Genomic DNA, 122,224 nt, shown 5'->3' with positions numbered 1-122,224 from the left:
GTACATCTCTATGACTCTAAATCCAAGGTGATGAACAGGGAGCCGCTAGGGACTGTCCAGGGAAAAGGTGAGAACTTTCTCCAAAGGCTCTGATCAGCTGAACAGAGGCTGGAGCTGGCTCCTGTCAGTATAAGGGAACAGGAGGGAGAGGCAATCTGCAACATTAAAGTCTCAGAGTCAAACACAGCGACTGGAAAGGGAGACGGAAGTAAAAAGGAGGAACATAGTGAGGGCCATGAGATGAAACACGATCCAATGGGGTTTCTATTTAAAGACAAAATATTGCTTGGTGAAACACACGCTTTGATCTGCCTGAAACCTGTTGGTCTTCCAGAACAAGGAGTTATTTTTAATTTCAAAAATATACTTTATTCATAAAACTATTTTGATATCTATACAATTGTTGATGCCATTCATACGTAAACATTGTGTTTCTTTACATACAGAGATCGGAATTAATCATTTCTTTACAAGTCTGTACATTTACTATCCAAATATTTAGCTGAGGCGTCAGCAGGGCCCAGTTATGGGGGTGGGCCCCCTGTTCTTCTCAGACAGACAGATGTTACACGTGGTCTTTCCCCACCGCACATTGGCAGCAGCTGCCCCAAGCCTCAGCACATCCCCCAACATGTAGTCCTGGACCTTGGAATGTGCCGGTCTGCAACACTCAGTTGGGGTCAGCTCCTTCAGCTGGAAGATCAGCAGGTTTCGGACCACCCAGAGAGCGTCCTTCACCGAGTTGATGATCCTCCAGGCACAGTTGATGTTCGTCTCGGTGTGCGTCCCGGGGAACAGGCCGTAGAGCACGGAGTCCCGCGTCACGGAGCTGCTCGGGATGAACCTCGACAAACACCACTGCATTCCTCTCCAGACTTCTTCTGTGTAGGCACATTCCAGAAGGAGATGTATGACAGTCTCGTTCACCCCCGCCCCCCCCCTCCACAGCCGCTTCGAGGGCAGCGTGCGATGCGGCTGAGAGTCCGGGCGTGCATAAAGGATCTCACAGGCAGAGCCCTTCTCACCACCAGCCAAGCCATGTCTTGGTGCTTGTTGGAAAGTTCTGGTGATGAGGCATTCTGCCAAATGGCTTTGACAGTCTGCTCAGGGAACCGCTCGATCGGATCCGCCCTCTCCTTTTCCCGAAGGGTCTCAAGGTTACTGTGTGCTGACCACTTCCTGATGGACTTGTGGTGAAAGGTGTTTTTCTTCATAAACTTCTCCATGAAGACCAGGGGATATGGAACAGTCCAACTACTCAGACCGTTCAGCAGCAGTGAGGCCAGGCCCATCCTTCGCAACACCGGGGACAGGTAGAACCTCAGTACGTAGTGACACTTGGTGTTTGCGTACTGGGGCTGCACACACAGCTTGATGCAGCCACACACAAAGGTGGCCATCAGGGTGAGTGTGGCATTTGGTGTATTTTCCCCCCCGTTGCCCAGAACTTTGTACAGCGAGTCCCTTCGGACCTGGTCCATCTTTGACCTCCATATGAACTGGAAGATGGCCCGGGTGACTGCAGCGGCGCAGGTTCTGGGAATAGGCCAGACCTGTGCCACAGAGAACAACACTGACAGTGCTTCACACCTGATGACCAGGTTTTTATGTGATGGAGAGTGACTGTTGCTCCCATCTAGGCAAAAGTGAGGACTGCAGATGCTGGAAACCAGAGTTTAGAGTAGAGTGGTGCTGGAAAAGCACAGCATGTCAGGCAGCATTCGAGGAGCAGGAAAATTGATGTTTCAGGCAAAAACCCTTAGGGTTTCGATTTTCGAAAATTGCGATTTTCCTGCCGTCAGATGCTGTCTGACCTGCTGCTGCTGCCATCTGCCCAGTTTCTGTCTCATTTTGCTGATATGCTCCTCCCAAGATTTGGCGCACGCCCCAGCCCCTCCGAACCAAATACCCAGCACCTTCAGGTGGTCGGTCCTGACGGTGAAGGGGATTGAGGATTGGTCGGCCCAGTTCCCGAAGAGCATGGCCTCGCTCTTGCCTCGGTTTACCTTGGCCCCTGAGGCCCGTTCGAACTGGTCACATATGCACATAGTCTGCGCACGGACAGCGGATCCGAGCAGAAAACGGCAATGTCATCCATGTACAGGGAGGCCTTAACCTGCAGGCCCCCGCTGCCAGGAATAGTCACCCCTCTCAGGCTCGCATCCTTCCTGATGGACTAGGCAAATGGCTTTATGCAGCACACAATCATGGCAGGAGAGAGAGGGCAGCCCTGCCTGACTCCAGATCTGACTGGGAAGCTATCTGATTCCCACCCATTGATTGAGACTGCACTGACAATGTTGGTGTAGAGCAGTCTGATCCAATTGCAGATTCCCTCTCCAAAGCCCATTTTGGAGAGAACATCTCTCGTATACCTGTGTGATATCCTGTCAAAGGCTTTCTCCTGGTCCAGGCTGATCAGGCAGGTGTCCAACCCTCTGTCCTGCACGTAGTTCATCGTATCCCTGAGGAGTGCGAGACTCTCAGCGATCTTCCTGCCCGGCACAGCACAGGTTTGGTCAGGGTGAGTCACTGATCCCAGAGCAGACCTGACCCGGTTGGCGATTACCTTTGACAAGATTTTGTAATCTGCATTCAACAGTGAGACTGGTCTCCAATTTTTGAGTTCCTCCCTCTCCCCCTTCTGCTTGTAGATGAGGGTGATGATGTCTTTCCTCATGGATTCACTCATGGTACCTGCCCGAAGCATACTGACATACACCTTCAGCAGGTCCTGGCCAATCAAGTCCCACAGAGCGGAATAGAGCTCGACCGGTAAGCCGTCGCTTCCGGGAGTTTTATTCTTTTGATCTTTGATCTGCCTGAAACCTGTTGGTCCAGAACAAGGAGTTGACCCTGACCGAGTGTTGCAGACTGGCACATTCCAAGGTCCAGGACTACGTGCTGAGGGACGCACTACAGCTCAGGGCAGCTGCTGCCAAGGTGCAGTGGGGAAAGAAAATCGCCTGGCACAGGGTGATTCCCTGATCCAGAAGGTGGGTCTCCCAGGACGGGACTGAGCTGAGAGCCTGCATCATCAGAGGATCTTGAGATCATCCTGGATTGTGATTGTGGGAGGGTCGTCAGTTCAGCTGAGCTGCAATTGGTTGATTTATGTTTTAACTTTAAAAAATGTAGTGTATTTATAAAAATATCTTTCAATGTACACAGTCACAAAAGCAGTTGGGTTCTGCCCAGAGTCAAGCACAGAGCCCCGTGTCATGGAGCTGCTCAGGATGAACCCCGACTGCATCTTCCTCCAGACTTCCTTTACAAAGGAACATTCCAGAAGGAGATGTGTTACAGTCTGAACCCCGCCCCCCTGCAGCCACTTCCAGATGGCCCAGACTGAAGGATCTCACAGGCAGTGCCCTTCTCACCACCAGCCAAATGATGTCTTGGTGCTTGTTACTGCCTTTGGCCGAACATTTTTTTTTAATATCAAAAATATACTTTATTCATAAAATAATTTGATGGTCTGTACAGTTGGTCATGCCATACATACGTAAACATTTACATATAGAGATCAGAATTTATCATTTTTATACAGGTCTGTACATTTTTCGATCATATGCCCATATAATTAGCTGAGGCGTCAGCAGAGCCCAAATGACTGCATGGGCCCCCTGTTCTTCGTTAGGCAGGCAGACTTTACACAGTGGTCTTTCCCCACCGCGCCTTGGCGGCAGCTGCCCCAAGTTTCAGCACATCCCTCAACACGTAGTCCTGGACCTTGGAATGTGCCAATCTGCAGCACTCAGTCGGGGTCAACTCCTTCAGCTGGAAGATCAGCAGGTTTCGGACCACCCAGAGAGCGTCCTTCACCGAGTTGATGATCCTTCAGGCACAGTTGATGTTCGTCTCGGTGTGCGTCCCGGGGAACAGGCCGTAGAGCACGGAGTCCCGCGTCACGGCGCTGCTCGGGACGAACCTCGACAAACACCACTGCATTCCTCTCCAGACTTCCTCTGCGTAGGCACATTTCAGAAGGAGGTGTGTGTCAGTCTCCTTTCCCCACTCCCGCAGCCACTTCGAGGGCAGCATGCGGTGTGGCTGAGAGTCCGGGCGTGAATAAAGGATCTCACAGGCAGAGCCCTTCTCACCACCAGCCAAGCCATGTCTTGGTGCTTGTTGGAAAGTTCTGGCGATGAGGGATTCTGCCAAATGGCTTTGACAGTCTGCTCAGGGAACCGCTCGATAGGATCCGCCCACTCTTTTTCCCAAAGGGTCTCAAGGACACTACTTGCTGACCACTTCCTGAAGGACTTGTTGTCAATGGTGTTTTTCTTCATAAACTTCTCCACAAAGGACAGGTGATACGGAACAGTCCAACTACTCGGAGCGTTCCGCGGCAGCGAGGCCAGGCCCATCCTTCACAACACCGGGCACAGGTAGAACCTCAGTACGTAGTGACACTTAGTGTTTGCGTATCGGGGATCCACGGACAGCTTGATGCAGCCACACACAAAGGTGGCCATCAGGGTGAGGGTGTCACTGGCTGTATCATTATACAGCGAGTCCCTTCGGACCCGGTCCATCTTTGACCTCCATATAAACTGGAAGATGGCCCGGGTGACTGCAGCGGCAGAGTTTCTGGGAATAGGCCAGACCTGTGCCACGTATAACAGCAATGACAGTGCCTCACACCTGATGACCAGGTTTTTTCCCGCGATGGAGAGCGACCGTTGCTCCCATCTGCCCAGTTTCTGTCTCACCTTCCTGATCCGCTCCTCCCAAGACTTGGCGCACGCCCCAGCCCCTCCGAACCAAATACCCAGCACCTTCAGGTGGTCGGTCCTGACGGTGAAGGGGATCGAGGATTGGTCGGCCCAGTTCCCGAAGAGCATGGCCTCGCTCTTGCCTCAGTTTACCTTGGCCCCCGAGGTCCGTTCGAACTGGTCACAAATGCACATGAGTCTGCGCATGGACAGCGGATCCGAGCAGAAAATGGCGACGTCATCCATATACAGGGAGGCCTTAACCTGCAGGCCCCCGCTGCCAGGAATAGTCACCCCTCTCAGGCTCGCATCCTTCCTGATGGACTCGGCAAATGGCTCCATGCAGCACACAAACAAGGCAGGAGAGAGAGGGCAGCCCTGCCTGACCCCAGATCTGACTGGGAAGCTATCGGATTCCCACCCATTGATTGAGACTGCACTGACAATGTTGGTGTAGAGCAGTCTGATCCAATTGCAGATTCCCTCTCCAAAGCCCATTTTGGAGAGGACATCTCTCATATACCTGTGTGATATCCTATCAAAGGCTTTCTCCTGGTCCAAGCTGATCAGGCAGGTGTCCAACCCTCTGTCCTGCAGGTAGGCGATCGTATCCCTGAGGAGTGCGAGACTCTCAGCGGTCATCCTGCCTGGCACAGCTTCCACAAGCACCTTATGCTGTCCCAATGTCTGATATGTTCAAACAAACCATTCCCACTGAGTCCTGTCAGGGACACTCACCCTTCAAAAATCTTCCCCTTTCACTTTGTGGATGTGGTTAATTACAGAATTGGTACAGTGCAGGAAGTGGCCATTCAGCCCATCATGTTTTGCATTGCTCCCTGAGCATTTTAACTCAGTGTCAATACCTTCTCATTTCCTCATAACCCTGTACATTGTTTCTATTTGAATAATTATCCAACACCCTTTTGTAATATGTAAATTTAGTCTTTCTCCACCACACCCCCAGGCAGTGCTTTCCAGGCCTGAGCAACTCACTGAGTGAAAATCTCTCCTCTCATCTTGAATTTGCTTGTTTTGCAAATTCCTTTAAAACAGCGCCCCCGGCTCTTGGTCCATTCACACTGGGAAGAGTGTTCCTTGTCTACTCTTTCCAAACCTCTGAATGATTTGGAAAACTTCCATCAAATCTCCTATTCTACTTCTTCCCTCCAAGGAACCCATGCCCAACCTAATCTTTCTTGATAACTGAAATTTCTTGTTTTGGGAACCATTCTGTAAATCTCTTCAGTTCTCTGTCCAATGCATTCACATTCTCTTCATTATGTGGCACCCAGAATTGCACACACCACTTCAGCAGAGCTCTGACTCCTGTCGTATACAAGTTCAGGTGTAGCAGGGTAAGACGCTCCAACCAGAGCACATCTGCTTGCCAATTCCCTTTTCCTTTTTTCCTCTCTTTGAACTATTTCCTGTCTACGCTCCCCCTCCTCACAACTCTTAACCTCTCCGGAGAAAGAAGTGATGGATGGGCCGAATCCCGGAGTGAAGGACTGACATACTCGGAGCAACAGATGGACCGAGTCGTGAACGTCGGTACCTGGGAATCCCGGGGTGGAAAGAGGTGGAGGTGAATCCCAGTGCAGTGTGACTGACCTTGCTGTTAAGTGCCGGTGAGGAGCGGACTAGAGGTTGGAATGATGTTGGACCTGGTGCCATGTGCTGAGTTGCTGCTTCTGGAATTCTTTTACTGGAATATAATTGACATCCCTTTCAAAACTGGACCTACTTTATATCTCTTTCACAATGTGTAAGTAATGATACTGCTTTCCTTTCAATCCTCTTTGTATAACAATATTTATCTTCCTCGAAGATTTATATCTAGCTACTTGTGCCTCCAATGGCGCTATTAAAATGCAGCCATTGTAAAGATTTTTCACTGTATTCCTGTACTTTTGTACTGGAGAACAAGTGACAGTAAAAGAGATTTGAGTCATCACCATTTTCCTGCTCCTTGTACTCTGTATTCTTGGGTTAAAGTAAGTTGTTGCACATCATGTGGTTTGGGGTTTATTGTTCCACAGGAAGGGTGGGTTTTTTGTGCCGTGTTGCAGCTCACTGACCCCTAGTTTTGTATCAGTTCTACCCTCCCCTAAATTCTATCAAGAATTTCAGTTGCATCTTCTCCAGTGAAAACAGGCACATGCATCCTCTGCCTTGGCCAGTTCCTTGTTGCTGATTAGATTAGTTTAGATTCTTAACAAATCCACACTGACTCTCTGATGAGTAATCCACCCAGACCCTTTTCCCTCTGGACTAATGCACCTAACATTATGGCCAATTCACCTAATCTGCACATCTTTGGATTGTGGGAGGAAACTGGAGCACCTGTAGGAAACCCACGCAGACACGGGGTGAACATGCAAACTCTACACTGACAGTCGCCTGAGGCTGGAATTGAACCCGGGTCCCTGGCACTGTGAGGCAGAGTGCTAACCACTGAGCCACTGTGCCACCCATAATTTAGTCACCAGACTCACCCTCTGAGGGACTTCAGCTGCTCTCACTGAATAGAGTGAGGTTACCAGTTGGGTTTTGAATTGGAGAAAGTAGACAGTGATATGAATAAAAATCCCATTACAGGGAGAGAATTGGTTCAAATGGAGCCTCGATCATAGTGACCGCTGTTGTGAGTATTTCAAACCAACACTGGACATTGGGTCTTTTTGTTCAAACATCAAGCTGTCTGTATATTCCAGCAGCGAGAAGTCACTCTCAACTGGGAACCCAGGAGACGACTTCAACGGAAGCGTTTCAAGCATCTTCATATAATTCTGTGACAATAGAGCTGCCTCCAACAGGGACTGAGATCATGAACAAAGGGCAATTGAGGACATTACAACAATGATTCAGAATCGGCATCATCAGGTCATTTCATTCAGAAATGGAAGAAGTCATTGTCACAATCAATAGCCCATTTAACACCCACCCCATCATGGATGGAGATACATCCTTCTATATTCGGATAGATTTGGGAGCCAGGGAGACCATTTCCCCTAAATCCCTTACTGTTTCAAACCCGCCTACATTCCCCGTCCTGTGAAGGACCTGATCTGACTCCACCGCCTGTGGGAGGCCCTATTGGGAAAACTCCTCTCTCACTCCGGTCTGGGCCACCCAGACAACCCCCAACAACTCCATGTGGCAGTGAGTCCCACATTCCCACCATGCTCTGGGAAAATGCGGTGCCTATTAAAGAGAAGGAGACTCTCGTGGAGACTCCCCCTGCCCCCTCTCCGGGAGAGGGAGATACAATCTGAGGGAGAATTGCTGCAGTAGGCTCAGTTTGATTGAAAATATTGGGGTTTGAGTCCCCAGGGGGAATTCCCTGGACTGCCCGCTGTATTGAGGGGGAACCAGCAGTGAGCCTGGAGAAATGGCACCGACAGGATTCCCACTGGTCTCCCGTCCAAGCTGCAGCCAGTTCTGGGCCTGCCCTTTTGGAAGGATGTCAAGGCCGAAGGGATGGTGCAAGGGGAGATTTCCCAGAATGGGACCAGGGATGAGGCTCTTCAGTTCTGTGCAGTGACTCCCGAAGTGAGGATTGAGAGGATCCTGGTGGATTGTAAGGGAGAGGTGAGGAGGCACTGGACAATATGTTTCAGGTGGTGTTTCCCACAAAGACAAACACAACTTGGCCATCCATGCCTGGGGCTGCTTTGGGACTGAAGGATATGAAGGAGAGCAGCAGGCTGCCAGTCACTCCCAGGACAAAATCCCCACCCCCTCCCCATCCTCTCTCCACCCACCTACCCCACTCCCAACCGACCTTCCCTCTCACCTCCCGGCTTCAGGGATTCCCTGTCGCTGCTCTAACGCTGTTTATTCCTCATTCTGCTCTGGGGGCTGTCTCCGCCTCTCAGAGTGTTCACGATAGAGACAAATTTCCTTGAATATATGCAGTGAATTCCCTGAGGGAGTGACTGAACTGAATGTGTTCAGCAGCACAGTAACACTGAAACTGGGAGCGGTTTGAGTCCGGAAGTGCTGAGAGTGAACATGGCTTCCAGACAGCAGGGAGAGAGTTTAACCGAGGGGATAATCTGTCCCATTTGTCAGGATTTCTTCACCGATCCGGTTACACTGGATTGTGGGCTCAATTTCTGCCACTCCTGTATCACCCAGAGTTGGGAAAACCAGGAGATAAACTCCTGCCCGGAATGTAATCAGGAATTTCCACAAAGAAACCTCAAGGTAAATCAGGCTTTGACGAATCTGGCCAAAATAGCTCAAAAATTAAGTCTGAAACTGCAAGAGAAGGAAAGTATGTTTCACTGTGAGGAACATGAGAAAGAATTGAAGCTGTTTTGTGAAACTGACAAGAAACTGATCTGTGTGATTTGTAGAGATTCCCGGAAACACGGGGAGCACCACTTCATCCCGGTTAAAGAAGCTGTTGAAATCTATAAGGTAAAAGGGAACAGATTTCATCCTTGATTATTTCATCACATTTTAATGTCTAAAAATTTTTCTTCCCGAATTTTGTCTCCCAATATCAGGATCGGGTGAAGTCTTCCTTAGATTCTCTGACAGCTCTAGAATTGAAGCAGCAGCAGAAACAAAAGATTTCACAAATTCAGGTAAAAATCTTCCTGAGCTCAACATTGAAATTTGAGTTATTCATTTGTTATTTTTAACACAGTAACATTTTGTTTTTATATTTCTCTGACAGGAGGAATCCAGCAGCCTGCAGACCCACGTCAAATCCGAGTTCACTAAAATGCACCAGATTCTCACTGAGAAGGAGCAGAGTTTACTCCGAGATCTCAGGGAACAAGAGGAAAACATTCTCAAAACAATGGAGCAAAATCGTTGTGAATTTCAAGAGAATTTAAATTCTATTCAAAAGAAATTCTCAAGGTTGGAGAAACAGTTGGAACAAAAAGACAGAGTGCTATTTCTGAAGGTGAGGGATTATATTTCAGTGGAAGTGTGACTGAACAGTCCCAGCATGACTCAGACACCCATCCTCCTTCATCCCCCCTGTCACTATCTCCCTCTGCTCCATTCTCTCTCATGGGTTTCTCTACCTTCCTGTTCATACATTTTCCTCAGTCATACTGTGACAGTGGATTCCATATTCTCATCACTTTCTTGATGAAGATCATTTTCCTGAACACCCTGTTGGATTTATTGTAGCTGGATGATGTTCACAGGTCCATTTTCAGAATTCTTTGAAATGAAAATATTTTCACTGAATCAATTGAATTGACCACTTTCTTAATTTTAAACATTCGAATCAGATCTTTACGCCAGTAAAATATATTAATGTTTCCTTTAATCCTTTGCAATTGTTTTAAATTTTTATACATTATCTTGGTATTTAATGTTCTTTGTGTCACATCCTCTTTCTATTCAATGTCTGCAACAAACAGTATTGACAATTCCCAGCAGCTTGTAACAATGTGAGTGTAATTGCTACTTTCTGGTTATAGACAATCAGTCTCTGTCAACTCAGATTGTGTTTTTTTTATTTCAGGAGGAAGTATCTCGGAAGACGAGGTAGAACATGCAGTTTACTGCAACTCAGTTCACACTTGTGAAATTACTCAGAAAAGTCTTTACAGTGACTTCATAACCAATTAATGTCTTATCTTTACAGGATTAGTGATGAGGCTGTCAATGATGCATCATTAACAGATGGTGTCCTTCCACTGAAAAATTCAACAGTTTACCGTTTCCAGTGTGGAGAGAAATGCTGGATGCCATTAAACCTGGTAAAGCTCAAATAAGTTCCTATGTCCTGATTTATATTTTGAACTTCAGACTGTTATGTATACAATTACCAAAGGTAGTATAATTAAACACTCAGTATACAAAGAACACTGGACAAGTAATCACTTTGACTGTCAATTGACTTGGTGTAGCATAAAGGAGCCCTCACAAAACTAGAGTCAAAAGGAATCAAGGCTAAATTCTCCACCAATTTGAGCCAAATTGAGCATAAGGAAGGTGGTTGTGATTGCCTGAGATCAATCATTTCAGATCTTGGACATTTTTTGAGGAAACTATCCCACATCTTCAGCTGCCTACATTTTCAACATCTCTTGTCATCCAGGGTTCATGAATCTTGTGGCCCTTATCTTTCATCCTCATAGGAACATATTGGTTCTGAAGTCTTATATATGCCTTTTCAAATTCCCCCACTTGTGCCAGATGTGGACTTGCCCTCAAACTGCTGCCCACCCAATCTAATTCATGCAGTTCCTATCTCATGCTGTTGCAATTAGGACGCCCCCAATTTTGCATTTTCGCCCAAACTTCACTTTGGCCTGAGGGTCATAACTATCCTTATCCATAACTGACTTAAAAGTTAAGGAATTATGATCATTATTCCAAAATGATCCCCCACTGAATCTGAAAGAGATAATGAAAATTTGATCATCTGACCAGGCTCATTCTCCAATATGGCCTTATCCCCAGTTAAACGAACTATGTATTGTGTCAAGAACCCCTCCCCCTGGATATACCTAACAAATTCTGTCCCATCTAAGCCCTTGGCACGAGGGAATCCTTTGGGAAGTTAAAATCACAAATTACAACAAACCTGTTATTTTTACATCTTTCCATGATTCGCCAACATATCTGATCCTCTACCTCCTGCTGGCTGTTGGCAGGTCTATAGTATAACCCCATCAAAGTGATTGCACCTTTCATATTCCTAACGAGATGAACCCTCCAAGATGATTGTGTTTAGTGCAGCTTTGATCAGTAATGCAGCCCCTGACCCTTTTTACACCTCTCTCGATTATGCCTGAAACATTGAAACCCTGGAATGTTGAGCTGCCAGTCCTGCCCTTGTCTAAACCAAGTCTTTGTATTGCCATAACATCCATATATTAGTCTTGGCTCTATGCTTATCTGCCCTACCCATTGTACTCCTTTGTTGTACTAAAGTAAATACATCTCAGACTGCTGGTTCCACTGCATCCATTAACCTGGCACATTGTGTATGGTGCTGGAGGACATTGGTGGCGTGTTCATGAATAGTTCAGTTGGCTGGATTGTTGGTTTGCAGAGCAGTGTGATGCCAACAGCATGGGTTCAATTCGCATCACCACTTTAAGGTTACTATGAAGGACTTTCCTTCTCAACCTTTTCCCTCACCTGATGTCTGATGGCCCTCAGGTTAAATCAGCACCAGTCACTTTTCTCTAATAAGAGAGCAGGCCCTATGGTCCGCTAAGCCTATGGTGACAGAACAAAAACCTCACTCTGCCTTCACTCAGGAGGAGGAGGAGGATGTTGGAGGGGCAGGGACTGTGGGGTTCTTGAGGAGACTACCTTCAGAGGCAAGCAGATATTGGAGGTTTTGATAATGAACACGTCACCAGGTTCAGATGGGTTGTATCCCAGGTTTCGGTAGGAGGTGAGGGAGGAAATTACAAGAACTCTGACTCAAATTTAAAATTCCTTTCTGGCCACATTGGAAGTGCTAAAGAACTGGAGACAAGTTAATGTGGGTTACACGTTTCAGGAAGGGTGGTAGTGGTAAATCAGGGAATTACAGACCAGTGAGTCTCAGATCAGTGTGGGGAAACTATTGGATAAACTCTGAAGGAGAGAATTAAGCTCAACCTAGAGAGGAAACGTGTGACTGTGTGGGTCAGCATGACTTTCTCAGAGGGAATCATGCTGAACAGAATTGATTGCACCTCCCCACAACCACGCGGCCCACAACATATGCGCACGTGCACGCGCGCACACACACACACACACTCCTTCCACCACACTGTCAAATGATACTGCCCTCCCCCTCCCCCACACACATACACTGTCACACACAACCTCCCTCACAAGCCAAGAGATAGCCTCTAATTTTCTGGGGTATTTTGTTCTTAGTCTCAGTGACCCTGGATGTGGAAACTGTGAATCCACGGCTTGAGGTGTCTGAGGATCTGAGGAGTTTGAGGTGGACTGGGACCCAGAGGAGTCTCCCTGACACTGAGAAGAGGTTTACAAACTGTCCCTGTGCCCTGGGGTCAGAGGGATTCACATTAGGGAAACACTACTGGGTCGTGGAGGTGGAGGGGAATCGGTACTGGAGTCTGTGAGGAGCCTCAGAATCTGTGGAGAGGAAGAAATGGGTCAGTCTGAGCCCAGAGAATGGATTCTGGACCATTGGGCAGATTGAGGGTCAGTTTAATATAAACTTCCACCCTCTATTCCCTCTTCCTGTCAGTCAGATCCCCAGGAAGGTGGGAGTTTATCTCAGTTATGAATCTGGGACAGTTTCTTTTTACAATGTAGACACCAAGTCCCATCTCCACACTTTCACTGTGAATAAATTCAATGAGAAACTTAATCCTTTCTTTGAAACATCTTACTTAAACCAGTTTCTGAGAATCTGATCCAGTTTGAATCTGGATCTGAGAAAGGAGTAGGAACTTGAGGTCACAACATTCCTGACCTCATAGTGATCTGATGTCAGTGCGTTCTTGAATCATGGGCGGTGGGCATCTCTGGCTGACCAGCATTTATGCTTGTCCATAACTGCTATTGAATTAAATGGCTTGCTAGGCCATTTCAAAGGGCAGTTGTGATTCAACCACATTGTTATGAATCTGGAGTCACCTGTAGGCCAGACCAGGTGAGGATGGCAGACTTCCTTCCCTGAAGGACATTAGTGACCCAGATGCAAATTGTTTCATGGTTTTCAATAACTTTTTGACACCTGTTTTATTTTTAATTGAATTCAAATTCTACCATCTGGTGGGATTTGAATCTGATCCCCAGAACATTACCTGAACTTCGGATTAATAGTCTAATGATGAAATCAAGAGTAATCATTTCCCCATGTCAGGGTGTTATTAAAGTATTAGGTTCAGGGTCAGAAGTCAGGGTTTGGGGGTCAGAAAACAGCACTAACGAAAGGTTTTCACTCAATGTATCATTGAATTTCCAGTTGTATTTTATAAAATCCTAATAAAGCTGTAAATAAATTTAAGGAAAATGCATGTGTCTCAGTATTAAAATGAAAAGTAAATTAAATCTCCTGTGCCTCTCTTTCTTTCACTTATTCACTGCTTCAGTCAAACCCCTCGGTTCCACCTCCTCACCTGTTTCCCAGCCTGGAGCTGGGATTTCTCTGTGTATCCATCTCACATTCTGCACCCGGACCATGAAATCCTGAGGGGCAAGTCCAAACACTGAAGTGTGACAAAGAGGATGCATTTACATAGCATCCTCTATTAAGCTGCTTGTATCATCTGTTGGAAAAAAAGTGCAAAGTCTTATATCAGTTGATGTGAAAGTAAGAGGTGAGTCCCAAATCCTCTTAAAATCTAGGAAAAGTTCATTCCCAGTGGGATTGAGTGGATTTTATTTTTTATTACAAGATCCCAATCAAACACAAGAAGTCGAACAGGGAGCCACTGTCCAGTGAAAATTTAAAAACGTTTTTCAAATGTCTCTGACCAGCTGAATAGAGCCTGGAGCTGGTTCCTGTCAGTGTAAGGGAACAGGAGGGAGAGGCAACCTGAAACATTAAAGTCTCAGATACAAACAGAGTGACTAAAAAAGAAACCCAGAAGTAAAAAGGAGGAAAGTAGTGAGGCCTGTGAGATGAGACATGACCCAATGGGGTTTCCATTTAAAGAGAAATAATTCAGTCCTGTCCAATACAAGCTAACAGAGCTTCTATAAATAAACAGCTCCTCAATAGTTTGTGGACGAAAGACCTCAGATAGTAGCCCTTTGTCTACATGTTGGGATGTAACTAATTTCTGGTCATATTTGGCAAAGGTTCTACTTTTGAATTTGGATGGACAGTTGTTACATGTCACTGGAGCAGGACTGGAGATCAAGCCCTGCTATTCCTGCAATCTACGTTACAATAAAATATAGGAGCAGATGCAGGTCATCCATTCCATCAAGTCTGCTTTCCCATTCAATAAAATTATAGCTCATCCAATATACCTCAACTCCACATTTCTGCTTTTTCCCATAACTCTTGACTCCCTTCCTGATCTGTCAATGATAACCTTGAATATACTGAAAGATCCAACCTCGAAGCCCTCTGTGGTGAAGAGTTCAGGGTTCTCTGAGAGAAGATATTTCTTTATATCTCTTTTTAAATGTGCACCATTTTATTCTGAGATTATGCCTTGTGCTCATGAGAATATGAGGGAAAGATAGGTACAAACATAAAAAACAGAGAGGAAATGCTTCTTCAAACATTTGAGAAAGAAAATGCTGAACAGCGACAGTGCTTATTTTTTCCCCAACACCCATATTGTGAGCATGCAGGAGTAGGACATGGTGAGGAACAACAAGTGTGTAAATCTTTATTTATATCCCATCACCAGGAAGAAAGGAAACACCAGTGTTGCCAATGACAAGCAGTGCCCTTCTCAACAAAGGGCAATGCTGTGTGATCAAACAGTGAAGGGGAGGGCAGGGATTAAATCAACATAGAGTTGGAGGGGGAAATAAACACTTCACTCCTCATGGTGCCCATTTCTCCCTGAAAGTCTCGAGGGTGTTGGTGAACACTATGTGCTTCTTCCCCAGGGACACCTGGGCTCAGATATAACCACGGAAGAGGGGCAGACAATCGACCAAAATGACCCCTCCACGGCCTGCTGCCTGGACCTGTTTATGACCAGTTTGGCCAGGCCCAGGAGCAGAAGAACGTCTGTTAATTTTTTTTTTAACAGCTTGGTTCTCAGCTGTCATCTGCTGAAATCTTGACATTTGAAAAAACTCTGAGCTGAAAATGTGTTGCTGGAAAAGCACAGCAGGTCAGGCAGCATCCCAGGAGCAGGAGAATCGATGTTTCGGGTATGAGCCCTTCTTCAATCCTCCTTGTGTTTGAATCCTCCAAACACAAGGGATGAACTCAGATTTCTCCAGTTTCCTCATTTCCCCTCCCCCCACCTTGTCTCGGTCCCAACACTCGAACTCAGCACCACCTTCCTAACCTGCAATCTTCTTCCTGACCTCTCCGCCCCCACCCCCACTCTGGCCTATCACCCTTACCTTAACCTCCTTCCACCTATCTCATTTCCAACGCCCCTCCCCCAAGTCCCTCCTCCCTACCTTTTATCTTAGCCTGCTTGGCACACTTTCCTCATTCCTGAAGAAGGGCTCATGCCCGAAATGTCGATTTTCCTGCTCCTGGGATGCTGCCTGACCTGCTGCGCTTTTCCAGCAACACATTTTCAGCTCTGATCTCCAGCATCTGCAGTCCTCACTTTCTCTCCCATTTGAAATAACTCCACAAGACTTGTATCCCATTACCAAGTCACGCCTTCTTTACACATGAACAGTCCTTGGCTTTAGTGCCGCCTCTTCAGAGCCAGCTGTCAGAGCGCCAGAATCTCTGACACTCCTGTTTTTTCTTTTACCTTGATACAGCTCCAACTACCTCAGAGCCAGCTTTTTTTTCTTTAGGCAGCTCTCAGATTGAGCAAACCCCTGACACTTCTGGTTTTTTTTTTCCACTTTTTTTAATGGTACTGCTTATTTTTTCCCCAGCACCCATGGTGTGTGTGTGCAGGTGTGAAACACAGTGAAAGACACAAGGTGCACAAACCTTTGTTCAAATTTCCACCACCAGGTAGCAAGGAAACACCCAAGTGGCCAGTGACGAGCAGTGCCCTTCACATCAAAGGGCAATGCTGTATGATCAAACAGTGAAGGGGAGGGCAGGGGTTAAATCAAAATAGAATTGGACAGGGAAATAATATACTCCACTCACTGTGGTGCCCATCTCTCCCTGAACAGTGCAAGGGTGTTGGTGGACACTGCATAATCCTTCTCCAGAGACACCCGAGCTTAACGTAGTCGTGGAAGAGGAGCAGGCAGTTGGCCCTAACGACCCCCTCCACGGCCCGTTGCCTGGACCTGTTTCTGGCCAGTTTGGTCAGGCCCAGGATCAGAAAAACTTCTGTTTATATCTGTCACCCAGGGATCCCTGATTGTTCCAGGTTAACAGTAAGGTGGATTTGCCACGCTAAATTGCCCATAGCATGGGAAAAGCAGGATTACAGAGATAGGGTATAGGGATGGGTCTAGGTGGAATGCCCTTTGGAGGGTTGGTGTGGACTTGTTGGGCCGAATGGCCTGTTTCCATGCTGTAGGGATTCTATGATCCTTCAGGTGGTAAAGACATCAAGGTTGCTCTATCCACCATGGCCATCTCAGATTACAAGATTTCTTTGGCACTAGATGGAGGGATAGAACCCACAGGTTCTGACAGCCTTGTCGGATCTGTTGTGTAAGTTTGCAGCTTTCATGTGATCCAGGTGCTTGTTCAGAACTTCCCTACCTACCCAAACTTTGTACAACATGGAACCTGACCTTGCATTAACTCTTAGCCACGCAGGGCCATTTCAGTGGTTTCTGTACCAAATTTCATCCCCTGAAGTAAACTGCCTCTCTTATTTAGAGGAGTCTTGTGTCTGGCATTAGTGTTCCCGATGCCATTTCACCCTTCAACTCAGATCTGGGGAGATCAGATTTAACCTGCTGTAGAGTCTTTTTCCCATTAGCAACTCTGCTGGAGTTATCCCTGCAGTTGTATGAGGGTTGGTCCTATAACAGGAATTGGGACAGTCTGGTATCCAGTGAAACTGTTGTTTCTTCAAGTCTGCTTTCAATGTTTGGACTGCTCTTTCTGCCAGACCATTGAACAATGGATAGTATGGAGCTGACTTTACATATCAAAAGCCATTCAACTTGTGGGTGGCACAGTGGTTAGCACTGCTGCCTCACAGTGCCAGAGACCTGGGTTCAATTCCTGCCTCAGGTGACTCTCTGTGTGGAGTTTGCACATTCCTCCGGGTGCTCCGGTTTCCTCCCACAATCCAAAAATGTACAGGTTGAATTGGCCATGCTAAATTGCCTGTCGTGTTAGGTGAAGGGGTAAATGTAGGGCAATGGGTCTGGGTGGGTCGTGCTTTGGCGGGTTGGTGTGGACTTTTTGGGATGAAGAGCCTGTTTCCACACTGTAAGTAATCTAATCTAAATCTAAGTAAACTTTAGGAAATACTCAAATTCCCAGCTGATAAATGATGGCCCAATGTCTGTGACCAGCACTTCCAGGAGCCCGTGTACTGCAAAAAGTTCTCACAGCTTTTCTAACATTGTTCCCATGATCGACAATTGAACTCTATGCACATCCAAATATTTCAAATGGACATCCACAATGACTAAGAACATTAAGCCCATGAAAGGACTTGTGCACTCAATGTGTAACTGAGTCTAAGCCATTCCCACAAATATGGTGGAGCTGCTGGTGGTACTTTTTGTCCTTGTTGGCATTCTGAGAACTGCCCACTAATGTGGCTTTCTCCGCATTTAATCCTGACCACCAGACATAACTTCTCACCAACATCTTCATTTTGGACACCCCTAAGTGACCCTGATGGAGTTCAGCCTTTGCTTGGGACAATCACCCTTGCTCCCCATAATAAAATGCCATCCACTCAGGTGATCTGGTCTCACTGGGTCTAGAAAGGTTTCAATTCAGGTTGTTGTGGCACTTTTCTTGCCTCCATCAATACCAGCTGCTCTAATTTTGACAGCACCAGATCTTTTTGCGTGCAGTCAGGTATTGTCAGTGGTGACTGGAAGGCTGTCCAGAAAGTTTAAAACCAGAACAGACTCTTCCAGTGGTGGCACCATTGCTGGTATATCTGACAGTGGGAGGCAGCTCAATGCATTTGCCTTTGCTACTTGGCTTCCTGGATGGTGTTCCAACTGTAATTATATGCACTTAGAATGATAGTCCACTGCTGAATTTGACCTGAAGCCAAGGCCAATATGGTCTTGTCCTCTTTGAATAGCCCGAACAAGGAGTTGTGGTTCATTATTGTCACAAAGTTACACCCTTAAAGGTATCGGTGGAACTTTCTCACACCAAAGAAGACTGCCAAACCTTTGTTCTCTATCTGGGTCTATTTGCACTCTTATCAGCTAACGTCCAGGAAGCATGGGCTATTGGCTGTTCCTATCCATTGAACCAATCTGTGAGCCACACTACCACAATACCAGAAGAGGAGCCATCACACCAGATCTTGTTTGGGATCATAGGCTGCTAACACCCCTAAGTTGATGATAGCTGTTTATTCTCTTCCCTAAAGGCTCCTCTTGACTATGAGACCATTTCTAAGGCTGACCTCTTTCAAAGGCAGATGTAAGAGGAGAAGAATGGAGTCCAGATTACGTATGAATTTTCTGTAATCACTCATCAATCAAGGAAAGACTGAAACTCTGGTACAGGGATGTGATTTGAGGCACCTTTGATTACTCTCACTTTTCCTTCCAATGGCTGTAACACAGTCTTGTCAACTCTGTAGCCCAAGTAGGTCGTTGGGGTGCCTGAAACATACAATTTTCTTTTCTAAGGCATATGCATGCCTTGGGGAAATGTTTACAGTTTACGTCCAAGTTATGTAAGTCCTCTTTATTATTCTTCCCTGTCATTAGCACTTCATCCAGATAAATGGCAACCTAGAATAGACCTTGTAAAATGTACTCCAGGGTCTGCTAAAAAAAATGGCACAGGCTTATGACACCCCAAATGGCAGTCTCACATATTAATACAGACCCTTATGGGTATTAATTGTAGCATACTTCTGGGAATCCCCATCTTACCATAAATGTAAGCATGTCCAGCTTTGTGAAGGACAGAAGCAGCGCCCACCCCCATCCTCACCAGCTTTGTGTATAAATTCTCTATGTGAGAGACTGGGTATTTATCCAGCTGTGAGAAGCAGTTTATCATTTGCTTAAAATCCCCACAAAGCTGATCTGATCTTTCGAGCTTCACAATTGTTAAGATTGACACAGCCCATCCTGCAAACTGGACTGGTTTACGATTCCTTCAATTTCCAGCCCCCTGATTTCTGCTTCTACTCTTGCACAGAAGGCAAATGGCACTCACTCAGGCCTTGCAGAATCATGAAATTGCTTCCTACTCGACATGCAAAGTGGTCGTGGCTCCTCTGATAGTTCCTAGATGTTCCAGAGAATCTTCCAGGTGCTTAATTAGGACTCCATGCTGGCAGCCATTTTCTAAATAAAAACTCGAATGGATCAAGCTTCTTAAATAACAGCATGATACCAGAAATAGTTGTGAATATACCATACCTATTACAGAAACATGGCTCCAGGAATGGCAGGACTGGAAGCTTAATGTTCCAGGGTATAGATGCTCATACGAAGGAAGGAGAGTGGTGTGTGTGTGGGGGGGGGGGGGGGGAAGGTGTGCAGAGTGGCATATTTGGTTACTGATAACATTATATTTACTGTGGATAGTGAGAGTATCCCTGGGAATATGTTGAATGAAGTTATTTAGGTAGAATTGAGAAATAACAAAGGGTATGATCATCTTATTGGGATTGTCTTACAGGTCCCACAAAAGTCAGCAGGAAATTGAGAAGTCAATTTGAAAGGAGATCTCAGATATTTGTAAGAATAATAAGGTGTTAATGGTAGGGGATTTTAACTTTCCAAACATAGACTGGAACTGTCATTATGTTAATGGCTTGGATGGAGTTTAAGTGTATACAAGAAAATGTTCTTATTCAGCATGTGGATGTACTGACTCGAGAAGGAACAAGACTTGACCTTTTCATCGGAAATAAGGCTCGGCAAGTGACTGAGGTGCGTGTGGGGAGCACTTTGGGGTCAATGATCATAAGTCTATTAGTTTTAAAATAGTGATGAAAGATGATATTCCTGATCTAAAAGATGCATTTCTAAATTGGATAAGGCTAATTTTGACGGTATTAGGCTTTCAAATAACTTTCAAAAGCTGATTGGGAGAGGTTACTCGCAGGTGAAGGGACAGCTGGAAAACGGGAAACATTCAAAAAATGAGAAAGTCCATCACTGACACAATAGACAAACATTTATTTTGGTTTGAGTTTGCAGTGACAAAGGAAGGCTACGCATATACCCTGCCATACCTTCCCTTAGAGAACGGTGAATATTATCCTCCAGACCCGCAGATCATTGCCCCCAATAAAGATGGTGGCAGTAACCTCATCACCTGAGGCCCGCGGCCGGTTTTTTCCGTTTGCTGTAAAAGCGGGAGAAGGAAGTTCAAATCTGGAAGCACACTTGTACACAAGTTGTTTACGGAATCTCCCAGATGATATTTTCTTTTCTTACAATTACATTTTAGTTTGCTCAAAAACTGCATGAATCCCTGTAAGATTCTGTAAATCTCTTCTTTAGAAATAGAATCAGTCTGAACATTGGGACACAGACAGACAGACTTTAACCTCACACCTTCAATGCATTATCTGAGCTGTCATGGCATCTATTGTTAAAGTTCCTCCCACTTCTTCTGCACCAATCGCCCGTTCAACACAGCTACAAACACATCTCACAGCAACACTGCGTCTGCGCGCAAACTCCAGCGGGGGTATATCAATAATCGCCCTGTAGTCACGCCTCTCGTTCACTCCGATTGGTTGGAGAACCGCTCCCTCTGGGTACTCCGAACGCCACCTCTCTTTCTATTGTCCGGATCTGCCGTCAATCACCCCCTGGCCCGAGGTGATCTGGTTCGAGACAAAAACAGTTGAAATCATCCTGAGCATGCGCAGTGTTTCCACGTTCACCAGCTGGTCCTCAGCTCCAGGAGTGAGGAAGGAATGTGTCTCAGACGGCCTCCTGCATGGTTCACAGCTCCTAGACCTGGAACACAAGCTCCTTTGCAACTGGCGTTAGAGTCAGCCAGAACAACGAAGTTGTCAAATCAGAGATTAGAGTCAAACTAGGATCTAATCCTGATTGAAAGTTAAATGGCTGTTTTAAATTGCCAGTCTGAAAATCTCTGTGGTCGTCACGGTCTGAAAATTCAGAATATCTGTTCCTCTCAGCATAACGCAATATCTTGCACTTACACACAAACTTTTACAGAATATGCAAAAACAGAAAATGTGGAGAAATTCGTCATCTCGTCTTGTTCCAGATAACCAACATCTGCAGTTCTTTGTTTTACTTTCACATATTAATCCACCCAAAGTGCCTCGCAGATGCTTGAAACATTGACTTAAAGAGGTCTATTTTATCTTGCACATCTTAAAGAAGGGTGGAGAGATTTTGGGAATGAATTCCGAAGCTTGACTCCTTGGCAGCTGAAAATAAAGGCACCAATAATGGTAAAAATTACCCCAACACCAGGTTATAGTCCAATAAGTTTGTTTTGAAGCACTAGCTTTTGGAGCACTGCTCCTTCATCGGGTGATTGTCTTTGTACACTCCAGTCCAACACTGGCACCTCCAAATCATGGCTACCAATAATGGTAAGCATAGTGCCTGAGAAGGGATTTGGCAAGTGTGTATAGGAAGCGGAATTGGAGAACTGCAGGGAGCTCAGAGGGTCTTCAGAGTGGAGGAAGTTCCTGTGTCATTAGGTTAACAATGCCTAACCAGGCTCTTTTGGAGTCTGAAGAAGGGTTTATGCCCGAAACGTCGATTCTCCTGTTCCTTGGATGCTGCCTGACCTGCTGCGCTTTTCCAGCAGCACATTTTCAGCTCTTTTGGAGTCTGATCAAAATGATTATCACGTTCTTCAGTTGACCCTGTCACCCTGTTTAACCAGGTAATCTCTTCCATTCATTTAGTAATCTTGTGTGTCAGACTGTGTCATAACTTTGATTAGATTAGATTACTTACAGTGTGGAAACAGGCCCTTCGGCCCAACAAGTCCACACCGACCCACTGAAGCGCAACCCACCCAGACCCCTACATTTACCCCTTCACCTAACACTACGGGAATTTAGCATGGCCGATTCACCTGGCCTGCACATCTTTGGACTTTGGGAGGAAACCGGAGCACCCGGAGGAAACCCACGCAGACACGGGGAGAATGTGCAAACTCCACACAGTCAGTCGCCTGAGGCGGGAATTGAACTCGGGTCTCTGGCGCTGTGAGGCAGCAGTGTGAGCCGCCCATGAACCACTGAGCCGCCCATGAACTTGTTGACTGTCAGTAACATTTTATGTTACTATTTCAGATTTGAAATATTCGAAGAATTTCTTGGTTCTGCAATGCCAACACATGATAATTCAGTTCCCAACTTCATCTGTCATTTCTGCCTGGAACTGTGATTAATTATCGAGCTCTTGAGCAGTTGGGAGTGCATTTAAATATAGTTGCAATCTACACCAGTTCCCCAGATTCAATCACAGTTCCTGGCATGAATATGGAATGTTCGCTGAACATCAATAGAAGGTGCAGGGAGAGCAGAAGAAATATGGAGAATATACATTGTGTGATCACTTTCTCAAGGTTTCGAATTCAATGTTGAAAACTTGAGAATGTAAAATCTTTAAATAGCAGAAGCGCAGAGAGCTGTGATCAGACTGGCAGATTGCACAGAGTGATGGGATGTGAAATTCAAAATATTGGAACGTCAAAGGATCTCTGCTCATGAAGATAGATGATTTTCTACCTGTCGTGGAGATCTGGGTAATACAAATCGCCATTATTATCGAATTCTGATCAAACTACGAACTGGAGCAGAATGACAATTGCAAAGAGAAATTTCAGTTCTGACAAATGGTTTCTGGGCCCATTTTTAATCTCTCTTCAAGTGCTGCCAAAGCTGCTGTTTCTCCAGTGCTCTGGTTACAGAGAGAAAAAGAATTGCTCTGTTACAGATTAATTGGATGAGACGGATTGCCTAGATTGGCCAAGAACTCCAGAAATGCAGAATGGTGTTCGTTGAAGATTGACTTTTAGCTTCGTTGTTCTACATTCCCATTCTCCAACCATTTCCCCGAATCAGATACAGCTGCATGCGAAACATTCGCTAATGGTTCGTGGAATACCCACAATTCCTTGTGCCGTTGAACCCGTTCTATCTGCAGTCACGGGCTGGTCCTCCAACCAATGGGAGTGAATGAGGGACGAGACTGGAGGACCCGGCGAAGCGAGAGCGAGAGATAGTACCAAAGCCAAGAACTACCAGATTTTTCAAACAGTTTGAGCAAATTACACTGTCTATACACTCCCGTTTAATTATATTCCTCAAAAACGTTATAACACGCTTAATGCAATAAAATGTCCTGAGATAAATCAGATAGTTTCAAGAAGAAATATTTGACACCCAGTCATAAAGGGTGCCATTAGAAAGGACAGTTAATCGTCAATTGGGAAAGAATAGCGGAGAGGTTTCGGATTCACACAAAGTCATGGCCGCCACTGGTGGAATAATTAAACCCAGGGAAACCAAAGAGGCCAGAATGAGAGGAACTCAGGGGTTGATGTGATTGGAGGTGACAGAGATAGGGAATGGACAAGGCCATGGGCGGAGTTACTAACAGAGATGTTAATTTTAAATCTGAGGCAATACTTGCTCAGGGGCCAAAGTCGGTCAAGAACTTTGACAGGACTTCCAGGATTTAAAAGATCTTGCATTTGAATGAAATTGCTTATGTTCAAGCAGGTGAGTTAAGTGAGCCAAAAGGATGTCAAGTTTAAGTATTGGAGTTCTTTGAAGAAGTACTTGTGTTCCAGGGAAAAGAGAACTCGTAAATGTATTGTACCTAGATTTCCAGAATTTGAGCCGGGCTACACCAAAGGTTATTACAGAAAATAGAAGTTCACAGTGTAGGGTGTAACTTGTTGCTATTGATAAGAAATTGGTTATCTTACAGGAAACAGGGAATAGGAGTAAATGGGTTTTTTCAGACTGGCAGGATGTCACAAGAGATTTGCTACAGGAGATGGTGCTGGAGCCTCAGTACATTACAATTTGTGTGAATGGTTTAAATGAAAGGATGAAAGGCCTGTTAGCTAACTTTACTGATGACACAAAGATAGGTAGGAAAGTGAGTTGTGAAGGAGCTGATATAGGATATGGAAATGTTAAGTGAAGGGACAGAGATCTGACAAATGGAGTAGAATTTGGGAAAATGTGAAATCGTCCATTTTTGCAGGAAGCATTAAAAAAAGCATATTATCTAAATGATGAGAGTTTGCAAAGAGATGCAGCGAGTTCTGGGTGTCCTTATTCATGAAACACAGAAGGGCAAAACTCAGGTACAACCCCGAAGTAATCAGGAAAGTTAATAGCATGTTATGATTTATTGTGAGGGGAGTTGAATGCAAGAGGAGGTTCAGTTACCCAGGACATTGGTGAAGCTGCATCTTGTGCATTGTTTCCATTATTGGTCACTGTACTCAGAGAGGGATGTTAATGCATTAGAAACAGATCAGAAATGGTTTACATGAATAACAACTGGAACGAGTGATTGCTGCATGAGGACCTGATGTACAGGCCTGTATTTTCTGAAGTTCAGAGTCCTGATGCACTTAACTGAAACATAAGTTCATGAGTGGACTTGATCATGCGAATGTTGAAAGGTTGTTTCCTCTTGTGGAAGAATCTAGAATTAGGACTCAGAGTTTAAAACAAAAGAGTGCACATTTCAGACAGAGATGAGGAAACAGTTTTTTCTCTGAGGGCTGTGAGTCTTTAGAATTCCCTTTCTCAGAAGGCAGTGGATTAGAATCTTTAAATATCCTTAAGGCAAAGGTAGATTCTTGATGACCAAGGGGATGAAAGATTATTGGGGATATTAAGGAATATAGAGTATAGGTTAAAATAAGATCAGCCATGATCTTATAAAATGGTGCAGTCGGCTTGAAGGGGTGAGTGACTAATTCTTGTGCCTTGCTCATGTGTTTGTAAGATCCTGGACTCTCTAAAGAGGAAACAACTTTCTGCATCTACCCTAAGCCACCTGAGAATTCAGTATGTTTCAATAAGATTTCCTCTAATTCTTCAGAACTTCAACAAGCCCAATCTACTCATCCTTTCCTGATAAGGCAGTTGCTTCTTATCTAGTATTAGCTAAGCAAACATTCTCTGGACTGCCTCCAAAGTCAATAGATTTTCCTTGGATAAGGGGCCCAAAACTGCTCAGAGTATTCTGGTGATTATCTGACTGGTGCCTTGATTAGTTCCAACAAAACCTTCGATTTATACACATCATTTTAAAAAAAAAGGTCAATGTTCCAATTGCTATCCCTATTATCTGCTTAATTTTGACGTTAGCTTTTTGTGATTTGTGGCCAACACCTCCCAATCTCTACTTGCTGTAGCTTTCTATAGTCTTTCTCCATTGAAGTAATATTGAGTTCCTCTATTCTTCTACTGATGTTCATTAACTCATATTTTCCCACATACAGTCAAAGAACCTGGGATATCTGGTCGGCATGGATGGGTTGGACCGAAGGGTCTGTTTCCGTGCTATACACCTCTATGACTGGGAGGGAACACTCCTGCCTGGTGATTGTTGTGCGGTATCCATTCATCCGTTGTATGACCTTGCCCACTCCTTCCACTTCTCGCCTTTAAAAAAACCACCAAACCTTAAACCAATAATGATTCTTAGCAAACTTCCCAGCCTTCAGGCCAAAAATACCATACAACCCTGCCACAGTAGCCACTGCAAGACGTGTCAGAGTATCAACACGGGTAACACCATTACACGTGGAGACACCTCCCACCATGTACACGGCGAATATTCCTGTGACTTGGCCAATGTGGTCTATCTCATGGACAATGACACTGGGCTCCATTGGCTATTAATTCTGTGAGCATGATCTTAACCTCCACAACTACCTGGGGAAGAAGCTGCGCTTCTTCTGTTGGACTATAACCTGGTGTTGTGTGATTTTTAACTTTGTTCACCCCAGTCCAACACCGGTGCCTCCACATCATAGGAAAGAAATCTCTCCCAAACTAGTTCAAAGAAAATAGATTTTGTACTTGTACATCCACTTCTGTGATGTTGAAGATTTTTAACAAATTAGTCTCTGTACTCCCAGTACAGCCCCACATTGCTTACATTTAGTCCTTCTGACTCACAATTAATCTTAAACTGGAGAACTTCCCCCTCCCAACCTGGAATCTTTTGAATGTTGCATAGACCGACAGTGCGGAATTTCCCCAAGGAGCACAGAAATGGGAAGTCCAGGTCCATGTTTATTTTCCCTCCTTTTCCCTGATCGAATTCTCTTTCAGTTGTGAAGGAAGGCCCTGCCTAAGCTGTCGCAACATGTTCTGTTTGTGGTTTTGCCTCCAGAAACTGAGTGCACTGTCAAACTGGACTGACCTTTGTACAGCTCGCCACCACCATCTTCTGGTTGAAACCGGCACTACAATGAACTGCGAAGGAAAGAGCTCAATTTGCAACTTTATCACTGGTCATGCGCACATTTAGCAACCATTTCCTTCTGTCTTGCAATTACTATTTTGCTCTTTAGTCTCTCGTCCCCTGCTTTGTTTTCCTTCGACCTTCCCTCTTGTTCTTTTCCCTCCACCTCACCTTTCCCATCTTGGGCCTTTCCTAGTTTTGACAAAATTTCACAGACCCGAAACGTAAACTTTATTTGTCTCTCCGCAGGTGCTGAATATTTGCAGCTTTTTAAACAAGTTTTTTTTGGGGATTGCCACCGTAAGATACTTGGGCTGCAGCTCCTTTTGTGGCCAGAAGGTGGCGGTCCTGTACCACCAGCACCGCCACTTGGAGAATTTATTGCTCGCAGTACCGCGTACCGCCAGCAGGTGGGAATGTTGCAGCGATTATTTACCAACTGGGACAACACTCTGAATGACGTTCCATGCCATAGGAGGTGGGGAGGGGAGGAATGTCTGGAAATTAAAGGTTTTAGTTTGGACTGAACACTCATTCGTCCTTTAAAAATATGCAATTGTTGTGAAGAATAACTGGAACGTAAAATTGTGGGGAATAAGGAAATCTGGGACCTGTTAAATTGGAAATTCCCTCGGGTTTTTTTCTTTCCCTAACTTCCTCATCCATTTAGCGACCCACCCCACATCATCTGAAACGATGAGTCTGATTCCTGATGAACACTTCAGACAGTGAATTCCACTTCACCAGCACCTCTCTCACCTCCACCAAGACATCTGTAAAGCTACTTGTTTCACGCACACTATCGGGCAAACTAAAACTTCTTCCTGTTAAATGACAAACAAAACTCCAAGTCATTGCCTTTGGTCAATACTGCAAACTTCACTGCCTCACTGGTAAAACCCAGTACTGCTCCACATTCTCTCTCAGTTGATTGCTGCAGCCCCAGCGTCCTATTTAATCTCACTCAGAGTTTCAGACCAAACACCTTCACCATCACCAAAATCACTGGCTTCACCACCACCAACACCACATCTGACTCCAGCTCTGTCAATGGACTGAACCCCTTAGCCATGTCTTTAACCCACAGACTCGACTCTTATTTCAGATGCCTAGGCCCTAAGCTCTGTAACCATCCTTCCCTATCACTCAAAATCCTCACACCCTCCTCAGGGTTCCTGCTAGTCTTCTGGTCCTTCACTGAGTGATAGGTCTTGGAAAAACAGCTCATGGAGAACAAGCCAAAGAGGCATCATCAACACCTGGGATGGGGGAACATGCTCATTTCTCTATTCCACCAACACCTTTATTATCAACACTTGGGTCAGTCACAATCTAGACTACATACAGTGTGAAAACAGGCCATTTGGCCCAACAAGTCCACACCAACCCTCCAAAGAGTAACCCACCCAGACCCATTTCCCTCTGACTAATGCACCTAAAACTATGGACAATTTAGCATGGCCAATTCACCTAACCTGCACATCTTTGGATTGTGGGAGGAAACCCACACAGACACAGGGAGAATGTACAAACTCCACACAGACGGGAATCAAACAGCCTGAGGCTGAAATCAAACCCGGGTCCCTGGTGCTGTGAGGCAGCAGGGCTAACCACTGAGACATCGTGTCACCCTCAGTGGATCACTGTGAAGTTTCAGTTCCACTGTGGTTCTCCTCTGCAAAGGTCAGGAACTGTCAAAGAGGTGAAGATGGGCAGAGGGAGAGAGACAGGGAAGGGGACAGATGCAAACAAAGAAAGACTCCAAGACGCACATACATAAACAGACTTAACAAAGGCAAAGAGAGAGACACTGAAACAGAGAGACTCACGCAGATAAACAACACAAACACAGGAAGAGACAAAGAGAGTGGGACTGTCATAGAAACATGGAAAAAGATGAAGAATTATAGAGGCACGGGGAAAAGAGTGAGAGAGAGTTATGCAGACAAACACTGAAGGTAAGGCACAATGAGAAATAAAGGGACACATTATCATTAAAGGACTGAACTAGAGACACAGAGATATGTACCAATCGAGGGAGACACAGGAAACATAGGAATGGAGTAGGCCATTCAGCCCATTAAATCTGCCCCATCTTGATCATGGCTGATCACCACAATATCGCAGTCCCTACACCACTTCCATATCCCTTAATGTCATTAGTCTTCAGAAACCAATCGGTTTCTCTCTTAAACCTGCTTAATGACTGAGTTACCACAGCCCTCTGGATTAGAGAATTCAAAGATACGTCACCCTCTGAGTGAGACACACTGACAGAGGGAAAGATACAAATAGAGACTCAGACAGAGAGAGAGAGAGAGAGAGAGAGAGACAGCGAGAGAGTACGAGATGGAGAGAGAGAGAGAGGAAATGAACAATGTCATGAGAGAGAGACAAAGAGAGAGAGGGGGGAGAGAACGAGAGAGAGGGGGAGACACTGAGGGAAGAGAAATGGTAAAGCAAGACAAAGTGAAAATACTGAGAGAAGTGGATTACTGAATGGAATTGGAGCAGTGGATTACTGAATGGAATTGGGGAAGTGGATTACTGAATGGAATTGGGGAAGTGGATTACTGAATGGAATTGGAGCAGTGGATTACTGAATGGAATCGGGGAGGTGGATTACTGAATGGAATTGGAGCAGTGGATTACTGAATGGAATTGGGGAAGTGGATTACTGAATGGAATTGGGAAAGTGGATTACTGAATGGAATTGGGGAAGTGGATTACTGAATGGAATTGGAGCAGTGGATTACTGAATGGAATTGGGGAAGTGGATTACTGAATGGAATTGGGAAAGTGGATTACTGAATGGAATTGGGGAAGTGGATTACTGAATGGAATTGGGAAAGTGGATTACTGAATGGAATTGGGGAAGTGGATTACTGAATGGAATTGGGAAAGTGGATTACTGAATGGAATTGGGGAAGTGGATTACTGAATGGAATTGGGGCAGAAGAGGTCACCATGCTCAGCACACAAACAGAAACCGAGTGATAACAGGAGGCGGAGATGTATTTGTTGATAACCATCAGGAGTTGTGCCCAGTGGAAGTATTTCACCCTTTCTGAATTCCTTCAATACCCCTCCAGCTTTTTACAGGCCTGAATGAGTAACTTCAAAATGAACGTTGAACCTGAAACCTGGCGTCAAAATTCTGCTAGAAATACTAGCTGCTTTCATTCATTCTTCATTTAATAAATAAATACAAGAAACATTGCCAGGCTTTCATGTAAAACCTAGCATTCATTCCTGCAGGAGTTTTTTTCAATCCCTGTAAAGTGCAGTGTTTATCTCGCCCACTCTCTGAATTGTACTCATCAGCAACACTGCTCCATGAGCGGGGAACTGGTCATCACAAACTGGTCGACTTGGGCCAAGGTCTTTGCAAAGTACTGAGTTTCTTAAAACTTTGACAGCTTGCTGACCAGGTAGTTTTATCATGACAGTGGAGGCTGGTGAAAGACTCGCACATCACTAACTGGTGAGTTTATTTCTCGAAATGCTGTTCTGCGACTTACATTTAATTGTGACAGAAACAGTTGGCAATTTTGGAGAAATAACGTACAATGAACAGGGTTTATCTCTTTTGAAAACAAGTGGAACAGAAGGGCCTGAACTGTGTTCCCTAATCTAAGTGTCAGGTAGTGACCATCTCCAATAAGAAGAATCTAACTAGCATACCTTGACATACCATCACAGAATCTGCCATAACCAACATCTTGGGGGTTACCATTGAACAGAAACTCAACTGGACCTAGGGGGGGGGGAGGCTGAATAGGCTGGGGCTGTTTTCCCTGGAGTGTCAGAGGTTGAGGGGTGACCTTATAGAGGTTTATAAATCATTACGGTCATGGATAGGGTAAAGAGACAAGGTATTTTGTCTGGGGTGAGGGAGTCCAGAACTAGAGGGCATAGGTTCAATGTGAGAGGGAAAAGATATAAAAGAAACCTAAGGGGCAACTTTTTCACGCAGAGTGTGGTACATGCATGGAATGAACTGCCAGAGGAAGTGGTGCAGGCTGATACAATTACAGCATTTAAAAGGCATCTGATTGGGTATATGAATAGGAAGGGTTGAGAAGGATATGGGACAAGTGCTGGCAAATGGGACTAGATTAGGTTAGAATATCTGGTTAGCATGCACGGGTTGGACCGAAGGGTCTCTTTCAGTGCTGTACACCTCTATAACTTTATACAAATATAATCATGACAAGAAAGCAGTTAAAAGTCACATAACACCAGGTTATAGTCCAACAGATTTATTTGGAAGCACTAGCTTTTTAAACGCTGCTCCTTCATCAGGTGATTAGCTAGTGCTTCCAAATAAACCTGTTGGACTATAACCTGGTGTTGTGCAATTTGTAACTTTGTCCACCCCAGTCCAGCACCAGCTCCTCCAAATCATGACAGGAAAGTAACAGAGGCTAGGAATCTTGCAGTAAGTAACTCACCTCCTGACTCCCCAAAGCCTGTCCACCATCTACAGGGCACAAGTCAGCAATGCGATGGAATGCTCCCCACCTGCCTGGATGGGTGCACTCCAATAGCATGCAAGAAACTTTGCAGCATCCCAATTGATTGGTATCAAACTGATAAATAATCATTCCCTCTACCATCGATGCTCAGTAGCAGCAGTGTGTGCTCACTACAAGATGTGCTGCAGAAATTCACCAAAGATCTTCAGACAGCAACTTCAAATCCATGACCACTTCCATCTAGAAGGACAAGGGCAGCATGAAAAAGGAAACACCACCAGCTATAAATTCCCTTCCAAGCCACTTGTCACCCTGACTCAGAAACACATCGCTGTCCCTTCACAGTTGCTGGGTCAAAGTCATGGAAGTCCCTCCCTAATGATATTGTAGGTCAACCCACAGCACATGGAAAGCAGTGGTTCAAGAAGGCAGCTCACCCATTCCTTCTCAAGGGGCAACTGGGGATGGGCAATAGGTGGTGGCCCAGCCAGCGATATACATATCCCATGAATAACTTGAATAAAATCCTAATTAAAACCTGCAGGGAGCAGTGTTGTGCCTGTTTTTAAAATTCCATTTTAAAGCTGTAATATTTGCAGCTGTACTTTCCCAACCTTCAGTATGTGTTTGTGTTTCTGTTGGTATAATTTCCACTTGTTTTGTTCCTGACCCACCTGATTTTATAAACTCCACTTGTTGTGAGCTTACAATATAAGGTGCTGTGCTTGGTTATACAAACCTCATCACAACGTTATAAGTTGCAGTGTTTATTAGGTGCCTATTATTGGAACCTAATCTGTAATGAACAGCAACATTGAGCCTAATACTAAGACAGCAGTCAGGCCGGAGGCTGTGAGGGACAGAGGTGCCTGTGCGCTTTCCTCTGGGAGGTCTGTCACATTGTCAGAGACAGGCTGTCAGTTTGGGCAGTGTGTGCTGAGGACCTGGAGGCTGTATTTAAAGAGGAGGGTGGGTCTGAGATGGATAGACAAAGTGATTGACAAGGAGATGAAGGCTTTCAGGGAGTGGGGCAGACAGCGAGATGGAGCTGACATGACATCCACGTCATGTGACCTTATTCAGTGGAAGAGTAGGCTTGAGGGGCTGAATTAGCTCCCCCATCCCATTGGCAGCACCCGGGACTCCCTACAAATCAGTTGGGTACCTGCACACTCACCAGTGGAGCAAGCAAGCGATGGACAGAGCTGAGTGCTCCCAGGGGTAAGGGATCAGATCTAAGCACTGTGGGTCTGCTCCTGTCAGTCGTGAATGATGCTGGATAATTAACAAAATACCAGAACATTCCCCACTCTCAACAACAGGGAGCTCCAGCACATCAGTATAAAAGATAAGGCAGCAATGTTCAGTCGGGAAGTGCTGAGTGGATAATTCATCTCGGTCTCCTCCAGTGGTCCCCAGCATCACAGTTACCTGTCTTCAGCCAATTCAATTCACTCCACGTGAGATCAAGAAATGCATGGATGCGTCAGCTACTGCAAAGGCCATGGGCCCTGACAATGCTCAAGGTGACAGCGCTGAAGACTTGTGCTCCAGAGCTTACTGCTCCTCTTGCAAAGCTGTTCCAGTACAGTTACAACACTGGCATCAACACAACAATGTGGAAAATTGCCCAAGTCCGTCCCGCTCAGAGTAAGCAGATGAACAGGTTGGTCAATCCTAATCTCCTCCCCGGGTTTTCAATACTATGTTCACTGTTTGGGGCCTAACCCCACCTCCCTACACACAAACACATACCCCCACTTGGCAGCTAAAACTCTCCCTGTTGAATAAACTAGGTTAATTTCAATTGCACTGTGTGATTGTGTCCTTGTTAATGTCCTACAGTGCTGGTGTACTGCGCATCTTGTTTTAAAAGCTGCAGTAGAGAACTCTGTTTCACTTTGCACAAAGTCACTCTGATTTACATGTCACCCCCTTGTATGTACCTCACATCAACATTTCCTGTTTGCTTCCAATTGCACTTTCCACATCAGCGTTAAGTTGAATCTCTTCATCAGGCATCAGGGAGATGTAATTACCAGTCAGCTCTTCACAATCTTCCTCCCAGATAATTGAAGAAGGTGTTTAGACACCTCAATGTTGATTGCATCTAATCAAAAAGAACACTGAAAGGACTGCGGATGTTGGAAATCTGAAACAAAAACAGAAATTGCCGGCAACTCTCAGCAGGTGTGGCATCATCTGTGGAGCAAGATAGGAGTTAACATTTCAGGCCTGGTGACCCTTCCTCAGAACACGTTTGCTCTGATTTCTCTCCATAGATGCTGCCCGACCTGCTGTCATTTTCCAGAAATTTCTGTTTTTGATTGCACCTAATGTTTGACAGAATGAATGGTTTGCAGAAAGACACTGTAGTGAGTTCTGGAGGTGAGTAAGTTCCAGCAGGTGAGGAATCCAGGGAGAAAAGCAAAGTTAACCCTTTTAGCATGATAAACAAGCCCAACCAGAAAGTGGTGGAGATATACCAGCCTTTGAGGTTGTGTGAAGTGGGATGGCAGGGGGAGGACAAAAGGGAAGGCTTGTGGTGGAACGCAAGCGAGATCAATTCACCAGAGGAATGATGACACAAGGACTGAAGAAGTTGGGTGTGTCCTATCTGCAGAGAGAAAGGCTGAGAGGAAGTCTGCTCGAGATTTTCAAAGCATTGACTGGACTAGACAATGTAGACAGGGTGCAGCTGTTCCTACTTATAAAAGGAAAAAACAATGAGAGGACATACACCTACAGCGATATGCAAACGAAGCAAAGGTGACATGAGAAAAAAACCTCTTCACGCAGCGAGTAGCCAGGATCTTTTTAACATATTTATTGCCCATCCCTACTTGCCCTTTGAGAAGGTGGTGGTGAGCTGCTTTCATGGACTGCTGCAGAACCCCTGCTGTAGGTTCGGAGAAAGTGAGGGCTGCAGATGCTGGAGAATCAGAATCGAAAAGTGTGGCGCTGGAAAAGCACAGCAAGTCAGGCAGCATCCGACGAGCAGGAGAGTCGATGTTTCAGGCATAAGCCCTTCATCAGGAATGTTGATGGAAGGGTAGAAGGGAGCTGAGAGATAAATAGGAGGGTAGGGGTGGAGGTGCGGGGAAGGTAGCAGGGAAGGTGATAGGTAGATGCAGGTGGGGGGTGATTGTGATAATGGTGGGGAGAGGGGAGTGGATAGGTGGGAAGGAAGATGGACAGGTTAGGAGGTTGGTGCTGAGTTGGAGGGTTGAATCTGGGATGGGGTGGGGGAGGGAGGGGAGATTTGGAAACTAGTGAAATCGACATTGATGTTGTGTGGTTGGAGGATCCCAAGGCAGAAGATGAGGCATTCTTCCTCCAGGCATCAGGTGGCTTGGATTTGGCGATGACGGAGGCCCAGGACTTGCATGTCCTCGGTGGAGTGGGAGAGGGAGTTGAAGTGGTCGGTCACAGGGCGGTGGGGTTGTTTGGTGTGTGTATCCCAGGGATGTTCTCTGAAATGTTGCATGAGTTCTGTCTCCCCAGTGTAGAGGAAACCACACTGAGAGCAACTGACACAGTAGATGGTGTGGGTGGATGTGCAGGAAACTCTCTGACAAATGTGAAAAGATTCTTGGGATCTTGGACGGAGGTGAATGGGGAAGGCATGGGCGCAGGTTTTATACTTCTTGCAATAGCAAGGTAAGGTGCTGGGTGTGGGTGGGGCGGGTGTTGGTGGGGGGGTGCGGACCTAACAAGGGAGTCATGGAGTGAGTTGTCTCTGCGGATCAGGGTGGAGAGGGAGATTTATCTTTGGGGGAGGGGTGTCTGATTGTAGGCAGTCGACATGACGGAGGATTATGCGTTGTATCTGGATTACCTGCTGTAGGATGACCCAGAATTTCCTTCGGATGGAATTCTAGGATTTTGACCCAGTGACAGTGAAGGAGTGGCGATATATTTCCAGTTCAAGTTTGTGAGTGGCTTAATGGGAGCTTGAATGTGATGGTATTCCTATGTACCTGCTGCCCTTGTCCTTCGAAATGGGAGAGGTCGTGGGTGTCTGAGGATCTTTGGTGAATTTCTGTAGTGCATCTTGTGGATAGTACACACTGCTGCTACTGAGGGAATGGATGCTTGTGGACGTAGTTTCAAGTAAGTGCTTTGTCCTGGATAGTGTTAAGCCTCTTGTGTCTAGTTGGGGCTGAAAACACCAGGTAAGGAGGGAGTATTCTATCACACTCCTGACTTGCCCCTTGTAGATGGGGGACAGGCTTTGGGGAGTCAGGAGGTGAGTTACTTACTATAGTATTCCTCGTCTCTGACCTGATCTTGTAGCCACTGTGTTTATGTGGTGTGTCCAGTTGAGTTTCTGGTCAATGGTAGCCCCAAGGATGTTGTAAGTGGGGTTTTCAATTATGGTAGCACCACTGAATGTCAAGTTATGCTGGTTAGATTGTGTATTATTGGAGATAATCATTGCCTGACATTTGTGTGGCACAAATGATACTTGACACTTGTTGACCCAACCCAGGATATTGTTCAAATCTCAACGCACTTGAATAGGCACTACTTGGAATGCACTGTCTGGAAACGTGATGGAAGGAAGCTCAATTGAGTGATTCCAGAGGGAATTGGATGACTATGTGGATAGTAATGATGTGCAGAGATATACGGGTAAGGCAGGAGATTGGCACCAGGTGATGGAACTGGTGTAGGCACACTGGGCTGAATGGCCTCTTTCTGCACTGTGGTAATGCTGTGATTCTGTGATAATACTGGGTTCAGTAAAGAAACAAGAGGTGACTAGAGGAGATGTGAACGGGAAAGATAGATGCATCACCAAGAATTGCCAACAAAATAATGATTATGATCTGAAATGGGCTGAATGGCCTGTATCTCTACTTGGGCTCATTGACAGTGCTATCCAGCAGCACTTACTCAGCAATAACGTGCTGACACTCAGCTTGGTTTCTGCCACACAAGCTGACTAATTACCATTTAATCATGGTCAGTCGAGGTTAACAGGCTCACTAATGTTCTTTAAGGAAGGAAATCTGCCATCCTTACATGGTCTAGCCCACATGTGACTCCAGACTCAAAACAATGTGGCTGACTCTTAAGGGCCTTCTGAAGTGACCCAGCAAGCCAATCAGTTGTATCAAACCATTACGAAGTCTAAAGATAGGAATGAATCTGGACAAACCACCACACCATTGGCTGAAGCAGCAGAAGTGACCATAATGAACACAACCCCATTGATCCTACAAATCCCTCCTTCCCAACATCTGGAGCCACGGTCAAAATGGACACAATTATCTCATAGAAAAGTCAAACAGTTCTCATCTACTTGAATAGTCACCTTAATTGAATCCTGTCTGACAGACAATGACCCATCCTCTACAGACCCAACACGAGTAGCAGCACAGAGGGATGCAGGTGGGGCTGTGGAAGTCCTCAACAATGATTGGATCCCAACATAGTCTCACAGACTCAGATCAAATATGAGCAAGGAGACCTCCTGCTGATCACCACTTCCCACACCCACCGCACTTCAGCTGAACTCCTTCATGTTAATTAACACTTGGAGGAAATGCTGAGGGTGGCAAGAATGCAGTCTGGGTAGGAGATTTCAATGTCCACCACCAACAGTGACTCAGCAGCAGCATTACAGATCGAGATGGGCGGGTCCTAAAGGACATAGCTGCTACAGTGGGTCTGCGGCAGGTGGTGAGGGAACTAATAAGAGAGAAAAACATACTTGACCTCCTTCTTACCAATCTGCCAGCTGCAGGTGCATCTGTCCATGATAGTATTGGTAAGAACGATCACCGCACAGTCCTTGTGGAGATAAAGTCCTGCCTTCACATTGACACTAGCATCCATCGTGTTGTGTGGCATAATTACTGTACTAAATGGGTCAGATTTCAAACCGATCTAGCAACTCAAGATCTGAGCTCTGCTATCCTGCCACATCCAGTCATGAATGGTGGTGGACAATTAGACAACTCACTGGAGAAGGAGACTCCACAAATATCCCGATCTTTAATGATGAATGAGTGTAACACATCAGTGCATTCACAGCAATCTTCAGCCAGAAGTACTGAGTGGATGATCCATCTCAGCCTCCTCCAGTGGTCCCCAGCATCACAGATCCCAATCCAGCCACTTTGATTCAACATGACGTCAAGAAATGGCTGAGGGTGTAAAGCAGTTTATCATGATGAACCTTCTGCATAATGGATTCAGCAAAGGCCCTGACCCCATTCTCCATCAATGTGGCCCAGACAATGGAGATCTGTTACCTCACTGAGATTAAACATCGAGTTTAATAAATGGGAGGCAGATCTCCTCCCATCAAGTTGCTCAGAGTCTGTCACAATTAATGAGGCTCACATTGTTTCTTCCTTGTGTACTCTGATCTTTGTTTTAATTTTACCCCAACATCTCTGTTTCCATTTCTGGGGAGAGGCTGGTCACCAATATCCACCACAAACCCACCAACTCCCACAGTTACCCTGACTATATATTGTCACTGGGAGAAAGTGAGGACTGCAGATGCTGGAGATCAGAGCTGAAATATATGTTGCTGAAAAAGCGCAGCAGGTCAGGCAGCATCCAAGGAGCAGGAGAATCGACGTTTCGGGCATAAGGGCTTATGCCCGAAATGTCGATTCTCCTGCTCCTTGGATGCTGTCTGACCTGCTGCACTTTTCCAGCAACACATTTTTCAGCGCTATATATTGTCACACTCTGCTTCCTGTGAAGACTCTATTCCATTCTCCCAATTCCTCTGCCTCAGTCACATCTGTTCCGATGAAGCCAACTTTGACAAGGGAGCCTCTGAAATGCTCACCTTCTTCCTCAACCGAGGATTCCAAGCATCATTATTGACAGGGTCTTCAACCGGGTCCTCGATACTGCCTGATCTACTGTGCTTTTCCAGCATCACACTCTCAACTCTGATCTCCAGCCTCTGCAGTCCTCACTTTCTCCAACATCTCCCACAGTTCATCCCTCACTGTCTCTCCCCCCACCCACACCAGCAATAGGGTCCCCCTTGTCCTTATCTACCATCCCACCAGCAACGACATCCAGAGGATCATTAGCTTCCATTTCTGCCACCCACAGTGGCATGCCTCCACCAGACTCATATTCCCCTCCTCTCCCTTGTCTGCCTTCCACAGGGACGATTCCCTCTGGGATACCCTGGTCCACTCGTTCTTCACTCCCAATGCCGTCTCTCCCACAGCACCTTCCCCTGCAATCATAAAATATGTAACACTTGTCTGTTTACTTCCTCTGTCCTCAGTACCTGAGGGCCCAAACATAAATTCCAGGAAAAGCAGCACTTTAATGACTGGATGAGGGTGTAGAAGGATGGATTAGTACATTTGTGGATGACACTAATGTCAGTGGATTTGTGGACAGTGCTGTAGGTTACAGAGGGACATAGATAAGCTGCAGAGCTGGGCTGAGAGGTGGCAAATGGAGTTTAATGCAGAGAAGAGTGTGAGGTGATTCACTTTGGAAGGAGTAACAGGAATGCAGAGCACTCGGCTAATGGTAAGGTGAGCAGAGACATCTCAGTGTCCATGTATATAGATCCCTGAAAGATGCCACCCAGGTTGATAGGGTTGTTAAGAAGGCATATGGTGTGTTAACTTTTATTGGTAGAGGGATTGAGTTTCAGAACAATGAGGTCATGCTGTAGCTGTACAGAACTCTGGTGTGGCTGCACTTGGAGAATTGCATACAGTTCTGGTCACTGCATTATAGGGAGAATGTGAAAGCTTTGGAAAGGGTTCAGAGGAGACTTTCCATGATGTTGCCTGATATGGAAGGAAGGTCTTACAAGGAAAGGCTAAGGGACTTGAAGCTATTTTCGTAAGAGAGAAGAAGGTTGAGAGGTGACTTAATTGAGACTTATAAGATAATCAGAGGGTGAGACAGGGTGGACAGTGAGAGCCTTTTTCCTCAGATAGTGATGGCTAATACCTGGTGTCAGAGCTTTAAACTGAGGAGTGATAGATTCAGGACAGATGTCAGAGGTAGTTTCTTTCCTCAGAGAGTAGTAGGGGTGTGGAATGCAATGCTTACAACAGTAATGGACTCACCAAACTTAAGTGCATTAAAATAGTCATTGGATAGACATATGGACAAAAATGGAATAATGTAGGACAGATGGGCTTCAGATTGATTTCTCAGGTCATCGCAACATCGAGGGCCGAAGGGCCTGTCCTACACTGTAATGTTCTATGTTCTATACTGTACTTCCCACAATCTCATCTACTGCATTCGCTGCTCACAATGTGGTCTCCTCTACACTGGTGACATGAAATGTAGACTGGGTGATGGTTTCACAGAATATCTACATTCTGCCCGCAAAAAAAGACCCTGAGCTTCCAGTTGCCTACCATTTCAGCGGACCACCCTGTTCCCTGGCCAAAATCTCTATCTCAGGCTTGCTGCAGTGCTCCAGTGATGCTCAGAGCAAGCTGGAGCTGTGGGTGGCACGGTGGCACAGTGGTTAGCACTGCTGCCTCACAACGCCTGAGATCCGGGTTCCATTCCCGCTTCAGCCGACTGACTGTGTGGAGTTTGCACTTTCTCCCCGTGTCTGTGTGGGTTTTCTCCGGTTTCCTCCCACGGTCTAAAGATGTGCAGGTTAGGTGAATTGGCCATGCTAAATTGCCCGTAGTGTTAGGTAAGGGGTAAATGTAGGGGTATGGGTGGGTTGCGCTTTGGCGGGGCGGTGTGGACTTGTTGGGCTGCAGGGCCTGTTTCCACATTGTAAGTAATCTAATCACTTCATTTTCCGTTTTGGAATTCCACAACCTTCAGCACTCAATACGGAGTCCAACAATTTTAATGCTTGAGCACCTTCCCCATGCTTCCCCCTCAGCCCCTCACATCAGGCCTTGCTATCACACACAACCCACTGTTAGCCACTAACAGTCTCCATTAACAGCTATTCATTCTCCCAGGCTGATCATTATCTTCCCCTTTGTATGTCCAACTATTCTCTGTCTTCCGGCTCTACCCACACCTATCTTTTACTCCTTAACCCATACCTCGCTCACCACCCCCCCCCCCCCCCTCCCCCTTCCCCAACCTCATCCTTTGCATAAAATATACGTTTCCCTGGCTCCCATCAGTTCTGAAGAAGGGTTATTGAACCTGAAACGTTAACTCTGCTTTCTCTCCACAGATGCTGCCAGACCTCCTAAGTTTTTCCAGCAATCTCTTTTTGTTTGCGGTGTTCCAGCATCCGCAGTTCTTTCGGTTTTTTAAAAAAAATTGTTTGATTCTCTCCGTCGTGTGGTTATAATTTAAGGGTAACTCTGGGGTAAGCGATTAAATGAAAAATGTCAATTCTGAATCCTGACTAAATCTCCTCAATTATTATCTATAGACATAAAATGTATTCGGTTGTCCAAGACTGCTGCCGACTGGCCGTTCTTAACCCTTCAGTATACAGTATCTCTCTCTCTCTCTGAGACCAAGGAGATGGCAGGAGATGGCTAACTGAGTGAAGAGACGGTGTGGCTTTAAGAGCGATTGCTCCCGCCCCCTTTCATCACCATCAGTGTTATTATAATTCCCTTCTGTTCTGAGACCCGGCACAGCTGATTTTACAGAAAGCGGCAGTTTTATGTGTCGTTTTTTAATTCTCCGACGAATCAGACAACATCTGGGTCACCTCTTGTTTGAAGCGCTGTCTGGTGTTCACCCGCAATAAGATGTCGACAGAAAAACAAGGTATTGGGAAGCGGGGGGACTGGGGGGGGGGGGGGGTGCGTCTGACAATTGCACATCTTTGACAGCGGTCTTCTGAGGCACCCAGCCCTGATGATTGTTTTTATTGTTATTGTTGTTGTTTTTGTTTCCAGGGGATGGGAATGTTTTGAAAGAGCTCAGAACTGCAGCAGCCTTTTTCTGTGTCCACCCGTAGTGTTTCAAGCAGATATTGGAATTAGCTGGATTCTTGAGGCAATATTGAAACCAGATCGACACTTCTGGGGATTGGGGAGGGGACGTGAGCGAGGCAGAGGAAGGGGGTGTTAATGGGGGTAAAGTTTGCCTCATACCCCGGCTGTACCAATCCGGCTCATTTTTATAACCGATTGCAAACCCAGGAATGGCAATAAGACTGATGGCGCAATGATCTTCGGCTACTGTGCAGGAACTCTGTTTTTTTGTCCTCAGGACCACTTGCAGCTTGTCTTTTTGTTTTTGCTGAGGAGGGTGGGTGTTGCTTGTGCTGGGGGTGGGGGGGGGGGGGGGGGAGTGATGTAAATGAGGGGGTGAAGGCGGGAACATTCAAAATTATACTTCATTGTAAGGTCGCTGACTAACACTTCAGCAGTAATGTGACTAATTGTGGATCCCTAATTCCTCACAAGTGAAGAGATACCAGCAGGACCCAATTATATTCCGTGCAGAAAGAGAAAAGTTACCGCATTCTATAATTATCTCAGGCTCTGTTATCCCTTCACGTGGGTCTGAGATGGTCTGTGACATTATTAGCTACTGCCTCCTTTTTGTACACAAACAATTATAATTTCAATTTTGTTAAATAGCAAGCTCTTTTTTTTTAAGAAAAAAAGCACTTTCTTTGACTGCCGGTGGGTTGTGAATGCTGCCGTTTGATTTTTATTTTGCAGTGTGACATTATGTCCCCAGTCTATATTTTGCATGTTTGAACACTGTAATTAACAGCGGCGAGCTCTGAGATTGCTCGCCTTCCTCTGCCTTTGTGATTTGCTGGCGAGGGAGAGGCGCTGATCTTGAGGCTGAGGGGGAGAAAAATGGAGGAAAAATAAACCTTTCTTTTCCCTTCACGGAGGCTGTGACAGTTAAATTAAGGGGGTAATAAACTTTGTGATAAGGGCGACCTGAATAGTCTGTTGTTGGTGCCCAGGGAACGTCACTCAAAAGGGGCCAGCTTGCTGAAACACCACAGTGCATTGCCTGAAGCCCGCTGTCTGCTTCCTGCTCTGATTTACCTCTCCTCGCCTGCCCTGTTTTCACGGGCTCGCTGAAAAGGAGCGAGCGTTTGCAACCTGCTTTTGTTGCGGGTGTACTCCGAACCGCAGTGCCTGCAGTGCTCAGTTCCAGCAACCTCTTCTGACAAACTAGGAAAAGTTCTCAGAGCTTAAAAATGTGTTGCTGGAAAAGCGCAGCAGGTCGGGCAGCGTAAGCCCGAAACGTCGATTCTCCTGCTCCTTGGATGCTGCCTGACCTGCTGCGCTTTTCCAGCAACACATTTTTAAGCTCTGATCTCCAGCATCTGCAGCCCTCACTTTCTCCGAGGAAAGTTCTCAGTTGTTCAAAACCGACGTGCCCTGCAGCCACTGGGCACTTTCTGTTGATAGTCTCAGGACACACAACGTGCAGCTGGGGAGGCGGGATACCCGTGTTGTGCGCACCGCGGGTGGGAATGTCCAATAGCTATGTTGTAACAGGACTAGGCAGGGTAGATGGAGGAAGGATGTCCCCACTGGCAGGAGGGTCCAAGTGTAAGGATACAAGGTAAATCATTTACAAGTAAGATGAGGAGAAATTTCTTCGCCCAGACAGGGCTCAGCCTGTGGATTCGCTCCCACGGAAAGCAGTCATCGGCAAAAACTCTGTCTGAGTTCATGAAGAGCTTGGCTGAAGCTTTTGGGGCTAAAGGGAGAAGCAGGAACAGGCTGTTGACTGAACGATTGGCCATGATCATAGAATCCCGGCGGTGTGGGAGCAGGCCATTCAGCCCATCCCTCCGAACAGAGTCCCTATCCCTATGACCTTGCATTTACCACGGCCAATCCACCTAACCTGCACGTCTTTGGAGTGTGGGAAGAAACTGGAGCACTTGAAGGAAACCCGTGCAGACGCAGGGAGAATGTGCAAACTCCACACAGTCATCTGAGTGGAATTGAACCAGGGTCCCTGGTGCTGTGTGGCAGCAGTGCTAGCCACTGAACCACTGTGCTGCCCATCATAATGGATGATAGAGCAGGTTTGAAGGGCTGAATGCCCTCTGCTCCTATTTTCTATGTTTTTACGTTATCAATGGGGTGTTGGATGGTGTAATGGATTAAACAAGCCAGAGTAATTTTAACTTAACTCACCCAGCGTGTTTAGGGTGAGAGGGCTATGATTTAAAAAGGACCTAAGGGGCAACTAAGTTCAAAACAGAAAACTAAGCCACGAAGGCAATCGATTTATTGTGGATACCCCCTGTCTCACTTCTGTTCTGACCTTCATACTGTGTGGAAGTCACTGCTGTTAACTATGACCAGGGACACCATCAATGGTACATATTATCCTGTACTGGAGCCTATCAGTCTCAAGGGACCCACAGCTCCAAATAGGTAGTTTCACAAAGAGGCATCCTCTCTTAGTCTTCTCAGGTGCTTTGTGCTCGTCTGGGGGAGTGGGATTATTCTTAAAATACTTGCCATCTTTAGCGCATTATATCAGAGACAATGCAGCTGCATTTTGTAGAGAATTTCATTCCAGTTTATGGAGACTGGCAGCTTTTTAAAAAAAAATGGTGATTGACCTAAAAGAATTGTGTGTCAAAATTCCATGTTTTAAGACTTTGACTGTAACATAAGACTTAAAATAACATTGTCTAAATATTACCCTATAGCTAGCAATATTCTAAAATATAGAAAAAAATCTTTGTTAGTGCCTTAACATGGTCTGTAATCTCATACTGTATATATACAATACATTATAGAATTGCGGTCCTTACAGAAACAGTTCCCATATTCCCAGCTTCACCAAATCCCATCCTTTGCCTTCAGAGAATTGATGAATTATGAGAGGTAAGGTCCATTCTGATAAATTATTTTCCCATGCTCGGCAGGACAAATCTTCTGGAGTTTTTAGATTGCCACAGAATGTATGCTTCAACCAGAGGCTCTCCTTCCTTCTATATTCTGCCTGGTAACTCACTGAGAACTCACAGCCACCTTCTCTCCCCTGGCCACACAATGTGTTGTCTTTTGATTCTCTCTCTTACCCTTTTCCTGTCCAAAAAAAAGGAGACTGAAAGTCTGGCCATGGTTAACTCAGCTGCTCCTGCTTTATTTTCAGATGTGAACATTGTGCACGCTGCTCCCAGTGAGTCAGAAGCTGGGCCTCCCTTGTATATTGATCCTCCTCCAACTCGCTAACCTTTAGAAATTCTTCCAAATCACCCCCTTGAGCATCTTCGACTTTCTTTGACTTTATTGTAACTGTAGCTTCAGATGCTTGGACACTAAACTCTGAGAGTGTGAGGACTGCAGATACTGGAGATCAGAATCGAAGAGTGTGGTGCAGGTTATGCAGAATCTGAGGTGCAGGGGAATCGATGTTTCAGGTATAAACCCTTCATCAGGAGACATTCCTGATGAAGGGCTTATGCCTGAAACGTCGATTCTCCTGCTCCTCAGATGCTGCCGGACTGGCTGTGCTTTTCCAGTGCCACACTCTTCGACACTAAGCTCTGAACTGCCCTACCTCAAATTCTCTCTCTTTTTATCTCTATTTCCACCTTTAAGACACTACTGAAAATCAATCACTTCTCCTAAGGTTTGGCCATCTGTCCTAATCACTTATTCTGTTGCTTGATATGAATATTTATTCCCTGATACCTCCTGTGAAGTGCTTTGGGACATTTTACTGCATTAGACATCATCATTATTGCAATACAGCTCGTTTTCCATTATTGTCTAAGGTGAACCTTGACCCCACTAAAGGAGCCTTCCACATCCATCAAAGTTTTACTTGCACATCCACTAATATCATTTATTGTATCCGTTGCTCCCGATGCGGTCTCCTCTACATTGGGGAGACTGGGCGCCTCCTAGCAGAGCGCTTTAGGGAACATCTCCGGGACACCCGCACCGATCAACCACACCGCCCCGTGGCCCAACATTTCAACTCCCCCTCCCACTCTGCCGAGAACATGGAGGTCCTGGGCTACCTTCACCGCCGCTCCCTCACCACCAGACTCCTGGAGGAAGAACGCCTCATCTTCCACCTCGGAACACTTCAACCCCAGGGCATCAATGTGGACTTCAACAGTTTCCTCATTTCCCCTTCCCCCACCTCACTCTAGTTCCAAACTTCCAGCTCAGCACTGTCCCCATGACTTGTCCGGACTTGTCCTACCTGCCTATCTCCTTTTCCACCTATCCACTTCACCCTCTCCTCCCTGACCTCTCACCTTCATCCCCTCCCCCACTCACCCATTGTACTCTATGCTACTTTCTCCCCACCTCCACCCTCCTCTAGCTTATCTCTCCATGCTTCAGGCTCACTGCCTTTATTCCTGATGAAGTGCTTTTGCCCAAAATGTCGATTTCGCTGCTCCTTGGATGCTGCCTGAACTGCTGTGCTCTTCCAGCACCACTAATCCAGATCCCTGACCCCACTATATCTGTACTGTCCTTGTGGTGTATTACCTTCTCACAGTTTAACCAACCAGACCTTTTTGAGGTGTTTGAGTTCTTGCCGCATTTGAAACCGATACGTATAGATCTTGAGGCACTTTGTCAGAATTGTGGACAATGGAATGAGCTATGGAGCCTCTGTTTTACCAAGGAATATTACCATAGTCCATTAAATCAACTGTGATCTGCATGATAGCACTATGCTTTTGTTGTAGCAGAGAGATTTATTATGTGGTAAATGAATCCCAAAGCACAGAAGCTTTGGAGATCTTAAAAGCCTAACTGTTCAATATTAGAAAGAAACTAGTCCATGTTCAGCTTATCATCAATCTTTGCCCTATGTTCTTCAGAAGTCCTGAGAGAGTTCTGTTCTTTTTTAATTTGAAGAATGCTGAACCTCACATTAAGTAAACACTATTGGGACTACTGTGTGGAAACCTGTGATGATTATGCATCTCTTGTATAGAGTAATTGTGTAGAGTTTCCTAGAATCCTGATATATGAATAAGCAAAGTTTGGATTTGTGTGTTTTGTGGCGAAACTGGTTGTATTGTTTATATTTATGAGTGCTGAATGCTACAACTTGCTGTTACATGTGATCAGCAGAAGACACAGGGCTATGAGGAGACAAGAGAGAAGTCGGATTTATATCATAACAAAGAACTAGCACAGACACTATGAGCCAAATGCTTTCCTTCCACAATGTAAACTTCGGTGGTTTTGTGAAGACTTTGGGAAGCATGGAGTGGGCTCGTACGTAGAAATCTATGATTCCTGTGTCTGCTGGAGATTTTAGTTGCCATTGCACATTATAGCAAGCTGTGAAATACTATGGTTGGGTTTTCAGTTCCTCGTTGGGCCATAAACCTCACATCATGTGGGAACTGTTCATTATTAAAATCACCCTTTTTAAAAATTTCTACTGAAGTCAATGCAGATAACAATTGAGGAATTTTTACGGCAGACACTGGATACACAGCAGCAGTTTATCACCTCATTACGAATGGAAATATATCCAAATGGCTAAAGAATTGTGGAATCCTGTGGTTACTTTGTGCTTGATTCAAGAACATTGATTTCTGTACTGGATTTTATAAACATGACTCCTGAATTCAACCATCTGCGTGCATCAGACTCTAGAGCATGGAGTTGAGTACATCCAATTCTAGAACTAATTCTTGTTCTAGAACTTCCAGTTTCCCTCTCCCTGATTGTTTTGCCACTATTTAGATGGTTTTGTCTTGCTGCTTGCCTTCCCATCAGTGGACAGCATGAGGTTATTGTGCCTTTGCAAATACGAATTGGCAATCTTAGACTGAGAAATGGTAACTCTTGGTCGTAAACATTAATTAATTTCTCTGTGTAGAGGCTGACCTGAGGGAAGCAGCAGCAATTGGACAGGATCTGATCTGAGAGAAAATGTTGAAAGACCCAGTTTGGGATGAAATCAGTATCTAAAAGATCCATAAACTGGAGCAAGAACCATGTGTTCAAAAGGGAAATGTAATGATTAAACTATTTTGGGGATACAATCCAAAGATGTGGAGTAGGATATATGGGACTGAGATGAGGAGAAATTTCTTCACCCAGACAGTGGTAAAATTCCCTGTCACTAAAAGTGGTTAAAGCCAAAACATCGATGTTCTCAAGAAGGAGATAACTATAGTTAGGGTAAATAGGATCAAATGGTAGATCAGGGGAGCATGAACAGGGTACTGAGCAGAATGACCAACCATGATCATATTGAATGGTGGAGCAGGCTGGAAGGGCCGAATGGCCTCCTCCTGCTCCTATTTTCTATGTTTCACTGAGGAAAATAGCTGAATTGCCAATGCGTTTTATGTTGCAACCTCACAAATGGTGAATTTATAATGTTACTCCAAAAAATGACAGTAGGAAGCGATTGAGTGTATTTTGAACCAGTAGGCTGATTGACTACAAGTGGGAGTTCATTTTGTATAATTGCACCAACTTTAATTTGAGGACAGTGCATAGCGTTATCTAAGATTACAAAGAGGCCTTGATTAATTGGGTCAATGGGCTGAAATGTGCAGATGAAATTTAATTTGGAAGAATGTGAGGTATCGCATTTTTGGTAAAATAAAAAAGGGCAGGACTTATACAATTAAAATTAGGGCCTTGGATGATGTTGTAGAACACAGGGTATATAATTGTTTAAACTTTGTGTCACTTATAGACAAGGTAGTTAAGAAGGCATCAGTTGCCTTCATCACTCAGTCCTTTGAGTATTGGAGTTGGGATGTCATGTTGAGGTTGTACAGAACATTGGTGAGGCCTCTTCTGTAATACTGTGTCCAGTCTGGTCGCCCTGTTATGGGGATGATATTACCAAGCTGGAGAGGTTTCAGAAAGGATTTATAAGATGTTGTCAGGAATGGAAGGGTCGAGTTATAAGGAGAGGCTGGCTAGGCTGGGACCATTTCCACTGGAGCCTGGGTGGTTAGGGGAATAGAACATAGAACAATACAGCGCAGAACAGGCCATTCGACCCTCGATGTTGCGCTGACCTGTGAACTAATCTAAGCCCATCCCCCGACACTATCTCATCATCATCCATGTGCTTATCCAAGGACTGTTTAATCTCCCTAATGTGGCTGAGTTAACTACATTGGCAGGCAGGCATTCCACACCCTTACCACTCCCTGCGTAAAGAGCCTGCCTCTGACATCCGTCTTAAATCTATCACTCCTCAATTTGTAGTTATGCCCCCTTGTACAAGCTGACATCATCATTCTAGGAAGAAGACTTTCACTGTCTACCTTATCTAATCCTCTGATCACCTTGTATGTCTCTATCAAATCCCCTCTTAGTCTTCTTCTTTCCAATGAGAACAGATCCAAGTCTCTCAGCCTTTCCTCATAAGACCTTCCCTCCAGACCAGGCAACATCCTGGCAAATCTCCTCTGCACCTTTTCCAATGCTTCCACATCCTTCCTGTAATGGGGCGACCAGAACTGTACACAATAGTCCAAGTGCAGCCACACTAGTGTTTTGTATGACATGACATTATGGCTCCGGAACTCAGTCTCTCTACCAATAAAACCTAACATACAGCATGCTTTCTTAACAGCACAATCAACCTGGCTGGCAACTTTCAGGGATCTATGTACATGGACTCCAAGATCCCTCTGCACATCCACTCTACCAAGAATCTTTCCATTGACCCAGTACTCTGCCTTCCGGGGTTATTCTTCCCAAAATGATCACCTCACTTTTATCTGCATTGAACTCCATTTACCAACTCTCACCCCAATTCTGCAGTTTATTTAAGTCCCCCGCAACCTGCAACGTTCTTGCACACTGTCCACTACTCCACTGACTTTAGTGTCATTGGCAGACTTACTAATCCATCCACCTATGCCTATGTCTAAGTCATTTATAAAAATGACAAGCAGCAGTGGTCCCAAAACAGATCCTTGTGGCACACCACTAGTAACTGGACTTCAGGCTGAATATTTTCCAGCAATCACCACTCGCTGCCTCTTTTCTGTACACTTTCAAGTTTAACAACATCTTTCCTATAGCAGGGAGACCAGAATTGAACACCAAAAGTGGCCTAACCAATGTGTCTGTGCAGCCGCATCTTGATCTGTCAACTCCTATACTCAATGCACTGACCAATGAAGGCAAATGCACCAGATGCCTTTATCACTATCCTTTCTACCTGTGACTCCACCTTCAAGGAACTATGAACCTGCACTCCAAGGTCTCTCTGTTTGGCAATACTGTATTCCCTAGGACCTTCTTACCATTAAGTATATACGTCCTGCCCTGATTTGCATTACCAAAATGCCTTTATCTAAATTAAACTCTATCTGCCACTCCTTAGCCGATCTGATCAAGAGCCTTCCGTACTCTGAGATAACCTTCTTCACTGACTACTACACAACCAATTGTGGTGTCATCTGCAAACTTACTAACCATGCCTCCTATATACACATCAAAACAATTTATATAAATGACAAAGCAGTGGATTCTGCACTGATCGATGTGGCACACTGCTGGTCACAGGCCTCCAGCATGAAAAACAATGTTCCATTGCTTTGTCTCTAACCTTGAAGCCAATTTTGTATCCAAATCACTAGCTCTCCCTGGATTCCATGTGATCTAACTTTGCTGATCTTGCTGATCTTATCCCGGGATCCCATGAGTGAGCAAAATAAAGTACTTCAGAAGTGATCTCACCAATGCCCTGTGTAACTGAAGGATAATCTTCCTACTCCTGCATTCAGTTCCTCTCATAATAAACAAGAATGTGCTATTAGCCTTCCTAATCATTTGCTACTCCTGCTTCTTAACCTTCTGTGATTCATGCATTTGAAGGAGATAATGATCCTGCCAACCTGTTTCACTCATCTTGCAATGTTCCCATTTAAAATGATGTGTGTGTCATTAAACAGCTGGAGAACTGAGATATTATTTTTAAAAAAAATATGTAGCTAATAGTGCAAAGCTGAAATAAACACGGGTATTGCGGTAATAAAGCTGATGGCAGTAGAGGGGTAATGTTAACAGATGAGTAGTCAAGAGGCATGAGGTAATGGTTTGGGAGCTTCAGTTCAAATTCCACTATAGCAGGCAGAGAATCTAAATTCACTCCATTAACTAAAATATTAAATAAGATGCTAGACTCAGGAATCATGTCTATCAAAATACCAAATTATTATAAAAGCCCACCTTGTTTACTGATGTCTTTAGGAAAATCTGTCAGCTTTATCATGAGTGTGATTCCAGATCTAGAGCAATGTGGTGGTCACAATAATTAGCCTTATCAATGGTTTTTAAAGCTGCAGAAGTGTACTCAAACTGCTGTGCCGTGGGCTAAAGAGGTAGCTTGCCACCATCAAAAGGATGTTGATGGGCACTAAGTGCTGGTCATACCAACACAATGAATGAAACATATTAAAGTTACTCAACTGCCTGCAGGATACAGGGGGAGCCTGTGCTGTATGGTAACATCACTGCACTAGCGTCTTGAGGGCCAGGCCAGTGCTCTGAATACAAGAGTTCAAATCCCACCATGACAGCCGATGGAATTTCAAATCGATTGGCAAAGTATGGAACTGTCAGCTGGTGTTAGTAATGCTGTCAATTTTCCATCAATTGCCATAATCAGGTTCAATACTCTCCCTTAGGTTCAGAAAACTATTCTCCTTATCTAATCCGGCTTACATGTGTGGAGCGTCAGAGGCTGAGGGGTGACCTTTATAGAGGTTTATAAATCATGACAGACACATGGATAGGGTAAAAAGACGAGGCCTTTTCCCTGGGGTGGGGGAGTCCAGAACTAGAGGGCATAGGTTTAGAGTGAGGGGGAAAAATTTAAAAGGGATCTAAGGGGCAACTTTTTCATACAGAGGGTAGTGCGTGTATGGAATGAGCCGCCAGAAGAAGTAGTGTAGGCTGGTACAATTGCAAAATTGAAAAGGCGTATGGATGGTACATGTATAGGAAGGGTTTAGAGGGATATGGGCCAAGTGCTGGCAAATGGGACTAGATTAGGTTAGGCTATCTGGTCGGCATGGACAAGTTAGACCGAAGGGTCTTTTTCCATGCTGTATATCTCTATGACTCTACAGACCTGCTGCAATGTATTTCAGTCTCAACTATCCCTTGAAATGGTCCATCAAGTCTCTCAGTTTAGTGGTCACATCCTACAAATAAACAAACTTTGGAAGGTTTTTCTATTGCTATAATGTTAAGCTGAAATAACTTATTGAGGATCCTTTGAGCCAGAGTTTGAGAAAACCTAAAACACAGGAACAGAAAGAGCCATTCAGCCCCTCTAACCTTTTCTCCTATTCAGTTAGATTATGGCAGCTCTCATGTACCTGTCCTTGCTCCATATAGTCCCACACCACAAACATCTGCCAGTGTTAGATTTGAAAGCTTCATCCATGTCCCTCCTCCCTACCACCACCATCTCTGCTATATTTGGGAAAAGAATTTTTGGTTTTTGCTACGTTTTCAATATAAAACGTGGACAAGCCCCAGGGAAATTTAGGGCCTTAGCTCACAACAAACCTGTGTTCCTTGTTGTCTCCATTGTTTTATTATTTTAATTTCTGTGTCACATTTTCTTTCACCATCACTTCCTACAAATAATGCACTTTCCTTATTTCCCTTGACTGCATTAAATGTTCTTTTTCCAATAATATTCTGATTTAAATTATTTCTTACTTTGTTCTGACACCATACGTACATATAACACAAACCTGCATAGAATCAGACTCAACTTTAACAGGTTCATATTTCACATTGATTGGTAACCACCAGCACAGCTCTCATTGCAGTCACTGTGGGATGAATCACAGGCATGTGAACACAGGAACGGAGGTGGTATTTCATACATATTTAACGGTTACCATTCTAGTGAGCAGAAGGATCAACCGACCTTTTGTTGTTGTTCTGTGTATTGATGGGTTTGGGTTGGAGAGCAAGGCATCAGTTTTAACTCCCAAAAGAGTACGGTGGAGAAGGAGAGGAAAAGACTCTCCAGTTTAACCTCGCTCAGTAATATCTACATTAATGAAACCACAAATGAATTAGTTGAAAGCATGCTGGTTGAGGCTTGGACAGGAGATTCATGGTGAGTCCAGGAAGTGAGATTGATTTTCATTTAAAAAGATTGATGAAGATAATATTAAACAGCAGGACGGGAATAGATAAATCCCAGGGACATAGAAGGCAGAAAGATAATTCCAACTCTTAAATCAGAAACAAAGCACAATTGCACTTTCCTGTCCTCTTTATTAATGGTGGTTTAGTCCATGTACCAGAGAGTCAGGAGTGGCTGCACTGAAGAAGTTCTTGTCTTTGTGTTGGGAGACTGGGAGTGTAAGTCTCATTCTTGAAAGTCGCAAGCTACAATAGAAGCTGATGCTCCTAATGCAGTACAGTGGGAGTGCTGTTCTCTTGAAGGTGCCATGTGACTGGTTAACACACTTATCCAAGATGTACCTGCCCTCTCAGGTGAAGGTGCAGCTAAAATAAGTTCTGTCAGTAACAAAGAACAAAGGAAAAGCATATGGTTGAACAAAGACATAAGGGAATGATATATCGTTGGCAGAGCATAGACATTAATTAAATAGGCACCAGAGGTTAGGAATGGATTCTGGATCAATGATGCTGGAAGAGCACAGCAATTCAGGCAGCATCGAGGAGCTTCAGCAAAATCGACGTTTCGGGCAAAAGCCCTTCATCAGGAATAAAGGCAGAGAGCCTGAAGCATGGAGAGATAAGCTAGGGGAGGGTGGAGATGGGGAGAAAGTAGCATAGAGTACAATGGGTGAGTGGGGGAGGGGATGAAGGTGATAGGTCAGGGAGGAGAGGGTGGAGTGGATAGGTGGAAAAGGAGCTAGGCAGGTCGGGCAAGTCCGGACAAGTCAAGGGGACTGGAAGTTTGAAACTAGGATGAGGTGGGGGAAGGGGAAATGAGGAAGCTGTTGAAATCCACATTGATGCCCTGGGGTTGAAGTGTTCCGAGGCGGAAGATGAGGCGTTCTGGTGGTGAGGGAGCGGCGGTGGAGGAGGCCCAGCACCTCCATATCCTCGGCAGAGTGGGAGGGGGAGTTGAAATGTTGGGCCACGGGGCGGTTTGGTTGATTGGTGCGGGTGTCTCGGAGATGTTCCCTAAAGCGCTCTCCTAGGAGGCGCCCAGTCTCCCCAATGTAGAGGAGACCGCATCGGGAGCAACGGATACAATAAATGATATTAGTGGATGTGCAGGTAAAATTTTGATGGATATGGAAGGCTCCTTTAGGGCCTTGGATAGAGGTGAGGGAGGAGGTGTGGGCACAGGTTTTACAGTTCCTGCGGTGGCAGGGGAAAGTGCCAGGATGTGAGGGTGGGTCGTAGGGGCGCGTGGACCTGACCAGGTAGTCACGGAGGGAACGGTCTTTGTGGAAGGCGGAAAGGGGTGGGGAGGGAAATATATCCCTGGTGGTGGGGTCTTTTTGGAGGTGGCGGAAAGGAGATAACTCCAAGAAACAATTACAAAAGCAAAGAGAAACTGTGAAATTCAATTATCAAGAAGCATAAAATATAACAGTAAAATATTTTGCAGGCACATCAATAAAAAATAGGGCAGTTATGATGGCATTAGGACTGTTAATACTTTGACAGGACATTGGTACAGGTAATGATAAAGTTCATTCATTTTCAACATTGCTTAGACAGGTCATTGTCATTGCATTGCAACTTCTCTGGATTCACTCAATCCTCCCTCAGTCCACATGGCAAAGTTATCCACTCAATCAATTTTTCTTCTTCCTCTTCTGTTTTTACTTTCAATTTCTCCATCATTTGTTGTCAGAATTAGGCTCCTGGACTTTTGTTTCCAGTGGCCAGTGAAAACTCTACTAAGTGTTAAATTTAAAGCACTTTGGTTAAGTAATAGTTAAGCTCACAATGGAAAAGTAAGAATGCAAAGAAGAACTATGTAATTTGATTATGGATTGCTGTGAAAGGCATTCTAATTCCAAAGCAATCCTGTAGAAAAAAAACTGATGTGACATCCTGGAAAAGTTGTAGTGGCTGAATCCCACTTGTTTCTGACAGTCAGTTAGCTTCCAAGAAAATCCTTTTCAGGAACTTTCCCTAAGTGGTAAGGATGACTTTCAATGGGTTTTCATCTCCCATACTCAGTGAAGAAAAAAAACAATAGCCTGTTGCATTTCAAGCAGGGCAAATCCCCTCTCGCCAACATTAAATATGTAATATCTTATCTCATACAAAATGGACTACGAGGACTCTCTCTAAAAGTTCTCCAGACTGTATGATTCCATTTGAGTATCCTGTAGCTTGTAGATGCAACATTGTTGATGTTGTAGTCAGTGTCTTTTCTGACGCAAAGTGTTCTTTGTTTAAAAGTTCAAGATATATTTGCATGGATCCACACAACCTTCTAAAAAGTAACAACTGGATCACATATCTTCATAATAATGTACTTAGAAACCACTTTGAAAGAGAGGTGGCTGAAGTATTACATAACTATTTGGTACTTTCCAGAGAGGTAGAATGCTGACATAAATGTTGAAACAAGCACAATTTAAATAGAAAACGGGTTCAATAAAATAATCAAAGAGGATCAAGTCTTTTATCACCAAACTTCAAAGAAATTTAGGGAGAGACATTGCGACACATATTTAATATTAAATAAGTTGTAAATAATATTAAATAATATTAAAAAAGAGGAAGTGCCTGAGGGCTAATTGATATACTTGAATTAATCTCTTTAATAAAGAAGTGGGACAGAACATGTCCAGGGAATTATTGACCAGTCAATTTTACATCAGAAAGAAAGAAAATAATGTATACTTTAATAAAGAAGATGATAGAAAAACATTATGAGTTTTTTAAAAAGTATTTTTGGCATTGGGTGGCACTGGCAAGTCTCGTTACTGATTCCCTAGTTGCCCTTGAACTAAGTTGCTTGATGGGAGCATCCTGTCAGTGGAGAAAATCACTCATGGATTCAGTGTGCAATAGCAGCATGAGACAGATGCTTCATGTATTTTTCAAATTTGTATGTAGTTAGGGTTATGCACCAGTTTTGTTCTCTATCTGTATTAGATCTAGAATAAAAATATTTGGCAACCATGTTTCATTAGTAAACAACACCATTGTTGTTTTATTCTGAAATCAGGACTAATTTAGTAAAAATGTAAAGCTGATTAACATGCTGTTTGAAAGAGAAAAGTATAAATATTTACGCTTTTAAATAACCCCCCGAAACATGCATGCACACACATACCCATCAAAGAAAAGAAAACTTTTTCTGAAGAGATTCCTTTTGAAACAAAGAATCATTTCCAATAATTGTCATTTGTTTACAGAAATAAGGATAAGGCAAGAAATGTTCAAGATAACTTTCAGTTTGCATTCTGGCATGTGTTGACAGCTGTCAGGAAACATCAGCAGTTATTAATGGGATCTTTGAAGATATAGTTTGTTCAGGAATCATTGAGGATACAAACACTTTTCAGGAGAAAGACTGATTGGCTTTTTCCTTGTCACACTAGACCTTGCAAATAGATTTTTTTCAGAAAGCCAGCAGATGGTCTGTACTCCAACTGAACTCCAAGCAAGATCTAGACAAAGCATATCCCCTGCCAGCCATAAACCCAGGTCTGTGATTTCCAGCAAATAAGTTCAAGTATTTAGCTTAAAACATGTGACTTCCACGAAACATCTTTTTCAAAATGCCCCAATTTCTTTTTAGTGACCACAATTGATTTAAAAATGACTTTTTTACATACAAAGTTGCTCATTCTTGAATGAACTTTCAGAGGAAGTGGTGGATGCAGGTAGGTTACAGTGGTTAAAAGTTATTTGGATAAGTACATGAATAAGGGAAATGTTTGGAGAGATAAGGGCCAAGCACTGGCAGGTGGGACTAGTTTAGTTTATGATTATGGTTGGCATGGACTGGCTGGACCGAAGGGTCTGTTTCAGTGCTGTTTGACTCTATGTCTAAATGTATCACTGCCCATAAGCCTCCAAACACAAATCGTCAAAAACAAGATCTAAGAAATACCTTCATAAGTCAGGCAATAACCATCTTTAACAAGAGAGAATCTAATCAACTTCACTTAAATGGCATTGCCACCACTATTGGCTGAAATCTGAACTGTATCAGCCATGTGAACACTGGTGACAAGAGTTGGTCAGGTGCAGGGAATTCTGCATGTCACGGAGGACCTCCAGGAGGTGAAGCGCGAGCAAGCCTTGCTCTTTGCCTCAGAGGCCTCCAAGATAATCTTCTGTTCCAGGGTCCACTCCGTGGAGCAGGACGAGACGTGCTCATGTTTCTTCTTCCAGAAGGTGCACAAAGAGAGCTCCGTGCTCAGCAGCCTGAAGGAAGAAGATGGCTCGATAACGTCATCTCAGGCTGACATCATGAGGATTAGCAAATCCTTCTATGCCAGTCTGTATGACTCGAAGTCAACTGACAGCGCAGCCTCCCAGTCGTTCCTGTCCTCTATCACGGATGTCTTAGACGACAGAACACGGGAGAGGCTGGATCAGTCGCTATCTCTGGATGAGCTGACCAAGGCTCTCGAGTCCTTTGAAAATAATAAAACTCCCGGAAGCGACGGCTTACCGGTCGAGCTCTATTCCGCTCTGTGGGACTTGATTGGCCAGGACCTGCTGGAGGTGTATGTCAGTATGCTTCAGGCAGGTACCATGAGTGAATCCATGAGGAAAAGCATCATCACCCTCATAGACAAGTGGAAAGGGGAGAGGGAGGAACTCAGAAATTGGAGACCAATCTCACTATTGAGTGCGGATTACAAAATTCTGTCAAAGGTTATCGCCAACCGGGTCAGGTCTGCTCTGGGGTCGGTGATTCACCCTGACCAAACCTGTGCTGTACCGGGCAGGAAAATCGCTAAGAGTCTCGCACTCCTCAGGGATACGATCGCCTACGTGCAGGACAGAGGGTTGGACACCTGCCTGATCAGCCTGGACCAGGAGAAAGCCTTTGACAGGATATCACACAGGTATATGAGAGATGTTCTCTCCAAAATGGGCTTTGGGGAGGGAATCTGCAATTGGACCAGACTGCACTACACCAACATTGTCAGTGCAGTCTCAATCAATGGGTGGGAATCAGATAGCTTCCCAGTCAGATCTGGAGTCAAGCAGGGCTGCCCTCTCTCTCCTGCCTTGTTTGTGTGCTGCATAGAGCCATTTGCCGAGTCCATCAGGAAGGATGTGAGCCTGAGAGGGGTGACTATTCCTGGCAGCGGGGGCCTGCAGGTTAAGGCCTCCCTGTACATGGATGATGTCGCCGTTTTCTGCTCAGATCTGCTGTCCGTGCACAGACTCATGTGCATATGTAACTAGGTCGAATGGGCCTCGGGAGCCAAGGTAAACTGAGGCAAGAGCGAGGCCATGCTCTTCGGGAACTGGGCTGGCCAATCCTTGATCCCCTTCACCGTCAGGACCGACCACCTGAAGGTGCTGGGTATTTGGTACGGGGGAGCTGGGGTGTGCGCCAAGTCTTGAGAGGAGCGTATCAAGAAAGTGAGGCAGAAACTAGGCAGATGGAAGCTACAGTTGCTCTCCATCGCGGGAAAAAACCTGGTCATCAGGTGTGAGGCATTGTCAGTGTTGTTATATGTGGCACAGGTCTTGCCTATTCCCACAACCTGCGTCCCTGCAGTCACTCCGGCCATCTTCCATTTTATATGGAGATCAAAGATGGCCAGGGTCCGAAGGGACTCAATGTACAAAGATCTGGGCAACGAAGGGAAAAACACACCAAATACCACCCTCACCCTGATGGCCACCTTTGTGTATGACTGCATCAAGCTGTGCGTGGATCCCCGGTACGCAAACACCAAGTGTCACTACGTACTGAGGTTCTACCTGTCCCCGGTGTTGCGAAGGATGGGCCTGGCCTCGCTGCCGTGGAACGCTCCGAGTAGTTGGACCGTTCCGTATCGCCTGAGCTTCGTGGAGAAGTTTATGAAGAAAAACACCTTTGACTACAAGTCCATCAGGAAGTGGTCAGCACATAGTGTCCTTGAGACCCTTCAGGAAAAGGAGAGGGCGGATCCTATCGAGCGGTTCCCTGAGCAGACTGTCAAAGCCATTTGGCAGAATGCCTCATCGCCAGAACTTTCCAACAAGCACCAAGACATGGCTTGGCTGGTGGTGAGAAGGGTTCTGCCTGTGAGATCCTTTATGCACGCCCGGACTCTCAGCCGCACTGCACGCTGCCCTCGTAACGGCTGCGGGGGGGGAACGAGACTGTCACACATCTCCTTCTGGAATGTGCCTACGCAAAGGAAGTCCGGAGAGGAATGCACTGGGGTTTGTCGAGGTTCGTCCCGAGCAGTTCCGTGAGGTGGGACTCCGTGCTCTATGGTCTGTTCCCCGGGACTTACACCGAGATGAACATCAACTGTGCCTGGAGGATCATCAACTCAGTGAAAGATGCTCTTTGGTCTGTCCAAAACCTGCTGCTCTTACAGCTGAAGGAGCTGACCCTGACTGAGTGTTGCAGGCTGGCACATTCCAAGGTCCAGGACTACGTGTTGAGGGACGCGCTGAAGCTTGGGGCAGCTGCCACCAAGGCGCAGTGGGGAAAGACCACCGTGTAACATCTGCGTGGTAAAGAAGAACAGGGGGCCCACGCAGTAAGTGGGCTCTGCTGACACCTCAGCTAAACGTATGGATATATGATTGGTAAACGTGCAGACCTGTATATACGAATGATTAATTCAAATCTGTATGCAAAGAAATAGAATGTTTATGTAGTAGGGCATGACCAATTGTACATATCATTAAAATAATTTATGAATGAAGTATATTTTTGAAATAAAGAAAAGAATTCTGCAGTGAATAATTAATCTCCTGACTCCTCAAAGTCTCTGTGTCACCTACAAGGAACAAGTCAGGAATATGATGGAATACTCCCCACTTACCTAGATTTGTAGAGCTGCCACAACATTCAGGGAAAAGCAGCCCATTGGATTAGCACTCTATCCACCAAAGTGAACATTCACTCCCTCCAGCATCAAAGCATAGTTTCAGCATTGTGTACAACATACAACAGGCATTGTTGCAAATCGCTAAACCTCTAAAAAAGAATCTTACAAATCCCAAATCTCTGTAAAAACAGGAGACAATAGGTACATGGGAAAACCACTAACTGAAAAATTCTTCTAAACCACATACCATTCTGACTTTGAAATCTATCACGATTCCTTCAGTATCGCTGGGCCGAAATTCTCAAACTCTCTTCCTACCAGAAGCACTCAGCTGTTCAAGGGACTATATTACCACTATCTTCTTGGGGAAATTAAGGATGGGCAACAAATTCTGTCCTGACAAATAATGCTACCTATGATACCCAAGTCTTGTGAAAGTAAAATCAAACCATCAGTAAAGACTGATTGGGCTGTTTCTGTGCTCTGTATCCCATGATATCCTATTCAAAGATTTTATTCTGAATAGGAATGGGGTGGCATGGTGGCTCAGTGGTTATCACTGCTACCTCAATGTACCAGGGACCTGGGCTCGGTTCCAGCCTTAGGTGACTGCCTGTAAGTAGTTTATACATTCTCCTTCTGTTTAGATGGGTTTCCTCCCACAGTCCAAAGATGTGCAGGTTAGCTTGATTAGTGATGGGAAATACAGGGTTACAGGAGGACGGGTCTGGGTAGGATGCCCTTTGGTGTAGACTTGTTGGGCTGAATGGCCTGCTTTCACACTGCAGGATTCTACAAAGGAAACAGATTTATCCCAATGTCCTGATCAATGTTTATCCCTCAACCAACTACAATAAAAGTGGATTATTTGGGTATTAGCATACAGTCAATGATTGCTCTCTCTGTATTTGTGGTATCTGTGTTTCCTGCAATATAATTGTGATTACACTTTAAAACCAGCTGTAAATTGCTCTTGAGTGTTTCAAGGTCATGGAAGACACTGTGTAATGCATATCTTTCCTTTTCACCTGACGCACTGTGACATTCGGTAATGGATAAAGCGTTGCCAGTTCAAGACTGAGATGAGGAGGAATTTCTTCTTCCAGAGAGTCACAAGTCTTTGGAAGGTCTTGCATCAGAGAGCTATGGCAGCAGAAACTTTGTGTCTGTGTAAGGCTGAGATGGATTCTTGATCAGCTTGGAAATTGAGGGTTGTGGAGAAACACAAGGAAAGTGAGCATGAGGAGTCTCAGATTAGCCGTGATCCTACTGAATGGTGGTGCAGGCTTGAGGGGCCAAATGACCTACTCCTGTTCCTATTTCTTATGGTCTCATGGGTTGCTGCTGTGTGATTGGCGCTTGTTGACCTTGTCATTTCAGCTGTATCAGGGTTGTTGGTGTCCAGGCAGTCAGTGGAGAAATCTCTTTGTCACGCTTATGTTCACCAGTGGAGCCATAAGACTGAAAGTCAGTTTAAGGAATGCAGGGTTTGTGTGTTCACAGTTACCAGCTCTGCCCTTTCCCCATAAGTTCTGCTATTGGCCTGAACACAGATGAGCTTAGAGCGAAGATGTGGAGATACCAGTGAGGAGACCATTTGGATTCTGACAATGCCAAAATGTGGCACTTGAATATCAGGGTGGCGAGCTTCAGGATAAGTTGTTAAGGAGACCCCTCTTGGCAAAACAATTTAAAAGAAATTATCGCAGATCTGAGGCAAATCGGTTACATTTTCTGAACACAGTTTTGAGACTTGTAGTTAGAAGAAAGCTGAGCCTTTAAGTTGATGATCTCGGCTTTTCACTGTGAAAGTCACAGCGGGTGAATGACTGATGCCAGATGGTCTCCTGTTCCCATTTGGAAATATTCCGAGGATTACATGAAATTCTGCTGACTACAAACACTGTCACAAATGGCAAGGCTGTTGGAAGGGAGAGATATAATTTTGGCGGATGTAGGCACATTCCATTTATTCAGTTGTTGAAACATAACGAAACATGATCTGACGGAATGATGGAGCAGAGTTGAGAGTTGAATGGCGTCCTCCTGCTCTTGGAACTCAATAGCCGTAACAGGGTGTTTTAAATTCAGCTGAAGTCAAAACAAAAATCTGCCATGTTAGTTCTTCACCCACAGCATCGCTGATCGATAGGTCAGGACCTGGGGCATGGTTTTTCATGTTCACCCTAGTCGCTCTGTAGCTATGGGTCACTGCATCAATGCAACACAGCAACATACTTACTAAAGCAATACCCCATTGGTCAAGGTGAAGCACAACTATTACCACAAGTAACCTTTATTCCCCTGGAAAGGAATGGTTATTAAACATTTGAAATGCTGTTTGTCCGTCATTTTATAAATTCTCTCTAATTTAGGAGGTTACTTTATTCATCCATCCCGTAACCTCCGTCCATTGTCATATAAAACTGGGTTGCCCAATAGGAAATGGCTGGTTAACTACACCCGTTACTTTTGTAGCATAGTTTTCACCTAATTTAGTCTTTTTGATACACAGTATAAGTAAATATACCTAAAGTGTGTATTTAAACATCTAGTACAATTACTTATAGTCATAGAATCATACAGCACGGAAGCAGACTCTTCTGTCCAACCAGACCATGCCAAACATGATCCCAAACTAAACTAATCCCACCTGTCTCCTCCTGGCCCACATTTCTCCAAACCTTTCCTATTCATGTCTGACTCCAAATGTCTTTTAAACCTTGTAATTGTACCCACATCCACCACTTTCAAAGGAAGTTCATTCCACACGTGAACTACCATCTGTGTTAAAAAAAATTGCCTCTTGTTTTTACAGATTAGATTAGATTACTTACAGTGTGAAAACAGACCCTTCGGCCCAACAAGTCCACACCGACCCTCCGAAGAGCAACCCACCCAGACCCAGTCCCATACATTTACCCTTTTACCTAACACTACAGGCAATTTAGCGGGGCCAATTCACCTGACCTGCACATCGTTGGACTGTGGGAGGAAACCGGAGCACCCGGAAGAAACTCATGCAGACACGGGGAGAATGTACAAATTACACACAGACAGTTGCCTGAGGTGGGAATTGAACCTGGGTCTCTGGCGCCGTGAGGCAGCAGCGCTAACCACTGTGCCACCGTGCCGCCCACTTTAAATTATTATCAGGAATGTGACTTGAAAGAAGTTCTGGGATTTCCATATTAGATTATATTAGATTAGATTCCCTACAGTGTGAAAACAGGCCCTTCGGCCCAACCAGTCCACACCGACCCTCCGAAGAGTAACCTACCCAGATCAATACACCTAACACTATGGGCAATTTAGCCTATTCACCTGACCTGCACATCTTTGGACTGTGCGAGGAAACCGGAGCACCCGGAGGAAACCCATGCAGACACAGGGAGAATGTGCAAACTCCACACAATCACCCGAGGCTGGAATCGAACCTGGAACCCTGGTGCTGTAAGGCAGCAGTGCTAACCACTGATCAACCGTGCCGACCCATTTTTTTTCAAATTTCTCTCCTCCCACCTGTCATCTCTCTCCTTAACTAAGGTTTGGAACTTTGAAAGGAGTTTATCAGACACACCACATTTCAGTGCAGCATTTGTAATTGGTATGATTATTGATTGGCAAGATGCACAAGGCACCCACTTCACCACTCCCATCCTCCATCTAGGCGTAGAAATCAAGAAACTTAGAACGACTTGCAGCACCGAAGAAAGCCATTTGGCCCATCATGTTGGTGCTGGCTGAAAAAAGACCTATTCAGTCTAATCCCACCTTTCAGCTCTTGGTTATCCCCCTGTGATGCACAGCACCTCAAGTGTATATTAAGCTTTGTTTTAAGTGCAGTGAGGTTTTTGCTTCTGCCTTTCAGGCAGTGAGTTCCTGTTCATCATCACCGTCTGAGTGAAAACAGTCCTCAACTTCTCTCGAATCCTTCTATCAGTCACTCTAAATCTATGCCACCTGGTTATTGGCCTCATTGCTTCCTTCCTGCTCAATCTATTTAGGCCCTTTATACCTTTATATACAGGAGTCAATTAGCTCAGTTGGCTGGTTTGCGATGCAGAGTGATATCCGCAGCCTGAGATTGAGGTATTGCCTGAGCTCAACCTTACCCCACACCTGAGGCTTAATGACCCTCCGGTTTAACCACCACACATTGTCTCTTTCTGATAAGCGACTGGGATTATGGCTGCTTTCCTTTTATAGTCTCCAATTGTATCTTTCCTCAGCCTCCTCTGTCCAAATTGTGCTTCCTAGCTAAAATCTCCAACTCTGCCAATGTCATTGTGAATCTTTTCTGTGCTGTTACTTCTACAGCCATGTGTCACATATAATGTGGTAACCAGAACTCTACCTGGTATTCCTGCAGTGGTCTAAGCTGCATTTTGTATATTTCTGGCATTACTTCCCTGATTTTATACTCCAGACTTTCAGCCAATGAAGAAGAGGATCTCTCCTTGATCACCATATCCACCTATCCTTCTATCTTCACAGTTAGCCTGCAAACCAAGGTTTCTGTTTCCTTTGCAGGAACCTACCGGTTGCTGTGTATTTCCTTGCTTTCTTTGTTTTCCTCAAATGCATTACCTTGCACTTCTCTGGATTAAATTGCATGTGCCACTGTTTCTCTAACAACCCCGTATTCCCTCCAGCCCCCAAACACCCCACAACTGGCCCGTTGATGTTTACTGTGCACTTTGCAGTTTTTTTACCTCACCCTCAGCCATGTGGTCAATTTCCATGTCATTTGCAAATGTCTTCGCCATACTTCTCACATTCAAATCCAAATTATTGATTTATACATCGCAAAAAAATTGACCCACTAAGTAAAAAGATGTTTCTCATGTTGCCTTTGATGAATCACTGCCCAGGGAGACTTCAGATGGTCCTACATATGTTTGGTCACAAGGAAGGTGGTTGATATCAAAGCGCTGTATAATTACCCCATTTTAACTTTTGGTGAAAGCATCAGTGTGCTACCCCAAGCCCACTCTCTACCTCCCACAAAGGTGACCTGTTGAAGCAGTGTGATCAGCTGGAGTTTTAAGGATTTTAAATAATGGAAAAATCCAGAAAAAGTGTCACTTTTTAAGTTCCACCTCCTGTTCTCACCATTCAATAATCCAATATTGTTCCAGTGCATTCCAGATGTGGCAGTACATCAGGGAACTCGGGAACACTGAGAGTATGACGTAGGTCACGTTATGAGAAGCAAGGGAAGGTGCTCAACTGTGGGTCACATACATGACTGAGGAATGGAGTGAGGCTGCAGTACAGAGTGGGAAGATCCCATATTCAACGTCTCAGGCAGCCGGGTCTGTAGATTGGGAACTCCGTGAACTCAGACCAACTGGGAAGAATGTTGAATCAGAAAAAGTGTTTAAGAATAGAAATTGCAAATTTAAGCAATGGAGGATGGGAATGTTTGAAGCAAAATGACAGGGAAGAAGTGATTTCCAGATAGGCACACGAGCAGGTCATTCAATCTCTCAGCCTGCTCTGCCATTCATATGATTGTGGTTGATCATTGAGTTCCGTGGGCTCTCCAGTCTCTGGGTGAAGAAATTTCTCCTCCATCTCAATCCAAAAAAGTTTACCCATCACCCTTAAACTATGACCCCCTGATTCTGGACTCCACCATCATTAGGCACATCCTTCCTGTATCTAACCTGCCTAATCCTGTTAGAATTTTATAGCTTTCTATGGGATCCTCCCTCATTCTTCAAAACTTCAGTGAGTACAATCCCAATTTAATCATTCCTCATACATCAGTCCTGCCATCCCAGGAATCAACTTACAGGAAATGCATGCAACTTGTAACACCTTTCATATATGAGCATTCAAGAAGGAATTGGATTGTCATCTGAAAAGGGAAAATGTGCAGGATTATAGGGAGAAGTTGGGACATGAATTAGGTTGCTCCCAATAAAGAACTGACACAGATATCTTGGGCTGAAATGGCCTCTCTCCGTACTGAAATGATTCAGTGGTTCTGTGTTATCCTAGATAGATACAGTTGGAAAGAAGCTCAGGGATGTTCCTTTGTCAGATTCCATCAGTGAGACAGATTCTGTCGGATGACCCAAGGTGCTTTTCCAGCATGAGGGTCATTTTAACTGTTTCAGGAGGGAAGTCGTAGGATTCTGACTTCGGTTGGTCATTCTGGTTGGAAAGAGGCCTTTATGGCTGTAGCAAATCATGGTTGGGAGAGGTCCCTTACCAGGCAGGCATTAGGGGTAATTAAAAGCTTGGTCTGCATTTCTGTGACATATTCAATGTAATTTAGAGCAATGTTGGTCCCAGGGGAAAGTATTTAAAAAAAAGTATCAATGCTTTTTAAGTATCAATGTTATTTCCTGTGGAATGTTTCTAACAACTATAAACATGGGCTGCTGTTTAATATATATATATATACATAGAGATGTTAATGGATTTTATTGCATTACACCACTTTATTCTTGCCACCTTGCCTATGAAAAATGATAGGAGAAAGTGAGGACTGCAGATGCTGGAGATCAGAGCTGAAAATGTGTTACTGGAAAAGCGCAGCAGGTCAGGCAGCATCCAAGGAACAGGAGAATCGACGTTTCGGGCATAAGTCTGAAGAAGGGCTTATGCCCGAAACATCGATTCTCCTGTTCCTTGGATGCTGCCTGACCTGCTGCGCTTTTCCAGCAACACATTTTCAGCTATGAAAAATGATAACCCAGTGTCATTGTGTGGCTTACCTTTCACAACGCGAGGCATCCATGAAACCGTTTCCAGAAATATGTATTGCTCTAAAATGTGTTTCATTTGTAACTTTTTATTAACTCAGCATGAAACTCCAATGATCGTTCCTGACTGTTTAAGGAGCCCTGTTGCGCTTGCCTTTACAGATCAAGAAACCTTTTAGCTAAACAGGACAGGGCACTGTAGCCATATAAACAAACTTGATCTGCTGTCATGGTGCTTACACAGAATCAGAGAAATGTTAGTGAGGGAGGCCTCAGCATTTCTTAGTATTGAGACATGCAGTGGCACATCTGCAGTAATCTCATTGAAGTCAGGCACTCGTGTTAATTTAGTGGCTGCAGTGAAAGGTTTGAAATGGAGCGATAGCCATCACAAAGGATTGGAGATGGACAGGTAGGCACAAAGGAGAAATGGTGATGGAGGGGAAGATATAATAAGAGATTGGAGATGAAGGGACAGAGATACTGAAGCTGGGGAGATTGTGACATATATGGATTAGCAGTAGAGAGATAAACACCAAATGATCAGAGATGGAGGGGGAGAAATACTGAAGGAGTGGAAATGGAGGGTTAAACGCAGGAGGACTGAAGGTAGAGGTACAGGTAGATTGAAGCAGGGATGTGAAAGGACACATTTTTACATAGAAACATAGAAAGTAGAAGGAGGCCATTTGGTCATTCATCATGATCATGGCTGATCTCCAACTCAATAGCCTAATCTTGTTTTCTCCCGATAACCCATTTGTGAAAGGTTAGAGAGGAATGAATGATAAAGAGATGAACTAACGATGGAGAAATTGAGAACAAAGAATAGCAAGATAGGCAAAAGGGTAATGGTTGGGAACTCATCATATTTTTAAGCAACTGTGTCACTTTAATATGAAACTCTGAAAGCGGGAAGCAGCTATAAGCTGATTTTGGAGGGTCATTTCCTAATCATGGTTAATGAATAAAAATTAAACAACAAATCATAGACTGACAGATTGTGTATTGCTGTATCTTCAGGTGGTTGTCATCAATGTAATAATTGACCCCAATTTTTTCATTTTATTTCATAAAAGTTCAATTTATATGAGGTGCTTGGTAAGCTTTGAAACATTAATGTCTGGGCCATAACAAGGTTAGTTTTCATAAATATTAAGCAGTAGACTTCAATTCCAATTATCCTTTTAATGAATCTGGCCGCTATGTATTTTATCCAAATGAAATTACTTTACAACCTTTTTAGGTTTTGCCATTTTTAATTATATTTTGAGAGGTCAGGTCATTTTGAAAAATCATTTCTTGCTTGTTGAACATCCCCAGTGCTCAGAGATCTTGATCTATTGTATGAGGCTATGCTGTCAAATAATGCCAAGAACCCATCGCAGGAAATAAAGGAAAGAAAGGTTTGTATTTAGTGATGTCGAAATGTAGCAAAAGCTCATTTCTGTGCAACACATTTGCTGTAGTAATATAAGGGAATGTGGCAGCCAAAACAGTGATCCAAAATACAATTCCGCTGATGGTGTGGCACTTCTTCAGCACTGCATTGGATGTATTGGCCCAGATTTTGTTGTCAATCTTCAGGTCTTGAACCCATGCTTACTGAATCAGAAGTAGCAAAGCTATTTATCTAACCATGACTGGACAATAAATACTTGCCCAAACTGCAGCATCTACACCTCAAGAGTGAATTAAGAAGGCAAACACAGTTGGGTTTGTGAGATTTAGAACATGCCTACAGGGCTAGCAAAAAGGAAAAGGCATCACAGTCCAAAACATCTTGTGATTTGCGAATGTATGAAAGAGTAGAGATTGAGTATGTCCATTTATTTAGTAGAGACATGGGCCCTATTCCATTACTCACATTAAGCCAGTGGATAAGCAGATGCTGTAATCTGTACTGAAAGCGAAAAATGCTGGAAATCACAGGAAGTCAGGCAGCATCTGTGGAGAGACAGCAAGCTAACATTTTGAGTCTAGATGACTCTTCATTAGCTCTGATGAATAGGTTAATGTCTGAATTACATGTAACTCAAACTCAGTTAATTCATTTTTAACATCACAGCTATCTTTCATTATACCCAAATCTCCCATGCTGTCTGAAGAGCAATATTACCAACTCTGTTTTGTCACTTTTACATGGTGGTTTTTCCCATTATAAATTCCAGTATTGGCACTCATAATGGAAGTAGTCTGTGCTGCCCATCATTGACAATCTGATAGTATCTGATAGTAACTTTCAAAATTAATACTGAACAGAAACAGCTTAATAGCTTCTCGAGTCATAATTTAAACCCTCCTTACAACTGTGCTCAAAATGAAGAGTCCACTCGCTAATGAGTTTGAACCTGCAATGCCATGGGATATGCTTAAACAATAGATGATTAAATGAGGAGAAATTTCTTCATCCAGAGAGAGTTATCCCTGTGGAATTCACTGCCACTAAAAGTGGTTGAGGCCAAAACATTGTGCATTTTCAGAAAGAGGTCAGTACAGCTCCTGTGGCTAAAAGGACCAAGGGATATGAGGGGAGGGTTGGATTAGGGTACTGAACTCATTGGTCAGCCATAATCATAATGAATGGCAGAACAGGCTTGATGGGTTGAATGGCCTATTCCTGCTCCTATGTTTCTATTAAAGGTCTAGTGTATAATGTTTGTTTTTATAAATGACAAACTTGCTTCCTGTTATGCCTCAGCTGGAGTACTTTCTAAACTTGAGAATACACATCCTATATCCTCTTAGGACAGCCTCACTATCCCAGGAAGCAGTCTGATGAACCTGTGCATTACTCCCAATGTGCAAAATTATATCCTCCTTTGACAATGGAACCACAACTGCATGTTGTATTCTGGGTGCATTTTAATGATTATTCTATACATTTGAAGCAAGACTTCTTTGCTCCTATGCTCAAGTCCTCTTGTGATAAAGGCTACCATACCATTGGCCTTGGCTGCTGTCTCAACCAGTCTCTCCTAAACAGCCTATCTTCATAGACATGTCAATGTGGTTTATTTGGTCTTCAAGAAGACTTTCAACAAAGTCCCATGTAAGAGTTTAATGTCTCAAATTAAAGCACATGGGATGAGGGGTAATACACTGAAATGGATTGAAAATTGACTAGCAAATAGGAAACAAAGAGTAGGAATAAATGGCTGTTTTTCTGAATGGTGGGCAGTGACTAGTGGAGTACCACCAGCTGCTACTAGGACACCAGCTATTCGCAATGTATGAGGGAACTAAATTTAATATCTCAAAATTTGCAGATGATACAAAACTGTGAGGAAGGGAACAGTTGGAAGATGCAGAGATATCGTAATGTGATTTGGAGAGGTTGAGTGAGTGGGCAACTGCATGGCCCATGCAGTACAATGTGGAGAAATGTGAAGTTACACATTCTGGTAGCAAGAATAGGAAGGCAGATTATTATTTAAATGACTGCAAATTGAGAGTGAGCACTGTTCCATAAGACCATAAGACATAGGAGCAGAATTTAGGCCATTCAGCCCATTGAGTCTGCTCTGCCATTCAATCATGGCTGATTAGTTTCTCAACCTCATTTTCCCACTTTCTTCCCATAACCCTTGCTCCCCTTGATACTCAGGAACCTATCTGTCTCAGTCTTCAATATATTCAATGGCCTGGCCTCCACAGCCTTCTGTGGGAGTGAATTCCATAGATTCACCACTCTCTGTCTGAAAAAGTTTCTCTTTATCTCTGTTCTAAAAGATCTTCCCTCTACTCTAAGGCTGTGCCCTCAGGTCTTAGTCTCTCCAACCAATGGAAACATCTTCCCAACATCTACTCTGTCCAGGCCATTCAGTATTCTGTAAGTTTCAATTAGATCCCTCTTATCCCTTAAAACTCCATCCAGTATAGACCCAGAGTCCTCAAATGTCCCTCATAGGTTAAGCTTTTCATTCCTGGGACCATTCTCATGAACCTCCTCTGAACACACTCGAGGGCCAATACATCCTTCCTGAGATATGGGACCCAAAACTGCGCACAATACTCCAAATGTGGTCTGATCAGACCCTTATAGAGCCTCAGAAGTATATCCTTGCTTTTATATTCATGTCCTCTCAAAATAAACGCCATCATTGCATTTGCCTTCCTAATTACTGACTCAACCTGCAAGTTTACCTTGAGAGAATCCTGGACTAGAACTCCCAACCTCTGTGCAATTTTGACTTCTGAATTTTCTCTCCATTTAGAAAATAGCCCATGCCTCTACTCTTCCTCCCGAGGTGCAGGACCTCTCACTTTCCCACATACTCCATCTGTCCATTCTTTGCCCCCTCTCCTATCCTGTCGAAATCCTTCTGCAGCCTCCCTGCCTCTTCAATCCTACCTATCCCTCTACCCACCTTTGTATTATCTGCAAACTTAGCTAGAATGCCCTCAGTTCCTTGTACACCTTGTGCACCAGTCACTGACAGTAAGTGTGCAGGTGCAGCAGGACAAGCTGTATGTGAACCTTTCATAGCGAGAAGATTCAAGTACAGGAACAAAGGTGTCTTGCTGCAATTATACAGGACATTGATGAGACCACACCTACAATATTGTGTGCAGTTTTGGTCTCCTTATCTGAGGAAGGACTTTCTTGTTGTAGAGAGAGTGTAGAGGTTTACCAAATGTATTCTAGGGAACGGCAAGACTGAGATATGAGTTGGTTAAGGTTATATTCACTGGAGTTGAGAAGAATGAGAAGGAAGATCTCTCAGAAACCTATAAAATTCTAAGAGATGTGTGGGAGTCCAGAGGTTTATGGTGTTAAGTTTAAGGTAAGTGAGCAAGAGATAGGTCACATTGTCATGTGTTTTCAAGAAGGAGCTAGATACATTTCTCGTGGCTAAAGGGATCAAGGGATATGGGGGAGAGGGTGGGATTAGTATATTAGCTCAATGATCAGCTATGATCACTTTGAATTGAAGAGCAGTGTTGAGGAGTCAATTGGCCTCTCCTGCTCCTAGCTTCTGTGTTTTGTATGTTTGTATGTATTCCTGATTGGGACCATGATCAGAGGTGTGAGGGCAGGTCCCTGGCATCTCTAAACCAGACAGCTCCAGGTTAGTTAGGTCAGCCTTAATAAGCAACCTCCACAGGACAATGTAACTTTGACTTCAAATCCGACAGCTATGGGCTAACTGGCCATGTATATGTTGGCTGACGATGCAGAAGATCATAAATAGTGCCAACAAACTGCACGGTAATGTCAAGGATGGATAAGTCTCGTTACCCTGCTCAGCAGGTCAGCTCCAAAATCTTGTCTGCCTCCTTTTCCACTGCCACATTTGCGGCACATATTGCTCCAGTGCAGTGTCTAGCTGCCTTGGATCAGTGTAAGGAGATCTCCTGCTCAAACCCCAACTGCTTCATTTTACTCAATATGCAGGTCCTTCAGCAGGAGGCAACATCAAACTTGGCTGTAGACCAGACTTTCTTTATTCTGAACACTCACCTGTTAAAATAAGAGAATCCACACCAAATTGCTCAGTAAAAGCTCCTTGCTTATGCCTCTATTAATGAAACAAATGATGCAAAAGGAGGTTCATCGGATTGATCTCAGACCTGAGGGGTTGTTTTAGAAAGTGAGATTGAGCAGTTTTGACCTACACTCTCTGGAGTTTAGAAGAATGAGAGGAATTCTAGTTGAGGTGTATAAGATGTTAAAAGGTATTGACAAAATAGACGTAGAGAGGATATTTCCTCATATCGGGCAATCTAGAATGAGAGGTCATAACCTTAGGCTGAAAGGTGACAGAGATGAGAAATTATTGCTGTCAAAGTGTCGTAAATCTGTGGAGTTCACTATCTTAGAGTGCTATGGAGGATTGTGGGTGGCACGGTGGCACAGTGGTTAGCACTGCTGCCTCACAGTGCTATAGACCTGGGTTCAATTCCTGCCTCAGGTGACTGACTGTGTGGAGTTTGCACATTCTCCCCGTGTCTGTGTGGGTTTCCTCCGGGTGCTCTGACTTCCTCCCACAGTCCAAAAATGTGCAGATTTGGTGAATTGGCTGAGCTAAATTGCCCGTAGTGTTAGGTGTAGGAGAATGGAGTCTGGGTGGGTTGTGCTTCGGCGCGTCAGTGTGGACTTGTTGGGCCGAAGGGCCTGTTTCCACACTGTAAGTAATCTAATCTATAGGAAATTGAGTAAATTTAATGAAGAGATAGACAAATGATTAATTGAAATTTTGTGTTGAAGGGTTATAGAGAGCGAATAGGAAAGAGAAGGTGAGGCTGAGATGAGTTCAGCCGTGATTGTATTGAATAGCAGAGCAGGCCTGAGGGGCTGAATGGCCTCCTCCTGCTTCTAGTTCTTATGTAATATATTCATGTGATATCTGCTCAATCAAAACTACTGTTGCCACTGGGGACAAACACTCCAGTTCTTATAAGAACCACAAATGGTTTTGTGAATTGGCAGGTTTGACAGGGGAGGCTGACATGCCTAGTGTTGTCAATTGCAAACCTGGCCTCTGAGCTTGGCCTCTCGAAAGCCAATGTAAAAGCATCAAGCAGGTAGTGGCTGATAGAAACCCTGGCCTGTGTGCCAAGTATTTAATGACCAAAGCCAGTGAATAGGTGCCATTTATTCCTGGCAGTGTAAATTTGGACTGCACCACTGTAGGTGGTGTCGATCTGAAGCTGGTGTTAAATCACGTTGAAAATTACTTCAAATTCTACAAGAGATTAGCAAAAAGAAAACAATTGCTTTCCTATTCAGGCATTTTCCTTTAAGAACAAAATTGCCTCTGGATTCTTCGATGGGTTAAAATGGATAGCACGCAGGGTGGGATGTTAATTATACTTTTCAACTGGAAGATGCAAATTATACAGCCAGCACACAGAACGCAAGCATCAGCTGGATGTTAGCAGAAATGAATCTATGGCAGGAGCACACAACTGTGTGAAATAGCACCAGTTTCCAGCTCCAGAATTTCTCTGTTTAATGGCAATTTGGAACTGAGGTTGTGACAACAGAAGAGTTACCATGTATAACCAAGAGAGCAGAAAAAGGGGCAACTGGTCTCACAGATTGCTTTTCTCCTGAAAAGCAAACAATAGTCTTGCATTTATGTAGCACCTTTCATGACCACTGGACATCTCCAAAGCACTTTACAATCAATGAACTACACCTCATGTAACAGAGGAAATCAGGGAGCCAATGTGCACACAAGTTCCACAAACAACAGTGTAACACTGATTGAAAAATCCATTTCTGTGATGTTGTTTGAAGGATAGATATTGGCTAGGACACCCAGAAGAACTCTCCCACTGATTTCTGCACCCACTCCACCATTTAGTCGGAGTCCACAGTTCAGCATCTCATCTGAAAGACAATACCAGTGCAATGCTGCCTTGTCAATGCAGTGAACTGTGAATGCTGGCTTTGATACTCTGACCCTGAAGTGGGACCTGAACTCAGAACCTTGCTACTCAAGAGCATTGAGTGTAACAAACTGAGCCGGAGCTGGCACTGGCAAATAACAGCAGAACCACGTGATGAAAACAAAACAGGTAAAGTAATGAGCAAAGTCTTAGGGGAGAGTTGTATGGTTCAATGTGATCAGCATGCTGTCTTTTTGTTAACAATGGGATTTGGGTTTCAATCCCATCTATTCCTGAGACAAATAATCTTCTGTAGGCAAGAAAATCGGAAAGCGCTGGAACTACTCCACAGGTTTTACAGTGTCTGTGGATGGAGAAACAGGATTAATATTTCAAACTGAATATGACTTCTTCAGAACTATAGGGAGATCTGGGACTGAGTAGAAATGTCAATGGCAAAGATGTCTTCAAACAAAAGGCAAAGGGAGTGGTAATGGTTATAATAAAGAAACAATGTGTTTGTCCAGAGTCAATCTGAATGGTAGGAGAGGAAAACATATTGCAAGTCCCATTGTGGATCTTCAGAATAGTTGAAGGAGAAAGTGGGAGAATGTTGTGGAGTCCAGATAACTCTTCAATCATCCATAACACTTTCTGTACTCCCATAGCATAGCACCCTTCTGTGCAAGCAAAGGAGGTGTAACATCACTTACCTCTTTGTTCTTCATTATCCAAGGTCCCAAACACTCCTTCCAGGTAAAACAATGATTTACCTTACTCCTTTCAATCTTGTTGAAAAAAGTGCCTTGTTGAAAATTTTCATCTTGCACTAGTTTGTATGCATGAAAAGAGCATGCTGATTCATTGACTCATGGATTCTGAAGGGTAGAGGCCTTGCCATGTAGAATGCACCCGCTAGATAATGACTGACTATTAGCTGCCAAGCTTTGTTTAAATTTAAACCAGGCAGGTTGACTCTGATTCATCAAGAAATTGCCCTGAAGAAAGAACAAGAAATTAGCTCTCACTGACTTTATTCAATTGAAACTGGTGCAGTGTGTGTGTGTCCTTTCTGCCTGGAAAAAGTGAGGACTGCAGATGCTGGAGATCAGAGCTGAAAAATGTGTTGCTGGAAAAATGCAGCAGGTCAGGCAGCATCCAAGGAGCAGGAGAATCGATGTTTCTGGCATAAGGCCTTCTTCAAGAAATGCCTGCAGAGAACAGGAATTAATATGTAGTGTATTAATATATAGAGTATTAATATATAGAGCTTAATGTGCAAGCAAGTGTACGTTTCAGCGAACCCCAACTGATAACCTTAAGTTGGTTGTCAGCATAAGTTTTAGCACGCAGTGTGTTATTTATCAACAGTTGTCCAATTGCAAAATCACATCTCATGTTGAATATTATTGTAGTGCTTAGTATTGGACAAGCATTGGCTTGTTAGTACATTCAGTATCTTGCTTGTTGAAATGCCTGGAGGGAAATACTGTTTCATTCAATCTTCCAGTCTTTGGGATGTATAGTCTACATGCCGAGCATCACACCATCATAAGTCACATTATTCATTTGTGTAATGGGCAGAATGTTTTTAGGTTGAACAGCAGGATTCTGTTAGTGGCAAGCACCATTCATGGTGCTACCGTATAATAGCAGCATTAGGAACTACCTTTGCCTCTGACTCAAATGTTTGAGATACTATACATTCCCATGCAAAGCTCAAACTGCAATGTTTAAGCTTCGATGAGACTATGCAGTTAGATAGCATTCACTAAATAATCCTGAGTATGCTAAGGATACACCAATAACCAATTTAAACTTGTTACTTGGTCTTGCATTGTGGCATGTTTGTGTGTTCTAGAAGCATGTTTGTTAATACACAATCTTTGCACACACATACACTGCACCTCAACTCAGCAAAATAAGTGACTGGCATTTTTTACTTCAGTCCTCCAGGTAAAGTCTGGTTTAAACTTAAGCTTGCGAGTTAACTGTCAGCTATCATATAACTGGTTCATTCTCTGTGATGACAATCAGAGTTCATTTGCCAACCAATGAGCTCAGATCTTTTTTATACTGTTTCAAACTGTTTAAACCTTTTACGTTGGCATTTTTGCAAATTGTCCAGATGAAAAGCTGTGATAAAGTATGCTTTTATTTCAACAGTAATCCAACTCCATACTGCCAAATGACTATGCTTTCAGTCTAGTATACTGTATTCACTGTTCACAATGTTGTCTCCTCTGCACTAGATTTGATTTTATTCTCTCATGAGATGAGGGCGTCCCTGACTGGACTTGTATTTATTGCCCATCTCTAGTTGTCCTTGAGAAGATGATGGTGAGATGCTTCCTTGAACTGTGCACTCCATGTGCTATAGGCATACCCACAATATCCTTAGGGAGGGAATTCCAGGATTTTGACCCAGCAACAGCGATATATTTCTGAGGGAGGATGGTGAGTGGCTTGGAGGGGAACATGCAGTTGGTGGTGTTCCCATGTATCTGCTGCCCTTGTCCTTTTTGATGGAAGTTGCTGTCTGAAGATCTTTGGTGAATATCTGCAGTGCATCTTGTAGATAGTACACACTGCTGCTACTGAGTGTCAGTGGTGGAAGGACTGGATGCTTGTGGATGTGGTTCCAGTCAAGCAGGCTGCTTTGTCTTGGTTGGTGTCAAACCTCTTGTGTGCGTGAGTATATTCCATTACTCTCCTGAATTATGCTCCATAGATGGTGAACAGGCTTTGCAGAGTCAGAAGGTAAATTATGTGCTGCAGTTTTCCTAGTCTTTGACCTGCTCATGTGGCCACTGTATTCATATGGTAGGTCCAGTTGAGTTTCTGGTCCATGGTAACAACCAGGATGTTGTAAGTGGGACATGTCAAGGGACAGTGTTTAGATTGTCTCTTCTTGGAGATGGTTTTTGCTTTGCATTTGTATCTAGCAAATTTTGCATGGCATTTGTCAGCCCAAGCCTGGTTATTGTCCAAGTCTAACGGCATTTAAATATGGGATGCTTCAGTGTCTGAGGAATCGTGAATGGTGCCAAACATTGTGCAACCATTGGTGAAAATCCCCACTTCCATCCTTATGATGTTTATTAAGAAGCGGCAGTGTGGATCGGATTCATTATTTACTCAGACAAAAGGAAATATGCAAACAGTGATGGATGAGAATGCTTTAAGATCCTGAATCTGTTCTGTAGAATGGAGAAGCAGAGGCAGTGGTTTGGGATTAGTCGGCTGATCATCCCTGACATCTCTCAGTCTTTGCTGGTAACAGCCATTGCTCTGTCCTCGAACTCCTAGTCATCTCTCAGGAAGGAGATCTTAGTCACAATATTTCATTGAATAATTTGACGCCATGTGCTCTCTCCCCCCAGTTTGATTGTGCTGTTTTGCCATGTGTTGGTCTTAATCATGTTTCTCATGGTTCTGCTTCCAGGCACAGCTGTTCATTATTCACTCTCCCCTTGAACAAGTGCTTTGTTCCTTTGTTACTAACAATACTATTTCCTTTGCCTTCTGCTCCATGGCATCTTTTACTGTTTACCCTTTATCTGATCCCAAATTTTCATCTTTGTTGTTCCCCATCATCTTGCATTGGTATAAAATGTATTATTTTTGTAACCTCTGTACAGTTCTGAAGAAGAGCCTAATTGGATTCAAAACATTAACTCTTGCTCTTTGTTCACATGTTGTTCTCTCTTTTCCTTCTAGATTTCCAGCATCCATTGTATTTTTCTTTTAATCTCTGTAGAAGCCCTGTGCAAAAAGCACTCCAGCAGCCTTGACCCAGTTCCTGATCAGTGCAGGTTCCCAGCATAAATCTGACCTGAATTTGGCACTAATTGGGACTAAAATTGTCAATCTCAGAGAGGTGCCAATTGTCCGAGAGACAGAGATAGATCTTAGATTTATAGAATCGCTTTCAAGGGCTCAGGAGGTCACAAAGGTATTTTCAACCACTGACGTACTTTTGAAGTGAAAAAAAAACAAAAGAACTGTGGGTGCTGGAAATCAAAAACAAAAAACTGAAATTGCTGGGAAAGCTCAGCAGGTCTGGCAACATCTGTGGAGAGAAGTCAGAGTTAATGTTTCGGGTCAAGTGACCCATCCTCAGAATTACACTTTTGAAGAGTGAGGTCTCTGTAGTACTGGATGAAACGAGGCAACCTATTTGTATAAAGTAGCAATGTGATACAAAACATCGATTTCAAAAACATTGCTTAGGAGAGAAGTGTTTAACAAGAACCTGTGTGTATTCTCCTGCAGAATGTTTCGGGCAAAAGTGAAGCTGAGGCCACAATCAAACCAGATGCGAAGTTACTAAATGGCTGAACAGGCTTGAGGGACTGAATTGTCTATCCTGCTCCGGTTGCTGGATCTTTCCTTCCAGCTGAAGGCAGATCCCTCTTGGTTTAACACAAAAACAGAAATGGCTGGAGAAACTCAACGGTTCTGGCAGCATCTGAGGAGAGAAAGCAGTGTCAGCGTTTCGGGTCCGGTGACCCTTCTTCAAAATGTCTGAGCTTCTTGAGGAAGGGTCACCGAAACGTTGACTCTGCTTTCTCTCCACAGATGCTGCCAGGCCTGCTGTGTTTCTCCAGCCATTTCTGTTCTTGTTTCAGCAGCCGTGGTTCATTGTTTCATCTTGGTTTAATGTCCCATTCAATGAGCAGCACCTCCGGCAATGCAGTGCTCCCTTGGTACCAATTTAAAAGCCTCAGCCTTGGTTTTGGGCCCAAGCCACTGGAACATGAGACCATTGAGCTTGAGCCTGAGAGATAAATGTTGCTCATCAAGCCACGCATTACTGCTGCAGAAGTGTTTGATTGTGTGCATTGGACTGGGCTTAAGGTGTTGGGGTTTATTTGGGGCAATATTGGGATTGGCAGCAGTGGAATTGCAGTGACGTCGCTCTGCCCATGTGCCCCCTTTATTGTCCCTGGTCATTATGGTTGCAGGATGGGCTACACATTAAAAGATTTTCACCTCCATCCACCTAGATTTGAAGCTGGGTGCGAGAGAAAGGATAATCAACGCTATCCAGCCTCATAAATGATGGTCTTCAACACATTCACAACTCCCGTTGCTAAACATAGACACTGTCAGAGACATCTGTCTCTGGCGCTCCAGTTTCTCCATTGTGTACTGCCTCTCCACAGATACCTGGCTGATGGACAAGGCTTTGCCCACTGTTTATCTGGTATAAGCTGAATAAATCAGTGTCATTACAAAATAAATGAAAGGATTTGTCTCTAAAGTAAACAGTGTTTCCTGGAGTTTGCAATTGAAGTTGTTTGACAATAGAATGAAGTGAGGATTAACAGAGTGAGCCTCCTGTGTACAGTGACATGCAACGTAACCAACATATTAGTATTTCCTTCCACATTAGATTTGATGGTTGTGCGATTTATCGACAAACCAATTCCTTACACCAACCCCTAGGCCCACTGCTCCTCTCCCCCTCTCATCAATAGTGTTCTGAAAACAATTTCTCTCTCCCATTTAAATTGGTCAGGTCTGGCTTAAAAACATATCTTACAATGCAGCCTACTGTGAAGAGATTCAGGGTTTTTGCTGCATAATTCGGGCTCATTTGCATCAGAGTTGGTGCAGGAACTGGGGGAAAGTGCTGTCTGTCCTTGATTCACAGAACTTTCCCTGACTCGGGTTAAAGAGAATGTTCCCCTTTTTCTGCCTTCTCTGAGGGGGGAGGGAGTTACTGGAGTGAAAAATGGGGGTGGTTAATGGAATGGAGGTGTTAATGGAATGGGGGTGTTAATAGAGTGGGAATAGGGGTTAATGGAATGAGGGTTTAATTGAGTGGGGAATGGGGGGAGGTTAATGGAGTAGGGAATGGTGGAAAGTTAATGCAATAGGGAATGGTGGGGGTTTATTGAGTGGGGAATGGGGAAGGTTAATGGAGTGGGGAATGGGGGATGTTAATGGAGGTGGTTAATGCAATGGGGAATGGTGGGGGTTAATGGAGTGGGGAATGAGGGTGTAATTGGAGTGAGGAATGGAGGGCTAATGGAGTGAGGAATGGAGGGCTAATGGAGTGAGGGATGGGGGCTAACTGAGTGAGGGGTGGGAGCTAACGGATTGAGAGATGGGGGCTAATGGAGTGAGGAGTGGAGCAAGGGTGTATAATGAAAGTTATTGGAGGAAGGAATAGGCCGAGTGTGATTTTATGAGCGAAAGTGGAACTGTCTGGAGTTTCAATGTCATTCTCAGGCTCCATACCTCTCTGTCTGATCTGGCTAGTATCGTGAGGTTCTCATTACTGAGGTGGGAGTGGGATCAACTGCTGCCTTGTTGGGGAGACAATAGACAGATAAATATAAGATAATGAGCTGTCTTTTAGTGCGAAGCTAACTGTTTTGTATATACAGGAATACTCTTTACAGATAACCTGGTTAAAAAAACACCATGGCAACAAGACACTGAATTTGTTACAGATCATCTGAATGAGATGGAAAGACCAACGCTATCTTTGATGTTGGAGAATTGCATCATTAATAGTCAATGACACTTCAGAATTCTGTATGTTAAGGCTTGTCGACATAATTAACCTCCTGCTTGCTCCAGCTCAGACTTTCTGACCACACGTTTGTGAGATTTTCGGGCTAGATTGATTTAGGGCAGATAACAGTCGGAAGGATTACAATAGAGCTTTTAGTTTAGTCAGCAAGTGCTTCACTCGGTTGAATAGAACACGATCCTTTAACTGTTTGAGGGTATTATTAATGATGCAAATTAAAAAACCTTTTCACATGAGCTATTCACAACTGGAATGCACTGCCTGCCAGTATGGTGGCGAGGGCAGAGTTAATTGAGGCATTCAATAGGACGTTTAGACGGTTACTTGAACAGAAACAATGCCGGAGGTAATGGGGAAAAGGCAGGAGAATGGTATTAAGTCAGAATAGTGATCGGAGGTAGTGCAGGTGGGATGGGCCAAATGGCCTCTTTTTGTACGACAACTGTCTTTCTGTCATGAAATACCAATCAATTTGGCATTATTTTTAAGATTATGAGGAGACCGACTCTGATATAATTCTTTAATCAGAGGATTATTGAAGCAGTTTGCTATTGGGAATAATTGAGGGACAGGCCATTATATCTGCTGATGGAGAGTTGGATAAATATTTGAATTTGAGATTGATGTAGGATTATGTCGAGATAGCTGGACAATGGGATCAGATTTAGAGTGCTCTCAAACTGTTGTCACAGTGGGACACGTTGACCTTTAGTACTGTAAACATAATTAGTTTGTGCTCTTGATTAAACTACATAAACATTAGAAAGACGACTGAAAATTAGTCTTTGAGCTTCAATATTCCAGTTCAACAATTGAACAAAGGACAGTACAGCACAGGAACAGGCCCTTTGGCCCACTAAAACTATCCAAGACATTATCCCTGTTTAAACTGAAAACCTTTTGCCTCTATTTCCTGCCTATTCATGTATCTGTCAAGATGCCTCTTAAATATTGCTGTTGTATCTACCTCCACCACTTCCTCTGGCAGCGCATCCCAGGCACTTACCACCCTCTGTGTTTAAAAAAAAGTGCCTCTCACATCTCCTTTAAACTTTTCCCCTTTTACCTTCAACCTGTGTCACCCAGTAATTGACATTTCTACCCTGGGCAAAACACTCTGACTACCCATTCTATCCAAACCTCTGATAATTTTGTGAACTTCTATCAGGTGCCCCCCCCCCCACTTATCCTTTGACGTTCAAGTGAAAACAAATCAAGTTTGTCTAATCTCTCATCGTAGCTAATACCCTCCAAAATAGGCAACATCCTGGTAAACCGTTTCTGTACCCTCTCCAAAATCTCTGCATCCTTCTGGTAGAGTGGCAACCAGAACTGTACACAATATTCCAAACGTGGCTTAACTAAGGTTCTACATTGCTGCAACATGATCCTTGCCAATTTTTATACTCGTTGCCGTGATCAATAAAGGCAAGCATGCCATATGCTTCTTAACTACCTTATCTAGTTGTGTCACCACTTGCAGGGAACTAGGGTTCTCTATGCCTAGATCCCTTTGTATGCTGATGTTACTAAGAGTTCTGCCATTTACTACATACTTCCCTCCTGCATTAGATATTTCAAAATGCATCACCTTGCATTTTTCCAGATTAAATTCCGCCTGTCATTTCTCTGATCAAGTCTTCAGCCTATCTGGAAATCCTCCTCACTATCCGCAGTGTCCACAACCCTTGTGTCATCCATAAACATACTAATCAGGCTTTTTACACTCTCCTCCAAATCATTTGCCCTTTCAGCTGCGATACCTTTCAGAGATAGCTCACCTTCACCTTCTCCACAGCAGTAAATCCTCACCTAGCCAGCAACACCTGCATGCTCAAAACCCAAAAGTATAAAAGAAGTCTGGGTTACCCCAATATGTTACCCCAGCACGTTTAAAGATGCAATGCAGAATCCCACTGAAATATTAACTCAGTGCTAAACTCACACTTGAGGACTGAGAGTGTGTCAGGGACGCCTTTTTTTGTGTGTAATTTTAAACCAGGATCCTATCTGACCTTTCAGGTGGACATAGAAAGTTCAAAGCTGAGTACTCTAGCACTTCTTGATGTCCTGCTCAACAATTTTGTTTCTCAGAAGGGTTTATGCCCAAAACGTCGATTCTCCTGCTCCTCGGATGCTGCCTAACCTATTGTGCTTTTCCAGCACCACACTCTTGACTCCTTCCCTGAGTTGTAGGTGAGTATTCATTGCCTATCACTAATTGCCATCAGAGGCATTTGAGATGTTACTGCACTGCTATTGTCACAGGTTGGGGAGTGGGTGAGGATGTCTCTTTCCCGAAAGAGCATGGGTTTTTCTGATAATCCTTAAGAGTTTTAAGGTCAGCATTACTGAGACAAGCTTTACGGGATCTGAATGAGGTAGGCTATGGCAGGATGTGTGACAGCCTTGGGTAACAAGTACAGCATCAGGAACATGCTCATGCTGTTATAATTGTTTTTCACAAGTGGCCGGTGAGATTCTCACTAGGCAGTGGTACGATGTCAATTGACGCGAATTAGCACTTGTGAAATGTCTTGTTAATGATTCATCTCATTAATACGTGGCCTCCCATCTTACCAAACTCGCCAAACAAGCTCAATGATGGAAATACTCAACAACGAATCGAAACATGGCAGATTTGGTTCACCACTTGCTCTGATTGACCTCTAGGTTGGAAACTGGGCACCAACATCTCAGGGCATACTTAACTGGCTCTGGCCACATCCATAGACATAGACCTCCTACATGTGCCAGCCTCTAATAACCCTCCTGGCACATCTCCGATCTACTTACTGGCTGCTTCTGCACTTCAATGCTGCACTGATCACTCTCACTGTAATGCTGCAGCAAGTACACTGTGGGATCAGGGATACACACCCAGCTCAGGTACTGCACCAGGGTCTTCACTCTCTGTCACAGCACTCACTCAGTCTAAACGTACCCTGATCCTCACAGCATCCCTGCCATTTCTTGACTTGCCCGTTATTGTTTTGTTTCTCACTCCCTGGTCCCTGTCAAAGTTTACAGGCTCATAAACCTGCATGTTTAACACAGAGCCAGGATACATGTGACAGACCTGAGGCAGGTCAAGGGAAATAGCCTTCCTCAGGGGCCCCTCGTGTGACAGTAGGTCAAACGCAGCCTCGAATACCAGGCCATGCCCTGCTCAGGGTGGTCAGAGTCAAAATCCTCTCCTTGTAATGGGTGAGAGCAGAATGATGGGCAGTGCGACACCTGCACCGTGACTCCTTCTGCCCTACTGTTGACTGTTTTCCTCCTGGATTGAGAAAGAGGGACAGATATTGGGAAGATTAAAGTGGGTGGCACAACTGTTACTGTTGGTGCAGGTGGCAAGGTAGCCCAGAGTGAGAGAGATGAGGCAGCACAAAGGGCATGTGCTCTTGGTGGAATCGGAGGTACGGGGAAGGTGCTGCCGAGTGAGGGAAGATGTTACAGGTATTAGTGAGAGTGGTACAGCCTTGGTGGGAGGTGAGCACAGTTACGGAGATCGAGTGAGCGTGAGGCATTGGACAGAAGATTCTATGGCGCTGACCATTCCTCCAGGCAGTTTAGCGCAGGCTGGGCATGGGTTGGTGTTGGAGCGTCCCATTGCTAGTCCTAGGGGAGGATGATGACTTTACTCCACCCCGTCCAGCACAACTTCCAGTGGCAGGGACCTGATTTTCCCCTGTTTGCTGTGCCCAAGGCGAATGTTAGTAACTGTGGAGGGCAGCTCCAGACTGCTTGACACTGCTGGTCTGGGTGCATAATGAGAGATCTCGATAACAGCTAAAGGTGCTGGTGAAATCTGAGATAGCCACTAGGTGGCGAGATGTTCCAAGAATGGCGCATGGTAAGGTGGGTCAGACATTGGATGTGGGAGAAGCAATAGGGGTAAGGTACTTCTTTAATGAGGCTGGTTTGGTAAAGTGAGGAAACTCGCTGTGTGAAAATCCCTCCAAAACAACTCACACTTCGAGCTGTATCTTTCATTCTTTGGCTATGTTACAGATTCTTAAATTCCACCAGCATTAGCCCTGCTCCCCTCGATTGTGAGTCCAGTCAGGGACAGTTAATGAGTCCAAGATGAGGGAGGAAGCCGAGAAACCAGAGCTGAGTCTTCCAGGAGTGAAATTAGGGAAACACTTCCACCTTGCGAAGGTGGGAGAAGTGAGAGACTGTCTTCAGTAACTGTCAGTCAATATTTGAACAATTGTTAATTTTAAATCTGAGACTGATGGACTTTCATTCACCAAGCGTAGTCCCTCAGGATTTGCTTTCACTTCAGTTCAATGGGATCTCAAGCATTTCCCCTGCCTTCCTGTGAGTCTCCTGCTATCGCCAAGTTGGTGCAGTTGCTTTGGCAGTCTGGGGTCAGGTGTATGAACAACATGCCTCCTCTTCCAGTAGCTCTGATTTTCACTGATTAAGACCTTGATATTGCCCTGGGAGAGGATGCTGCCATTGACCTGCCTTTCATGTGACTAGGTTTCGATCTTATGAAGGCAGCACTGGTGGTACCTTTTTCAGTGCTTTGAGGTGCCTGCTGGTCTCCCAACACATGTTGAGGGATATGAATGAAGCAAAGGAAGTGATGCGATGTTAGACCACAAATCAGCCACAATCTCCTTTAGTGTTAGTTCAGACTCAAGGCATTGAATGGCCTCATCCTGTTCCTATATTATTGAAAGGGGTGCTATAATTGGACCACAGTGTATAGGCGCAATTCACTGATGCATTGTCTTTTTATGTTATTATAAGCTCCCAATTGTAATGAGAAGAGATTACGTAAAGGTGTTGTGCTTAATTCGCACTCCCACCAGACGGACAAGTTTACAAAGGCAGTTCCCATTTATAAACAGGGATTTACAATAGAGGAACATTGACAGGAAGTGTGCGTGGGTGTGTTTTTTAAAGTATTATATTGTAGATAATATGCAGGAGTAGAACAGAAGAGCAAGATACTAATGTCATTCAGAGACTCATGTTATTTTTTTCATAATCCCTTTATTCGGATTTGGATGAGACAAAAGCAGCATACGTAGCTCACCCCTTGAACTGATTGGCTTGCTGGGTCCTTTAGAGAGCAGTTAGAAGTTAACCATATTGGCATGGATCTGGAATCAGATTATGGATGGTAAGGAAGGTATGGGATGGGTTTTCACACCCATTGACAATAGCTTCACGGTCACTGTTGCAGAGAGGAGCTTTTCATTCAAATTTGAACATTGCGGTGGGATTTTAGCCTACGTACCCCAGGCTTTAGTTGGGCTGGATCATGAGTCTAAAGACAGATCCACTACACCACTACTTCCCGTTATAAAACAGGATGGTGTTCAGAGTCTTGAGGGGAATTCTTCCAAAGCAGCAGGGCATACTGAAATATGTAGTGACTGTTTGATCATTGAAATGAGCCCCTGGAAATTCAGCGTGTGTTTGAGTTTCTGACTGGCGCCGTTGGCTGAAGGGCTTTGCCGCGAGACACATTCACAGGAGATGGATTCCTGGTTTCCCCACTCATATCGTAACCTGGAAGGGCAGATCCCACACCCAATATCGAAGTGCCTGGTTTTCAGGGTCCCATAATGGCCGATTTTCCCAAATGTTTTAGTGGGTGGTGAATGTTAAAATAGCTCCGCACAAGGAAATTGTATCGTCTTTTTAAAAGACAGCTTAAACAGAAAGCTTGCATTGCATATCACAGGTACAAACCCTTTTTTTGCCACCTGCAGAAATTATCGCCTGTGAAAATGGTCAGTTTGTTTGAAGGATATTGTCATCTCCTTTGGGGAGTTTTCAGATTTGGTGGCCATCATTAACTGCTCTGCTGTAAGACCTATGTCTAAATTAAATGACAGAACCATCAGTAATATTTGTTGTGTTGTGAAACTTGTCACTCAAAGCTACTTGTCATAAACTGGCAGTGGGGACACTCAAGATATGTTCACTTTAACGCTGTACTATAGCTTATCACATGGAGAGAGTGTGAGACATCAAGGAACAAAGGATGCTGGGTTATGTTGCAGGCTAGTTGCCAGCAGTGCCTCAGTGGGTAGTGCTGTCAACTTTGAGTCAGAAGGTCTTTGGTGCAAGTCTCTCTACAGAGACCTGAGCATACCATCTGGACTAAAACTCTTATACTGAGGACACACTGTGCTATCAGAGGAGGCACCAGCTCTTGAATGAGACTTTAAACTGTGGCCCTGTTGTCCATTCCAGTGAGCGCATATCATCCTGTAACACTAATTCAGAGAAGAGTTGGGAGTTCTCTACCTAATATTTAACACAAGTTGACCTCAAAGCGGATGACCTGCTAACTGTGAGGTTGCAAGGACTTCTTTTGGTGCAATATTAATGTCCTTCAAATTGATGGCCACAGAAGATGTGTCATTACCCAACCAGATTGATTATCTGATACATTCTGATAGATCTATGTCAAAGGATAATGCGGGAAATTCTGGTGGTCAGCTGGAACTAATTGATAGCTGCAGCACAACTGTCTCTCCACATTAAATCACCTATGTGCAGGTCTTTGACATCACCCAAAATGTACTGCCATATACATTACTGTTGGTGGGAAGTTGCAGAGCTAGGATTGGCTGCCAACATTACAGTAGTAACTAAACTCTAAAAGTGCTCAATTGACTGTGAAGGGCTTTGGAAAGTCATGAGGTCATGAAAAAGCCTCCATCAATGTTGAATTTAAAATTGCTGAGGGTTGTGTAGAAATTGGATAGTGATCTGACTTAGCCTTATCTGAAATCTCTGGTATTATTCTGGTTTCCATGTCCAGTGGCCTTACAGAAAGGCATAATGCAGGGAATTGAACAAAATTAGCCTCTGGCTTCAAAGAGAGAAGATCCAAGGAATGGAGTTGAGAACTTTCTACTCAGGAAAGACACAGCATGGGAGAGAGACCTTCCAAATGGTCCTGAATCATCACTATCACCAGGTGTGGTCTGCCCAAAGACAAGTCCTTGGTTCAAAATAATCTTTCCAAGTTTCAGAATCTTTTACCAGTCTTTTTATTTGCCAATACCTTCTTTGAATTTTCAAGCCGTACACCGTTGACATTCTCTATTTTGTTCTTCCTCACTTTTTCTTGAAATCCTTCCTCCGTATATCAGTGACTAGTCTTTCTACTGAAGGTGTGCCCTAACCAAACTCACTGTCTGGTCCCAATTATGGCATTTGGGAAATTTATTTATTCACTCACTCTCGTCAGTATTTGTTTCTGTTCCTGGACAGATAATCCTTGCCATTCTGCTCCAAACCCGCAACTTCAAGGCCAGTTGGCAAGTTGTTCTCCTCTTTTTGTAAGATCCGAGCCTCACATCTGTACAAAATGTTGCTCCAAATCAAGCTCTTTCCAAGAGTCCTCTTGTGGTTTACATTCAGTTTTCTGAATATAGGTTTGCTCGCTGAGCTAGAAGGTTCATTTTCAGATGTTTCGTCACCAGGCTAGGTAACATCTTCAGTGAGCCTCTGGACGAAGCACTGCTGGTGTTTCCTGCTTTCTATTTATATGTTTTTATAACATCACTGAAGATGTTACCTAGTATGGTGATGAAATGTCTGAAAATGAACCTTCCAGCTCAGTGATCAAACCTATATTCAGAAGCTCAACCTGAGCTACAAACCATCTCAAAACTCAGTTTTCTAGTTATTACTGTCTCTTCTTACTAGGTATGACCCTTCCCACTGTTGTCTTTGTTATTATCCTTTGTTACAGCATCCATTTGTGGATATTGTCCTTAAGTACTTGAATTCTTGCATTTATTGTAGTTGTTATCCTGCTATGAATATACAAATATTTCTTGGTGATTTTGAACATGCAAGACTTTGGTTTTGTCAATGTTGATGCCTACTGTTACTTATCCATGGAATAGTTCTTGTAATCCTCCCTCAATGCATTGTCACTTGCAAATGGTGTTTTCATTCTCTGCCTCCCCACCTCCAGCACAGTCTTAATGCTGGATGCTGAGGCTTCAACAGCATCTTTGATCATTGTTTTTGCATTGACAGTGAAGAAGACCAGTGATAAAAAAAACACCCTTGTCAATCTCCTCTTCCCATTATACATGGTTCAGACAATGCGGTGCTGCTCTCACTGTGGCAGACTGACTCACATGCACGGATTTCTTTATGAGATGACTCTCTTTCTCTCTCCCGTCCAGTACAATGCCTTGCAGTATTGTCAAGAGCCTAATCTATTCAACTTGATTTAATGCTTTGGTTTCAGTCCTTCAGAAGAGTGAGAAAGTGCTTACAAAATAACTCTTTCAAATAGGTCAGCAAGCAGGTTAAGAGGAGGTGAAAATTGGTCAATATTGTTGTGGTTCTGTTCGCCGAGCTAGAAATTTGTGTTGCAGACATTTCGTCCCCTGTCTAGGTGACATCCTCAGTGCTTGGGAGCCTCCTGTGAAGTGCTTCTGTGATGTTTCCTTCGGCATTTATAGTGAGTTGTATCTGCTGCTTCCGGTTGTCAGTTCCAGCTGTCCGCTGCAGTGGCCGGTATATTGGGTCCAGGTCGATGTGCTTATTGATTGAATCTGTGGATGACTGCCATGCCTCTAGGAATTCCCTGGCTGTTCTCTGTTTGGCTTCGCCTATAATAGTAGTGTTGTCCCACTATTACAACACTACTATTATAGGACAAGCCAAACAGAGAACAGCCAGGGAATTCCTAGAGGCATGGCACTCGTCCACAGATTCAATCAATAAGCACATCGACCTGGACCCAATATACCGGCCACTGCAGCGGACAGCTGGAACTGACAACCGGAAGCGGCAGGTACAAATCAGTATAAATGCCGGAGGAAACATCACAGAAGCACTTCACAGGATGCTCCCAAGCACTGAGGATGTCACCTAGACAGGGGACGAAACGTCTGCAACACAAATTCTCAGCTCGGCGAACAGAACCACAACAACGAGCACCCGAGCTACAAATCTTCTCCCAAACTTTGAATTGGTCAATATCTATAATGGCCAGCACGTAGAAAATTCACTCTCACCTCTGCGTTTGTTAGCTCAGTGGTGACTTTGATCTTCTTGCTGTGACTGGATTATCCATAGTAGGTGGGGGCAGATGTGTGATTCAGCGTCTGAGACACTTTGAACATGTAACAAGAAAGACTGGAAATTCATGTTATTAAACAACTCAGTGTACAATGAAAACACTTCATTTTTTATGAAAATAGCACAATAACAAGCATCTTTCAAATGATTTCTGCCCCTATTAACTGAAGTGTGCGTAATCTCTAGGATCACCAATTGAGTGGAATAAATAGCAATAGGTGGAAATGAAATCTAAGAAGCCTTCTTAATTGTTCAATTAGATACTGGATTAGATGCCCTCTTTTCTCGACTATTTTCCTAATTGATTCTATTTCTCACTTTGCTGTCAGTTCAATGTTTTCATTGTGGGGAACTTCCATTTGAGCTGCAACATTTTTCTCTGGTATATTCCTCTGTAGCTGTTTGTACTGATGCTGAAAGAGAGCCGAGAGATAACTTGGATCAGTTTCTTTTCTTTGAGATTGCTTTCGGTATGAATTGTTCTGCAGATGTACTCAACCACAATGAATCAAAGTTGTTTTCCTGTCCTTTAGAATGTTTAAGGTACAAAAGAGGCTATTTGGCCCTTTGTGAGCATTTTAATTTAGTGCCAAACTCTTATCTTGTAGTTTCTAGTGAAATTATGACTGATGCACTCTTGAATGCCTCAATTGAACCTGCTTCCACCAGACTTCCAAGATGTTCATTGCAGGTTCTAAATATTCACTGCATGGAAAGGTTTTTTTCCCCACCTCATATTAAGTCCTTCTGCAAAAACTCTACACCTGTGTTCTCAGGTACTCTATCCTTTTATGAGCAGAAACAGTTTCGCTCTGTTTATTCTGTCCAGGCCCCTCATGATTTTGAAAATTTCTCTCAAATCCATCCTCATGCACCTTTTCTCCAAGGAAAACAGTGTTAACTTCTCCGATCTTTCCTTGAAACCATTCCTGTAAATCTTTTCTGCACCATCTCCAGTGCACCACATCCTTCCTGAATGTGACACCCAGAACAATGTTTCAACTTGAGATCCAACAAGTGTCCTGCATAAGTTTAGCATAACCTCCATGTACATGTACTATATGCCTCTAATAATAAAGCTGAGATTACCGTGTTTTATTAACAGATCTCTCTATCTGGCCTGCCACCTTTAATGACTAATGCACATATACACCTACGTTGCTCAGCTCCTGATAACCCTTTACAACAATACACTTTATTTTACACTGTCTCTCCAAAATGAACCAAAATGTATCACACACTTCTCCTCATTGAGCTTCATCTGCCCAATCCGTCTGTCATTTTACTTATGAATATCTACACGGTCCTCCGCACAGTTTACAATTCTTTCATGTTTTGTGCTATCCTTAGGGCTCTGGTGTCTTCTTTAATGGAAGGGACGATTTGAGTACCGGAGGGTATTCTGAGCAGGTGGGAGGTAACTCAGATCACAGGCGTGCAGGGATGGGCTGTCAGGTGTGTGTGTGTGTGGTCATGTTGCAGGAATGGGGGGGGGATGTCAGGTCACATTGTATAGCGGAGATGTCAGATCACATGGCAGTGACAGCGTGTGGTGTTCAGGCCCGAAAGGGGGCATGTGTTGTATGGTGTCAGGTCCAGATGGGGGTGCTGTCTGGTGGCAGGGGTTTCAGGCCCGAGCAGAAGAAGAGAGTGTCAGAAGCTCTTGAGACCCCAGTACAGAATGGGGTGGGATCCTGGTCAGAACGGGTGGGGGTCAGGGTCTGTATGAGGTGTAGTTGGGGTATGTAAGATAATTTGGGGTCAGTTGAATAGTTACTGAGAGGTTAGACTCATAGTCTAATTTTTCTTATAGAAACCTACTTAGCTGTGGACTTGTCTGAATTCACCAATTTAAATTATAGACTGCCTACAGTGCAGAAAGAGGCCATTTGGCCCATTGAGTCTGCACTGACCCACCGAAGGGCATCCCACCCAGAATGACCCTCCTATCCTATCCCCGTAACCCTGCATTTAGCCAATCCACCTAAACTGCCCATTTTTTAGGACTGTAGGAGGAAACCCATGCAGACACAGGGAGAATGTGCAGACTCCACACAGACAGTCGCCCAAGGCTAGAATCGAACCTGGGTCCCTGGCGCTGTGAGGCAACAGTGCTGACCACTGAGCCACCATGTCTGCCCACATGGAAACTTTCAGAAGGCTCCAGACAGAAGGGAATCTTCAATTTCCTGCACAATTTCTTTAGAGGCTGTTACACTGGAGATTCTGTAGGGACCCACAACTCCCATCTGAACTTCAGCAATGACGACTTGAGTATTGGAAAATCCCCTGTTCTCCAGAGGAATTTTGCACTGTATTGATAGCTGGAACCTTCAGTGTATTCCTTGCTACACTGCTAAGCATTAATTATTACAACACACTCTGTCAAGGCCTCATTGTGTGATGTTTGTATTACAGTCGGATTGCTTGGGGTAATGCAATGTCATGCTGAAATATCCCAGGCCCAACCATCTTCAACGATTACATCAATGATTTTCCTTCCACCGTATTTGGCAGGAAGTGGGGATGTTCACTGATGATTGACAGTGTTCCGTACCGTTCACAACCTCTCAGATACTGAAAGAGTCCATGTCCATATGCTGTACAATCTGGACAATAAGTGACAGTAGCATTCCTGCCACCCAAAGGCCGTGACCATCTCCAAGACAGAATCCCCATCTGATGTTTAATATCATTTGCTATGGCTGAAACCCCAACCATCAATACCCGGAGGACAACCATTCAGCAGAAACAAAAGTAGATGAGCCAGATAAATATTGAAGGGGTCAGAGGCTTGAAATTCTGAGGTGAGTAGCTCATTGGTTGACTTCTCAAAACCATCTGCGAGGCACAAGTTAAGAGTGTGATGGAGTACACTCCACTTCCCTGGATAAATGCAGCTTCAACGTGACTTACAATGCTTGGCAGCCTCCAGGACAAGGCAGGCTATTGATTGGCATCTCCTACACCGCTTTAAATATTCACCACCTGTATAAAGTGGTAGCAGAGCATACTATCCACACCATCCACAATGTGTACTGTACAAAAAATACGGCAATGACTCATCAAAGCTTCTTCAACAGCACCTTCCAAACCCACAACCATGACCACCCAGAAAGACAAAGGCAACAGATACATCGGAACCTACTGAGACACACACCGTCCTGAACTGGGACTCTCCTTGTTCCTTCAATGTCACTGGATCATAATCCTAAAACTCCCCCACTAACCGTGAGCGTATTTAAGAGATCAGCTCAGTACCTCTTTTTCAAACAACAGAAGCTGTTCTAACAAGAGATACCTAGATCCCATGACTGGAGTTTTAAAGAAAAAAAACACAAATGAGATAAAATAGGAACCAACATTTTAACAGGTCCCAGTTACGCTGAGTTGTTCACTTCCACAGGTGCCAAGTTAATTTGCACCAGTAATTATTATTTAGTATGAGCTTCTTTTCTGCTTGAGTTGTGCAGCTTACAATCATATTTTGCTCATGCCCATCAGACGCAAATGATTGTAGCTCCCTCTGGAAGGGTGGTGCAATTAAAATCACACCAGCAGTCAGGGCCAACAGGCAGACGGACTGATTTCACACCTGCTAACTCTGAAGTGGTTCATCCTGGCCTGAAAGCCTCTCCAAGGAGAAGTATGTCACATTGAAGTAAAATCCCCTTCCAGTACAGCTTTCCAATTATTGTCAGGCCTTTTTAATGTGTGGCAAATTTAAAGTGACAATAACAAGACATCCTGCGGTGATCTGCTCAATGGGGCGATGTGTTTTGTCATAATGTGGAACACTGCCAGAAGGAAACACTGTGTGGAATATGGGAAGTTACATCTGGTATATCTTGAGGGGGAGAGCAGAATATTCGGAAGTGTGGAGTGGGAATGTTGGGGAGTAAGGTTTGGCATATGCTGAGATGTAAAATGGGAATGATAGGATGTTAGATCTGGGAGATGACTGATGTCCGTAATGGGAAAATGAGGAAGTTGGGTCTAGGATATGACGAGGTGTAGGGGGCGACAATTAGCATGCAAGATTTGTAATGCAGAGTTGTGTGTAAGCAGGGCTGTAGTACTACATTTTGAGGTGCTGGAGCATGTCATTGGATCTTTGTTTGTTTAAACCATCACAAAGATAAGATTCCTCCAGCAAGTTTGGAGATGAAGGAATAGATGCTCTGACCATACGATATCCTGGTGTGGATGAGCAACCAGTTGGTCCAACTTGTAGTACTCTGAGCTCAAAGCCAGAATGGTGTACATTAAAGGCACTCTCCAGTGCGTGGGCTTGCTAAAATCAAATTCAGTATCTTTGTATCGACAGAGGAAGTGTGCCTCTAGGTGAGATGATAAGCCCCCTGCAGAAGAGCACTCTGTTTTCCCGATTAAGATTTGTCCTTCAACCAATGTTGCCAGAAGCAAATGAACTGCTCATTCACTTTGTTTAATTCAATAGACGCGTTTTCAGCTCATAATATGCTGTCCTCAACATTGAGAGGGTTTCATAGAATCCCTGTACTGGAAATTGTCCATTCGGCCCATCAAGTCCACACCAACCTTCTGAAGAGCTTCTCACCCAGACCCACATCTCTACCCTATTCCTGTAACTCTGCATTTCCCATGGGCAGTCAACTGAATCTGCACATCTTTAGACTGTGGGAGGAAATCGGAGCACCCAGAGGAAACGCATACAGACACAGAGAGAATGTGCAAACTCCACACAGACAGTCACCTGAAACTGGGATCAAACCCAGGTTCCTGGCACTGTGAGCAGCAGTGCTAACCATTGAGCCATCGTGCTGCCTGAAGGACCACACAGAGTCACAGAATTGTTACATCACAAAAGGAGGCTAGTCAACCTAGCATGGCTCTTCAAATTCAAACAATTCCCTAAATATCATTCGTCCACCTTCTCCCTTAACATCATGCCTTTTCTGAAAACAATCAAAATCCTCTCTGATTGTTTCAACTGAACCTGCCTCTATTGCACTCTTAGGTAGTGAATTCCAGACCTCAGCCAATGTTTGTACAGAAAAAATTTCCTTCATGTCACTTTTGCTTCTTCATTTCCAAATCACTTTAAATCTGTGCCCTCTCATTCTGGATTCTTGCCTGAATGGGGACGGTTTCTCTCTATTTACTCTGTCCAAAACCTTCACAAATTTGAATCCCTCTCTCTCCCTGCTCTCCTCCAATGAAAGCACTCTGAACTTCTCCAACCTGTCTTCATAACAGAAATTCTTCATTTCCTCAACTACTCCTGTGTATCTAAAATGCACTCTCTTTCTGAATGTGTAGTCCTAAGAACTGGATGGAATACCAAAAATGGGTGCCTGCTTTTAAACACCTCCATTCAGTCTGAAAACATGATCCTGAGCTCCCGGTCACTTATCGTTTTAACTCTCCACCTTACTCACTCTCTGATTTTTCTGTCCCTACCCTCCTGCAGTGTCTCACTGAAACTTAACACACACGGAAGGAACAGCACCTCATCTCCCAACTTGGCATTCTACAAACTTCTGGATTCAATCTTGAGTTCAGCAAATTTAAATTAGAATCTCATTTTGTTTTGTTTCCGTTACAGGTATCCCCCACTTTTCGAAAGTTTGCCATACGAACGTTTGCTTTTATGAAAGACCTACCTGGTTTTGCTAACCGAAAGAAATTTGAAGAGGATTTTCACTTTTATGATAGAAGGCGAAATTTTACAATATAAACTATACTTCTTCGCCTTACGCCATTTCAACTTACGAAAGGTTTCATACGAAAACTCTACCTTCAGATAGCAGGGGATACCTATACCCGTTTTGGGTATTTTCTCTGATCTATTTCTCTGTTCTTCTGATGATGAGTTTACTGACCTGAAATATTAACTCTGTTTCTTTCTCCATAGATGTTACCAGACCTGTTGAGTATTTCCAGCATTTATGTCGTTTTCTTCATTTATCTTTTTGAAAACTTTCCATGTGCAAATAAGGACCATGATTTGTAAGAATAATTCATCGGCTTGCTAGTTCCCTTTCTCTTTTTGACACATTTACCCACCTCACTTTGCATTGAAAAATGCCCATGTAGGTGTGTTTCTGTTAACTCCAAAGTACATTTGTACAAACAAGTCTCTAGACATCTAGCTCCATTTGTCTGTCTGCTTGTGTTTGTAATGCAATGTGTACATCAGCTAATATAGCCACCTGCCCATCTTCTATACATTTTGGGGCATCTGACTATTGATCTGCTTCTCTCTGGCTGACCTTTATTATGGAAAATATATGTCACTGACAGCATGAATTGGTCATCCCATTTAAGAACATAAGAACCAGGAGCAGGAGTAGGCCATCTGGCCCATCGAGCCTGCTCCACCATTCAATAAGATCATGGCTGATCTTTTTGTGGCCGCAGCTCCACTTACCCACCCACTCATCATAATCCTTAATTTCATTACCGTTCAAAAAATCTATCTAGCTTGTCTTAAAAACATTCAATGTGGTAGCCTCAATGGCTCCCCTGGGCAGGTAATTCCATATATTCACAACCCTTATGTGAAGACATTCCTCCTCAGCTCAGCCCTAAATCTGCTCCCCCTTGTTTTGAGGCCATGCCCCTTAGTACTAGTTTCACCCACCAATGGAAATAACCACCCTGCTTCTATCTTTTCTATTCCCTTCATAATTTTACACTTTTCTATAAGATCCTCTCTCATTCTTCCAAATTCCAATGCGTTGACTGAGACTATACTCAATTTCTCCTCATAAGCCAACTCTTTCAACTCTGGAATCAACCTCGTGAACCTCCTCTGCACCCCTTTCAATGTCAATACGTCCTTTCTCAAGTAAGGAGACCAAAACTATACACAGTACTCCAGGTACGGACTCACCAGCATCCTGTACAGCTGCTGCATAACCTCCTTGTTTTTAAACTCCATCCCTCTGGCATTGAAGGACAATATTCCATTTGCCTTCCTAATTTCTTTTGAAAAAGTCATTTTAGCTGTGTTTTGAGAGCTTTAATTTAGAAATAATCAGCAGCACAGCTGTATGGCTTAACGAGGTAAAATGTTAGTTTATTGTACAACTGTAGCTGAAAGTTACAGAAGTAGAGAATCATGCACTAAAACACAGATTTAAAGTGAGTAAGGATAGAAGTTACGTGTAAAGTTAAAATGAGATCAGTCCGTACAATTGCTCCATGCCTGTCTTGCTTGGAGATTCTCTCTCTGGTGTGCAGAAGTTCAAAACTTGAAGTCAATTTCAGCAACTGTGATGACCTCTATAGTCAAATAGTTGATCTTCTAAAAGCATTCAATGTGATACCACATAATAGGAAGAATATATAATTCGTGGAATAAACTTGGATACTAAATTAGGTTAGGGCTAGGAAACAGTCATGGTTCATGGATCTTTTTCTGGAGATAGGTTTGTAATAAATTTCCCCAGGGCCCAGTTCTGGGATCCCTGTTTTTCCTGATGTATATTAATTATTGAGATCTTGCTATGCACGGGCAATTTGGAAGTTTAATTGAAAGCATTATAAACCATGAGGACGACAGAGAAGTCTGTGGAGTGGGTGAGAGGTGGCAGATGAAGTTCCAGGCAGAGAAATGCGAGGTGATGCACTTTGGTGGAAACATCCCGAAATATAACTTAAAGCATGCATCCCAGAGGCTGTGTAAGAGCAGAGAGACCTAAGTGCATATATCACTAAAGGTAGCAGGACACATGGAGCAGGCAGTTAACAAAGCATACAGTATCTTAGGCTCCTTTAATCAGGGCATAGAGTACATGAAAGGTTGGTCCAAAAGGTAAGAGCACATGGGATCGAAAGCAAACTGGATCCAAGATTTCTTGCAAATAGGAGACAAAGGGCGATGGTGCATGGTTGTTTCTGTAATTAGAAGCCTGTGACCAGCAGTATATCACAGGAACTAGTGCTGTTCGTTATGTACATTAACAACTTGGATGTGAAGGTAGAAGTTATAATTAGTAAATTTGCAGATGATACGAAAATTGATGGTGTTGTTGATAGTGAGCAGGATGGTCTCAGGCTACATTCAGATATTGATCAGCTGGTAAATTGGGCAGAGCAATGGCAGGTGGAATTTAATCCTGACAAGTGTGTGTGGTCCAATAAAAGAAGGATTTACATAATAAATGATAGGTCCCTCAGAAGTACTGAGGAACAAAGGCGCTGTACAAGTCCATAGATCACTGAAGGTGTCAGCACAGGGAGACAGAGTGGGGAAGGAGCGATACAGGATGCATTAGTCAGAGCATAGAATACAGGAGCAAGGAAGTCTTGTTACAACTTTATAAAACATTGTTTAGACCACAGATGGAATACCTTGTGTTGTTCCGGTCACCACATTATCAGAAGGAGGTGATTGGACTGGAGAGGGTGCAGACAAGATTCACCAGAATGTTGAATGTTGCCTGGGCTGGAAACTCTCATTTACCAGGAGAGATCGGATAGGCTGGACAAGAGAGGAGGCTGAGAGCGATCTGACTGAGGTACAGAAACTGATAAGAGATGTAAACAGGTTGACTGTGACGATGTTTTGCCTATGGCAGATGTGTCTAAAACCAGATGGCACAAGTTCAAGATGAGCAGTCAGTGGTTTAGAGGAGATCTTCATCCAGGAAGTTTCAAAATAAGAAATGCACTGTCTGAGAGGGTGGTAGAAAGCAGGTACTCTAGCAACATTTAAGAAGCATCTGAATAAGCATTTAAAATGCCAGGACATGATAGGCTATGGACCAAGTGCAGGTAAATGGAATAAGTATAGTTTGTTGGTCAGCATAGACATGGTGGGCCAAAGGGCCTGTATCAATGCTGTGTGAATCTATGATTCCAACTCTATGACTCCAGATGCAAGTTTATACTGAATCTGAATAAGACACTTGTTATGGGGCTCTTCTGACATATTAGGAGCATCTCTATCTCAGTGCCAGGAGTCCTGGGTTCAAGTTCCACTTGCTCCAGAATTGTGTAGTAATATCACTGATCAGATTGATTAAAAAACATATAAGACACGAGTTCAACCTCAGCTGGAGTATTGTATTCAGTTCCAGGCACCGTCCTTTAGGCAGGATGTGAATGCATTGGAGAGAGTGCAGGGTAACTTTCCAAGAATAGCTCCCAGGATGAGAAACTTCAGTTCAGAAGGTACATTGAGGAAGCTGGAACTGTTATACTTGGGGAGGGGAAAGCTAAAAGAGGCAAAGATTTGATAAAGGTTTTCAAGATCACAAGAGATCTGGAAAATCAGATGGAGAGAGACTGCTCCCTCTCATTCGAGGATCAAAAAGTAGAGGGTTCAGAGCAGCTGTTCAGGATGGTATTAAGGCCACTTTTGGAATATTGTGTACAATTCTGGTCTCCCTCCTGTAGGAAGGAGGTTGTGAAACTTGAAACTGGACCATCGGAGGCTGGGGAGGGTGGCCTTATAGAAGTGAGGGGCATGGATCGAGTTAATAGACAAGGTCGTTTCCCTGGGGTAGGTGAGTCCAAAGCTAGAGGGCATAGGTTTAGGGTGAGAGGGGAAAGATTTAAATGGGACCGAAGGGACAACATTTTTGCATTGAATATGGTGTGTGTATGGAATGAGCTGGCAAATGAAGTGGTGGAGGCTGGTACAATTACAGCATTTCAAAGGCATCTGGATGGGGATATGAATAGGAAGGGTTTAGAGGGATATGGGCCAAGTGATGGCAAATGGGACTAGATTAGGTTAGGATATCTGGTCAGCATGGATGGGTTGGACTGAAGGGTCTCTGCAGAAAGCAGAGAGTGGAGATAAAAGGGTCTTTCTCAGGTTGGCAGCCAGAGACAAGTGGTGTTCTGCAAGGCTCAGTGTTGGGACCACAACGTTTCACTTTATACATTAACAATCTAGCTGAAGGAACTGAGGGCATTCTGGCTAAGTTTGCAGATGATACAAAGATAGATAAAGGACAGGTAGCATTGAGGAGGGCGGGGAGGCTGCAGAAGGATTTGGGCAGGTTTAGGAGAGTGGGCAAAGAAGTGGCAGATGGAGTGCAATGTGGGAAAGTGTGAGGTCATGCAATTTGGGAGGAAGAATGAAGGCATGGACTATTTTCTAAATGGGGAGAAAATTCAGAAATCTGAAGTGCAAAGGGACTTAGGAGTTCTGGTCCAGGATTGTCTCAAAGTAAACTTGCAGGTTGAGTCAGTAGTTAGGAAGGCAAATGCAATGATGGTATTTATTTCAAGTGGACTTGTATATAAAAGCAGAGATGTATTTCTGAGGCTCTATGAGGTTTTGGTCAGGCCACATTTGGAGTATTGTGTGCAGTTTTGGGCCCCATTTCTCAGAAAGGATGTACTGGCCCTGGAGAATGTTCAGAGGAGATTCATAAGAAATGTCCCAGGAATGACAAGCTTAACATGATGAATATTTGAGGACTCTGGGTCTATACTTGATGGAGTATGAGTGGGGATCTAATTGAAACTTACAGAATACTGAAAGACCTGGACTTGGTTGATGTTGGGAGAGTGCTTTCATTGGTAGGTGAGACTAGGACCCAAGGGCACAGCCTTAGAGCAAAGGGAAGACCTTTTAGAATGAAGATAAGGAGAAACTTCTTCACCCAGAGAGTGGCGAATCTATGGAATTCCCTCCCACAGAAGGTTGTGGAGGCTGGGTCATTGAGTATATTTAAGATGGAGATGGATATATAAAGAGGATCAAGGGTTATGGGGGGAAAGTGGGAGGATGGGATTGAGAAACTTATCAGCCATGATTGAATGGCAGAGCAGACTCAATGGGCTGAATGGCCTAATTTCTGCTCCTATGTCATGGTATTATGGTCTTATGGTCAGTTTTCGTGTTGTATATCTCTATGTCTCTATATAAGGTAACTTGCAATAGAAACAATATCCAGAGCATTGTGGGAACAGCAGAAGAATGGCATTAAATCATATTGCTCAGTCAGAGAGCCAGTGCGGACATGATGGACTAAATGATCTCCTCACACACTGAAACAATTCTGTGATGTAACATTCATCTTTCTGTTGTCATATCTATCATGCAAGGAAAACACTTTAAGTGGTCAAGGGAGGCAAGCTATGTTGGTCTGAAGGTTCAGTGAGGTTTAACCTCCTCCTTGACTCTTGATGAACTACTGCACTTGATGAGGTCTGGGGGTCCTCTAGGGGATGGGATCAATCATAGTGGGGCTTTTGTTGGCACTGAGTGAGTAAAAGTGTAACCCCAGCTTGGCAGAGTTGGTCCTTGCTGTCTGATTCCCACCATGCCTGTTGCACACCCACTCCGAATGTGACCCCATGAGGTCTCCTTCAGGTGTCACCCAATAATATCCCATTGCTGCTCGAGTACATGGATACTTAACATTCACAAAACATCCTGGGCCACCATTCCTCCATCAATGAGACAATGTGGAGGTTTCCCTAGAGATGTGGGTATTGCTGATCAACAATAAGCTTTTGCACATTGGTTATGCTGTTTGACTATTTCCTGACTAAAGGAACTGTGGATAGGTGTGTGAGTAAACATGACTGTCTATGTGCAGTGCACATGTGTGTGCATTTGAAAAATTTAACAAAATGGAGATCCTCAATTATGCAACAGGGTATTTCCTAACTATTGTACTTTGTGTTCGCACATGTACATGTGTGTCATCTATACTTCAGTTGGTTAACTCAGTTGGCTGTATTGCTGGCGTGTGGGCTCTCCATGAAGGACTCTCCTTCCCAATCTCTCTCCTCACCTGAGGTGTTATGACCCTCAGGTAAAACTACCATCAGCTTTTTTCTTTCTCTCTCTCTCTCTCTGAGAGAGCAGTGCAATGGTCGCATAGGACTGTGGTGACGTTACCGTAAGTCAGGATGGATATGTTGGGTTTCAGGAGCCCAGTAAAATTAATCTCCTGGACAAACCTGAGAGAATAACCATTGGATCATTTAAAATAGATGGGTTTTTCTCCATTTTCTTTGTTTGCTTTACTTAATTAGTTGCAAAAGTATTACAGTTGGCAGTTAAAGAGAATAAAAACATCTTCCGGTTAGGCATCAAGAGTCTGTTTGCTTTCAAATGGGGCATAGAAAGCTGGGGGAACCACAATGGTAAACATGTCAGCTGACCAATGATGGTAGGTATGAGGTCAGGGCAGTGGTTGGTCTTGTATTCATATCTCCAGAGATTCAACCAGACTTAGTGATCATTCACTGATGAGCTAATTGTTATCTGCGTTTTAAAATTCTCATTCTTAAGTACAAATTCCACCCTGGCCTTGACCCTCCTATCCCTGTAATCTCTTTGAAACCTTGAACCCCCCCCCCCACCCAACAATTGGTGCTCCTCTGATTCTATCCTCTCGCTTGTTCCTGATTTTCCACCAGTCCCACCATTAGGAGCAGTGCTGTCTGCTGTCTGCGCCCTTGTATACCAGGATTCTCTCCCTAAACCTCTCTGCCAGTCTAACCTCACTCTATTCCATCAAGGCACTCATTAAAACCTAGAGAAAGTGAGGACTGCAGATGCTGACGATCACAGTCGAGAGTGTGTTGCTGGAAAAACGCAGCAGGCCAGGCAGCATCCGAGGAGCAGGAGAATCAGCATTTTGTTCCTAATGAAGGGCTTATGCCCGAAATGTCGATTCTCCTGCTCCTGGGAAGCTGCCTGACCTGCTGTGCTTTTCCAGCAACACACTCTCGACTCATTAAAACCTACCTTGCTGACCAGGTTCTCAATTATCTGTCCTGGCAATGCTTCCTTAAATGCATTGTGGGTCTACCTACACCAACTAGATCGTAGCAGCTCAAGAAGGCAGCTCACTATCACCTTCTCAAGTGTTGGGCCCGCAATTAGTTTTGTGTCAAAGTTTAATCGTTGCCACAGTGTCACGCCTGTTGGATGTTATTATCTGTTAAGAGCCTTGTGTAAAAGGCAAGTTGTTGTTAGTGTTGTTACTTCCTGGCTCTGAAACAGCCAGTGCACAGATTGTGATTTTACATTTCCTCTCAGCAGTTTTCTTTCACTTCAAGAGAGGCCTGGATCAGTTTCAGTGCTAAGTAGGACAGCATGAGGAACAGAAACTGTTTCATAGTGTCTTGTAGCACCCAATCTAAGCCAACTGGGGGGGAGGAATTTCAGGAGATCAGCCTCCATACCCTTTGCCTGAAAGAAGCATATGACTTTCTGAAATTTGTCTCGCTAGATAATATCTGAAAAATGTGCTGCTGGAAAAGCGCAGCAGGTCAGGCAGCATCCAAGGAGCAGGAGAATTGACGTTTCGGGCATAAGCCCTTCTTAAGCAGGCACACCCTCCTCATTCCTGAAGAAGGGCTTATGCCCGAAACGTCGATTCTCCTGCTCCTTGGATGCTGCCTGACCTGCTGCACTTTTCCAGCAACACATTTTCAGCTCTGATCTCCAGCATTTGCAGTCCTCACTTTCTCCTCACTAGATAATATTTAAGGTAACAACCGTCAAAGCATTGTGTGGAAACAGGACAGTGCAGATCCAAATAAGCAGGATTGGTTTGTGGTAATTTAAGCCTCGCTGCAGTGAACCTCCAATTCAACTGACCTCAATCAGAATATATTTCTAACCTTTAGTTTTTAGCTGACTCATCCTGCAAAATCCTATCCCTTGGGCTCAGTGATGTTATTTGACTTTTGTTTCTGCATTATCAGACTGAAAATGTCATTAGCGTTGTAGAATAAAGGCATAAGTTAACAGATAGCATTTCTGCCAAATTAAAGACAAACATACAGAACTCGCTTCGATTTGCACCTAACTGGTCAAGGGGGAAAAGAGGCAACTGTCCACCACACGTCTTTCTTGTGCTTTGATTGTAGACTCAGTGGAAAAGGCCCAGGCAGTGTGTAAAGTAAGACAAAGGCCTGAACCTAACGTATTGCCAATCTGTGTTTAAGATACAATCAAGGCTGGCATTTCTGAATATCCTTCCTCTATCTCTCATATATTCCTGTTTCCAGTTATATATGATTTTTCATTTTCCAATTCCATTTAATTTTCTTTTTCTCTCTGTCATAGCACATCAGAGCTTTCTAAAACCCCATTCTCTATTAATTAACCATGTTTCACACTCCCCTACTTGAGTATTGGTCTAGTTCAGTGTGTGACACTGTTGACTGTCAGTAAGCTATAATTTCAAGACCCTCGACAGAACCATATTTAGACTGATGTAGTCCCAACCCCCTGCCATGGACATTGCAAGAATTTGAATGCAATTTTTTTGAAACAAATTGGTCAAACAAAAGAGGCCATGAAATTATTGGTTTGTTATTCACTCCTACTTGTATTAAATTGTGACAAAGAATACAAAGGAACTTCATTACGTGAACTACATTAATTCAGGGACATCCCAGTTCCATCTTTTCTGGGTAACTGGAGAGGGACAGTAAACTTGCCAGTCATGCTCACGTCCCAACAATAGAATTTAACAAAGTATAGTTCATTGTTGGACCAGCCATCACTCTGATGAGGTGATGAGCTGTGGTCATGATTGAATGTTTAGTGGTTTAGCTCAGATTGAAGTCAGGAATTCTCCTAGCTACTGACCATTTAATTTAATACCATGTATAAATGCTACACACAAATTGGTTGCCATTTTTCCCCATGTAGCAGCAGCGAGTGTCCTTCAGAATGTATTTCATTGGATGCAAACCCTATGGGGCTGTTCGGTAATGAATGAGAAAGTGTGGTATAAGCACGTATTCTTTCCTTTCTCTCACAGCTCTCACCATCTATTTTGAAGGGAGGAGCAAAAGTTTATTTAAGAGCTTTCAACAGCTAATTAGAGGACCAAAGTCAATGACTAACTAACTTGTAGTGCTCGGGAAATGCTTTCTCAGGATCGAACACCGTTGATATTTCCTACGTTTAGGATTTGCAGCTAACAGCTGGAGCTCCTGCACCTGAGGTTGTTGGTTCAGTTCCCATTGCAGGTGATTGCAAGTGTAATGCAGGTTTGATGCATTTGCTGCAGGGACAGCTGGGTTACTAAAGGTGCTGCATTTAGATGAGACACGAAACCCTGTGGGCTGGATGTTAAAACCTCTACAGCCTCTACTTAAAGAGGAACACAGGAGCCCTTCCTGGTGTCCTCCATCAACACTCATTCCTCAGTCAGCATCAACAGAAGCACTGGCTTGTGTCATATTGATGTCTGTTGGAATACAGTTTAATTGCTGTGTTGGAAGATTGACTCCACTTCGGATACATTTGATTATTGTAAAGCTCTTTAATTTCTCCTGACAATACAAAATGTAGTCGTATTATGAACTATGAGGTGGACAGCCTCAAAGGACATAGACAGGCTGGTGAAATGGATAGACAAGTGGTGGATGAAATTCAATGCAGAAAAATATGAATTGATTAATTCTGATCAGAAGACATAAGGAGCTATAGAAGTAGAGGTGACCTGGGCATGATCAGTGCAGAAATCATGTATAATAATGTTTAGAGAGAGAGAGAGGGAGAGAGGAAAAGCAATTAATGAGAACATACAGTATCTTGAGTTTTATTACTAGGGACATAGAGTGCAACAACAAGATGGTTATGAACAGTAGGATCTGTGTGTCCCAGGCAAAGACTCACATGTTGTTTGTGAGTTCCCCTCTAGCTGTGCGCACATTGGCTGAGTAACTCCATTTCAGAAGTTGTTAATTGGCTGTGAAACACTTTGGGATGCCGTGAAATCATGGATCATAATTTTTTTGTTTTTAAAAAATAACTCCTCCATGATATTGCCCCTGGTTCTTGACTGTATTTATACCCCTGTGAAGCTGACTCCTCATGCAGTCGGAGAAAGGAATACCTCCTCCTCAGCAGCCTCTATAACTGACTGATAATAAACAGTGTGGACACCACAGGTTCAGATAAACACACAAGTTGGATAAACTGAGTGTGTGTGTGTGTGAGAGAGAGAGAGATGGAGAGGCATTGGTCCAGCCAATCAGGGCCATGACAAAGGGAGGAAAGAGCAATTATTTTGCTGTGTCATAGTCCAATGTTGTTAGAGAGTCGAAGCAAGGATGATGTCATTGAGCAGCAGAGTTTTGCTGGACACAGGCCATTCAACTCTAACCTTGTTCTCTCCTAAAGCCTTACAGGATGGAGGGCACCAAACGCCCATGTCACCTCCACCTTACCCAGTGCAGGAGGCCACAACAAACAGTACATCGCCAGCCTATTCCATGTCCATGCACGCTCCCACAATGACACTGGGCACAGAAGGCTTCGTCCAGGAGACACAGTTCAACGGCTCATCACAAGGATACCCCATACCCGCAAATCATCCAGCAGGACCGATGGGGGCAGCAGGGTATGGGCACCAGGGCTATCCCATGCAGTACCAGCCCTGTGCTGCCTACGTACCAGTTTATCCAATGACAAATGTAAGTAAGACTCTCTACACACAGCTTATCACGGGATCAAAGGGAAATGGCCTGGGAGTAGGGCATTGGTGTGTGGCAATGGTCTCATGTATTGCCTGTATTGGACCAATGAGGTTAGAATGGACTTCATAGCTTCCCACCGGAAATCAGTGCAATTAGTGAAATCAGAGGCCAAGAGCTAGGTTTGAGCTTGACACCGAGTTGAGATTGCTACTAATAAAGGTTCACTCCAGCACCAAGTGGATATTAATCATTGTGTTGCATGGGCTTTCTGTGCATGCACTTTCTCCTGTTAAAGTGAACATTTATGGTGTATGATTTGGGGATGCTAGTGTTGGACTGGGATGTACAAAGTTAAAAATCACACAGCGCCAGGTTATAGTCCAACAAGTTTATTTGGAAGCACTAGCTTTCAGAGCGCTGCTCCTTCATCAGGTGGTTGTCACCTGATGACGAATGTTCAACCAACTGACGAAGGAACAGCGCTCAGAAAGCTAGTGCTTCCAAATTTATGGTGCAGGGTCACAGAATTGGAAACTTCTAGTGGAGGGTGGGGGAGACGGAGCAGTGCATTTCTTTAATTCTTCGAGTAACCCAGCATTGTAGCAAATCATAGAACCAGCATGCACCAGCTTACATCCTGTAGTCTGTGTTGGTCTCAGTAAGGTTGGGTGTGGTAATCAGCACAGGAAAAGCTTTAAGGTGTGGTATATCAGACAAGCTTCTTGCATCAGGTTATTACATGGTGACTCCCCTGTCCACCTTCCCTGCACTAAGCACCTCCTTCCTGTCACCCTCCTTGCTGGATTGACAGGTGAGGATTAATCAAACAGATTTGCCTAGCCTCTGTTCTTTCCTGTGCACTGAAAAGACGCCATGGCCACTATTTTAAAAAAGAGCAAGAGCAAACTTTCTATGTCCGGGCCAATAATTATCCTTCAACTATCAGCTTCTTTTAAAAACGCAACACCTGTTCTAGAAGACCTGAAGCTGTGAAAGATGCATCAGAAATCTTCCCTTTCTTCCTTCTTTCATCCATTCCTTCCTTCCTCCTTTCCTTTGTACCTTCCTTCTTCCTCCCTTCCTATTTTCCTTTCTTCCTCCTCCCCTCCATCCATTCTATTGTCTCATCCTTGTTTCCTTTTCTGTTTGTACTTTTTGTTCATCCATTTCTTCCTTCCTCCATTTCTCCCTCCACCAACTCTCTTCCTCACTCTATACTGACAGCAGTGGATATAACTGCTGGAGAGTTGTTCACCCTTTCTTTGCTCATGATGAAAATGGGAGATGTGCATGTCTGAATTTCCAGTCAGGATAGTATCCCCAACGAGTGACCATGCAGAAGTTTTATTAACAAGTTGAAGTTTACCTCCTCTCACCATAAGATGACAGATGATGGACCAATCTGTACACTGATCTTTGATGGGGCAGTAAGATGCTATTTAACACTGGTTAATGTGTGGTGTTTCCACAGGTTAGAAAAGATAGATGATAAATATGCATTTGCTTTAGCAAATAGTAGCCAAGGTGAATAAACAATGTAGGATAACAATTCAAAGACCAGACAGAATGTTGGGATCTCTCACTGAATTTGGAGTCTTCTTATCATTTAGATTTTATAAACTCCACTAGAACATTGTGGTGAGTATTCAAAGGAGAGATTAGCAAGGCAGAAGGGGACAGCAGGAGAGACAGCATTGAGCTCACATCTTCCCCATTTGTTCATTGTGGGGAGATGTGCTTCACTGTCAGAGGCAGCATCTATTTCCCAAGGTGGGGATTGAGGAGATATAAAGTTGGGGTCCATAGGGTTGGTTGCCATTGGGAGTGGGAGGCGTGTTGTGTCAGTGAGCGAAAAAGTAAACTTGGAAAGCATGGCCACAGGTGGCGAATTTTCCAAACACTGGGGATTAGAACGGACACCAGAGATGTTGCCGTAGTGTCATTTGTGTGCTATTGCCTGTGCAAACTGCATATCATCCCCTTGCTAGCTCTGGGAGGGCCTGCATTGGAGGGGACCAATGGCTACAATACTGAGATTGACCAGTCTCTGGTCTGTGGCCCAATCCAGATCACAAGTTCCTCACTGGGAGAGAGCTCAGGACTTTTGGGGCTGCCTTCACACTTCCTCTACCTACAGCAGTAGGCTGTGTGATGTGAACAATCAGGTAACATGCTTCTCCTCTCCTCAGAACGTGGGGTTGTATCTCCCAGGAAACAATGGAGTCGTATCAGGTGGCCAGCAGATGCCAGCAAACGTCACCATAGTGAGCCCTCCACGACCCCCTCACGATTACTTACCCATCGCAGTGTTGACTACAGTGTGCTGTTTCTGGCCAACTGGGATTTTTGCCATATTCAAAGCTGCACAGGTGAGTTCATTCCACCTTCTCCCTGACCATGTGTCACCATCGGCTGGAGATCTGTAAATGTAACAGGCCACCCAGAATCCAGACTACTTTTTAGATTGAATGTTTTCGGGCTTAGCGGTTTAGCCTTTATTGTTCCAATGTGAGGACCCAGATTCCCCGTTAAAATGTCTTTCAGGTAGGGAATCTCACCATCAGCATCTCATTTCATGGGAATGCCACACAGACATCACCATGCAGTCTAACCTCTGATTGAGTCCCTGCTTCAGTTGGAAATTTGTCAGTGAGTTTGTCGTAAATGTTGCTTCAGATGTTCTTTGCCTTTACATAGAACATAGAACATTATAGCGCAGTACAGGCCCTTTGGCCTGCAATGTTGTACCGACCTGAGAAACCAATCTGAAGCCCATCTAACTTATACTATTCTGCTCTGGTCCATATGTCTGTCCAGTGATCATTTAAATGCCCTCAAAATTGGTGAGTCTACTACTGTGGCAGGCAGTGTGTTCCACACCCCTACTACTCTCTGAGTAAAGAAACTACCTCTGACATCTATCCTACATTTATCACCCCTCAATTTAAAGCTACGTCCCCTTGTGCTAGCCATCAGCATCTGAGGAAAAGGGCTCTCACTGCCCACCCTATCTAACCCTCTGATTAAGTCACCTCTCAACCTTCTTCTCTCCAATGAAAACAGCATCAAGTCCCTCAGCCTTTCCTCGTAAGACCTTCCCTCCATACCAGGCAACATCCAAGTAAATCTCCTCTGAACCCTTTCCAACGCTCCCACATCCTTCCCATAATGCGGTGACCAGAGCTGTACACAATACATTAAACAGTTTCCCCTTGCCTAGGCATTATAAACATCTTGAAAGTACGACTGTAAAATGTGATCTGGTATGGAAGAGGGAGCAATTCAACTAGATTTGCAAGTTAATTTGAGAAATGGTGACCATGAAACTACTGAATTGTCGTGAAAACCCATCTGGTTCATGAAGTGGGTGGGAGCTTACCTACTGTTCTAACCTGGGCTGGTCTACACATGACTCCAGACCCACGGCAATGTGACTCTGCCCTCTGAAGTGTCCAGACAAGTAACTCAGTTGTATCAAATTGCGACAGACAAGTCTAAGTTACCAGAGGGACTGGAGTGATTCAAGAAGATCCTGTCAGGTTGTAGTCAGGTGGTAAGGAACTCTGGAATCTTTGCTGATTCACACTGTATGAGTAATGATCACGGGTTACACAGCTGAAAGTGTAAACTGGACAAAAATTCACAGCTTTAACCAAAGCTAGGCTGAGGGCGGTGTAGAGCTGGAATTATCGGAGTCATAGCTGTTGTGATGATTATGAGGTCAACGTGTAGAGCTCATGGAATATAAGTTCCCTGATTGGGGCTGTTAACCTGGTCTAATCAGGGAGCCCTGGCTGACAGATATAAACAGGAGGTTCAGACATCCTGTGCACTCTGAGAGCTGGCTCTGAGGAAGTTGGATCTGTGGCAAGGACTTTTCACATGCAAATAAATGGTGACTTGGTGATGGGATATCGGCCTCTGTGGAGTTATTTTAACAGCCATGGAAATCACACTTACAAAGCTGCACTTTTATATTTGAAATTAACAGCCATTTTTGTGCCTGCCTTCTTTTTTTTATATTTTAAAAATATTTATAGCTGTAAATGGACACAATATGTCCATATCAGACGTTATTTCTTGAAAAGCTCCTACTTAATTTGTGTCTGACATAATCAATGCTTAACAGCCTTTATAATCTCCCAAGGGATCTGTTCGACAGACTGATCACTCAGACTCTTTTCTCAAATATTGTTTCTGCAGATTAGATTTGATCTTATCCCCTCCAAGTGCAGGTCATGTCCTCTGTTCAATTGTTGCAGAGAAGGTGACAGAGCTCCCCATGGTTTATCATCAAGCAATCTCCTAAAAACAGCAGTGGAGTTACCTAGCAACCATCTCTTTCCCAGTGTGAGCATGCTCATAGACCTCGCAATCCAATCCTTCCACTTTCTCATCATTCTGTTCCCTCTCGTTCGATTGCTGCAGGTTTGAACTGAGCAATTCCACGTAACCAAATCTTTTGATTTGAGCCCCAGTGGTAGAACTGTATTTAACATTCTAATTGGGACTTAACTCATCCATCTCTATTGGTTTAGGCTTATTGCAATGCTACTGTTTTATCACAACCTAGCTCCCTAATGGAGTTCATTTTCCAGTTTAATCAACTTCCCTGCTTTCTGTTGTAAAAATCAACCCCAAATTGGCCACTTGCCCTCAGATCTACTTGGTCCAAATCCAAAGTCGATCCCAAATGGGAAGTTTGCCCTCAAATTTACTTGTTGTTTCACTGAATGGAAAGTGAGGAAAACATTAAATTTCCTGGACAGCTGCCACACACTCCAAGTACAGAAATGAAGATGAATAAGGGCCCCATAAGTGATGAACAAGTGGCACAAGCTGTGAAATATTGGCATTCTTTAGAAATAGTTAAAATTAGCAGCAAAACCAGGCTGTTTGGCCCACAGATCTATGCTGTCCATAAGCATCCCACAGTATTGCATCTCAGCCTTCTCTTTCTTTGTCCTTTATTTGCTTATTGAGTTTCCCTTTAATTGCGAACACATTAGTCAGGGGAGGCAATGGTCCAATGGTATTATCGCGAGACAATTAATCCAGAAGCTCAGCTAATGTTCTGCGGATTTGGGTTCAAATCCTGCCATGACAGATGGTGGAATTAATGAGTCTGATAATGACTATGAAGCCATTGCTGATGGTTGGGAAAACAGATCTGGTTCACTAATGCCCTTTAGGGACAGAAGCTGCCATCCTTACCTGGTCTGGTCTGCATGTGACTCCAGCCACATAGCAGTGTGGTTGACTCTTAACTGCCCTCTGGTCAATTAGGGATGAGCAATAAATGCTGTGAGTAGATAATTCACCTCAACCATTCCATTTCTTACCATTCACTAATGAAGATGTTTCCACAGAATTCCCTCTTGGATTTATTATCGTCCACTTTGTCTTGACAGCTGTGCGTTTTGGAACCTCTCAGTTTTCCTGACCCTCCGCACTTGGTACATTCCACTTCATTTATCCCGAAGTGCACTGGGAAAGCCCATTGAGAATTTGGGTTTGTGGAATTGCTCAGCCCAAAGTAGGAGGCAAACAAATTCGGGAGAAATGCACCTGACATGAGCAATCGCTAGGATATTACTGGCCTCCAGGATTGATCTAAATTCTCAAAGCATTCCAGGTCACTGCTAGGAGAGAATTCCAGGGAGAAAAATCACTGGGGAAATTAAAGGGGAATTGTGGGGTCTTGACCTTCAATCTCTTTGAAAGTCTCCCCTATTTGTAATAAAAAATATCAGAATTGGCATTGGTCACAAATGACCCAGTTAAGCCATTCAAAAAAAAAGTTGGCTTGCTTTCCAATTGGCAAGACAAGATCAAAGACAGAAGCAAGTGGGAGATGGAGGAAGAGGCTGAGAAGGGACACGATTGAGATGTATAACACTGTGAGGGCTACAGATAGGGTAAACAGGAAGGAACATTTCCCCTTGATAGCCAGAACACATAGATTTAAGTTCAGGTGCAAGAGGTTTCGAGGGGATGTGAGGCAGATTATTTTCACCTGGAGGGCAATGGGAATCCAGAACTCACCGTCTGTAAGGGGGGAAGAGGCAGAATCCTTCGTAACATTATAAAACATATGTAAACATGCACTTGTGATGCCAAAGCCGAGTGCTAGAAACTGGGATTAGAATAGACAGGTGCTTATCTTTGAGCTGCCATACAGTGGCTGGGCTGGATGGCCTTTTTCTGTGCTGGGAGCCTCTATTACTCTGTGGAAAGTCTGTAGTAAATCCTCCAGGAATATTTCTAACCGGAGTTGGCAGCCCTAGCGAGTGCATCCCTCCATCCCTGATCGCGACAGAGGGTTTTCTTTCAATCCTGATTTCATTTATAACTAACATCCATGCCTCTCTCTCCGTCAATAGGTGCGGGCCGCCATCGCACGTGGGGACATGGTGTCAGCAGAGATCGCCTCCCGTGAAGCCCGGAATTTCTCCTTCATCAGCCTCGCCGTGGGAATCGCCTCCATGGTCCTCTGTGCCATCCTGACCGTGGTGATTGTCATAGCTGCCCAGCACCATGACGACGAGTGGGATCCTTAACCAGCCACGGACAGGCTCAGCAGGCCTACTGCACACTTCAGGTGTCACCACACAGGAACTCCGCCACAAAGCCGCACAACCCATCCCTTCCCCTTCCACAACCCCATCCCGTCCCACCCCACCCCACCCTAGCCCCTCCCCTCAGCCCCGCTTCCACCCCCACCCATCATCCTCTTCAACTCCCACTACACTCCTAGTTTGCAGACGTTACACATCTACCCAAAACCACCTGACACCATGAACAATTAATCATTTCTGCCCGAATAGTAGCCTTGTATTTTACCTCCATTGGTTCTCTGCATTGATAAAGGGACTGAGAATGTTTTGTGAAATTGGTTAACCGTGTTTTGTTTAAATACAGACGGACACTATCCATTTAAGATGATTGGCTCCGGCAGTAACCTGCATAGATCCCTCTCTGGGCACTTTCTGGGATAGGATGGAGGTGGGTAAGGAGATTGAACAGTGGGTAGGGAATCAGGGATTAGGCCCCACTTGGTGAATCTGGAATTGAGTAGAAAGGACAAACGGATCTCAGAAGCAGGCTGGCACTGAGAATTTGAGGTTAAATCAGATATGATCTTCCTGAATGGTGTGAGGGATCGTAATCATCTCTTCCAGCTCCTGCTTCTCATGCTCTGTGTAAAGTCTCCATACCCCTGTTTTCTCATTACAGAGAGAGAGATGGTTGGTGGTGGTTTAACCGTAGGGTCATTATGCCTCGGGCAAGGGAGTTAGGTTGAGAAGATGACACTTTGGTATGAGAATTGACGTACACTGTTGGCATCAAACCAACCATCCAGCCAAACAACCTTCATCTTCTGTTCTATATCTGTTGGTTTAAAATGTGATATTTGTACTTTTTATTCCCTAATTTAACCTTATGTTGATAGTGTCAAACAGATGGTACTGGATTGGTTACTTGTTAACACATCTCCCTTCCTGACTTCCCTCTCTATTGAACGTCTGGAGCTCAGTATTGCCCTTTGTGTGTTCATGCCCACAATTAAAACTGGCATCCAAATCTGACCCTGCAACCCTGTGCTTCAATGTAAATCCCTACTGTGTTACAGATTTGTCTCAGAAATAGACCCAGCCAGCGGGTGATAATTAATTAATGTTTTAATCATTGATCCAAAACAAAAACAATTCCTGAGTGGGTACAGAAATGTTTCCCCTCTCAACAGCAGGTGGTAGTGTTGCACTTTGGAATCATTCATGAACAGTTCAGAGTAAAAGCTGCCCGGGTATTTTCGCAGTGATCTGGTAGAAAGCAGACCCTCAGCCAGTGCCAAGTAGCATGCAGTGTCGACATTTATTCAATTCCTGCCGTCAGCAATTTACGTCAAGAGATCTCAGACAATATTATTAACACAGGAAGGTGGAATTCGCATGTGACGGAGGAGGATGTGCAACCAATTGGGCCCCAAGGAAACCTGAAAAAAATTCCTTCTCTTGTGGGTGAACATTTGAAGTTTGAAGCCATCAAACCAGCCTTCATGCATTTTAGGCAAAGATTCAAAAAGCTTAAAGAAGGAAACCTTCCAATTTTGAACTTGACTCATTCTGATGCCAGGAGAAAGTGAGGACTGCAGATGCTGGAGATCAGAGCTTAAAAATGTGTTGCTGGAAAAGCGCAGCAGGTCAGGCAGCATCCAAGGAGCAGGAGAATTGACGTTTCGGGCATGAGCCCTTCTTCAGGAATGAGGAAAGTGTGCACAGCAGGCTAAGATAAAAGGTAGGGAGGAGGGACTTGGGGGATGGGCGCTGGAAATGCGATAGGTGGAAGGAGGTTAAGATGAGGGTGATAAGGTGAGGGTGATAGGCCGGAGTAGGGGTGGGGGCGGAGAGGTCAGGAAGAAGATTGCAGGTTAGGAAGGTGGTACTGAGTTCGAGGGTTGGGACTGAGACAAGGTGGGGGGAGGAGAAATGAGGAAACTGGAGAAATCTGAGTTCATCCCTTGTAGTTGGAGGGTTCCTAGGCGGAAGATGAGGCGCTCTTCCTCCAGCCGTGGTCTGGCGATGGAGGAGTCCAAGGACCTGCATGTCCTTGGTGGAGTGGGAGGGGGAGTTGAAGTGTTGAGCCACGGGGTGGTTGGGTTGGTTGGTCCGGGTGTCCCAGAGGAGTTCTCTGAAACGTTCCGCAAGTAGGTGGCCTGTCTCCCCAATATAGAGGAGGCCACATCGGGTGCAGCGGATGCAGTAAATGATGTGTGTGGAGGCGCAGATGAATTTGTGGCGGATATGGAAGGATCACTTGGGGCCTTGGAGGGAAGTAAGGGGGGAGGTGTGGGCACAAGTTTTGCATTTCTTGCGACCTTCCCCTGCATCCTTTGTGGTGGGGTCTGTTTGGAGGTGGCGGAAATGACGCGTCCACCTCCAAACAGACCCCACCACCTAGGATATATTTCCCTCCCCATCCCTATCAGCGTTCTGGAAAGACCACTCCCTCCGCGACTCTCTCGTCAGATCCACACCCCCCCACCAACCCAACCTCCACTCCCGGCACCTTCCCCTGCAACCGCAAGAAATGCAAAACTGGCGCCCACACCTCTCCCCTCACTTCCCTTCAAGGCCCCAAGGGATACTTCCATATCCGCCATAAATTCACCTGCACCTCCACACACATCGTTTACTGCATCCGCTGCACCTGATGTGGCCTCCTATACATTGGGGAGACAGGCTGCCTACTTGCGGAATGTTTCAGAGAACACCTCTGCGACACCTGCACCAACCAACCCAACCACCCCGTGGCTGAACACTTTAACTCCCCCTCCCACTCCACTAAGGACATGCAGGTCCTTGGCCTCCTCCATCGCCAGACCATGGCAACACGATGCCTGGAGGAAGAGTGCCTCGTCTTCCGCCTAGGAACCCTCCAACCACAAAGGATGAATGCAGATTTCTACAGCTTCCTCATTTACTCTCCCCCCACCTTTTCTCAGTCCCAACCCTCAGACTCAGCACCACCTTCTTGACCTGCAATCTTCTTCCCGACCTCTCCGCCCCCACCCCTTCTCCGGCCTATCACCCTCACCTTAACCTCCTTCCACCGATTGTATTTCCAACGCCCCTCCCCCAAGTCCCTCCTCCCTACCTTTTATCTTAGCCTGCTTGGCACACCCTCCTCATTCCTGAAGAAGGGCTTATGCCCGAAATGTCGATTCTCCTGCTCCTTTGATGCTGCCTGACTTGCTGCGCTTTTCCAGCAACACATTTTTAAGCTCATTCTGATGCCATCCAAATGCACTCGGATTCCTGAAAATACAGTGCAGATTTCAGATGGGCAGAAATAAAGAGAAAATCAATTTAGAGTTGACTCCCTCAGAAGCCTACGACATATGCGTTTGGTCCTCATTCAGAACAGATGTAAATGCAGCAAACTCTCCCTCCCTGGTCTTTGCATGGGGACTGAGCAATGCAGGGATAGATATAACACACAAATTTAAGCCCTGGGAATTTCAGTGTGATGTAAAATAGACATTAGTCATTTTGGCACAAATTCTTGTGACCCTCTGTGCTGACAATCGCATTTCACTGCAGTTAGCCCTTAGACCCCAGGTCCTATGTTTATTTCTGAGTACAGGTTGTACCTAACCCTGCAGCCTCAGGACTGGGCCTTTGCCGGACTAGAGAAGTTGCCGGAAAGTCGGTAGGTCATGCATCAGGGTCAGCTTTTTAAACATGTTTAGAAAGCACAAAGCATCATAAAGCAAAATGAAAAGCAGTTACTTTTGAGAATGGAGATTGCATGATTAGAGTTAGAATTCTGGAGTTTAGAAGCGTTCACTTAATTGAAACATTGGAGATCCCGAGGGGACTTCCCAGGGTGGACGTGGAAAAGATGTTTCCTGTTGTGGGAGAATCTAGAACCAGGCGTCATAGTTTAAAAATAAAGGAGTGCCTATTTAAAACTGAGAGAGGAAAGAGGGTTTTTTTTTACTATCTCAGAGGATTCTGAGTCTGTGTTATTCCCTTCTTCCAAAGGCAGTGGGTGCAGAATCCTTAAATAATGTTGTTGTGGTTCTGTTCGCTGAGCTGGGAATTTGTGTTGCAGATGTTTCGTCCCCTGTCTAGGTGACATCCTCAGTGCTTGGGAGCCTCCTGTGAAGCGCTTCTGTGATGTTTCCTCCGGCATTTATAGTGGTTTGTACCTGCCGCTTCCGTTGTCAGTTCCAGCTGTGCGCTGCAGTGGCCGGTATATTGGTCCAGGTCGATGTGCTTATCGATTGAATCTGATACTACTATTATAGGACAAGCCAAACAGAGAACAGCCAGGGAATTCCTAGAGACATGGCACTCATCCACAGATTCAATCAATAAGCACATCGACCTGGACCCAATATACTGGCCACTGCAGCGGACAGCTGGAACTGACAACCGGAAGCGGCAGATACAACTCACTATAAATGCCGGAGGAAACATCACAGAAGCACTTCACAGGAGGCTTCCAAGCACTGAGGATGTCACCTAGACAGGGGATGAAACGTCTGCAACACAAATTCCCAGCTCGGCGAACAGAACCACAACTACGAGCACCCGAGCTATAAATCTTCTCCCAAACTTTGAAATCCTTAAATAATTTTAAGGTGGAGGTCAATAGATTTTTGATGACCAAGGGGGTGAAAGTTTGCTGGGAATGTGCAGAAATGTAGAGTTGAGGTTAAAATCGGGTCAGCTGTGATCTTACTGAATAATAGTGAAGCAGTGTCAAAGAGTCACGTTCTTGTTCTATTGTTGTTCCTTGTTTGTTTGTATCTCTTTCTCTGCCAGTATAGTTCTAGTTAGTGGTCGGTGTTACAGTCTCCATGGTGCTCACAATCCCTTTGTTTCATGGTGAGTGAAAACCAGGTGCAAATCCTGCACATGCTGGAACAAGTGCAGATGCTGGGTCACGGACATTATCAGACCCGAGAATATCAGATCAGGATGGTGCAACATGTACAAGCCTTTCTTATTGCGCATGACCTCACTCCTGTTCTCATTTCAAGTACGTATCATTAGAGAACCAGCAGGAACACTAACCGTTGTAATAAACTGGCAGATTGCAACAGAGAGCCGGGCCCCTGATAATTCTCAGAGACTCCTCACATTTTGAAGAAACACAGCCTTTTTCCAGTCAGCTCAACTTTTTTCTAAATTCATTCATGGGATGAGGGCATTGCTGACTAGGCCAGCATTTATTGCTTGTCCCTAATTGTTAAGGGTCAACCATATTGCTCTGGGTCTGGAGTCACACATAGGCCAGACTAGCTAAGGATGGCAGTTTCCTTCCCTAAAAGGCATTAGTGAACCAGATGGGTTTTTTCCTGATAATCAACAATGGATTCATGGTCGTCATTACACTCTTAATTCCGGACATTTATTGAATTCAAATTCCACCAGTTGCCATGGCGAGATTCAAACCCAGCTCCCCTGAACTTGGGTCTCTGGATTAACAGTCCAGCAATAGTAGCACTAGGTCACCTCCTCACCCATGCAGATACATGGAGTACTTGACCACTGCCTTGTGTCACTGTTAAAGTCCAGCCTCATACTCTGGCAGGATTTATTCCTGCAGGCCTCATCACCCACGTGCAATCTCGCCCAATCAGTCATACAGCCACTTTCCCCAACCTTCTCCCATCTGCTTGCCAGACATCCCCCTCACCACTCATCACTATCTGCAATATCTTATAAACTAATAAACAAAGGCAAGTAGCTGTGAAGAAATGGGATAATGAGAAGGAGAAACCAATACATTGTGTTTGTGACACATTGATCCGATTCTTAAATACTTCAAAACGGACATCCACTAAATGTTCATTTCCAAGTATTACAGGGGTATTTTGAACTACCTTTTTATTTTTCTGAGATATATAATTGCAACTTCTCCAGGAATTTTAGATATAGGCAGAAAAGCAAAAATTGCTAGCTCCCCAGAACAGTTGAGTGACACGGTGACACAGGTCCCCTTCCATCACGTCGGAGAGTGGGGTTAGGGGTGAAGGAGGAGGGAAAGGGAGCCTTTGCATCGCATGCCTAATGTGACACTCGTGCACAGTCCCTTGATCCTTGTCTAATTTCCAGCCATCCAAACCGAAACTGGAGCTGAGGGAGATCAGCCAAGACCTCAGTGGATGATGGGAAAGTTTTGCATGTGGCTCACTCTTTCACCCGCTCTTCTGAAACTGTTACTGATAGCTGAAGGGTGGGTCAGTGGAAGACTTCACTGGGGAATTGGATCCATATTTGGAATTACAGGTCCAGAGGGAGGAGAAAAGTGGGAAATGGAATGAACTGGATAGCTCTTCATTCACGTTGGTGAAGAAGCAATGGGTCAAATAGCCTCCTTTTGTGCATTACTGTATGATTTTACAAACACACATATCTTCTAAGGATATGGAGTAGGCCACTTAGGACTGAGATGAGGAGAAATTTCTTCACCAAGACAAAGGTGAGTCTGGAATTCTCTATCACAGAAAGCGGTTGAGCCCAAAACATGGAATGTTTTCAAGAATTGAATTGAATTGAATTTATTATCATATGTGCCAAGGCACAGTGAAAAGCTTTGTCTTGAGACATTACAGGCAGATCACAGAGTTAAGTAGCATAGATAAGTAAATAATAGATAAACAGCAACAAAAACAAAAACACAGGTACAGACGAATGTTAAGAGTTTGTGAGAAGGAGACAGATGTAGTTCTCAGGGCTAAAGAGATCAAAGGGTATAGGGAGAAAATGGGGATATCTCTTTGAGTTGAATGATCAGTCATAACCAAACTGAGTGGTGGAGCAGGCTCGAAGGGCTGAATGGCCTACTCCTGTTCCTTTGTTCTACATTTCCACATTCCAATGTTTTAACCACCACCGCCTCCTTTTCGCCAGACAGGTAAAATTAGATCATTTAGCACAGATTGGGACTTCAATTGAGCATTCCTCTACTCCTAAAGTTCAGTATTGCAAGACAAAGTGTGAGTTTAAACATCGGATAAGCATCTGAATTTGTTAGCATGTCAGTCAGTCAGAAAGTGATGGCCAAGAGCAGTGGGGGGAGTGGCATGGTGGCTCAGTGGTTAGCACTGCTGCCTCACAGCATCAGGGACCCTGGGTTTAATTCCACCCTCGGGTGACTGTCTGTCAGTGTGGAACTTGCACGTTCTCCCCGGGTTTGCTCTGGTTTCCTCCCACAGTCCAAAGATGCAAAGGCTAGGGTTATAGGGAAAGGGGCTGGGATGCTGTTCGGAGGGTCGGTGTGGACTCGATGGGTCAAATGGCCTCCTTCCAAATTGTAGGGATTCTGCGATTCCAGGATGCATAAAGGGCTGAACTCATCAATTATTAATCCCTGCTGTCTTGTTTTCGTGTCCCTTGACCTTAGCTTTTATTGATGGTATCTGTCTGTATTGATTTCTTGGCATTTTGTTATTAGTGATGATATTTATTTGCTATCTCTCTCTCTCTCTATCTCTCTCTCTCTCTCTCTCTCTAAGTGATCAAGCATGTGGAGCTGGCACAGTGCCTTTCAAGTGCCCTCATCCTGTGGGTGGGTGCGTAGCGGCAGGTTTGTGCCATTTGCTGAGGGGGCAAGGTGATTTGACATGCCAAGCCAAAGGGCTGACGTCAGTGCCAAGTCCTCCTTAACCCTTTGAATTTAACTCCTGATGGGAAACACAAACCAGGATGAGGCCACTTTTACAATGAAGTAAAAAGTAGATCATTGAACTGGTGAATTCTCTGACAGTATGTGTACCACATCCAGCCGATGACTGACTGTGATAAACACAGACTCCATCCACTCCCAGGTACTCAAAGGGTTAATGGTCACAGGTTACCGCAGATTGTCAGTTTGCAGTCAATATATTCTCTCCCTTCCTCTGGTAGGCAAAAATGAAACGGTTACAATGAAAATACCGGCGAGGGATTCTTTTCTTGAAACTTTGCAATAAATTATTGCTTTCAAAGTGTTTTTTTCTCTCAGTGTAATAAACATGACCTGTTGAAAATTCCACCTTTTTTTTTATAGAAAAATTGTGGTACTTTGCACAGCTTTGTCCTTCCTCGTGAGAATCACTGGCCACTTGTTGTTCAGTTTCCCAGGGAAGGTGCTACGATATATGCATCGTTCCAGCAGTTGAGGGTAATTTACTGCATCGTTCCAGGCTGCAATTCAACATTAACCATATTGCTGTTGGTTTGGGGTCATTTACAGGCCACACAAGGGCAGGATGAAAAATATCCTCCTCTAAGGGACATTAATGAACATGTCTGTGGTGACAGAAACAGAGTTAGCATTTTAAGTTTAACGTAGCTCTGTTTCAGAACTACCACGATGCAGTTAAATTGTAGTCAGTGGTGCTACTTCTATTCAGTTGGCTTCTTAGCAGAACTATAAAGAGCAAGATTTGAGATTCAGAAAGGATCACATGGAAAAGAGGACCCATGCAATCCCATCAGCTTGTATCACCATTCCATGGCTGACCTCTGAGATCCATTTACCCGTCTTCTATATCATTGATTCATCTGCCTGGCGCATTCCATACATTGAAAAGAGGTGCTATTGTAAATATCAGGTAGGAATTTAACTTCAAAGGGTCCAAGACTCATTTTTCTCCTTGTCTGAAAAGAAAGACTTAGATAAGAAGACTTGCATTTGTAAAGCACCTTGAGACCTCAAGACATCCCAAAGTACTTTCAAGCCAGCTTTATTTTTGAAGTGTTGGTGTTGTGATGTTGGAGTCACAGCAGCCAATTTCTGCACAGCTCACCCCCACAAACAGAAAAGTGAAAATGACCAGATAATTTATTTCCTTGGTGATGTTTATTTGGGAATAGACCTTGTCTCAGGCTAGCAAGGGAGGATTCCTCTGCTCCTTTTCTAAGTGGTGGCTATTCGATCATTTCCATTTGTCGACAGAACTCAGATGCAGCCTTGGTTTGACATCTCATCTGAAAGGTGAGTGAGTACTTTCTGGTGTAGAACCTTACACCTTCCCTGAAAAGCACACTGTGGGAACAAAATGAGACTCGCCTGATTTCCCAATGTATGCTTTTCAGGAGTCAGGCTCCACACCTAATGTGTACAATCCTCCCACACTCTCTCCTCTGCATGAGATTTAGTTCCACGAGTTCCCAGCTGTCTGTCTGTCTGTGGTGCCAAGAGCCACATGTTATGATTCTGTAAAATGGGATTTGGAAATGTTCCATCAGCCACTGCCTGGCTCTTGAGGAATGAAATTGGCAGCACTGCCAAATGGAGTGTCTTGGGGTATATCACCAAGTCAATGATGCTCTGTTAATGCAATTGTTGTTAGTGACGACAAGAAATCACTTGTTCTCTCTAGTTTCCTCCTGTCTCTATTTTCCTGGCCTTAAACATTCCTTGGGTGAAGTACAACTTTGGAAGGAACACAGCATAGAGTCATAGAGATGTTCAGTACGGAAACAGACCCTTCGGTCCAACTCGTCCATGCCGACCAGATATCCCAACCCAATCTCGTCCCACCTTCCAGCACCCACCCCATATCCCTCCAAACCCTTCCTATTCATATACTCATGCAACTGCCTCTTAACTGTTGCAATTGTACCAGCCTCCACCACATCCTCTGGCAGCTCATTTCATACACGTACCACGCTCTGTGTGAAAAAGTTGCCCCTTAGGTCTCTTTTATATCTTTTCCCTCTTACCCTAAACCTATGCCCTCCAGTTCTGGACTCTCCCACCTCAGGGAAAAGACTTTGTCTGTTTATCCTATCTGTGCACCTCATGATTTTATAAACTTCTATAAGGTCACTCCTCAGCCTCCAAAGCTCCAGGATAAACAACCTATTCAACCTTTCCCGATAGCTCAAATCCTCCAACCCTGGCAACATCCTTGTAAATCTTTTCTGAACCCTTTCAAGTTTCACAACATCTTTCCGATAGGAAGGAAACCAAAATTGCATACAATATTCCAACTGTGGCCCAACCAATATCCTGTACAGCCGCAACATGATCTTCCAACTCCTGTACTCAATACTCTGACCAATAAAGGAAAGCATACCAAATGCCTTCTTCACTATCCTATCTACCTGCAACTCTAGTTTCAAGGAGCTATGAACCTGCACTCCAAGGTCTCTTGTTCAGCAAGACTCCCTAGGACTTACCATTCGGTGTATAAGTTCTGCCAAGATTTGCTTTCCCAAAATGCAGCACCTCACATTTATCTGAATTAAACTCCATCTGCCACTTCTCAGCCCATTGGCCCATCTGGTCAAAATCGCATTGTGACCTTCTTCGCTGTCCACTACACCTCCAATTTTGGTGTCATCTGCAAACTTACTAACTGTACCTCTTATGCTCACATCCAGTTTGTTTCTAACTCCATTACAAAGTGGACTATCACCTCA

At 44.3% G+C, this 122,224-nt stretch overlaps 2 protein-coding genes and 1 pseudogene across 2 annotated transcripts; all 3 read left to right on the top strand.

Annotated features, from left to right (window-relative positions):
* Positions 1-8,735: 8,735 nt before the first annotated feature.
* LOC122546938 (nuclear factor 7, brain-like) lies at positions 8,736-12,561 on the top strand. Its single transcript, XM_087978694.1, has 5 exons — positions 8,736-9,146; positions 9,236-9,316; positions 9,409-9,642; positions 10,216-10,238; positions 10,339-12,561. Exons 1-5 carry the CDS (start codon positions 8,736-8,738, stop codon positions 10,466-10,468), a joined length of 879 nt encoding a protein of 292 aa, XP_087834820.1. The 3' UTR covers positions 10,469-12,561.
* LOC148140044 (E3 ubiquitin-protein ligase TRIM39-like) lies at positions 11,927-13,087 on the top strand (annotated as a pseudogene).
* A 27,831-nt stretch (positions 13,088-40,918) lies between these two features.
* prrt1 (proline-rich transmembrane protein 1) lies at positions 40,919-113,501 on the top strand. Its single transcript, XM_043677805.2, has 4 exons — positions 40,919-41,065; positions 105,001-105,293; positions 107,486-107,665; positions 111,680-113,501. The coding sequence occupies exons 1-4, from the start codon at positions 41,047-41,049 to the stop codon at positions 111,854-111,856; spliced, it is 669 nt and encodes a 222-aa protein (XP_043533740.1). The 5' UTR covers positions 40,919-41,046; the 3' UTR covers positions 111,857-113,501.
* Positions 113,502-122,224: the final 8,723 nt, after the last annotated feature.

The sequence above is a fragment of the Chiloscyllium plagiosum genome, unplaced genomic scaffold (assembly GCF_037043375.1).
Source record: "Chiloscyllium plagiosum isolate Xiang-an unplaced genomic scaffold, Cpla_swu_hap1 HiC_scaffold_35, whole genome shotgun sequence".
Lineage (NCBI taxonomy): Eukaryota > Metazoa > Chordata > Chondrichthyes > Orectolobiformes > Hemiscylliidae > Chiloscyllium > Chiloscyllium plagiosum.
This window is presented reverse-complemented; position numbering and strand designations above follow the sequence as displayed.

Coding starts and splice junctions, on each gene's coding strand:
- LOC122546938 (XM_087978694.1), top strand. CDS start 8,736: ATGGCTTCCAGACAGCAGGGAGAGAGTTTAACCGAGGGGATAATCTGT. Junction 9,317..9,408: donor AAAAGATTTCACAAATTCAG/GTAAAAATCTTC, acceptor TTTCTCTGACAG/GAGGAATCCAGCAGCCTGCA. Junction 10,239..10,338: donor GAAGTATCTCGGAAGACGAG/GTAGAACATGCA, acceptor TTATCTTTACAG/GATTAGTGATGAGGCTGTCA.
- prrt1 (XM_043677805.2), top strand. Junction 105,294..107,485: donor CAGTTTATCCAATGACAAAT/GTAAGTAAGACT, acceptor TCCTCTCCTCAG/AACGTGGGGTTGTATCTCCC. Junction 107,666..111,679: donor CCATATTCAAAGCTGCACAG/GTGAGTTCATTC, acceptor CTCCGTCAATAG/GTGCGGGCCGCCATCGCACG.